The sequence below is a fragment of the Petromyzon marinus genome, chromosome 72, assembly GCF_048934315.1.
Source record: "Petromyzon marinus isolate PM22_M1 ecotype Great Lakes invasive population chromosome 72, UKy_Petmar_22M1.pri1.0, whole genome shotgun sequence".
Taxonomy (NCBI): domain Eukaryota; kingdom Metazoa; phylum Chordata; class Hyperoartia; order Petromyzontiformes; family Petromyzontidae; genus Petromyzon; species Petromyzon marinus.
In genome coordinates, this window is record NC_133738.1 from 4177920 (window position 1) to 4322098 (window position 144179).

The 144179-nt window shown below is 46.2% G+C and overlaps 1 protein-coding gene across 8 annotated transcripts; it reads right to left on the minus strand.

Moving 5' to 3' along the window:
* Window positions 1–21098: 21098 nt before the first annotated feature.
* Window positions 21099–118625, minus strand: LOC116957285 (uncharacterized). 8 transcript variants are annotated; one of them, XM_076055677.1, is made up of 16 exons: window positions 118221–118625; window positions 94104–94427; window positions 82967–83251; window positions 72603–73739; window positions 58848–58895; window positions 55927–56010; window positions 54376–54409; window positions 50702–50733; window positions 49519–49599; window positions 45921–46037; window positions 43446–43538; window positions 38997–39089; window positions 29500–29797; window positions 28054–28943; window positions 27791–27984; window positions 21099–26280 (listed from the first exon to the last, which is right to left on the minus strand). In XM_076055677.1, exons 1-13 carry the CDS (start codon window positions 118285–118287, stop codon window positions 29565–29567), a joined length of 2628 nt encoding a protein of 875 aa, XP_075911792.1. In that variant the 5' UTR covers window positions 118288–118625; the 3' UTR covers window positions 21099–26280; window positions 27791–27984; window positions 28054–28943; window positions 29500–29564. The 8 variants fall into 8 exon arrangements, with proteins under 8 accessions (XP_075911792.1, XP_075911796.1, XP_075911794.1 ...); XM_076055681.1 differs by having other exon boundaries at window positions 21099–25208; window positions 25954–26280; window positions 27791–28943; XM_076055679.1 differs by having other exon boundaries at window positions 21099–25475; window positions 25624–26280; window positions 27791–28943.
* Between the last annotated feature and the right edge of the window lie 25554 nt (window positions 118626–144179).

The following is a 144179-nucleotide window of genomic DNA, read 5'->3' on the forward strand; positions in this document are numbered from 1 at the left end:
TCTGTATAAAGTTATTCTGTGTGTAAAGCTGTGTGTGTCTGTATAAAGTTATTCTGTGTGTAAAGCTGTAGTGCTGTGTGTCTGTATAAAGTTATTCTGTGTGTAAAGCTGTAGTGTTGTGTGTCCGTATAAAGTTATTCTGTGTGTAAAGCTGTGTGTCCGTATAAAGTTATTCTGTGTGTAAAGCTGTGTGTGTCTGTATAAAGTTATTCTGTGTGTAAAGCTGTAGTGCTGTGTGTCTGTATAAAGTTATTCTGTGTGTAAAGCTGTAGTGCTGTGTGTCTGTATAAAGTTATTCTGTGTGTAAAGCTGTAGTGCTGTGTGTCTGTATAAAGTTATTCTGTGTGTAAAGCTGTGTGTGTCTGTATAAAGTTATTCTGTGTGTAAAGCTGTGTGTCTGTATAAAGTTATTCTGTGTGTAAAGCTGTGTGTGTCTGTATAAAGTTATTCTGTGTGTAAAGCTGTAGTGCTGTGTGTCTGTATAAAGTTATTCTGTGTGTAAAGCTGTGTGTGTCTGTATAAAGTTATTCTGTGTGTAAAGCTGTAGTGCTGTGTGTCTGTATAAAGTTATTCTGTGTGTAAAGCTGTGTGTGTCTGTATAAAGTTATTCTGTGTGTAAATCTGTAGTGCTGTGCTGTCTGTATAAAGTTATTCTGTGTGTAAAGCTGTAACGTGTGTGTCTGTATAAAGTTATTCTGTGTGTAACGCTGTAGTGCTGTGTGTATGTCTGTATAAAGGTATTCTGTGTGTAAAGCTGTGTGTGTTTGTATAAAGTTATTCTGTGTGTAAAGCTACAGTGCTGTGTGTGTCCGTATAAAGTTATTCTGTGTGTAAAGCTGTGTGTCTGTATAAAGTTATTCTGTGTGTAAAGCTGTAGTGTTGTATGTCTGTATAAAGTTATTCTGTGTGTAACGCTGTAGTGCTGTGTGTATGTCTGTATAAAGGTATTCTGTGTGTAAAGCTCTAGTGTGCTGTGCGTGTATGTTTAACGTTATTCTGTGTGTAAAGCTGTAACGTGTGTGCCTGTATAAAGTTATTCTGTGTGTAAAGCTGTGTGTGTCTGTATAAAGTTATTCTGTGTGTAAATCTGTAGTGCTGTGCTGTGTGTATATTTAAAGTTATTCTGTGTGTAAAGCTGTAGTGTTGTGCTGTGTGTATGTTTAACGTTATTCTGTGTGTAAAGCTGTAGTGTTGTGCTGTGTGTGTATGTTTAACGTTATTCTGTGTGTAAAGCTGTAACGTGTGTGTCTGTATAAAGTTATTCTGTGTGTAAAGCTGTGTGTGTCTGTATAAAGTTATTCGGTGTGTAAATCTGTAGTGCTGTCTGTATAAAGTTATTCTGTGTGTAAAGCTGTAGTGCTGTGTGTGTCTGTATGAAGTTATTCCGTGTGTAAAGCTAGTGCTGTGTGTTTGTATAAAGTTATTATGTGTGTAAAGCTGTAACGTGTGTGTCTGTATAAAGTTATTCTGTGTGTAAAGCTGTAGTGCTGTGCTATGTTTGTATAAAGTTATTCTGTGTGTAAAGCTGTAGTACTGTGTGTCTGTACAAAGTTATTCTGTGTGTAAATCTGTAGTGATGTGTGTGTGTATATTTAAAGTTATTCTGTGTGTAATGCTGTAGTGCTGTGCTGTGTGTGTATGTTTAACGTTATTCTGTGTGTAAAGCTGTAACGTGTGTGTATAAACTTATTCTGTGTGTAAATCTGTAGTGCTGTGCTGTGTATATTTAAAGTTATTCTGTGTGTAACGCTACAGTGCTGTGTGTGTATGTTTAAAGTTATTCTGCGTGTAAAGCTACAGTGCTGTGTGTATATATTTATAGTTCTGTGTGTAAAGCTGTAGTGCTGTGTGTCTGTATAAAGTTATTCTGTGTGTAAAGCTGTAGTGCTGTGTGTATATATACAGTTATTCTGTGTGTAAAGCTACAGTGCTGTGTGTGTGTATGTTTAAAGTTATTCCGCGTGTAAAGCTACAGAGCTGTGTGTGTGTATGTTTAAAGTTATTCTGTGTGTAACGCTACAGTTCTGTGTGTGTGTATATTTAACGTTATTCTGTGTGTAAAGCTGTAGTGTTGTGCTGTGTGTGTATGTTTAAAGTTATTCCGCGTGTAAAGCTACAGTGCTGTGTGTGTGTACGTTTAAAGTTATTCTGTGTGTAAAGCTGTAGTGCTGTGTCTATATTTGAAGTTATTCTGTGTGTAAAGCTGTAGTGCTATGTGTATGTTTAAAGTTATTCTGCGTGTAAAGCTGTAGTGCTGTGTGTATATATTTAACGTTATTCCACGTCTAAAGCTACAGTGCTGTGTGTGTGTATATTTAACGTTATTCCGCGTGTAAAGCTACAGTGATGTGCTGTGTGTATATTTAAAGTTATTCTGTGTGTAAAGCTGTAGTGCTGTGTGTGTATATTTAACGTTATTCTGCGTGTAAAGCTACAGTGCTGTGTGTGTATGTTTAAAGTTATTCTGTGTGTAAAGCTGTAGTGCTGTGTTTGTGTGTATATTTAAAGTTATTCTGTGTGTAAAGCTACAGCGCTGTGTGTGTATGTTTAAAGTTATTCTGTGTGTAAAGCTGTAGTGCTGTGTGTATGTTTAAAGTTATTCTGTGTGTAAAGCTACAGTGCTGTGTGTATATTTAAAGTTATTCCGCGTGTAAAGCTACAGTGCTGTGTGTGTGTACGTTTAAAGTTATTCTGTGTGTAAAGCTACAGTGCTGTGTGTGTGTACGTTTAAAGTTATTCTGTGTGTAAAGCTGTAGTGCTGTGTGTATATTTAAAGTTATTCTGTGTGTAAAGCTGTAGTGCTGTGTGTATATATAAAGTTATTCTGTGTGTAAAGCTGTAGTGCTGTGTGTATATATAAAGTTATTCTGTGTGTAAAGCTGTAGTGCTGTGTGTGTATATTTAAAGTTATTCTGTGTGTAAAGCTGTAATGCTGTGTATATATTTAACGTTATTCCGCGTGTAAAGCTACAGTGCTGTCTTCTTTGGTTCTTTCGGTAAAGTCACGTAGAATGAGAATAAAATAATAAATTGATAAAATAACACAATAATATTCTCACGACGTTTCGGCCACAACACAAGCGGCCTTCATCAGTCTGTCTGGTAGGACAGCGCTGTCCTACCAGACAGTCTCGCCCCCTTCACCTGATGAAGGCCGCTTGTGTTGTGGCCGAAACGTCGTGAGAATATTATTATTGTGTTATTTTATTTTATCAATTTATTATTTTATTATCATTCTATGTGACTTTACCGAAAGAACCAAAGAAGATGAATCATTGCAGTCACGAAAGCTTTAAATCGAAATTTCTACAGTGCTGTGTTTGTGTGTGTGTATGTTTAAAGTTATTCCGCGTGTAAAGCTACAGTGCTGTGTGTGTGTGTGTCGTGTCTACGTTGAACTTCGTTCGCACCGTGACACAGCCGACCGTTGCCAATCGGAGGTGCGGAGGTGGTGCGTGGGGTGGAAAGGAGTCCGAATCTCTCATCGAAGAGTGCTACTCTACAGCCAAAATGCTTCCCAGATAAACGCGGTCCAAGTTGACTCATTCTGGGTCGCTGAGAATGAAGATGATCTTAAATTTCGATTTAAAGCTTTCGTGACTGCAATGATTCATCTTCTTTGGTTCTTTCGGTAAAGTCACCACCACGTAGAATGAGAATAAAACAATAAATTGATAAAATAAAATAACACAATAATATTCTCACGACGTTTCGGCCACAACACAAGCGGCCTTCATCAGGTGAAGGGACGAGACTGTCTGGTAGGACAGCGCTGGAGTGAAAGAGCCACGTTCAGATCACGGCCTTTAAGCTGTGTGAGAGGAACAAAGCTAATCATTCAGCCATTTCAATGCTACATTATATGCTAATTCCTTTGTCAAGGCGCTTTGTTCCTCTCACACAGCTTAAAGGCCGTGATCTGAACGTGGCTCTTTCACTCCAGCGCTGTCCTACCAGACAGTCTCGTCCCTTCACCTGATGAAGGCCGCTTGTGTTGTGGCCGAAACGTCGTTAGAATATTATTGTGTTATTTTATTTTATCAATTTATTATTTTATTCTCATTCTACGTGGTGGTGACTTTACCGAAAGAATCAAAGAAGAAGATGATCTTCTTTGGGTCTTTCGGCAAAGTCACGTAGAATGAGAATAAAATAATAACACTGATAAACCAGCTTAAAAGACGCTCCGAATCTTAACAACGTTCATTGAAGCTCTGTCGTCCCGACAGGTCTGTTCCTTTCACCTGAAGTAGGGCCGCTTGTGTCGTGGCCCGAAACGTCGTGAGAACTTTATCGCGTTATTTTATTAATTTTATTAACTTATTCTTTCATTTTCATTCTACGTGGTGGTGACTTTACCGAAAGAGCGAAAGAAGGCGAATCCTTGCAGTCACGAAAGCTTCAAATCGAAAAATGATGCTTAAAATCGTTGATTGGCTCTAGTTTAGTTTTTTTTGTTATTTTTTATCAAGCTACTGCTAACGGGTCGGCATACACGACCCCTTGACTCGGGATTGGCGGATGATAAGCGAGTAAAATTTCGATTTAAAGCTTTTCGTGACTGCAGGGATATTAATATTCTTGGTTCTTTCGGTAAAGTCACCACCACCACCACGTAGAAGGGAAACATTAAAATAATAAAAATATCAAACAATAAAATTCTCAATTTAATTGTTTTATATTTTCGTTATTTTATTGTTTCCCTTCTACGTGGTGACTTTACCGAAAGAACCAAGACTATGATTAATTGAGTTATAAAGGGAAGGGATATTAAGTTAAACCAGAAATGACTCAAATAGATCTTTGACTGGATCTACGATTCAATCTGCGACTGGGTTTCAACAGAGCTTTGCTTTTTTGAGCAAAACAATGGATGATGCAATCTGAACCTGGTATTGCGTCATACATGATATGAATTGCATCATTTTGATTTAAAGCTTTTAGTGACTGCAGGGATTCATTCATATTCTTGGTTCTTTCGGTAAAGTCACCACGTAGATGGGGAAACAATAAAATAATAAAAATATAAAACAATAAAATTCTCACGACGTTTCTACTGCGACACAAAGAAGCAATCATCAAGAATAAAATAATACAAAATATAAAACAATAAAATTCTCACGACGTTTCTACTGTAACACAACACAAGCAATCATCATCGTCAGGTGTGAAAACCACAGCAAGAATCAAATAATAAAAATATAAAACAATAAAATTCTCACAAAACCACAGCAAGAAAATTTTTCTTGCTGTGGTTTTCACACCTGACGATTGCTGCTTTGTGTTGCGGTAGAAACGTCGTGAGAATTTTATATTTTTAATATTTTATTATTTCCCTTGTTCGTGGTGGTGACTTTACCGAAAGAACCAAAAATATTAATATCCCTGCAGTCACGAAAGCTTTAAATCAAAATGATGCAATTCATATCATGTATGACGCAATACCAGGTTCAGATTGCATCATCCATTGTTTTGCTCAAAAAAGCAAAGCTCTGTTGAAACCCAGTGGCAGATTGAATCGTAGATCCAGTCAAAGATGTATTCGAGTCATTTCTGGTTTAACTTAATATCCCTTCCCTTTAAAACTCACTTATCATAGTCTTGGTTCTTTCGGCAAAGTCACCACGTGGATGGGGGAAACAACGAAATGATAAAAATACAAAACGACAAAATTGTTTCCCTTATATATCTTAGCTCTTTCGGTAAAGTCACGTTGAAGGGAAACAACAAAATAATAAAATATATATCTAAAACAATAACAATTCTCACGACGTTTCGACCGTATTATTTTGTTGTTTCCCCTTCAACGTGGTGACTTTACCGAAAGAACTAAGACTATGAATTGCTGCAGTCACGAAAGCTTCAGATCAAAATTGTTTCCCTTCTTCGTGGTGACTTTTACCGAAAGAAACAATCGTGCGAATTGCATCACGCTAGTCCTACAAGTGATGGGCTCTCCCAAACCCCCCCCCCCCCTTCCCCCCTCCTCCGGGTCCGCGGGTACCGGGTCCGCGGGTACCGGGGCCGCGGGTACCCGGGGCCGCGGGTACCGCTACCGGTCCATGGCCTGTTGGGAACCCCGGGGCCGCACAGCAGCAGCAGGTAGTCGGGCGAGATCGGTGAGTCCGTCCGATGGCGTGGAAACCTGCCCCCACGTGAATTTTTTCGCGCCTATTTTTTTTCCCCGGGGCTACTGCGCAAACTGGGTCTCAGTCACGTGTTTCTTTTTTGGTAGAAAGCCCGCAAGCTCTAACCGCCCACACCCACCCCCAGTAGCCACAATGAGTCACGGACGCAAACGTTGCCGGAGAGCTTCTAGGAAAAGGTTTGAAAAGACCCCAATGATGAACCCCACACCCACACCAACACCCACACCAACACCAACACCCACACCCACACCAACACCCACACCAACACCCACACCCATCGCACTCCCCCGGTCCGCGAAGAAAAATAAACAAAAATGCCTTCAACGAAACCGGTGCCAAAAAAATTGTCGACCGCCGGTTTATAGGTCACGGACGATGCGATCAGAACGCGGCTCGCCGTACATCCATCCGCCGACCGAATGGCCCCGATGTCGGCGGCTCTGGGGGATCGTGCAGTGTCGTGTTCTCTTATTTATCGGTGTTTGATTTTCTTTCTCGCAAAAAAAGGCGCGTGGGGGGTGGGGGGTGGGGGGTGGGACGGACGCATTTCCGCTCGGCCCTTTCTGGCACAGCCACGCCGAAAAGAGGCGACAGTGAATGGAACGGAAGCGCGCGGAGTTTCCATTGCAGCGGAAGCGATCGCCATCGGGTACAAAGGAAAGATGGGGCAAAGCGAGTGAATGATAACGATGATGATAATAATAATGATGATAATAATAATAACGGCGGGGTGGTTTTTCCCGACCTTTTTTTGTTTAACGAGGATTCATGTCTGCCGTGTTCACCGCAATACCTGCAAGTCAAAATGCAAACAACAACAACAACAAAAAAACAACTCTCACTTACAATAATGTGATGATGCATTGTCCTTGAAGCTGATTGGTCCGCACCAAGAAAGCCGTCACTGGGTGGTGGACCAATCGGCTTCAAGGACAATGCATCATCATCATTATCATAGTGTGTGTGTGTGTGTTTTGTGTTTGCATTTTGACTGCAGGTATTGTGGTTAATGCGGTGAACGTGAATCCTGGTAAGAATGTTTCAGTTTAGTTGCTAGAAAAAAGGGGAAAAACCCTGTTGTTGTTATTATTATTATTATATTTTGGTACTTGCAAAGGAGGTCTAATGATGTAAAACGAGTAAACGTAGAAATGTAGTGCAATACAACACAGAGAGTCGACCAACACAACAGTCAACACCCCACCTGGTTGATTAACGTTCTTCCAAAGATTGCTAAATTTAAGAGAGACAGAAACACAGACACGGAGACACACAGGGACAGACACACAAGCAGAGAGAGACAACACAGACACACATAGACAGGCACACAGAGACAGAGACACAACATATACACACAGAGAGACATAACAGAGACACACAGAGACAGAGACACAAGCAGAGAGAGACAACACAGAGACAGACAGAGACAGACACAAGCAGAGAGAGACAACACAGAGACACAGAGACACACAGAGACAGCCACACAAGCAGAGAGAGACAACACAGAGACACACAGAGAGAGACACACAACATAGACACACAGAGACAGACACACAAGCAGAGAGAGAGACAACACAGAGACACACAGACACACACAGAGACACACAGAGACAGAGACACAAGCAGAGAGATAACACAGAGACACAGAGACAGACACACAAGCAGAGAGAGACAACACAGAGACACACAGAGACAGACACACAGAAACACACAGAGACAGACACAAGCAGATAGACACAACACAGAGACACACAGAGACAGAGAGAGACAACACAGAGACACAGAGACAGACACACAAGCAGAGAGAGACACACACAGAGACACACAGAGACAGACACACAAGCAGAGAGAGACACAAGCAGAGAGAGAGACACACAGAGACAGACACACAGAGACAGACACAAGCAGAGAGAGGCACACAGAGACACATAGAGACAGACACACAAGCAGAGAGACACAACACAGAGACACACAGAGACAGACACAAGCAGAGAGAGAGACACACAGAGACACACAGAGACAGACACACAGAGACAGACACACACAGAGACACAGAGACAGACACACAAGCAGAGAGAGACAACACAGAGACACAAAGACAGACACACAGAGACACAAGCAGAGAGAGATAACACAGAGACACACAGAGACAGACACACAAGCAGAGAGAGACAACAGAGACACACAGAGACAGACACACAGAGACACACAGAGACAGACAGAGACAGACACACAAGCAGAGAGAGACAACACAGAGACACACACAGAGACAGACACACAAGCAGAGAGACAACACAGACACACAGAGACAGACACACAGAGACAGACACACAAGCAGAGAGAGACAACAGAGAGACACACAGAGACAGACACACAAGCAGAGAGACAACACAGACACAGAGACAGACACACAAGCAGAGATAGACAACACAGAGACACACAGACAGACACACAGAGAGAGAGAGACAACACAGAGACACACAGAAACAGACACACAAACAGAGAGAGACACACAAGCAGAGGGTAAAGATGTGATACCGAACATACAGTACCCTGGTGTCTACAAACTAAGTTGCCTCTGTGGTAGTAGTTACATTGGAGAAACCAAACGCCATGTCTCGGACCGCATTCGTGAACACAAAGCAGACCTTAAACACGGTAGGACCAACACCTCGGCCGTGGCAGATCACTGTTATAATTCAGTAGGCTCACATGACATTGACTTCTCCAAGACAGAGGTTCTTTGTAAGCCATCTGGCTACCATGAGAGATTCGTTCACGAGGCTATCCACATATACAAGCGCAGAGACAATTTCAACCGAGGAAGATGGATTCTGGCTGAGCAATCATTGGAACGTTTTGATAAACCATTTCGGGTCTTAATTTTGATTGTTCACGCTTACGGTGGTGGCTTTCAGACAGCATACATTAATTTTTCGTCTCCCCCCCTTCCTCTTTTCCGAACGTAGATGGACTCGTCCTTCTAAACAAAACTGTCAAATCGCTCCCCGTGGTTGCTAACATTTAAAAATCAATACATGAATGCGAACCGTTTAAAAATAAATACGTAAATACGAACCGCCACTTCTTACAAAAGTTTCTTGCCGTTGCTTTTCACACCTGGCGATGGCGACTGCTGCTTGTGGTGTTGCAGTCGAAACGTCGTGAGAATTTTATTGTTTTATATTTTTATTAATTTATTGTTTCCCTATCTACGTGGCGGTGACTTTACCGAAAGAGCCAACAATATGAATCGCTGCAGTCACGGAAGCTTCAAATCAAAATTCACACATTTCTCGGTGAGCCAAAGTGAGCAGAGGTGCCCCGTACTTGAGCGAACTAAGCGGGCAATCTAGAATTCGAAGCTTTTTCGTGACTGCGCGAATCTCTCTTCCAGGCTTGCCGTGGTTTTCCCACCAGATGACGATGACGACGATGATGATGATGACGATGATGATCGCATGTGTTGCAGTCAAAACGCCGTGATTCATTTCAACTCATGCCTAACGAGAAATTTACCGAACGGACGAAAGAGTAAGCGGGTAACTTCTCCTGTATGATTATTATTATGATTATTATTTTTTTCGTCTCCCCTCCCTTCCTCCTCTTTTGCGAACGCCGATGGACTCGTCCATCTGAACAAACTTGCCAAATCGCTCTCCGTGGTGCTATAACGTTTTAAAACAAAAAAAATAGAACCGGCCACTTTTTTCACATTTTATTTTGTGGTTTTCCCACCACCAGCTGATGATGATGACGACGATGACGATCGCTGCTTTGTGTCGCAGTCGAAACGTCGTGAGGATTTGGCTGCTACGAATTCCCACGTGATGCTGTCAGCCGCTTTGAATCGGGCTTTCAAGGCGTGATGGCCTGGTCTCCCACGAAAAAAGAGGTACACAGCTGTAGTGGGGACTTAGCTGGTAATATATATATATGCAACAAAAATAGTTGATTTTGATTTTGACTTAAAGCCTTCGTGACTGCAGGGATTCATATTCTCGGTTCTTTCGGTAAAGTCACCGCCAATCAAATAATAATACAAATATAAATTCTTGCCGTGGTGGTTTTTTTCCACACCTGACGATGATGACTGCTTGCGTTGGCAAGTCGAAACGCCGTGAGAATTTTACTGCTTTGTATTTTTTTATTATTATTTTGTTGTTTCCCTCCTACGCGGCGGTGACTTTTACCGAAAGAGCCGAGGATTTGAATGCATGCAAGTCACGGAAGATTTAAATCGAAATTGAACTTCTGCTGTGTTCGTGGCCAAGTGACTTTTTTTGGCATCACGAAAAAAAACCAAAACGCATTTCTCACCACTACGGTGAAGAAATGCCGCTCGCCTTTATTTCGAGCTGCTTGATTGGGAGAATAAACTTCTTTGAGAGGCACGCTCTGTTTATTGTAATGCTTCCATACTCTTTGGTTCTATTCGGGAAAAGTCACGTAGTAGGTAAAAAATGAAATAACAAAAAAAATTATCACGACGTTTCGGCCACAACACAAGTGGCCTTCATCAGGTGAAGGGACCGGACTGTCCAGAGGACAGCGTTGGAGTGAAGACAGCCAAGCCCAGGTAGCGTTCTTTAAGCTGTGTGCCGTCGCTGATCACTGTTACAGCGCTGTGGGTGATCACGATATAGTTTTCTGCGACACCAAGGTCCTCTGCAAACCCACGGGTTTTTTGAATCAGAGATTTGTCCTCGAGGCAATTCAGATTTACAAACACAGACACAATTTCAACCGAGAGGATGGTTTCAAATTAAGAAATCATTGGAAAGATGTTCTGAATAAAAACCAAACATTAAACTAATTTTCAATGGTACAGTATATTTATTCAAGTAGTGGCACCCCAAAATTTCACAGCAGCTTATTTCCCTTCACACCAACATTATGTAAACTCCCTCCCTCCACCCCCCGTGCCGTTCCACTACGTCATTTCATGCCAATTCCACGCAGCTTAAAGGACGCGACCTGGGCCTGGCTGTCTTCACTCCAACGCTGTCCTCTGGACAGCACGGTCCCTTCACCTGATGAAGGCCACTTGTGTTGTGGCCGAAACGTCGTGATTTTTTGTTGTTATTTTTTTTTTACCTACTACGTAACTTTTACCGAATTAGAACCAAAGAGTATGGATCCTTGCAGTCACGAAAGCTTCAAATCTAGAATTGTTATGCTTCTCTTTACACAGTCCTTAACACACGGAGTGGTATACGGTCCCCTCACCCGATACCCTAAGGAAGTACTTAGCAGTGACCTACACACAGGTCTCCTTGATACCTAAGGTGGTACTTAGCGTGACCTACACACAGGTTACCTTGATACCTAAGCAGGTACTTAGCGTGACCTACACACAGGTCTCTTGATACCTAAGGAGGTACTTAGCGTGACCTACACACAGGTCTCTTGATACCTAAGGAGGTACTTAGCGTGACCTACACACAGGTCTCTTGATACCTAAGGAGGTAGTTAGCGTGACCTACACACAGGTCACCTTGATACCTAAGGAGGTACTTAGCATGACCTACATACAGGTCTCTTGATACCCTAAAGAGGTACTTAGCATGACCTACATACAGGTCTCTTGATACCTAAGGAGGTACTTAGCAGTGACATACACACAGGTCTCTTGATACCTAAGGAGGTAGTTAGCGTGACCTACACACAGGTCTCTTGATACCTAAGGAGGTACTTAGCATGACCTACACACAGGTCTCTTGATACCTAAGGAGGTACTTATCGTGACCTACACACAGGTCTCTTGATACCTAAGGAGGTACTTAGCATGACCTACACACAGGTCTCTTGATACCTAAGGAGGTACTTAGCGTGACCTACACACAGGTCTCCTTGATACCTAAGGAAGTACTTAGCGTGACCTACACAGAGGTCTCTTGATACCTAAGGAGGTACTTAGCGTGACCTACTCACAGGTCTCTTGATACCCTAAGGAGGTACTTAGAGTGACCTACACACAGATCTCTTGATACCTAAGGAGGTACTTAGCGTGGCCTACACATAGGTCTCCTTGATACCTAAGGAGGTACTTAGCGTGACCTACACACAGGTCTCTAGATACCCTAAGGAGGTACTTAGCGTGACCTACACACAGGTCTCTTGATACCTAAGGAGGTACTTAGCGTGGCCTACACACAGGTCTCTTGATACCCTAAGGTGGTACTTAGCGTGACCTACACAGAGGTCTTCTTGATACCTAAGGAGGTACTTAGCGTGACCTACACACAGATCTCTTGATACCTAAGGAGGTACTTAGTGTGACCTACACACAGGTCTCTTGATACCCTATGGAGGTACTTAGCGTGACCTACACACAGGTCTCTTGATACCTAAGGAGGTACTTAGCGTGACCTACACACAGGTCTCCTTGATACCTAAGGAGGTACTTAGCATGGCCTACACACAGGTCTCTTGATACCTAAGGAGGTACTTAGCGTGACCTACACACAGGTCTCCTTGATACCTAAGGAAGTACTTAGCGTGACCTACACAGAGGTCTCTTGATACCTAAGGAGGTACTTAGCGTGACCTACTCACAGGTCTCTTGATACCCTAAGGAGGTACTTAGAGTGACCTACACACAGATCTCTTGATACCTAAGGAGGTACTTAGCGTGGCCTACACATAGGTCTCCTTGATACCTAAGGAGGTACTTAGCGTGACCTACACACAGGTCTCTAGATACCCTAAGGAGGTACTTAGCGTGACCTACACACAGGTCTCTTGATACCTAAGGAGGTACTTAGCGTGGCCTACACACAGGTCTCTTGATACCCTAAGGTGGTACTTAGCGTGACCTACACAGAGGTCTTCTTGATACCTAAGGAGGTACTTAGCGTGACCTACACACAGATCTCTTGATACCTAAGGAGGTACTTAGTGTGACCTACACACAGGTCTCTTGATACCCTATGGAGGTACTTAGCGTGACCTACACACAGGTCTCTTGATACCTAAGGAGGTACTTAGCGTGACCTACACACAGGTCTCCTTGATACCTAAGGAGGTACTTAGCATGGCCTACACACAGGTCTCTTGATACCTAAGGAGGTACTTAGCGTGGCCTACACACAGGTCTCTTGATACCCTAAGGAGGTACTTAGCGTGACCTACACACAGGTCTCCTTGATACCTAAGGAGGTACTTAGCGTGACCTACACACCGGTCTCTTGATACCTAAGCAGGTACTTAGCGTGGCCTACACACAGGTCTCTTGATACCTAAGGAGGTACTTATTGTGACCTACACACAGGTCTCCTTGATTCCTAAGGAGGTACTTAGCGTTGCCTCCACACAGGTCTCTTGATACCCTAAGGAGGTACTTAGCGTGACCTACACACAGGTCTCCTTGATACCTAAGGAGGTACTTAGCGTGACCTACACACCGGTCACCTTGATACCTAAGGAGGTACTTGGCGTGACCTACACACAGGTCAACTTGATACCCTAAGGAGGTACTTAGCGTGACCTACACACCGGTCACCTTGATACCTAAGGAGGTACTTGGCGTGACCTACACACAGGTCAACTTGATACCCTAAGGAGGTACTTAGCGTGACCTACACACAGGTCTCTTGATACCTAAGGAGGTACTTGGCGTGACCTACACACAGGTCTCCTTGATACCTAAGGAGGTACTTAGTGTGACCTACACACAGGTCTCTTGATACCTAAGGTGGTACTTAGCGTGACCTACACACAGGTCTCTTGATACCCTAAGGAGGTACTTAGCGTGACCTACACAGAGGTCTTCTTGATACCTAAGGAGGTTCTTAGCGTGACCTACACACAGGTCTCCTTGATACCCTAAGGAGGTACTTAGCGTGACCTACAAACAGGTCTCTTGATACCTAAGCAGGTACTTAGCGTGACCTACACACAGGTGTCCTTGATACCTAAGGAGGTACTTAGCGTGACCTACACACAGGTCTCCTTGATACCTAAGGAGGTACTTAGCGTGACCTACACACAGGTCTCTTGATACCTAAGGTGGTACTTAGCGTGACCTACACACCGGTCACCTTGATACCTAAGGAGGTACTTAGCGTGACCTACAAACAGGTCTTTTGATACCTAAGGAGGTACTTAGAAGTGACCTACACACAGGTCTCTTGATACCTAAGGAGGTACTTAGCGTGACCTACACACAGGTCTCCTTGATACCCTAAGGAGGTACTTAGCGTGACCTACACACAGGTCTCTTGATGCCTAAGGAGGTACTTAGCGTGACCTATACACCGGTCACCTTGATACCTAAGGAGGTACTTAGCGTGACCTACACACAGGTCAACTTGATACCCTAAGGAGGTACTTAGCGTGACCTACACACAGGTCTCCTTGATACCTAAGGAGGTACTTAGTGTGACCTACACACAGGTCTCTTGATACCTAAGGAGGTACTTAGTAGTGACTTGAGACCCTAAGGAGGTACTTAGCGTGACCCACACGCAGGTCTCTTGATACCTAAGGAGGTACTTAGCGTGACCTACACACAGGTCTCCTTGATACCTAAGGAGGTACTTAGCGTAACCTACACACAGGTCTCTTGATACCTAAGATGGTACTTAGCGTGACCTACACACATGTCTCTTGATACCTAAGGAGGTACTTAGCGTGACCTACGCACAGGTCTCTTGATACCTAAGGAGGTACTTAGCGTGACCTACACACAGGTCTCCTTGATACCTAAGGAGGTACTTAGCGTGACCTACACACAGGTCTCTTGATACCTAAGGAGGTACTTAGCGTGACCTACACACATGTCTCTTGATACCTAAGGAGGTACTTAGCGTGACCTACACACAGGTCTCCTTGATACCTAAGGAGGTACTTGGCGTGACCTACACACAGGTCTCCTTGATACCTGAGGAGGTACTTAGCGTGACCTACACACAGGTCGCTTGATACCTAAGGAGGTACTTAGCGTGACCTACACACAGGTCTCTTGATACCTAAGGAGGTACTTAGCGTGACCTACACACAGGGCTCTTGATACCTAAGGAGGTCTTTAGCGTGAGCTACACACAGGTCTCCTTGATACCTAAGGAGGTACTTAGGGTGACCTACAAACAGGTCTCTTGATACCTAAGGAGGTACTTAGCGTGACCTACACACAGGTCTCTTGATACCTAAGGAGGTACTTAGCGTGACCTACACACAGGTCTCCTTGATACCTAAGGAGGTACTTAGTGTGACCTACACACAGGTCTCCTTGATACCTAAGGAGGTACTTAGCGTGACCTACAAACAGGTCTCCTTGATACCCTAAGGAGGTATTTAGCGTGACCTACACACAGGTCTCCTTGATACCTAAGGAGGTACAGCCTCAGGACTTTAGCGTGACCTACATACAGGTCTCCTTGATACCTAAGGAGGTACTTAGGGTGACCTACACACAGGACTCTTGATACCTAAGGAGGTACTTAGCGTGACGTACACACAGGTCTCCTTGATACCTAAGGAGGTACTTAGCGTGACCTACACACAAGTCTCTTGATACCTAAGGAGGTACTTAGCGTGACCTACACACAGGTCTCCTTGATACTTAAGGAGGTACTTAGCGTGACCTACACACAGGTCTCTTGATACCTAAGGAGGTACTTAGCGTGACCTACACACAGGTCTCCTTGATAACTAAGGAGGTTCTGAGCGTGACCTACACACAGGTCTCCTTGATACTTAAGGAGGTACTTAGCGTGACCTACACACAGGTCTCCTTGATACCTAAGGAGGTACTTAGCGTGACCTACATACAGGTCTCTTCCTAACCTAAGGAGGTATTTAGCGTGACCTACACACAGGTCAACTTGATACCCTAAAGAGGTACTTAGCGTGACCTAAACACAGGTCTCTTGATACCTAAGGAGGTACTTAGCGTGGCCTACACACAGGTGTCCTTGATACCTAAGGAGGTACTTAGCATGACCTACACACAGGTCTCCTTGATACCTAAGGAGGTACTTAGCGTGACCTACACACAGGTCTCTTGATACCTAAGGTGGTACTTAGCGTGACCTACAGTCACAGGTCTCTTGATACCTAAGGAGGTACTTAGCGTGACCTACACACAGGTCTCCTTGATACCTAAGGAGGTACTTAGGGTGACCTACACACAGGTCTCTTGATACCTAAGGAGGTACTTAGCGTGACGTACACACAGGTCTCCTTGATACCTAAGGAGGTACTTAGCGTGACCTACACACAGGTCTCCTTGATACTTAAGGAGGTACTTAGCGTGACCTACACACAGGTCTCTTGATACCTAAGGAGGAACTTAGCGTGACCTACACACAGGTCTCCTTGATACTTAAGGAGGTACTTAGCGTGACCTACACACAGGTCTCTTGATACCTAAGGTGGTACTTAGCGTGACCTACACACACAGGTCTCTTGATACCTAAGGAGGTACTTAGCGTGACCTACACACAGGTCTCTTGATACCTAAGGTGGTACTTAGCGTGACCTACACACACAGGTCTCTTGATACCTAAGGAGGTTCTGAGCGTGACCTACACACAGGTCTCTTGATACCTAAGGAGGTACTTAGCGTGACCTACACACAGGTCTCTTGATACCTAAGGAGGTACTTAGCGTGACCTACACACTGGTCTCCTTGATACCTAAGGAGGTACTTAGTGTGACCTACACACAGGTCTCCTTGATACCTAAGGAGGTACTTAGTGTGACCTACACACAGGTCTCTTGATACCTAAGGAGGTACTTAGCGTGACCTACACACAGGTCTCTTGATACCTAAGGAGGTACTTAGCGTGACCTACACACAGGTATCTTGATAACTAAGGAGGTACAGCCTCAGGACTTTAGCGTGACCTACACACAGGTATCTTGATACCCTAAGAAGGTACTTAGCGTGACCTACACACAGGTCTCCTTGATACCTAAGGTGGTACTTAGCGTGACCTACACACACAGGTCTCTTGATACCTAAGGAGGTACTTAGCGTGACCTACACACAAGTCTCTTGATACCTGAGGAGGTACTTAGCGTGACCTACACACAGGTCTCCTTGATAACTAAGGAGGTACTTAGCGTGACCTACACACAGGTCTCTTGATACCTAAGGAGGTACTTAGCGTGGCCTACACACCGGTCTCCTTGATACCCTAAGGAGGTACTTAGCGTGACCTACACACAGGTCTCTTGATACCTAAGGAGGTACTTAGCGTGGCCTACACAAAGGTCTCCTTGATACCTAAGGAGGTACTTAGCATGACCTACACACAGGTCTCCTTGATACCTAAGGAGGTACTTAGGGTGACCTACACACAGGACTCTTGATAACTAAGGAGGTACTTAGCGTTACCTACACACAGGTGTCTTGATACCAAAGGAGGTACTTAACGTGACCTACACACCGGTCTCTTGATACCAAAGGAGGTACTTAGCGTGACCTACACACAGGTCTCTTGATACCTAAGGTGGTACTTAGCGTGACCTACACACAGGTCTCTTGATACCTAAGGAGGTACTTAGCGTCACCTACACACAGGTGACCTTGATACCTAAGGAGGTACTTAGCATGACCTACACACAGGTCTCTTGATGCCTAAGGAGGTACTTAGCGTGACCTACACACAGGTCTCTTGATACCTAAGGAGGTACTTAGCGTGACCTACACACAGGTCTCTTGATACCTAAGGAGGTACTTAGCGTGACCTACACACAGGTCACCTTGATACCTAAGGAGGCACTTAGCGTGACCTACACGCCGGTCACCTTGATACCTAAGGAGGTACTTGGCGTGACCTACACACAGGTCTCTTGATACCTAAGGAGGTACTTGGCGTGACCTACACACACACAGGTCTACTTGATACCTAAGGAGGTACTTAGTGTGACCTACACACAGGTCTCCTTGATACCTAAGGAACGACTTAGCAATGACCTACATACAGGTATCTTGATACCTAAGGAGGTACTTAGCGTGACCTACAAACAGGTCTCCTTGATACCTAAGGAGGTACTTAGCGTAACCTACACACAGGTCTCTTGATACCTAAGGTGGTACTTAGCGTGACCTACACACAGGTCTCTTGATACCTAAGGAGGTACTTAGCGTGACCTACACACAGGTCTCTTGATACCCTAAGGAGGTACTTAGCGTGACCTACACACAAGTCTCTTGATACCTAAGGAGGTACTTAGCAGTGACCTACACACAGGTCTCTTGATACCTAAGGTGGTACTTAGTGTGACCTACTTACACGTCTACTTGATACCTAAGGAGGTACTTAGGGTGACCTACACACAGGTCTCTTGATAACTAAGGAGGTACTTAGCGTGACCTACACACAGGTCTCCTTGATACCTAAGGAGGTACTTAGCGTGACCTACACACATGTCTCTTGATACCCTAAGGAGGTACTTAGCGTGACCTACACACAGGTCTCCTTGATACCTAAGGAGGTACTTAGCGTGACCTACACACACACGTCTACCGCTATCCTAGAGCCCTCCGGCTGGGACCTAGGGGAGGCCATCTGGATCATCACGGGGGACCTCATTCGCCCGTACCAAAATGCGAGAAGACGTTTCCCCCTGCCCTGTTTTGGGTCCGGCGAACAGAACAGCGGTGTTGAGGCGTTAACACGAGCAAACTGAAACCTTCTCACGAGGAACCGTGTAACTGCATAAAGCCACGATACTTGCGGTCAGAATGCAAACGACAACAACAACAACAACAACAAAAACGTTACTCTGATAGTATCTGTGGCATTGCCTTTGAAACCGAATTGGTCCACACTAGAGAGACAGCTTTCCTTTTGAGCCTCGTCTCGAAACGGTGCTAGACCGGAGGACGCCAAAAGACGCCCTCTGGTTTCAAAAGAGAAAACTCACTCTGGTGTGCAACCAATCAGTTTCAAAAACTGAAATCTTCTCACGAGGAACCGTGTAACTGCATAAAGCCACGATACTTGCGGTCAGAATGCAAACGACAACAACAACAACAAACACGTTACTCTGATAGTATCTGTGGCATTGCCTTTGAAACCGAATTGGTCCACACCAGAGAGACAGCTTTCCTTTTGAGCCTCGTCTCGAAACAGTGGTAGACCGGAGGACGCCAAAAGACGCCCTTGGGTCTCAGAAGAGAAAACTGACTCTGCTGTGCAACCAATCAGTTTCAAAAACTGAAACCTTCTCACGAGGAACCGTGTAACTGCATAAAGCCACGATACTTGCGGTCAGAATGCAAACGACAACAACAACAAACACGTTACTCTGATAGTATCTGTGGCATTGCCTTTGAAACCGAATTGGTCCACACTAGAGAGACAGCTTTCCTTTTGAGCCTCGTCTCGAAACGGTGCTAGACCGGAGGACAACCAAAAGACGCCCTTGGGTCTCAGAAGAGAAAACTGACTCTGCTGTGCAACCAATCAGTTTCAAAAACTGAAACCTTCTCACGAGGAACCGTGTAACTGCATAAAGCCACGATACTTGCGGTCAGAATGCAAACGACAACAACAACAACAAAAAAACGTTACTCTGATAGTATCTGTGGCATTGACTTTGAAACCGAATTGGTCCACACTAGAGAGACAGCTTTCCTTTTGAGCCTCGTCTCGAAACGGTGCTAGACCGGAGGACAACCAAAAGACGCCCTTGGGTCTCAGAAGAGAATTCTGACTCTGGTGTGCAACCAATCAGTTTCAAAAACAGCGCATCGCACGTTATCAGAGCGCGTTTATTTTTTTATTTCCCATTTGTATCCTGACCCACGGGCGTTGCGGTGAATGCAAGCGGCACGATTCCTCGGTTTAAAAAAAAAGGGTTTCAATTTGGTGGTTTTAACATCTCAACAAAGCTGTTTTTTGTCGCCAGAGAGAGAGAGAAAAAATTTGGGGGGGGAAAAAACCAATTCCCGGCGGATCCTATCAGCAATTGTTACGTCTGCATGTCGCCTCCAGATGGGACAGGCGGGTCAACAAGGAGGCCATTGAGAGTCGCTATCAGGGCCAAATGTCGCCCATCGATGCTTGCAGACTCTCGCTGGACAGCGGCGAAGAGACGCTCCGTTGAGTGAATGCAAGCGACGGGGCCACAGAAGGGGCCGAGTAGACACTTGACGACGTTCTCCTGCGGAAGGGGGCTGGGTAGGAACGTTGGGTTGCTCGGTCGATGGACAGGGTCAGCGGCGGCGGCACCAGCACCAGCACCACGTGGTGGTGGTGCTGGTGCATTCAGCACCAGTGTGGCCGACTGGTGAGGTCGGGCACAAGCCGGCGGTGAGTCGGTGAAACGTTGAGTTTGATAAGGGGGGGCACCACGGGGTGAGCAGCCCCTCCTCAACAAGCCCCGCCCCTCCCCACCCAGCCCCTCCCCTCCCAGCCCCCACCCAGCCCCTCCCACCCCCCAGCCAGCCCCTCCCCACCCAGCCCCTCCCCACCCATTATTTGGATGCACGACGGACGGACTGACACAACAACAACAATAATAATAATCCCCTGTCGGATGCTGCTGCTGCTGCTGGTGGTGGTGATGATGTAACCAGGAGGTTCCTACACAGTTCAAGGACTCAACTGTGATGATACTTGCATACACATAATAGTTTGCCTGTTCACCTTGACTTGAAGCTTTCGTGACCGTAGGAATCCCCGCACGGTAAAGTCGTCCAGTGATTAGGTATGAGATAAAATAAATCACGACGTTTCGCACTCAACACCAAGCGTCCGTCATTAATTGTATTTTTTTTATAACCCTTTAGCTGATATTCTTGGTTCTTTCGGTAAAGTCACGTGTTACATGCAAGGTCGTAATAAAAATAATAAATATTGCTATAAAAAATGAATTTTGAAATAACAATAATAATTGCTTTGCTATGTAAATCAAAATAACAATTTGCTAAACCTTGGCCACAAGATCCGGACTTGTCTTTATATAAATCAACGCGTAGATTTCTGTTGATGTGATTGTGCTCATGGTTGTACTTTTATTAATCCCTAATCTCTGCCACGAACACACGATGCAACAGGAAAATGGTAAAAAAAAGTAAAAAGCAGAGCCAATGTAATACAATAACACTCTTAGACATTGTTGTTAAAAAAATAAATAAAATTTAAAAAGGTCCATCGCACGCGTTCGTGAATTTTTTAATATTTTAGGCAGGAAATTCGTTTTCTTTGGTTCTTTCGGTAAAGTCACCACCACCACGTAGAATGAGAATAAAATAATAAATTGATAAAATAAAATAACACCAATAATATTCTCACGACGTTTCAGCCACAACACAAGCGGCCTTCATCAGGTGAAGGGACGAGACTGTCTGGTAGGACAGCGCTGGAGTGAAAGAGCCACGCTCAGATCGCGACCTTTAAGCTGTGTCAGAAGAAACAAAGCGCCTTGACAAAGGAATTAGCATACAATTTAGCATTAAAATGGCCGAGTGATTAGCTTGTGACTGGTCACAGAAATGGCTATGTTAAAGTTAAATCATACACATCCGCAGAGGCACCCCTTGACAAAGGAATTAGCATAGAATTTAGCATTGAAATAGCTAAGTTAAAGCATACACATCCGCAGAGGCACCCCTTGACAAAGGAATTAGCATAGAATTTAGCATTGAAATAGCTAATTGAAATAGCTAAGTTAAAGCATACACATCCGCAGAGGCACCCCTTGACAAAGGAATTAGCATAGAATTTAGCATTGAAATAGCTAAGGTAAAGCATACACATCCGCAGAGGCACCCCTTGACAAAGGAATTAGCATAGAATTTAGCATTGAAATAGCTGAGTTAAAGCATACACATCCGCAGAGGCACCCCTTGACAAAGGAATTAGCATAGAATTTAGCATTGAAATAGCTAAGTTAAAGCATACACATCCGCAGAGGCACCCCTTGACAAAGGAATTAGCATAGAATTTAGCATTGACATAGCTAGGTTAAAGCATACACATCCGCAGAGGCACCCCTTGACAAAGGAATTAGCATAGAATTTAGCATTGAAATGGCCGAGTGATTAGCTTGTGACTGGTCACAGAAATGGCTATGTTAAAGTTAAAGCATACACATCCGCAGAGGCACCCCTTGACAAAGGAATTAGCGTAGAATTTAGCATTGAAATAGCTGGGGGGGTGTGTGTGTGTGTGGACCCCCTGGAAGATTTAATCCCTAACTCTTTGATTCTATTCGGTAAAGTCACGTAGGTAAAAATAACATAACAAAAAAATCACGACGTTTTCGGCCGCAACACGAGCGGACAGTCCAGTACCTTGACCTGATGAAGGCCGCTTGTGTTGTGGCCGAAACGTCGTGATGATTTTTCTGTTATTTTTTTTACCTACCTACCTTTTATGGGGGATCCTTGCAGACACGAAAAGCTTCAAATTATAGATTTAATCCACCCCCAATGTTGACCCCGTGCCTACGGCCCCGGTCACAGGACAGGTGACACGTTATACTGGCAGGGACGAAGTTGTGAACTGAGCGTACCAGCCTGCAATAGATTAATGTGTCTGTCCGTCCGTTCGTCCGTCCGTCCCCCTTTCAATACTTTAACGAAGTGAAATCTCGTGTGACTGTCATCCTTTATTTAACCACGTGAGTGGCGTCATTGAGAGTCACTCTCTTGTCACCGACATCCTTTGTTTAACCACGTGAGTGACGTCATTGAGAGTCACTCTCTTGTCACCGTCATCCTTTGTTTAACCACGTGAGTGACGTCATTGAGAGTCACTCTCTTGTCACCGACATCCTTTGTTTAACCACGTGAGTGACGTCATTGAGAGTCACTCTCTTGTCACCGGCATCCTTTGTTTAACCACGTGAGTGACGTCATTGAGAGTCACTCTCTTGTCACCGACATCCTTTATTTAACCACGTGAGTGACGTCATTGAGAGTCACTCTCTTGTCACCGACATCCTTTGTTTAACCACGTGAGTGACGTCATTGAGAGTCACTCTCTTGTCACCGGCATCCTTTGTTTAACCACGTGAGTGACGTCATTGAGAGTCACTCTCTTGTCCCCGACATCCTTTGTTTAACCACGTGAGTGACGTCATTGAGAGCCACTCTCTTGTCACCGGCATCCTTTGTTTAACCACGTGACTGACGTCATTGAGAGTCACTCTCTTGTCACCGACATCCTTTATACTGGTAGGAACCAAGTTTCGATTTAAAGCTTTCGTGACTGCAAGGATTCATCTTCTTTGGTTCTTTCGGTAAAGTCACGTAGAATGATAATAAAATAATAAATTGGTAAAATAAAATAACACAATAATATTCTCACGACGTTTCGGCCACAACACAAGCGGCCTTCATCAGGTGAAGGGACGAGACTGTCTGATGAAGGCCGCTTGTGTTGTGGCTGAAACGTCGTGGGAATATTATTGTGTTATTTTATTTTATCAATTTATTATTTTATTATCATTCTACGTGACTTTACCGAAAGAACCAAAGAAGAGGAACCAAGTTGTGAACTGAGTGTACCAGCCTGCAATAGATTAATGTGTCCGTCCGTCTGTCCGTCCGTCCCCTTTCAACACATTAACGAAGTGAAATCTCGTGCTGTTGGGGTGTGTAAAATCAGCAATAGACGGCGCAGAGGCTTGTCCTACCAGCCCACCCTGCAGGGACCTGTTCACGTAGAGCGACCGCAAACGCGGCGGGGAAAGACGCAGCTTTACAATTTATGAGCATAACACCATTTACACAATATGCTGAACGTAACAGATTAAAACGTCAGTTTGAGGCGTAGGCTTTCGCGACCAATATCATCCAAACCTCTTATTATGGAGGTAAAAATGTAAAAAAATAATTAAAGTTAAATATCCAGGACAACAGTAGCCAATTGCCATATTTGAATTCAGCACCTCGAAATCTCCTACACGTATATCAAAGAGAAATGTGTGTGTGTATGTGTGTGTGGATGTGTCTGTTCGGAATGTTTAGCATACTTTCCAACATGGTACAGACTTTGAAATTTGGCACGTGGGTAGCTCCCATAGCGTACACAATGTAACAAGAATAAAAATTTACGTTTTGTATTTTGAGAGGGGGGGGGAGGGGAGAGGGAGGTAAATGGCCATGGGGTGTGTGGCGTTAACCGGCATACAAGACTGGCGAGAAACCATCGATATCTCGCGAACTTTTGTGGCATCGATTAAACGCAAAATAGCGTAACTTTAAATTTATATTTTTGTTTAAACACCGCGCGTTAAGGTTTTTATTTCCATTTGAATCAATGATGGTCAAAGTCTTCTTTTCATTCATCGTTACATTTCTTCAAAACACGTACAAATCATTTGAAGGATAAAGATGAGGGGTTATTGCGTGCAAACTTCACAGGAGGTATACGTTATGTGTTTTTTTTTTGGTTAAGTCCGTAATAAACCGCACATTTCATCTCATGAAGCAGACGATTTCGGAAAAATTGCAGATCATTGTAACACCCCCCCCCCCCCCCGCCTCGACCCCCAGTAATGATGATGGGCATCTGAACATCCTGAACGAGTTTGCCCTGACTCTATCCTCCCCTGATAGCTTTCACTGCTTCCTCAATTCTACTACACGCTGCACTACTATACACTACACTATACACTACACTACTATACACTACACTATACACTACAGTATACACTACACTACTATACACTACACTATACACTACGCTATAGACTACACTACTATACACTACACTACTATACACTACACTACTATACACCATACACTACACTATACACTACACTATACACTACACTATACACTACACTACTATACACTACACTACTATACACTACACTACTATACACACTACACTACTATACACACTACACTACTATACACACTACACTACTATACACACTACACTACTATACACACTACACTACTATACACACTACACTACTATACACACTACACTACTATACACACTACACTACTATACACACTACACTACCATAGACACTACACTACTATACAAACTACACTACTATACACACTACACTACTATACACACTACACTACTATACACATTACACTACTATACACACTACACTACCATACACACTACACTACTAGACACACTACACTACTATACACACTACACTACTATACACACTACACTACTATACACACTACATTACTATACACACTACACTACACTACACACTACACTACTATACACACTACACTACTATACACACTGCACTACTAGACACACTACACTACACACTACACTACTACACACACTACACTACACTACACACTACACTACTACACACACTACACTACACTACACACTACACTACACACTACACTACTACACACACTACACTACACTACTATACACACTACACTACTATACACACTTCACTACTATACACACTACACTACTATACACACTACACTACTATACACACTACACTACACACTACACACTACACTACTATACACACTACACTACTACACACACTACACTACACTACACACTACACTACTATACACTTCACTACTATACACACTACACTACACACTACACTACTACACACACTACACTACTACACACACTACACTACTACACACACTACACTACACACTACACTACTATACACACTACACTACTATACACACTACAATACTATACACACTACACACTACTACACTACTACACTACTACACACACTACACTACTATACACACTACAATACTATACACACTACACTACTACACACACTACACTACTACACTACTATACACACTACACACTACACTACTACACTACACACTACACTACTACACACACTACACTACACTACACACCACACTACACTACACACTACACTACACACTACACTACTATACACACTACACTACTACACACACTACACTACACTACACACTACACTACACACTACACTACAGACTACACTACTATACACACTACACTACTACACACACTACACTACACTACACACTACACTACACACTACACTACTATACACACTACACTACTATACACACTACACTACCATAGACACTACACTACTATACAAACTACACTACTATACACACTACACTACTATACACACTACACTACTATACACATTACACTACTATACACACTACACTACCATACACACTACACTACTAGACACACTACACTACTATACACACTACACTACTATACACACTACACTACTATACACACTACATTACTATACACACTACACTACACTACACACTACACTACTATACACACTACACTACTATACACACTGCACTACTAGACACACTACACTACACACTACACTACTACACACACTACACTACACTACACACTACACTACTACACACACTACACTACACTACACACTACACTACACACTACACTACTACACACACTACACTACACTACTATACACACTACACTACTATACACACTTCACTACTATACACACTACACTACTATACACACTACACTACTATACACACTACACTACACACTACACTACACACTACACTACTATACACACTACACTACTACACACACTACACTACACTACACACTACACTACTATACACTTCACTACTATACACACTACACTACACACTACACTACTACACACACTACACTACTACACACACTACACTACTACACACACTACACTACACACTACACTACTATACACACTACACTACTATACACACTACAATACTATACACACTACACACTACTACACTACTACACACACTACACTACTATACACACTACAATACTATACACACTACACTACTACACACACTACACTACTACACTACTATACACACTACACACTACACTACTACACTACACACTACACTACTACACACACTACACTACACACCACACTACACTACACACTACACACTACACTACTATACACACTACACTACTACACACACACTACACTACACTACACACTACACTACACACTACACTACAGACTACACTACTATACACACTACACTACTACACACACTACACTACACTACACACTACACTACACACTACACTACTATACACACTACACTACTACACACACTACACTACACACTACACTACTACTACACACTACACTACTACACACACTACACTACACTGCTACACACACTACACTACTACACACACTACACTACACACTACACTACTATACACACTACACTACTATACACACTACAATACTATACACACTAAACTACTACACACACTACACTACTACACTACTATACACACTACACACTACACTACTACACTACACACTACACTACTACACACACTACACTACACTACACACCACACTACACTACACACTACACTACTACACTACACACTACACTACACACTACACTACTACACACACTACACTACTACACACACTACACTACTACACACACTACACTACACTACTACACACACTACACTACTACACACACTACACTACACTACACACTACACTACTATACACACTACACTACTATACACACTACGATACTATACACACTACTACACTACTACACACACTACACTACTATACACACTACACTACTACACTACTATACACACTACACTACTACACTACACACTACACTACTACACACACTACACTACACTACACACCACACTACACTACACACTACACTACACACTACACTACTACACACACTACACTACACTACACACCACACTACACACTACACTACACACTACACTACTATACACACTACACTACTACACACACTACACTACACTACACACTACACTACACACTACACTACTATACACACTACACTACTACACACACTACACTACTACTACACACTACACTACTACACACACTACACTACACTACTACACACACTACACTACTACACAGACTACACTACACACTACACTACTATACACACTACACTACTATACACACTACAATACTATACACACTACACTACTACACACACTACTCTACTACACTACTATACACACTACACACTACACTACTACACTACACACTACACTACTACACAGACTACACTACACTACACACCACACTACACTACACACTACACTACTACACTACACACTACACTACACACTACACTACTACACACACTACACTACTACACACACTACACTACTACACACACTACACTACTACACACACTACACTACACTGCACACTACACTACTATACACACTACACTACTATACACACTACAATACTATACACACTACACACTACTACACTACTACACACACTACACTACTATACACACTACAATACTATACACACTACACTACTACACACACTACACTACTACACTACTATACACACTACACTACTACACTACACACTACACTACTACACACACTACACTACACTACACACCACACTACACTACACACTACACTACACACTACACTACTATACACACTACACTACTACACACACTACACTACACTACACACCACACTACACTACACACTACACTACACACTACACTACTATACACACTACACTACTACACACACTACACTACACTAAACACTACACTACACACTACACTACTATACACACTACACTACTACACACACTACACTACACACTACACTACTACTACACACTACACTACTACACACACTACACTACACTACTACACACACTACACTACTACACACACTACACTACACACTACACTACTATACACACTACACTACTATACACACTACAATACTATACACACTACACTACTACACACACTACACTACTACACTACTATACACACTACACACTACACTACTACACTACACACTACACTACTACACACACTACACTACACTACACACCACACTACACTACACACTACACTACTACACTACACACTACACTACACACTACACTACTATACACACTACACACACTACACTACACACTACACTACTATACACACTACACTACTATACACACTACACTACACACTACACTACACTACACACTACACTATACACTACACTATACACTACACTACTATACTCTACACTATACACTACACTACTATACACACTACACTACTATACACACTACACTACACACTACACTATACACTACACTATACACTACACACTACATTACACACTACACTATACACTACACTACTATACTCTACACTATACACTACACTACTATACACACTACACTACTACACACCACACTACACTACTACACACACTACACTACACACTACACTACACTACACACTACACTACTACACACACTACACTACACACTACACACCACACTACACTACACACTACACTACACACTACACTACTACACTACACCACACACCGACACACGTGCACACCGGCTGAGCTCGAGGCAGTGGAGGGGGGTCTCTCAGACGCTCGACTCGACCGCATCGCCGAGGTCGCCCCCGTTCGGCCGCCGTGTCGCCCTCCCCGTTGGCCGTACTTCTATGCTCCCCGGCGAGCCTCCGCCGTGAGCGGCGCCGACCGTGGCGTGGCTGACGTGAGTCGCTTTGTCTCCGCGTGGTGAAGGGTCGTGGTGGTCGTGGTGGTCGTGGTCGTGGTGGTCGTGGTGGTGGTGGTGGCGCTTTGCCGGAGACTCGACTGAGCACAGAGGGCGCGCGCGGACACATCAACGACACAACCACAGAACCACAACCACACATCAACGACACAACCACAGAACCACAACCACACAACAAACACACAACTACCACACAACTACACAACCACAACCACACAACAACCACAACTACCACAACTACACAACAACCACAACTACGACACAACCACACAACAACCACAACAACCACAACCACACAACTACGACACAACCAGAACTACGACACACAACGACACAACAACCACAACTACAACATAACCACACAACAACCACAACCACACAACAACCACAACAACCACAACCACACAACTACGACACAACCAGAACTACGACACACAACGACACAACTACCACAACTACACAACCACACCCATACAACAACCACAACTACAACACAACCACAAAACAACCACACAACAACCACAACCACACAACAACCACAACTACCACAACTATACAACCACAACCACAAAACAACCACAACTACGACACAACGACACAACTACAACTACGACACAACCTCACAACCACAACCACACAACAACCACAACTATCACACAACTACACAACCACAACCACACAACAACCACAACTACCACAACCACACAACAACCACAACTACCACAACCACACAACAACCACAACAACCACAACTACCACAACTACATAACCACAACCACACAACTACCACAACTACCACAACTATACAACCACAACCACACAACAACCACAACTACGACACAACCACACAACAACCACAACTACCACAACCACACAACCACAACCACACAACAACCACAACAACCACAACTACCACAACCACACAACTACCACAACTACCACAACTACACAACCACAACCACACAACTACCACAACTACCACAACTATACAACCACAACCACACAACAACCACAACTACGACACAACCACACAACAACCACAACTACCACAACCACACAACCACAACCACACAACAACCACAACAACCACAACTACCACAACCACACAACTACCACAACTACCACAACTATACAACCACAACCACACAACTACCACAACTACCACAACTACACAACAACCACAACTACCACAACTACCACAACCACAACCACACAACAACCACAACTACCACAACTACACAACCACACAACAACCACAACTACCACAACCACAACCACACAACTACCACAACTACAACACAACCACAAAACAACCACAACTACGACACAACGACACAACAGCCACACACTCTCAATAGAGACCCAGACCTATACAGATCCACACGGAGACTCACAGAGACCCCCACACACTCGTAGAGACCCAGACCCACACAGAGACCCACACAGAGACACACACAGAGACACACACAGAGACCCACACAGAGACCCCCACACACTCATAGAGACCCAGACCTACACAGAGACTCACACAGAGACCCACACACACTCATAGAGACCCAGATCCATATAGATCCACACAGAGACCCACACACACTCATAGAGAACCAGACCCACACAGACCCACACAGAGACCCACACAGAGACCCACACACTCGCATAGACAACCAGACCCACACGGAGACTCACAGAGACCCACACACTCTCATAGAGACCCAGACCCATACAGACCCACACAGAGACCCACACAGAGACCCACACACACTCATAGAGACCCAGACCCACACAGAGACCCACACAGAGACCCACTCAGAGACCCACGTTTGTCAGAACTCACAGAGACCCACACAGAGACCCACACAGAGACCCACACAGACACACAAAGACCCACAAAGAGACCCACACAGAGACCCACACAGAGACTCACACAGAGATCCACACAGACTCATAGAGACACAGACCCACACAGACCCACATAGACCCACACAGAGACCCACACAGAGACCCACGTTTGTCAGAACTCACAGAGACCCACACAGAGACCCACACAGACACACAGAGACCCACAAAGAGACCCACACAGAGACCCACACAGACACACAGAGACCCACACAGAGACCCACAAAGAGACCCACACAGAGACCCACACAGAGACCCACGTTTGTCAGAACTCACAGAGACCCACACAGAGACCCACACAGACACACAGAGACCCACAAAGAGATCCACAAAGAGACCCACACAGAGACCCACACAGAGACCCACACAGACACACAGAGACCCACACAGAGACCCACAAAGAGACCCACACAGAGACACACACAGAGACCCACGTTTGTCAGAACTCACAGAGACCCACACAGAGACCCACACAGAGACCCAAACAGAGACCCACACAGAGACCCACACAGAGACCCACACAGACACACAGAGACCCACACAGAGACCCACACAGAGACCCACACAGCGACCCACACAGAGACCCACAAAGAGACCCACACAGAGAACCACACAGACACACACAGAGACCCACACAGAGACCCACACAGACACACAGAGACCCAAACAGAGACCCACAAAGAGACCCACACAGAGACCCACACAGAGACCCACACAGAGACCCACACAGAGACCCACACAGAGACCCACACAGAGACCCACACAGAGACCCACACAGAGGCCCACACAGAGATCCACACAGAGACCCACGTTTGTCAGAACTCACAGAGACCCACACAGAGACCCACACAGACACACACAGAGACCCACACAGACACACACAGAGACCCACACAGAGACCCACAAAGAGACCCACACAGAGACCCACACAGAGACCCACGTTTGTCAGAACTCACAGAGGCCCACACAGAGACCCACACAGAGACCCACACAGAGGCCCACACAGAGACCCACACAGACACACAGAGACCCACACAGAGACACCCACAGAGACCCACACAGAGACCCACACAGGGACCCACACAGAGACCCACAAAGAGACCCACACAGAGACCCACACAGAGACCCACACAGACACCCACACAGAGACCCACACAGAGACCCACACAGAGACCCACACAGAGACCCACACAGAGACACACACTCATAGAGACACAGACCCACACAGAGACCCACACAGAGACCCACACAGAGACCCACACAGAGACCCACACAGAGACCCACACACTCTCATAGACAACCAGACCCATACAGACCCACACAGAGACCCACACAGAGACCCACACAGAGACCCACACAGAGACCCACACAGACACACACAGAGACCCACACAGAGACCCACACAGAGACCCACACAGAGACCCACACAGAGACCCACACAGAGACCCACACAGAGACCCACACAGAGACCCACACAGATACCCACACAGAGACCCACACAGAGGCCCACACAGAGACACACACAGAGACACACACTCATAGAGACCCAGACCCACACAGAGACACACACAGAGACCCACACAGAGACAAACACTCATAGAGACCCAGACCCACAGAGAGACCCACACATAGACCCACACAGAGACCCACACAGAGACCCACACAGAGACCCACACAGAGACCCACACAGAGACCCACACAGAGACCCACACACTCTCATATACAACCAGACCCACACGGAGACCCACAGAGACCCACACACGCAATCATAGAGACCCAGACCCATACAGACCCACACAGAGACCCACACAGAGACCCACACAGACACACACAGAGACCCACACAGAGACCCACACAGAGACACACACAGAGACCCCCACATAGAGACCCACACAGAGACCCACACAGACCCACATAAACCCACACAGAGACCCACACAGAGACCCACACAGAGGCCCACACAGAGACCCACACAGAGACCCACACAGAGACCCACACAGAGACCCACACAGAGCCCCACACAGAGACCCACACAGAGACCCACACAGAGACCCACACAGAGACCCACACAGAGTCCCACACAGAGACCCACACAGAGGCCCACACAGAGACCCACACAGAGACCCACACAGAGACCCACACAGAGACCCACACAGAGACCCACACAGATACCCACACAGAGACCCACACAGAGGCCCACACAGAGACACACACAGAGACACACACTCATAGAGACCCAGACCCACACAGAGACACACACAGAGACCCACACAGAGACACACACTCATAGAGACCCAGACCCACAGAGAGACCCACACATAGACCCACACAGAGACCCACACAGAGACCCACAAAGAGACCCACACAGAGACCCACACAGAGACCCACACAGAGACCCACACAGAGGCCCACACAGAGACACACACAGAGACCCACACAGAGACACATTCTCCTAGAGACCCAGACCCACACAGAGACCCACACAGAGACCCACACAGAGACCCACACAGAGACCCACACATAGACCCACACAGAGACCCACACAGAGACCCACACAGAGACCCACACAGAGACCCACACAGACACACAGAGACCCACACAGAGACCCACACAGACACACAGAGACCCACACAGAGACCCACACAGACACACAGAGACCCACACAGAGACCCACACAGACACACAGAGACCCACACAGAGACCCACACAGAGACCCACACAGAGACACACACAGAGACCCACACAGAGACCCACACAGAGACCCACATAGAGACCCACACAGAGACCCACACAGAGACCCACACAGAGACCCACACAGAGACCCACACAGAAACCCACACAGAGACCCACACAGAGACCCACACAGAGACCCACACAGAGACCCACACAGATACCCACACAGAGACACACACAGAGACCCACACAGAGACCCACACAGAGACCCACACAGAGACCCACACAGAGACCCACATAGAGACCCACACAGAGACCCACACAGAGACCCACACAGAGACCCACACAGAGACCCACACAGAGACCCACACAGAGACCCACACAGATACCCACACAGAGACACACACAGATACCCACACAGAGACCCACACAGAGACCCACAAAGAGACCCACACAAAGACCCACACCGAGACCCACACAGAACCCACACAGAGACCCACACAGAGACCCACACAGAGACCCACACAGAGACCCACACAGAGGCCCACACAGAGACCCACACAGAGACACCCACAGAGACCCACACAGAGACCCACACAGGGACCCACACAGAGACCCACAAAGAGACCCACACAGAGACCCACACAGAGACCCACACAGACACCCACACAGAGACCCACACAGAGACCCACACAGAGACCCACACAGAGACACACACTCATAGAGACACAGACCCACACAGAGACCCACACAGAGACCCACACAGAGACCCACACAGAGACCCACACAGAGACCCACACACTCTCATAGACAACCAGACCCATACAGACCCACACAGAGACCCACACAGAGACCCACACAGAGACCCACACAGAGACCCACACAGACACACACAGAGACCCACACAGAGACCCACACAGAGACCCACACAGAGACCCACACAGAGACCCACACAGAGACCCACACAGAGACCCACACAGAGACCCACACAGATACCCACACAGAGACCCACACAGAGGCCCACACAGAGACACACACAGAGACACACACTCATAGAGACCCAGACCCACACAGAGACACACACAGAGACCCACACAGAGACAAACACTCATAGAGACCCAGACCCACAGAGAGACCCACACATAGACCCACACAGAGACCCACACAGAGACCCACACAGAGACCCACACAGAGACCCACACAGAGACCCACACAGAGACCCACACACTCTCATATACAACCAGACCCACACGGAGACCCACAGAGACCCACACACGCAATCATAGAGACCCAGACCCATACAGACCCACACAGAGACCCACACAGAGACCCACACAGAGACACACACAGAGACCCCCACATAGAGACCCACACAGAGACCCACACAGACCCACATAAACCCACACAGAGACCCACACAGAGACCCACACAGAGGCCCACACAGAGACCCACACAGAGACCCACACAGAGACCCACACAGAGACCCACACAGAGCCCCACACAGAGACCCACACAGAGACCCACACAGAGACCCACACAGAGACCCACACAGAGTCCCACACAGAGACCCACACAGAGGCCCACACAGAGACCCACACAGAGACCCACACAGAGACCCACACAGAGACCCACACAGAGACCCACACAGAGACCCACACAGATACCCACACAGAGACCCACACAGAGGCCCACACAGAGACACACACAGAGACACACACTCATAGAGACCCAGACCCACACAGAGACACACACAGAGACCCACACAGAGACACACACTCATAGAGACCCAGACCCACAGAGAGACCCACACATAGACCCACACAGAGACCCACACAGAGACCCACAAAGAGACCCACACAGAGACCCACACAGAGACCCACACAGAGACCCACACAGAGGCCCACACAGAGACACACACAGAGACCCACACAGAGACACATTCTCCTAGAGACCCAGACCCACACAGAGACCCACACAGAGACCCACACAGAGACCCACACAGAGACCCACACATAGACCCACACAGAGACCCACACAGAGACCCACACAGAGACCCACACAGAGACCCACACAGACACACAGAGACCCACACAGAGACCCACACAGACACACAGAGACCCACACAGAGACCCACACAGAGACCCACACAGAGACCCACACAGACACACAGAGACCCACACAGAGACCCACACAGACACACAGAGACCCACACAGAGACCCACACAGAGACACACACAGAGACCCACACAGAGACCCACACAGAGACCCACATAGAGACCCACACAGAGACCCACACAGAGACCCACACAGAGACCCACACAGAGACCCACACAGAAACCCACACAGAGACCCACACAGAGACCCACACAGAGACCCACACAGAGACCCACACAGATACCCACACAGAGACACACACAGAGACCCACACAGAGACCCACACAGAGACCCACACAGAGACCCACACAGAGACCCACATAGAGACCCACACAGAGACCCACACAGAGACCCACACAGAGACCCACACAGAGACCCACACAGATACCCACACAGAGACACACACAGATACCCACACAGAGACCCACACAGAGACCCACAAAGAGACCCACACAGAGACCCACACCGAGACCCACACAGAGACCCACACAGAGACCCACACAGAGACCCACACAGAGACCCACACAGAGGCCCACACAGAGACCCACACAGAGACCCACACAGAGACCCACACAGAGACCCACACAGAGACACACACAGAGACCCACACAGATACCCACACAGAGACCCACACAGATACCCACACAGAGACCCACACAGAGACCCACACAGAGACCCACATAGACACACAGAGACCCACACAGAGGCCCACACAGAGACCCACACAGAGACCCACACAGAGACCCACACAGAGACCCACAAAGAGACCCACACAGAGACCCACACAGAGACCCACAAAGAGACCCACACAGAGACCCACACAGAGACCCACACAGAGACCCACACAGAGGCCCAAACAGAGACACACACAGAGACCCACACAGAGACACATTCTCCTAGAGACCCAGACCCACACAGAGACCCACACAGAGACCCACACAGAGACCCACACAGAGACCCACACATAGACCCACACAGAGACCCACACAGAGACCCACACAGAGACCCACACAGAGACCCACACAGACACACAGAGACCCACACAGAGACCCACACAGACACACAGAGACCCACACAGAGACCCACACAGAGACCCACACAGAGACCCACACAGACACACAGAGACCCACACAGAGACCCACACAGACACACAGAGACCCACACAGAGACCCACACAGAGACCCACACAGAGACACACACAGCGACCCACACAGAGACCCACACAGAGACCCACAAAGAGACCCACACAGAGACCCACACCGAGACCCACACAGAGACCCACACAGAGACCCACACAGAGACCCACACAGAGACCCACACAGAGACCCACACAGAGGCCCACACAGAGACCCACACAGAGACCCACACAGAGACCCACACAGAGACCCACACAGAGACCCACACAGAGACCCACACAGAGACACACACACAGACACACACAGATACCCACACAGAGACCCACACAGAGACACACACAGAGACCCACACAGAGACCCACACAGAGACCCACACAGAGACCCACACAGAGACACACACAGAGACCCACACAGATACCCACACAGAGACCCACACAGAGACCCACACAGAGACCCACATAGACACACAGAGACCCACACAGAGGCCCACACAGAGACCCACACAGAGACCCACACAGAGACCCACACAGAGACCCACACAGAGACCCACACAGAGACACACACAGAGACCCACACATAGACCCACACAGACACACAGAGACCCACACAGAGACCCACACAGAGACCCACACAGAGACCCACACAGAGACCCACACAGAGACCCACACAGAGACCCACACAGAGACCCACACAGAGACCCACACAGAGACCCACACATAGACCCACACAGAGACCCACACAGAGACCCACACAGAGACCCACACAGAGGCCCACACAGAGACCCACACAGAGACCCACACAGAGACCCACACAGAGACACACACAGAGACACACACAGAGACCCACACAGACTCATAAAGACACAGACCCACACAGACCCACATAGACCCACACAGAGACCCACATAGACCCAAACTCATCGAGACCCATACCCACACAGAGGCCCACACAGAGACCCACACAGAGACCCACACATAGGCCCACACAGAGACCCACACAGAGACCCACACAGACACACAGAGACCCACACAGAGACCCACACAGAGACCCACAAAGAGACCCACACAGAGACCCACACAGAGACCCACACAGAGACCCACAGAGAGACCCACACAGAGACCCACACAGAGACCCGCACAGAGACCCACAAAGAGACCCACACAGAGACCCACACAGAGACCCACATAGACACAAAGAGACCCACACAGCGACCCACACAGACACACAGAGACCCACAAAGAGACCCACAAAGAGACCCACACAGAGACCCACACAGAGGCCCACACAGAGACCCGCACAGAGACCCACACAGAGACCCACACAGAGACCCACACAGAGACCCACACAGAGACCCACACAGAGACCCACACAGAGACACACACAGAGACACACACAGAGACCCACGTTTGTCAGAACTCACGCGCTGTGCCTGCCGCTGCTGCCGCTGGCTTCGGGCCGTCCCTGTTCACCACCGCGTAGGTGAGAGGCTCTTGAAGGCTCTCGTAGTCGCACGCTGGGGAATTAATCACGAAATGTTTTTACTTTGGCAGGTGTGAGCACCCCCCTCTGAGCTACTATACATAGAGACCCACATAGACACCCCCATGTTCATAGAGACCCACGAAAACCCACATTCATAAAGACCCAGACCCACACAGACCCACACAGACCCACACAGACCCACATAGTCCCAGAAAGACCCACACTCAAAGAGACCCACAGAGACCCACACACACTCATAGACACCCAGACCCATACAGACCCACACAGAGACTCACACAGAGACCCACACACTCATAGAGACCCAGACCCACACAGAGACTCACACAGAGACCCACACACTCATAGAGACCCAGACCCACACAGAGACCCACACACTCATAGAGACCCAGACCCACACAGAGACTCACACAGAGACCCACACACTCATAGAGACCCAGACCCACACAGAGACCCACACACTCATAGAGACCCAGACCCACACAGAGACTCACACAGAGACCCACACACTCATAGAGACCCAGACCCACACAGAGACTCACACAGAGACCCACACACTCATAGAGACCCAGACCCACACAGACCCACACAGACCCACATAGTCCCAGAAAGACCCACACTCAAGAGAGACCCACAGAGACCCACACACACTCATAGACACCCAGACCCATACAGACCCACACAGAAACTCACACAGAGACCCACACACTCATAGAGACCCAGACCCACACAGAGACTCACACAGAGACCCACACACTCATAGAGACCCAGACCCACACAGAGACCCACACACTCATAGAGACCCAGACCCACACAGAGACTCACACAGAGACCCACACACTCATAGAGACCCAGACCCACACAGAGACTCACACAGAGACCCACACACTCATAGAGACCCAGACCCACACAGACCCACACAGACCCACATCGTCCCAGAAAAACCCACACTCAAAGAGACCCACAGAGACCCACACACACTCATAGACACCCAGACCCATACAGACCCACACAGAAACTCACACAGAGACCCACACACTCATAGAGACCCAGACCCACACAGAGACCCACACACTCATAGAGACCCAGACCCACACAGAGACTCACACAGAGACCCACACACTCATAGAGACCCAGACCCACACAGAGACTCACACAGAGACCCACACACTCATAGAGACCCAGACCCACACAGAGACCCACACACTCTCATAGACAACCAGACCCATACAGATCCACACGGAGACTCACAGAGACCCACACACTCTCATAGAGACACAGACCCATACAGACCCACACAGATCCACATTGACCGACAGAGACCCATAGAGAACCACACTCACAGAGACCCGGGCCCACACAAGACTAACGTAGGCCCATAGAGACTCACACTCATAGAGACCCACACCGACCCACACCGAGACGCACAGAGACCCACAATCATAGAGACCCACACAGACCCACACCGACCCACGCCAAGACCCACAGAGACCCACAGAGACCCACACCGAGACCCACAGAGACCCACACTCATAGAACCCAGACCCATACAAACCCACAGAGACCCACGCCGACATCAACAGAGACCCACAGAGACCCACACAGAGACCCACACATAGACACACACTCATAGAGACCCACAGAAAGAACCACAGAGACCCACACTCATAGACACGCAGATCCACAAAGACCCACAGAGATCCACACACACTCACAGAGACCCAGACCCACAGAGACCCACATAGACCCACACTCATAGAGACCCAGACCCATACAGACCCATAGAGGCCCACAGAGACGCACATAGACCCACACTCATCGAGACCCATACCCACACAGAGACCCACACAGAGACCCACACAGAGGCCCACACACACTCATAGAGACCCAGACCCATACAGACCCATATAGACCCACAGAGACCCACATAGACCCAAACTCATCGAGACCCATACCCACACAGAGACCCACACAGAGGCCCACACAGAGACACACACAGAGACCCACACATAGACACACACTCATAGAGACCCATACCCACACAGAGACCCACACAGAGGCCCACACATAGACACACACTCATAGAGACCCAGACCCACACAGAGACCCACACATAGACACACACAGAGACCCAAACAGAGACCCACACAGAGACACACACTCATAGAGACCCATACCCACACAGAGACCCACACAGAGGCCCACACAGAGACACACACAGAGACCCACACAGAGACCCACACAGAGACACACACTCATAGAGACCCAGACCCACACAGAGACCCACACAGAGACCCACACAGAGACACACACAGAGACCCACACAGAGACCCACACAGAGACCCACACAGAGACCCACACAGAGGCCCACACACACTCATAGAGACCCAGACCCATACAGACCCATATAGACCCACAGAGACCCACATAGACCCAAACTCATCGAGACCCATACAAACACAGAGACCCACACAGAGGCCCACACAGAGACACACACAGAGACCCACACATAGACACACACTCATAGAGACCCATACCCACACAGAGACCCACACAGAGGCCCACACATAGACACACACAGAGACCCACACATATACACACACTCATAGAGACCCAGACCCACACAGAGACCCACACATAGACACACACAGAGACCCACACAGAGACCCACACAGAGACACACACTCATAGAGACCCAGACCCACACAGAGACCCACACAGAGACCCACACAGAGACCCACACAGAGACCCACACAGAGACCCACACAGAGGCCCACACAGAGACACACACAGAGACACACACTCATAGAGACCCAGACCCACACAGAGACCCACACAGAGACCCACACAGAGACCCACAAAGAGACCCACACAGAGACCCACACCGAGACCCACACAGAGACCCACACAGAGACCCACACAGAGACCCACACAGAGATCCACACACAGACCCACATAGACACACAGAGACCCACACAGAGACCCACACAGAGACCCACACAGAGACCCACACAGAGACCCACACAGAGACCCACAAAGAGACCCACACAGAGACCCACACAGAGACCCACACAGACACACAGAGACCCACAAAGAGACCAACACAGAGACCCACACAGAGACCCACACAGAGACCCACACAGAGACCCACACAGAGACCCACACAGAGACCCACACCGAGACCCACACAAAGACCCACACAGAGACCCACACAGAGACCCACACAGAGACCCACACACAGACCCACATAGACACACAGAGACCCACACAGAGACCCACACAGAGACCCACACAGAGACCCACACAGAGACCCACACAGAGACCCACACAGAGACCCACACTCATAGAGACCCAGACCCACACAGAGACCCACACAGAGACCCACACAGAGACCCACACAGAGACCCACACAGAGACACACACAGAGACCCACACAGAGACCCACACAGAGACCCACACAGAGACCCACACAGAGACCCACACAGAGACCCACACAGAGGCCCACACAGAGACCCACACAGAGACCCACACAGAGACCCACACAGAGACCCACACAGAGACCCACACAGAGACCCACACAGAGACCCACACAGAGACCCACACAGAGACCCACACTCATAGAGACCCAGACCCACACAGAGACCCACACAGAGACCCACACAGAGACCCACACAGAGACCCACACAGAGACCCACATAGAGACCCACACAGAGACCCACACAGAGACCCACACAGAGGTCCACACAGAGACCCACACAGAGACCCACACATAGACCCACACAGAGACCCACACAGAGACCCACACATAGACCCACACAGAGACCCACACAGAGACCCACACAGAGACCCACACAGAGACACACACAGAGACCCACACAGAGACCCACACAGAGACCCACACAGAGACCCACACAGAGACCCACACAGAGACCCACACAGAGACCCACACAGAGACCCACACAGAGGCCCACACAGAGACACACACAGAGACACACACTCATAGAGACCCAGACCCACACAGAGACCCACACAGAGACCCACACAGAGGCCCACACAGAGACCCACACAGAGACCCACACAGAGACCCACACAGAGACCCACACAAAGACCCACACAGAGACCCACACAAAGACCCACACAGAGACCCACACAGAGACCCACACAGAGACCCACACAGAGACCCACACAGAGACCCACACAAAGACCCACACAGAGACCCACACAGAGACCCACACAGAGACCCACACAGAGACCCACACAGAGACCCACACAGAGACCCACACAGAGACCCACACAGAGACCCACACAGAGACCCACACAGAGACCCACACAGAGACCCACACAGAGACCCACGTTTGTCAGAACTCACGCGCTGTGCCTGCCGCTGCTGCCGCTGGCTTCGGGCCGTCCCTGTTCACCACCGCGTAGGTGAGAGGCTCTTGAAGGGTCTCGTAGTCGCACGCTGGGGAATTTATCACGAAATGTTTTTACTTTGGCAGGTGTGAGCACCCCTGTACCCCCCCCCCCCTCCGCTGAGCTACTATACATAGAGACCCACATAGACACCCCCCCACGTAGACCCACATAGACCTATACTCACAGAGACCCATACTCACTGGCACCCACAGAGACCCACAGAGACCCATATTCACAGAGACCCATATTTACAGAGACCCACAAAGACCCACAGAGACCCACACTCAGAGAGATCCAAACAGAACCACAAAGACCCACAGAGACCCCACTTAATAGAGACCCACAGAGACACAGACAGACCCACATAGAACCACAGAGTCCCCCAATTAATAGAGACCCACAGAGAACCCACGCTCATAGAGACCCACAGAGACCCACAGAGACCCACAGAGACCAATAGATGAACCCACACTCATAGAGACCCACAAAGACCCACATAAACCCTCAGAGACCCACAGATGAACCCAAGCTCATAGAGACCCACATAGACCCACAGAGACCCACAGAGAACCCACGCTCATAGAGACCCACAGAATCCCACAGAGACCCACAGATGAACCCACACTCATAGAAACCAACATAGACCCACAGAGACCCACATAAACCCACAGAGACCCACAGATGAACCCAAGCTCATAGAGACCCACAGAGACCCACAGATGAACCCACGCTCATAGAGACCCAAAGAGACCCACAGAGACCCACAGATGAACCCACGCTCATAGAGACCCACAGAGACCCACAGAGACCCACAGAGACCCACAGATGAACCCACACTCACAGAAACCCACATAGACCCACAGAAACCCACAGAGACCCACAGAGACCCACATAGACCCACAGAAACCCACAGAGACCCACACAGACCCACAGAGACCCACAGAGACCCACAGAGACCCACGCTCATAGAAACCCACATAGACCCACATAGACCCACAGAGACCCATAGAGACCCACAGATGAACCCACGCTCATAGAGACCCACAAAGACCCACATAAACCCACAGAGACCTACAGATGAACCCAAGCTCATAGAGACCCACATAGACCCACAGAGACCTACAGAGACCCACAGAGACCCACAGATGAACCCACGCCCATAGAGACCCACAAAGACCCACAGAGACCCACAGAGACCCACATATGAACCCACACTCATAGAGACCCACAAAGACCCACAGAAACCCACAGATGAACCCAAGCTCATAGAGACCCACAGAGACCCACAGAGACCCACAGATGAACCCACGCCCATAGAGACCCACAGAGACGCACAGAGACTCACAGAGGCCCACAGATGGACCCACGCTCATAAAGACCCAAAGAGACCCATAGAGACGCACAAATGAACCCACGCTCATAGAGACCCACAGAGACCCACATAGACCCACAGAGACCCATAGAGACCCACAGATGAACCCACGCTCATAGAGACCCACATAGACCCACAGAGACCCACAGAGACCCACAGATGAACCCACACTCATAGAAACCCACATAGACCCACAGAGACCCACAGATAAACCCACGCTCATAGACACCCACAAAGACCCACAGAGACCCACAGAGACCCACAGATGAACCCACGCTCATAGAGACCCACAGAGACCCACAGAGACCCACAGAGACCCACAGAGACCCACAGATGAACCCAAGCTCATAGAGACACACATAGACCCACAGAGACCCACAGAGACCCACAGGGAACCCACGCTCATAGAGACCCACAGAAACCCATAGAGACCCACAGATGAACCCACACTCATAGAAACCCACATAGACCCACATAGACCCACAGAGACCCACAGAGGCCCACAGATGAACCCACGCTCATAGAGACCCACAAAGACCCACATAAAACCACAGAGACCCACAGATGAACCCACACTCATAGAGACCCACAGAGACCCACAGGGAACCCACGCCCATAGAGACCCACAGAAATCCACAGACACCCACAGATGAACCCACGCTCATAGAGACCCACAAAGACCCACATAAACCCACAGAGACCCACAGATGAACCCAAGCTCATAGAGACCCACAGAGACCCACAGAGACCCACAGAGACCCACAGATGAACCCACGCTCATAGAGACCCACAAAGACCCACAGAGACCTACAGAGACCCACAGACGAACCCACGCCCATAGAGACCCACAGAGACCCACAGAGACCCACAGATGAACCCACACTCACAGAGACCCACAGAGACCCACAGATGAACCCACACTCATAGAGACCCACAGAAATCCACAGACACCCACAGATGAACCCACGCTCATAGAGACCCACAGAGACCCACAGATGAACCCACGCTCATCGAAACCTATCACGCTGCGCCAGGGGAACGGGTGGAGGAACTCACGATCCATTCCCACTGCTACCGCCGGCGTCCGGCCAGCCCCGATGGCCTCTGCCGAGGTTGGTGGCTCTCCCGTGAGCCGGTCATGGCACGGCGCGGTCCCTGGCAGGTCGCGTCGCGCTGCGGAGGAAGAATGAAGGTGAATAGCTTTTACAAAAAGCAAACTTTTTCACTTGTCCAGGTGTAAGGCCCCGCTGAGCCATGGATGAATAGCGAGAGATGCATAGAGATCCACACTCATAGAGACCCACAGAGACCCATGCTTATAGAGACCCGTACTCATAGAGACCCACAGAGACCCATACTCATAGACACCCGTACTCAAAGAGATCCACACTCATACAGACCCACAGAGACCCATACTCATAGACACCCGTACTCATAGAGATCCACACTCATAGAGACCCACAGAGACCCATACTCATAGACACCCGTACTCATAGAGATCCACACTCATAGAGACCCATACTCATAGAGACCCGTACTCATAGAGATCCACTCTCATAGAGACCCACAGAGACCCATACTCATAGACACCCGCACTCATAGAGATCCACACTAATAGAAACCCATACTCATAGAGACCCGTACTCAAAAAGATCCACACTCATACAGACCCATAGAGACCCATACTCATAGACAACCGTACTCATAGAGACCCACAGAGACCCATACTCATTGACACCCGAACTCATAGAGATCCATACTAATAGAGACCCACAGAGACCCATACTCATTGACACCCGAACTCATAGAGATCCATACTAATAGAGACCCACAGAGACCCATACTCATAGACACCCGTACTCATAGAGATCCACACTAGTAGAGACCCACAGAGACCCATACTCATAGACACCCGTACTCATAGAGACCCATACTCATAGAGACCCGTACTCATAGACACCCGTGCTCATAGAGATCCACACTCATAGAGACCCACAGAGACCCATGCTCATAGACACCCGTACTCATAGAGATCCACACTCATAGAGACCCACAGAGACCCATACTCATAGACACTCGTACTCATAGAGATCCATACTAGTAGAGACCCACAGAGACCCATACTCATAGAGACCCGTACTCAAAGAGATCCACACTCATACAGACCCACAGAGACCCATACTCATAGACACCCGTACTCATAGAGATCCACACTCATAGAGACCCACAGAGACCCATACTCATAGACACCCGTACTCATAGAGATCCACACTCATAGAGACCCATACTCATAGAGACCCCTACTCATAGAGATCCACACTCGTAGAGACCCACAGAGACCCATACTCATAGACACCCGTACTTATAGAGATCTATACTAATAGAGACCCATACTCATAGACACCCGTACTCATAGAGATCCACACTCATAGAGACCCACAGAGACTCATAGACACCCACACTCATAGAGACCCACAGAGACTCATAGACACCCACACTCATAGAGACCCACAGAGACCCACACTCATAGAGACCCACAGAGACCCACACTCATAGAGACCCACAGAGACCCACACTCATATAGACCCACACTCAGAAACCCACACTCATAGAGACCCACAGAGACCCACAGAGACCCACGCTCATAGAGACCCACAGAGACTCATAGAGACCCACACTCGTGGGGACCCACAGAGACCCACAGAGACTCATAGACACCCACACTCATAGAGACCCACAGAGACTCATAGACACCCACACTCATAGAGACCCACACTGAAACTAAACTGTGTTTATGTCACCAGCTGTAAGGACCCCTCTGAGCTGTTGATGCTGAGTGGAGACCTTTGTCACAAGCGGCCTTGCCACCATCACAACTTGACAGCAGCTCTAGCAAGTGGCTGATATCATCATCATCACCATCACCACGTGGGAATGTATAGCAGCAGACAAGTCCTCTGCACGAGTGTTGATGTTGATTCTAATTGGGGTGATGAAAAACCGGAGGACCTGGTGGAAAATCCTCACGACCACCACGAGGAGAGAGAGAGAGACACGCAGACTCCAAATATACAGCAGACCTCCTGTATACCAGGCGAGGTAGTCAACATCTCCACGGGGAGAGAGAGATGGCAAACTCCAAATATACAGCATGAGGCATCGCCAGAGTCCGGGATCGAACCCACGACCTCGTGCGTACCAGGCGAAGTAGTCAACATCTCCATGGGCAGAGAGAGACACGAAGTCTTCAGATATATCTAGCAGCAACAGGCATCGTCAGATAGTCTGGGATCGAACCCACGACCTCGTGCGTACCAGGCGAGGTCGTCAACATCTCCATGGACAGAGAGAGACACGCAGTCTTCGGATATACAGCAGCAATAGGCATCGTCAGATAGTCTGGGATCGAACCCACGACCTCCTGCGTACCAGGCGAGGTAGTCAACATCTCCATGGACAGAGAGAGACACGCAGTCTTCGGATATACAGCAGCAACAGGCATCGTCAGATAGTTTGGGATCGAACCCACGACCTCCTGCGTACCAGGCGAGGTAGTCAACATCTCCACGGGGAGAGAGAGACACGAAGTCTTCAGATATATCTAGCAGCAACAGGCATCGTCAGATAGTCTGGGATCGAACCCACGACCTCCTGCGTACCTGGCGAGGTAGTCAACATCTCCATGGACAGAGAGAGACACGCGGTCTTCAGATATATCTAGCAGCAACAGGCATCGTCAGAGTCCGGGATCGAACCCACGACCTCGTGCATACCAGGCGAGGTAGTCAACATCTCCATGGGCAGAGAGAGACACGCAGTCTTCAGATATATCTAGCAGCAACAGGCATCGTCAAATAGTCTGGGATCGAACCCACGACCTCCTGCGTACCAGGCGAGGTAGTCAACATCTCCATGGGCAGAGAGAGACACGCAGTCTTCGGATATACAGCAGCAACAGGCATCGTCAGATAGTCTGGGATCGAACCCATGACCTCCTGCGTACCAGGCGAGGTCGTCAACATCTCCATGGGCAGAGAGAGACACGAAGTTTTCGGATATACAGCAGCAACAGGCATCGTCAGATAGTCCGGGATCGAACCCACGACCTCGTGCGTACCAGGCGAGGTAGTCAACATCTCCACGGGGAGAGAGACACGCAGTCTTCAGATATATCTAGCAGCAACAGGCATCGTCAGATAGTCTGGGATCGAACCCATGACCTCGTGCATACCAGGCGAGGTAGTCAACATCTCCATGGACAGAGAGAGACACGCAGTCTTCAGATATACAGCAGCAACAGGCATCGTCAGAGTCCGGGATTGAACCCACGACCTCCTGCGTACCAGGCGAGGTCGTCAACATCTCCATGGGCAGAGAGAGACACGAAGTTTTCGGATATACAGCAGCAACAGGCATCGTCAGATAGTCTGGGATCGAACCCACGACCTCGTGCATACCAGGCGAGGTAGTCAACATCTCCACGGGGAGAGAGAGACACGCAGTCTTCGGATATACAGCAGCAACAGGCATCGTCAGCTAGTCTGGGATCGAACCCACGACCTCCTGCATACCAGGCGAGGTAGTCAACATCTCTCCTAGCCACCGTGGTTTCCTAAAACTAGAACGGTGGTGAAATTCGAAGCGGTTTACTTACACACGAATTGGTTGATTTTTTCTGCACCGGGCCAAGAGTCCTCCGGGTCTTCGTAGTTGGCTTCATCATCACCATCGCTGCCTTCATCATCATCATCATTATGGTCGTCATCATCAACGAAATCATGATCATCGTCGTCATCATTGTCATCATTGTCGTCATCGTCATGGTCGTCATGGTCGTCATCATCAACGAAATCATCATCATGGTCATCATCGTCATGGTCGTCGTCATCGTCATCATCGTCGTCGTCGTCATCATCGTCGTCATCATCATCGTCATTGCCATCATCCACTCAGTAGGGCCGAGTTTGATAGATGCTGATTGGCTGTGGCTCTGCTGTAATACACTCAGCAGGGCCGAGTTTGATTGATGCTGATTGGCTGTGGCTCTGTTATCATCCACTCAGTAGGGCCGAGTTTGGTTGATGCTGATTGGCTGTGGCTCTGCTATCATCCACTCAGTAGGGCCGAGTTTGATTGATGCTGATTGGCTGTCGCTCTGCTATCATACACTCAGTAGGGCCGAGTTTGATTGATGCTGATTGGCTGTGGCTCTGCTATCATCCACTCAGTAGGGCCGAGTTTGATTCATGCTGATTGGCTGTGGCTCTGCTATCATCCACTCAGTAGGGCCGAGTTTGATTGATGCTGATTGGCTGTCGCTCTGCTATCATCCACTCAGTAGGGCCCAGTTTGGTTGATGCTGATTGGCTGTGGCTTTGCTATCATCCACTCAGTAGGGCCGAGTTTGGTTGATGCTGATTGGCTGTTGATCTGCTATCATCCACTTAGTGAGGTAGATTTTCCTTCTGGGCAGGAGCCAGGACAGTGCTACGATCACTGGGCACTGCGCATTATCGATCGGTCAGTCGTTAGTGTCCGTTCTCAATCGAAATCGTAAGCTGTGCTTCGTTTTGAGTGATTCGTCCGACCGTTAGGTTTTCGATCAGTCGAATTCGTGAGTTTCAGTTCACGAAACCGTGTTCCTCAAACAGAGCGCATCGCTACATCAGTGGTTTTTTGGCATAGGGATCCGTGCAAATCCCCCCCCCAAAAAAAATTGGCTACATGTCCAAAAAATGGCGACATTTTATGGATTATCCACGATTTTGAATTCCCCGCGGCCATCCTGCCCCGTCATAATCGAGAGCCTAACTGTGGTTTTTGGCTCTCACATGTACCTGGACGTCGAGTGGAGTCGCTGTGCGTTTCTCTGTAATGAATAAAAGGATTTAAAAAGACAACAAAGACAACAACAACAACAACCAACAGATCATCATGATTCGCACGTACAGCGCGTTCTCCCAAAATTGCAAACGTGCGCTCTGAGTTTGTAACTCTCCAACACAAAAGACAAAGATCCCCCCGTATAGCCTTAACAGACTGTAGGGGCAAGTGCTGTTAGCGAGCAGCACCTATGAAGGCCGGTAACGGCACACGAGGGGGGTGGGTGGCCAGCACCACGCCCGACCGCCTTTGTCTCCCCAGTGCTAGCGATGTTTACTACACACCGCTTACACCAGGTACTCATTTGAGGCCGAGTCGACCTAGGGGAGGCCCGGGATCGGTTCAGAAAATCGTCGCTGGCGGTGTTGGCCGTGAGCGGGAATCGAACCCGTGTCGCCGGGTTCATAGCGCAGCGTGGCGCTAACCGCTACAACTACCGCTCTCCACACTCTCCAACACACACACGCACACACACACACGCACACACACACACGCACACACACACACGCACACACACGCGCAAGCAACCAGTTTAGTGTGCCGAGCTCGTAAAATTGTTCATACGAACGGGATTCATCTAGTTGGGTTAGATCGCTTGAGTGTAAAAATGCGTCGTTAACCCCGCCACCACCCGACATGGCTGTTAGTAAGGGGTTTGTCATCTAAACAGAACGTGGCCAATTCGTTACCGCTACAGCAGCCACCACCGGTTGTGTATTCGGAGAATCAAATCCCACAACACTCACAGTCCGAGTAACGACGTTTCGCCGGGAATTTGCGAGCGGCAATACCGTTAGGCGGAGAGGCAGATCTGCGGAGGAATCATCCTGCCCGCTTCGTCACCTTAAATAGAGTGGGATAAGATGTGGAGGCGTCACTTGTGAGCCCTTCAATGTGGTTCTATTCGCGTGAGATCACGTGAGTGTGTATAGATGCGTGTCGTTAAACCCCGCCACCAGCCGACAGGCAGCCAACCCGTCGGGGAGAGAGTTTGTTCACGTGAACGAAACGTGCCGGCTAGTTCAGCGGTCCAGCGCCATCCCGGCTAAAAGTTCTGAACCCGAAACTTCCGTGACCGCGGGAGTTCCAATATTCCTGGTTCTTTCGGGGTAAAGTCACGTGGGTGGGAAACTTACAAAAAAATTTAACGAACAAAAAACCACCACCGTGGAGTGGTTTTTTGCTTTTAATTTGAGATTTTTGTTGCCTGTCGACGCGACTTTAACGAAAGAATCAAGGACACGAACCACCAGCTGCTGCTGCTGCTTGTTGGAGAGTCAAATCCACAACATTTACAAATTCTAGAGAGACGTGATGTCTCGCCGGTAATGCCATCGACCGGCGTCGTCGGGCAAAAATTACCCAATGATGCGTCGGATGGTGGTGGCGGGTTGATAGCATTTCATAGTTGTGCAGTGTATTGTGTAGTGTGCAGTGTAATGTATAACGATGTATATTAGTGTAGTGTATAGTGTAGTATGCAGCAGTGTATAGTGTAGTGTATAGTGTAGTGTATAGGGTAGTGTATAGTAGTGTAGTGTATAGTAGTGTATAGTAGTGTATATGGTAGTGTATAGTAGTGTATAGTAGTGTATCGTGTAGTGTATAGTAGTGTATAGTGTAATGTATAACAATGTATATTAGTGTAGTGTATAGTGTAGTGTATAGTGTAGTGTATAGTAGTGTAGTGTATAGTAGTGTATAGTAGTCTATAGTAGTGTAGTGTATAATAGTGTAGTGTATAGTGTAGTGTATAGTAGTGTAGTGTATAGTAGTGTAGTGTATAGTGTAGTGTATAGTGTAGTGTATAGTGAAGTATACTAGTACAGCACACCGGTGTGTTGGAGAGCCAAGCCACAACATTTACAATCTCCAACACAGCGGTGTGCTGTACTAGCACACTGCACTATACACTACACTACCATACACTACACTATTATACATTATACACTACACTAGACACTACACTCTACACTGCACTATTATACACTATACACTACACTACTATACACTACACTATTATACACTATACACTACACTATACACTACACTCTACACTGCACTATACACTACACTCTATACTACACTATACACTACACTACTATACACTACACTATTATACATTATACACTACTATACTACACTATACACTACACTACTATACACTACACTATACACTACACTACTATACACTACTATACACTACACTATACACTACACTACTATACACTACACTACTATATACTACACTATACACTACACTACTATACACTACACTATACACTACACTATACACTACACTATATACTACACTATACACTACACTATACACTACTATACACTACACTATACACTACTATACACTACACTATACACTACAATACTATACACTACATTATACAGTACACTATACACTACACTACTATACACTACACTATACACTACTATACACTACACTATACACTACACTATACACTACACTACTATACACTACACTATACACTACACTATACACTACACTATGCACTACACTTTACACTACACTATACACTACACTATACACTACACTATACACTACTATACACTACACTTTACACTACACTATACACTACACTCTATACTACACTATACACTACACTACTATACACTACACTATTATACATTATACACTACTATACTACACTATACACTACACTATACACTACACTACTATACACTACACTATACACTACACTACTATACACTACTATACACTACACTATACACTACTATACACTACACTACTATATACTACACTATACACTACACTACTATACACTACACTATACACTACACTATACACTACACTATATACTACACTATACACTACACTATACACTACTATACACTACTACACTATACACTACTATACACTACACTTTACACTACACTATACACTACACTTTACACTCCACTATACACTACACTTTACACTACACTATACACTACACTACTATACACTACACTACTATACACTACACTTTACACTACACTATACACTACACTACTATACACTACACTACTATACACTACACTATACACTACACTTTACACTACACAATACACTACACTTTACACTGGTGCTGTACGAGTGACGAATTGCCCACGCTCTGTTTACGTGACAACTCCTTACTAAGTTGGCCGTGTCGGGTGGTGGCGGGTTTCACCGACACATTCATACGTTCATGCGATGCGACCCAAACCAAATCTGGACGAAGCTCATCACCGGCGTTAATCTATCCCTAGCCGTATGATGACTACGGCGACGTAAAAAAAAAACCAACGATTGGCATGATGACATGACTCTACTGCCTCTTTGTACGTCGCACACACACACACATATATATATACGCTCGCCAATCCGCGCCATCCTTGCTACTCGTCCGCATTTGTTCATTCGAGACGGCACCTACGTTAGGCTTTTGGTCAACAGCAACAAACAGCACGGTCGCCATCGGTTCGTTCGCAGGCGACTCGAAGCAGTGCCTTGCTACCATGGCCACTCGGGATGATGGGGCCCTGCCGTCATCCATTAGCCATCGATAAAGAACCCGCGGCAAGCAAAAGGGAGAGACAAAGACGGACTCACCTTATCCTCTTAGCTTTGTGCTTTATCTCGAAGGCTGCGGTGGGACGGGGGCGGTGGAACGAGAACCGGAAGGCAAAACGCAATTCATTTCGATTTCAAATCGGAGGCAGTCCCTCACTTTCCTCACCCCGCCTCCCTCCCTCCCTCCCCTCCTCCATCCCTCCCCCTCCTCCATCCCTCCCCTCCCCCCTTCTCCTCCCACCCCCTGCCTCCCTCCCTCCCTCACTCACTAACCCCTCCTCCTTCCCCCTCCTCCCTCCCTCCCTCCCTCTCTCCCTCCCTCCCTCCCCCCTTCTCCTCCCTCCCTCCCTCCCCCTCCTCCATCCCTCCGCCTCCTCCATCCCTCCCCTCCCCCTCCTCCTTCCCCCTCCTCCCTCCCTCCCTCCCTCCCTCACTAACCCCTCCTCCTTCCCCCTCCTCCCTCCCTCCCTCCCTCCCTCCCCCTCCCTCCCTCCCTCCCTCCCCCCTTCTCCTCCCTCCCTCCCTCCCTCCCCCTCCTCCATCCCTCCCTCCCCCTCCTCCATCCCTCCCCCTCCTCCATCCCTCCCCTCCCCCTTCTCCTCCCACCCCCTGCCTCCCTCCCTCCCTCCCTCCCTCCATCCCTCCCCTCCCTCCCTCCCTCCCTCCCTCCCTCCCTCCCTCCCTCCCTCCCTCCCTCCCCCTCCTCCATCCCTCCCCCTCCTCCATCTCTCCCCTCCCCCTTCTCCTCCCACCCCCTCCCTCCCTCCCTCCCTCCCTCCCCTCCCCCCTTCTCCTCACTCCCTCCCTCCCTCCCTCCATCCCTCCCCTCCCTCCCTCCCTCCCTCCCTCCCTCCCTCCCTCCCTCCCTCCCTCCCTCCCTCCCTCCCTCCCTCCCTCCCTCCCTCCATCCCTCCCCTCCCTCCATCCCTCCTCCATCCCTCCCCTCCACCCCCTCCCTCCCTTCCCCTCCTCCATCCCTCCCTCCCCCTCCTCCATCCCCCCTCCCTCCCTCCCTCCCTCCCCTCCCCCCTTCTCCTCCCTCCCTCCCTCCACCGTTGCACGGCTACTGGTGTGGATGCGGGGTGGTACGAGGTCTCCCCGTCACGGTGGTGCCCTTCAAAATGTGACGGAAGCCTTCATTGGGGTTCAGGCGCCTCGTTTGGAGGATCAGAATCAGGGCCGCTGCTTCGGCCGCAGCGGGCGGCGGGCGGGGGCGGTGGTGGTTGTGCCTGAGCCTGAGCGGCTCGTATCGTTGTCGTTAAAATTTATCGTCGCCGTTGGCCTGACACGTGGGGAAGAAATGACGCCGATCGGGAACGCATACCGCCCCCCCCGCCCCCCCCCCAACGTGCACAGCGGTGTCGCCCCTGCCCCCCCCCCCGCCCCCGGCTCCCCCCGCTCCCCCCGGCTCCCCCCGCTCCCCCCCGGCTCCCCCCCGCTGCTCCCGCTTTAAGCCGCCGATTCGTTCAGCGCTGGCCGCTGATTCAGCTCGTCCCGAGGAGCCTGCCCCCTCGCAGTGCCACCAAGACCCAACGGAAAGGGACGGAGCAGCAGCGACGGTTGGCGCCCCGGGAGGGCTCGGAGGGTTACCTCTGGCGATGAAGAAGGCGGCGGCGATGAAGGCGGCGACGATGGCGGCGACGATCAAGCCAATGGTCACGCCAGCGATCCTGACTGCAACAAATACGAGGGGGGGGGAGGGGGGGGGGGGGGACGAGGAGGCTCGCCCCACCCCCCGGTTTACGCTCTCAAAGCACGCAGCTTCCCGCCAGGGAAAAGCGTTTCGCCCGGCGATGGGGATACACCGCGGCCCCGTCACTGAAACTGAAACCACGGCGAGGCTCTCGGTATGTCGGCGCTGATGGCGGGGAATGACGGCCGGGCGATAATCCAAAAAGCTGGACCCATTACTTCCTCCCCACCCCCCCCCCCTCCCCCCCCCCCCCCCCCAATGGATCTCCGTGGCCTAAAAGAAGGCAGAAAACCCCACCACCGATGCACGTATGCACCATGTTTAAGTCGCACGGTTTCATGAATTGAAACTCGCGGAAGCAATGGTCAAAAGGACAAAAGGTCGGACAAATCGCTCAAAAACGAAGCACGGCTGACGATTTCGATGGCTTGCTCTTATCGATTTTGCGAACGAGCACGTGCCCGGTGATGATAAGACTTGCCTGGCTCCTGCCCAGAAGGAGAATCTACCCCACTAAGTGGATGATAGCAGAGCGACAGCCAATCAGCATCAATCGAACTCGGCCCTACTGAGTGGATGACAGCAGAGCCACAGCCAATCAGCATCAATCAAACTCTGCCCTATTGATTGGATGATAACAGAGCCACAGCCAATCAGCATCAATCAAACTCGGCCCTACTGAGTGGATGATAGCAGAGCGACAGCCAATCAGCATCAATCAAACTCGGCCCTGCTGAGTGTATGATAGCAGAGCCACAGCCAATCAGCATCAATCAAACTCGGCCCTACTGAGTGGATGATAGCAAAGCCCCAGCCAATCAGCATCAATCAAGCTCGGCCCTACTAAGTGGATGATAGCAGAGCGACAGCCAATCAGCATCAATCAAACTCGGCCCTACTGAGTGGATGATAGCAAAGCCACAGCCAATCAGCATCAATCAAACTCGGCCCTATTGAGTGGATGATAGCAGAGCGACAGCCAATCAGCATCAAGCAAACTCGGCCCTACTGAGTGGATGATAGCAGAGCGACAGCCAATCAGCATCAAGCAAACTCCGGCCCACTGTTGTAAAGATATGGCAACTGCTGTACTGTAGAGGAGGCGATCGTGGGGATTCCGCATTAACCGGGGGAAACTGATGTCTTCGGTTTAAAGCACGTGACTTGTAGTAACCATTTCTAAGAATAACAATGCATACCTGTATTTAGATTATTAATTTTGGCCTTAAGGGAAACTCCGTGGGCTATTAAGTTATGTCAACATCTCAGGTGGGGCGGTTAATCTTTCCGAATCGGATAAACCGCACACGGATAATCGATGATTCTACTGTAGTTGATGTTGCCGGGTATCAGGCCCGGCTGAGCGATGTAGCTCTTCATAAAAAAAAAGGTTTTTGGGTTAGATCGCGTTTATTTATAAATGTGTCGTAACCCTCCACCACCCGACACGGCCAATCAGCAAAAAAAAAGTGTCACGTTGACAAAAGACAAATAATTCACTACTTTAGCCCGCCGGTGTGTTGAAGAGTGAATCCACAACATTTACAGTTTGAGTACGACGTTTCGCTGGTAAATACATCCAGCATCATCAGGCAATTCGCCAGAATGGTAAAGCCCTCGTGAATGATTTGTCTTTTGTCAACGCGACACTTTTTATTTTGCTGATTGGCCGTGTCGGGTGGTGGAGGGTTACGACACATCTTCTTTGGTTCTTTCGGTAAAGTCACCACGTAGAATGAGAATCAAATAATAAATTGACAAAATAAAATAACACAATAAAATTCTCACGACGTTTCGGCCGCAACAATTTATTATTTTATTCTCATTCTACGTGGTGACTTTACCGAAAGAACCAAGGATATATTATATGGTTTTACTTAACTTGATTCCTCTTGATTTAGAGCTTTCGTGAATTGCTCTTCGCTCCTCCCGGTAAGGTCACGAGGAAAATAAAAAAATAAAATAAAATAATAGCGTACGACGTTTCGATTGCAACACAAGTAATCGTCATCGGGTGTGCAAACCACACCTGGTATACAGGAGGTGGTGTCGGGGGGGTCAATCCCGACCCTGACCCCTACTGCGTCTCTCTCTCTCTCTCTCCCCGAGGTGGTCACTGCAAGCGATTTTTCTCCGGGTCCTCCAGTTTCTCCCTCCTCCCCCCCCCCACCCTCTCTCCACATTTAGAATCAACATCACTACGCCTACGGAGCATCTGGCTGTTGCTATAAATGTCCACATGATGATAACGGTATCAGCCACTTGGTTGGAGCTATCATTTGTGATGGCCAAGTCGGTGTGAAAGAAGTTCGACATCCTCTTTGGATCTATTGGGTAAAGTCACGTAGTAGGTGAAAATAAAATGACAAAATTCTCACGACGTTTCGGCCACAACACAAGCGGCCTTCATCGGGTGAAGGGACGAGACTGTCTGGAGGACAGCGCTGGAGTGGAAGAAGCCACGCTTAGATCACGACCTTTAAGCTGTGTCGTGATCGTGATCTGAGCGTGGCTTCTCTCACTCCAGCGCTGTCCTCCAGACAAGTCTCGTCCCTTCACCTGATGAAGGCCGCTTGTGTTGTGGCCGAAACGTCGTGAGAATTTTGTTATTTTATTTTCACCTACTACATGACTTTACCCAATAGAACCAAAGAGTATGGATCCTAGCAGTCACGAAAGCTTTAAATCTAGAAGTTCAACATCCACACACAACACACATACATCACCCCCCCCCCCGCCCCAATCTCAATGTGTGAGCTGGAGCGTGAGAGAGGTCTGTCCGTAACGGGGTTGTGTTGTGGGGTTTGCGGAGTCTCACAAAGCTTCCATCCGTTCCCTTCCGGTTGCGTCGGTAGGCGGATGCCATCTGCAACGCATCACAACGGAAACAGCAAACGCACGTGCACGTGAATCAGCAAGCAATCATCATCCCCATGAAGTCGAATTCATTCACGGCGTAAGCCCTCATTTCAACACGCCAGTAGTAGGTTGTTGTGGTTCAGATGTGTCAAACACCAAAATAGATACCGAACATCTGCTCGGCTTCTTTCGGTAAAGTCCACCACGTAGAAGGGAAATAATGAAATTAAACGTAATAAAATAAAATTTTTCACGACGTTTCGGCCACAACGCAAGCAGCCGTCCTCAGGCGAAGAGGGCGGCTGCTTGCATTGTGGCCGAAACGTCGTGGGAATTTTACTTTAATAATGTTTTGATTTAAAGCTTTCGTGACTGCAGTAATTCATATTCTTAGTTTTTTCGGTAAAGTCACCACGTTGAAGGGAAACAACAAAATAATAAAATATATATAAAACAATAAAAAATTCTCACGACGTTTCTCTTCAACGTGACTTTAATAATGTTGTTATTTTTGTTATTTTATTATTTCCCTATCTACGTGGACTTTACCGAAAGAACTAAAGAAGATGAATCCCTGCAGTCACGAAAGCTTTGAATCGAAAGATACCAAACAGATCGCTGTTTTTTATTGGCAGAAAGGGGACTCTTATTTTTGATGCTGGTAAAATGCAGGCATTGGAGAAACCAAACGACACGTCTCGGACCGCATTCGTGAACACAAAGCAAACCTAAAACACGGTAGGGCCAACACCTCGGCCGTGGCAGATCACTGTTATAATTCAGTAGGCTCACATGACATTGACTTCTCCAAGACGGAGGTTCTCTGCAAGCCATCCGGCTACCATGAGAGATTCGTTCATGAGGCCATCCACATGTACAAACACAGAGACAATTTCAACCGAGGAAGATGGATTCTGGCTGAGCAATCATTGGAAGGATTTGATAAACCATTTCAGGTCTTAATTGATTGATCATTGTTATAATTCAGTAGGCTCACATGACATTGACTTCTCCAAGACAGAGGTTCTCTGCAAGCCATCCGGCTACCATGAGAGATTCGTTCATGAGGCCATCCACATGTACAAACACAGAGACAATTTCAACCGAGGAAGATGGATTCTGGCTGAGCAATCATTGGAAGGATTTGATAAACCATTTCGGGTCTTAATTGATTGTTCACGCTTACGGTGGCTTTCAGACAGCATACATTATAAAAAATTTCGTCTCCCCCCCTCCTCTTTTCCGAACATAGATGAACTCGTCCATCTGAACAAACTTGCCAAATCGCTCTCCGTGGTGCTAACGTTAAAAAAAACCCGCCACTTTTTTCAAATTTTCTTGCTGTGGTTTTCACACCTGATGATGATGATTGCTGCTTTGTGTTGCAGTCGCAACGTCGTGAGAATTGTATTGTTTTATATTTTTTCATTATTTTATTGTTTCCCTTCTACGTGGTGGTGACTTTACCGAAAGAACCAAGAATGTAAAAATGAAGGCTATCTCGTAGATATGTAACAGTTCAACCTGAGCTATAGGCGGTTCTTTGCACTATTTGTCTTTTGGCGTTCTCAGGCAAGGCTGTAATTATAATAAATATTTGGGGGGGTGCTCAAAATGTCCCCCCCCCCAATATATTGCTAAAAATATATATTTCTGTTTATATGATTGTGGTTATGGTTGTACTTTATTAATCCCTAATCTCTTGTCATTACATACAATGAAACAAGAAAATGTAATACAATAACACTATTAGACATTGGTATAGGAATAGGTTTTACCATTTTAACTGGCACAAAAACTGACACCTTTATTCAAGGCATCATGTTTGCAATAACCACAACACAAGCAGTCAAAATGCAAACAAAAAGAGACAACTCTGATAATAATATTGGCACTGTCCTTGAATTTGATTGGTCCACACCCGAGACGGCTTTTCATAGAGCCCCTTAGTCTCCATTGGTGTTGGACCAGAAGACGCCAAAAGGCGTACAACTCAAAAAATACTATTAGACATTATTGTAAAACATTAATAATAAAAATACTTCTTACGTGTTAGTGAATTATTTTTTATATCTTGGGCAGGAAATGGCAGGAAATTCGTTTTCAAATTTAGATTTTTTTCTGTTTATATGATTGTGGTCATGGGTGTATTTTATTAATCCCTAATCTCTTGTCAGTACATTCAATTAAACAAGTAAATGTTAAAAATATATAAAAACAAAGCAATGTAATACAATAACACTATTAGACATTATTGCAAAAAAACATTAATAATAATTAAAAAATACTTCCTACGTGTTAGTGAATTCTTTTTTATATTTTGGGCAGGAAATTCGTTTTCAAATTTAGATTTTTTTCTGTTTATATGATTGTGGTCATGGGTGTATTTTATTAATCCCTAATCTCTTGTCATTACATACATTGAAACAAGTAAATGTAATACAATAACACTATTAGACATTATTGCAAAAAAAACATTATTAATAATATTAAAAATACTTCCTACGTGTTAGTGAATTATTTTTTTTATATTTTGGGCAGGAAATTCGTTTTCAAATTTAGATTTTTTTTCTGTTTATATGATTGTGGTCATGGGTGTATTTTATTAATCCCTAATCTCTCGTCATTACATGCAATGAAACAAGAAAATGTTTAAAATATATAAAAACAAAGCAATGTAATACAATAACACTATTAGACATTATTGTAAAACATTAATAATAATAAAAATACTTCCTATGTGTTAGTGAATTATTTTTTATATCTTGGGCAGGAAATGGCAGGAAATTCGTTTTCAAATTTAGATTTTTTTTCTGTTTATATGTTTGTGGTCATGGGTGTATTTTATTAATCCCTAATCTGTCATTGCATACAATGAAACAAGAAAATGTTAAAAATATATAAAAACAAAGCAATGTAATATACTTCCTACGTGTTAGTGAATTATTTTTTATATATTTTGGGGAGGAAATTCGTTTTCAAATTTAGATTTTTTTTCTGTTTATATGATTGTGGTCATGGGTGTATTTTATTAATCCCTAATCTCTCGTCATTACATACATTGAAACAAGAAAATGTAATACAATAACACTATTAGACATTATTGTAAAACATTAATAATAATACAAAAAATACTTCCTACGTGTTAGTGAATTATTTTTTTATATTCTGGGCAGGAAATGGCAGGAAATTCGTTTTCAAATTTAGATTTTTTCTGTTTATATGATTGTGGTCATGGGTGTATTTTATTAATCCCTAATCTCTTGTCATTACATACAATGAAACAAGTAAATGTTAAAAATATATAAAAAAACAAAGCAATGTAATACAATAACACTATTAGACATTATTGCAAAAAAAACATTAATAATAATTAAAAAATACTTCCTACGTGTTAGTGAATTATTTTTAATATATAGTTTGGGCAGGAAATTCGCTTTCAAATTTAGATTTTTTCTGTTTATATGATTGTGGTCATGGGTGTATTTTATTAATCCCTAATCTCTCGTCATTACATACAATGAAACAAGTAAATGTAATACAATAACACTATTAGACATTATTGCAAAAAAAAAAACATTAATAATAATAACACAAAAAATACTTCCTACGTGTTAGTGATTTTTTTTTATAAATATATTTTGGGCAGGAAATTCGTTTTGAAATTTAGATTTTTTTTCTGGGGGTGGGAGAGGGGGGCCCAGACCCTCTGTAAGATTTGGTCCCCTCCCCCTCCAATGTTGAATCCATAGCTACTGCCTTGTTCTCAGGTACACTAACGCTGTTGGCACAGGGCCAAGGACATACAGAAAGGACCGCCACTCGTGTCGGCCAATAAGCTTTCAAAGACAACTGCATGGGTCTCGATTAAAAAGCGTTTCGCGACTGCAAAGGATTCGCCTTCTTTGGCTCTTTCGGTAAAGTTCACCACCGCGTGGAATGAGAATAAAAGTGGTAAATTGATTAAAAACAAAACCAATAAAATAACTCGTGTTGTGGCCGAAACGTCGTGGGAATTTGACCGCGTCGTTTTTATTTGATCAATTCATCGTTTTATCCTCATTCCGCGTGGAGACTTTACCGAAATAACCAAAGGAAATGCATACATCATTATCATCATCATCATTATTATTGTAGCACGTTTGTTCAGCGTGTTTGTTTTTTGTTCTTGTTTTTGTTGTTGCCACAAGTGCTTTGTGTGTGGCTAATGCAGACTTGGTGATGCATTGTCAACAGGCGCCCCGTCTACCTGGCGTTTGAACGCCTCAATGAGTAAAGGGGGCAAACAGCGTCCATGCAGGATGGGGCTGGTAGGAACTTTGGAATTTCGCGCAAATTTGACGACACTGTCGCGTTAAATTTGTGCAAATTCGAGAGCGTCCTTCGGACAAATTATTACACCACCCCAACAGCACGAGATTTCACTTCGTTAAAGTATTGAAAGGGGACGGACGGACGGACACATTAATCTATTGCATGCTGGTACGCTCAGTTCACAACTACGTTCCAGCGCTGTCCTCACAAGACAGTCCTCGTCCCCTTACACCTGATGAAGGCCGCTTGTGTTGTGGCCGAAACGTCGTGAGAATATTATTGTGTTATTTTATTTTATCAATGTATTATTTCATTCTCATTCTACGTGGGTGGTGGTGACTTTACCGAAAGAACCAAAGAAGAACTACGTTCCTACCAGTATAAACTATTCTTAGTAGCAGTAGCAGCATCGTTTAGTGGTGGTAGTAGTGGTAGTAGTAGTAGCGGTAGAAAATGACAAAGCGTTCCTGATAAGTTTATTTTTCTTTCCCCGCAGTCGAGCGGAAAACGCTTTTGGAGGTCGGCCGAAAACAATTTCCTCCCCCGTGAACAACGTAGTGATGGCAAAGACTCTCACACGAGACACGGCGTACCACTACGACTGCCGCGTGCAACGCCATGCAGTGGGACAGTCGGACGAATCACCGAGGGTTTCACACCGCCAATTGCAGCGCTACTGTATCGTTCCGCGCTACTGTATGGTTCCGCGCTACTGTACGGCTCCGCGCTACTGTACGGTTCCCGCGCTACTGTACGGTTCCGTGCTACTGTACTGTTTGACGCTACTGTATCATTCCACGCTACTGTACGGTTCCGCGCTACTGTACGATTCCCGCGCTACTGTACGGTTCCGCGCTACTGTACGGTCCCGCGCTACTGTACGGTTCCCGCGCTACCGTACGGCTCCGCGCTACTGTACGGTTCCACGCCACTGTACGGCTCCCGCGCCACTGTACGGTTCCCGCGCTACTGTACGGCTCCCGCAGCTACTGTACGGTTCCCGCGCCACTGTACGGCTCCCGCGCTACTGTACGGCTCCCGCGCCACTGTACGGTTCCCGCGCTACTGTACGGTTCCCGCGCTACTGCTGCCACCTCCGCGTCGTCGAATCGCGGCAGCCCTCAGCCGTGCGGCCCAAGAAGGTGGCTGGGCTCAGAAGCCGCTCTGTCAAAACGGACGCGCCTCCAGCAGCATTCTTTCAGCGCGGTTGGCTACGTACGGTGAGGAAGAAGTTCAATGTGCACACAACACAGAGACCTGCAGAGACCCGTGGAGACCTGCAGGCACCCACAGATTCGCACGGTTGCCTATGTACGGCTGAGATAAAAAGTTAAACATACACAAAGCTCCCCCCGTATAGCCTTAACAGACTGTAGGGGGCAAGTGCTGTTAGCGAGCACCTATGAAGGCCGGAACGACACAGGAAGAGGTGGGTGGCCAGCACCACGCCCGGCCGCCTTTGTCTCCCGAATGGCGATGTTCACGCACCGCACCAGGTACTCATTTGAGGCTGAGTCGACCTAAGGTGAGGCCCACGACTGGTTCAGATAATCGTCACCGGTGTTGGTGGCCGTGAGTGGGAATCGAACCCGGGTGGCCGGGTTCGCAGTGCAGCGTAGCGCTACCCGCTACTACACTACCGCTCCCCATACATACACACACACAGACACACACACACAGACACACACACACAAACATAGACACACACATAGACACACACACAGAGATACACACAGACACACATAGACACAAACAGACACACACACAAACATAGACACACAGAGATACAGACACAGAGATACACACACAAACATACACACAGATATACACACACAGACACACAGACACACACACATACACACACAGACACACGCAAAGATGCTCACACACACAGACACAACAACAACAACAACCGCCATTCGCCACTAAGTGGCGGTGACGTCACCACGACGCTTGTGCCAGGCCATGTGCACCCTGAGGCCACGTGAAGTGTCGAACGCTCGCTGGCAGGAGGTCACGGGGCAGACCCAGCAGGTGCCACGGGTCGACTGACTGAGATGACTGAGATGACTGTCTGATGCACCACCTGTGCCCCCCTACTGTGCCAACCTGCTGTGCTTTAGCCACCCGGCGCTCCGCTCGTTGTTGTGAGCGTCGCTCCTCCGCCCTCCGTTGTTGTTGGAGGACGACTGCCTCCAACTACCCAGTAGCGTCCTTCACGAGCCTCCTCCACAGAGGCCGATCTTGACACCGCTGGTACCAGTCATCGGCAAGTCCACTCAGCTCCACGTCCTCCTGTACCACATCACTCCATCTCTTCTCTAGCCCGTGCCGCGCCCGCTTAGCCCCCTCAATCCGGCCAAACAAAAGCTGTTTCGGCATGCGGTGACTGGGCATGCGGGCTACATGACCCAGCCAACGCAGCCTTGCCCGCCGGAGGAGCTCACCGATGGGAGCTTGCCTAGATCTTTCAAGGATTTGTGAGCTCCTCACACAATCCAGTCTGGTTAAACCCAGGATGGATCGTAGGCAGGCCAGCCTAAATGTTTCTAACCGGCGAAGATGTTCCATTAGGGGAGTCCACGTTTCGCAAGCGTAGAGAAGGGAGGGAATGACCGTGGCCGAGAAGACCTGAAGCTTAGTGCGGAGCGACAGACCAGGTAGCTTCCACACAGCGTTACGCAACCGATGAAAAGATATTGCCGCTCGAATGATTCGGAGTGAGACCTCTGCTGTTAACCTAGAGCTCGTCATAAGCACACTGCCCAGGTATGGGAAACTCTCCACTGTCTCCACAACTGCCCCATCACCGATTGGGAGTTGTGGGGGTGGAGTGTCCGATGGTATAAAATACCCAGTCAGGTGCTTAGTTTTGGTGGGGCTGATGGTAAGGCCCCACCTCTTAGTGGCACGCTCCAGTCTCAGCAGCAGCGTCTCCAACTCCTCCTCTGAATGAGCAGCTATTACCAAATCATCAGCATACATAACGTGGTTGAGCAATAGGGAGCCATCCCTTGACCGCACCCGGGCATCGATCAGCCTCCCATTATATCTGTACCATATGGAGATTCCCCCGGTACAGCTATTGAAGGCTTCACGAACTACGTGGTCAAAATAGATGTTAAACAATGTGGGAGCCAGGGGACATCCCTGTCGCACCCCAAGGTGTACAGGGAATGGCTCTGACTCCCGGCCATGTAGTTTTACCCGGGCCCACTCACCATCATGAAGGTCCTTAATGATCGTGAGCAGAGGGTCAGGTACTCCAAAAGCACGAAGAACGACCCAGAGCCCAGGCCTACTGATGGTATCATAGGCCTTGACCAGGTCAATAAAGCAGAGATGTAGGTCTTGTTGGAATTCCCTACACCTCTGCTGTAGCAGACGGACAGAAAATATGGCATCTGTGCAGGACCGCCCTTTCCTGAAACCGCATTGGGGCTCCGCAAGCCTCTCCTCAGCGTGCCTGGCAAGGCGATGCTGAATAATCCTTGCCAGGACCTTTCCCGGCACACTGAGGAGTGAGATGCCCCTGTAGTTGTTACAGTCTGTGCGGCCCCCCTTCTTAAAGAGGGGGACCACCAGGGCATCCTTCCAATACTGCGGAACCCGTCCAGTGGTCCAGACCGTTGTTATGATGTCATATAGGGCAGTCTCTGCACAAACGCCACCCTCCCTCAGCATTTCGCTTGGGAGATCATCTCTGCCCGCTGCCTTTCCTGGTCTCAGACTTCGGATCGCCTTCAGTACTTCCTCAACAGATGGCACCTCAGCCAGCCACTCACAGGGGGTGACTTCTTCCAATATTTGAGGCACCGCAGCCTCAGCAGGGTCATCCTCACTTTGTGCCACGATGTTTTCCTGGCTGAGGGATTTTCCCACCCCCAGAACCTCACAGAAATGCTCAGCAAATCTGCAAACCTTTTCCTGGGGGTCGGAGATTGGATCACCGTTTTTTCCCCTAATGATGGTAATAGGTGTGGTGCTGCAGGTTACTTTTTTGATGGAGTTAAATAGAGATTTGTGATCACGGGCCACTGAGGCAGACTCCATCTCCTCAGCAACCTGCGACCACCACCCATCCTTGCAGCGCCTCACGGCTCTCCGAACCTCCGAGCAAAGGCTGCGGTAAGCCTCCTCATTCTCTGACGTGGGATTCTGTAGCCGATGACAGTGGGCCTGTCGCTTTTTCTCAACCATCCTGAACACCTCCTCTGTCAGCCAGGGTCTCTGGGGAGGTCTGGACCGCGTACCCAAAGCAGCCATTGCAGCTGCATGAGTCACAGTCCTAAACCTCGCCCATTTACCCTCGACATCAGGAGGAGTCGGGGACGATGCCAACCCCAGCCGCAAGCGATGATGAAATTCTCGCTTGCAACTTTCATCAGATAACTGAGACCAGGCCACTTTATTTTGGAATTAGGGGTCCTGGGTGTACACCCACCACCGGAGTGGAAGAATGGCAGGCGCATCTTACAGATGACTAGTCGATGGTCAGAGGGCAGATCAGCTCCACGGTAGGTCCTGTTGTCAAGGACATGGGCTCGCATCCGCTGGTCCGTCACTATGTAGTCCAGCAGATGTTCTTGCTTGGACCCGGCATGCATCCATGATGTTGTGTGGATGTGCCGATGCCGGAACAGCGTGTTGGTAATTACAAGCCCATGGGCTGCACAAAAATCTAGCAGCCTCCTACCGTTGTTATTGAGCTGATCTGGCCCATGCCCTCCAATCACTCCAGACCAGGTGCCAGTATCATGACCAACTCGGGCATTGAAGTCACCCAACATGATGACTCTATCCCGAGGGGCCACTTTAGCCAGCACCTGTGACAGGAGGTCACAGGTGCTGGACACACACACAGACACACACACACACAGACACACACACACACAGACACACACACACAGACACACAGACACACACACAGACAGACAGACACACACACAGACACACACACACAGACACACAGACACACACACAGACACACACACAGACACACACACAGACACACACACATAGACACACACAGAGATACACACAGACACACACACAGACACAAACACACAGACACACACACACAGACACACACACATAGACACACACACAGACACACACACACAGACACACACACACAAACACAGACACAAACACACAGACACACACACAGATACACACACACACAGACACACAGACACACACACAGACACACAGACACACACACAGACAGACAGACTCACACACAGACACACAGACACACACACACACACAAACACACAGACACACAGACACACACAGACACACACACACAGACACACAACAACAACAACAACAACCGCCATTCGCCACTAAGTGGCGGTGACGTCACCACGACGCTTGTGCCAGGCTATGTGCACCCTGAGGCCACGTGAAGTGTCGAACGCCCGCTGGCAGGAGGTCACGGGGCAGACCCAGGTGCCACGGGTCGACTGACTGAGATGACTGGCTGATGCACCACCTGTGCCCCCTACTGTGCCAACCTGCTGTGCTTTAGCCACCCGGCGCTCCGCTCGCTGTTGTGAGCGTCGCTCCTCCGCCCTCCGTTGTTGTTGGAGGGCGACTGCCTCCAACTGCCCAGTAGCATCCTTCACGAGCCTCCTCCACAGAGGCCGATCTTGACACCGCTGGTACCAGTCATCGGCAAGTCCACTCAGCTCCACGTCCTCCTGTACCACATCACTCCATCTCTTCTCTAGCCCGTGCCGCGCCCGCTTAGCCCCCTCAATCCGGCCAAACAAAAGCTGTTTCGGCATGCGGTGGCTGGGCATGCGGGCTACATGACCCAGCCATCGCAGCCTTGCCTGCCGGAGGAGCTCACCGATGGGACCCTGCCCAGATCTTTCAAGGATTTGTGAGCTCCTCACACAATCCAGTCTGGTTAAACCCAGGATGGATCGTAGGCAGGTCAGCCTAAATGTTTCTAACCGGCGAAGATGTTCCATTAGGGGGGTCCACGTTTCGCAAGCGTAGAGAAGGGAGGGAATGACCGTGGCCGAGAAGACCTGAAGCTTAGTGCGGAGCGACAGACCAGGTAGCTTCCACACAGCGTTACGCAACCGATGAAAAGATATTGCCGCTCGACTGATTCGGAGTGAGACCTCTGCTGTTAAACTGGAGCCAGTCATAAGCACACTGCCCAGGTATGGGAAACTCTCCACTCTCTCCACAACTGCCCCATCACCGATTGGGAGTTGTGGGGGTGGAGTGTCCGATGGTACAAAATACCCAGGCAGGTGCTTAGTTTTGGTGGGGCTGATGGTAAGGCCCCACCTCTTAGTGGCACGCTCCAGTCTCAGCAGCAGCGTCTCCAACTCCTCCTCTGACTGAGCAGCTATTACCAAGTCATCAGCATACATAACGTGGTTGAGCAATAGGGAGCCATCCCTTGACCGCACCCGGGCATCGATTAGCCTCCCATTATATCTGTACCATATGGAGATTCCCCCGGTACAGCTATTGAAGGCTTCATGAACTACGTGGTCAAAATAGATGTTAAATAATGTGGGAGCCAGAGGACATCCCTGTCGCACCCCAAGGTGTACAGGGAATGGCTCTGACTCCCGGCCACGTAGTTTTACCCGGGCCCGCTCACCATCATGAAGGTCCTTAATGATCGTGAGCAGAGGGTCAGGTACTCCAAAAGCACGAAGAACGACCCAGAGCCCAGGCCTACTGATGGTATCATAGGCCTTGACCAGGTCAATAAAGCAGAGATGTAGGTCTTGTTGGAATTCCCTACACCTCTGCTGTAGCAGACGGACAGAAAATATGGCATCTGTGCAGGACCGCCCTTTCCTGAAACCGCATTGGGGCTCCGCAAGCCTCTCCTCAGCGTGCCTGGCAAGGCGATGCTGAATAATCCTTGCCAGGACCTTTCCCGGCACACTGAGGAGTGAGATGCCCCTGTAGTTGTTACAGTCTGTGCGGTCCCCCTTCTTAAAAAGGGGGACCACCAGGGCATCCTTCCAATCCTGCGGAACCCGTCCAGTGGTCCAGACTGTTGTTATGATGTCATATAGGGCAGTCTGTGCACAAACGCCACCCTCCCTCAGCATTTCGCTTGGGAGATCATCTCTGCCCGCTGCCTTTCCTGGTCTCAGACTCCGTATCGCCTTCAATACTTCCTCAGCAGATGGCACCTCAGCCAGCCACTCACAGGGGGTGACTTCATCCAATATTTGAGGCACCGCAGCCTCAGCAGGGTCATCCTCACTTTGTGCCACGATGTTTTCCTGGCTGTGGGATTTTCCCTCCCCCAGGACCTCACAGAAATGCTCAGCAAATCTGCGAACCTGTTCCTGGGGGTCGGAAATTGGATCACCGTTTTTTCCCCTAATGATGGTAATAGGTGTGGCGCTGCAGGTTACTTTTTTGATGGAGTTAAATAGCGATTTGTGATCACGGGCCACTGAGGCAGACTCCATCTCCTCAGCAACCCGCGACCACCACCCATCCTTGCAGCGCCTCACGGCTCTCCGAACCTCCGAGCGAAGGCTGCGGTAAGCCTCCTCATTCTCTGACGTGGGATTCTGTAGCCGATGACAGTGGGCCTGTCGCTTTTTCTCAACCATCCTGAACAACTCCTCTGTCATCCAGGGTGTCTGGGGAGGTCTGGACCGCGTACCCAAAGCAGCCATTGCAGCTGCATGAGTCACAGTCCTAAACCTCGCCCATTTACCCTCGACATCAGGAGGAGTCGGGGACGATGCCAATCCCAGCCGCAAGTGATGATGAAATTCTCGCTTGCAACTTTCATCAGATAACTGAGACCAGGCCACTTTAGGTTGGAATGGGGTCCTGGGTGTACACCCACCACCGGAGTGGAAGAATGGCAGGCGCATCTTACAGATGACTAGTCGATGGTCAGAGGGCAGATCAGCTCCACGGTAGGTCCTGGTGTCAAGGACATGGGCTCGCATTCGCTGGTCCGTCACTATGTAGTCCAGCAGATGTTCTTGCTTGGACCCGGCATGCATCCATGATGTTGTGTGGATGCGCCGATGCCGGAACAGCGTGTTGGTAATTACAAGCCCATGGGCTGCACAAAAATCTAGCAGCCTCCTACCGTTGTTATTGAGCTGATCTGGCCCATGCCCTCCAATCACTCCAGACCAGGTGCCAGTATCATGACCAACTCGGGCATTGAAGTCACCCAACATGATGACTCTATCCCGAGGGGCCACTTTAGCCAGCACCTGTGAAAGGAGGTCATAGAAGGCATCTGACTCATCGGCTTTGCCTGCATCCCTCCACGGATGTTCATCTTCGGTGGGGGCATAAGTAACCACGACCACCATTCCTCGCCTCCGGTTGATGGGAAGGCGAGCCCAAAGTAGCCTGGGGCTTACAGCTTCCCACACCTCACCGCCACGCTCCCACGCCCCCTTCATTCTTTTGTTCAAAAGAAGACCCACACCCTGTTGTTTGGCAGTCTGCTGCCCCGAGTAGAGGACTGTCCACCCCTCATGGTGGCAGGAGCCAGAGCCGGTCCACCGGACCTCCTGAATGCCGCATAGATCCAGGCGGTACCGGTCCAGCTCCCGACAGAGGAGTGGCAGCCTCTCCTCTGCAGTGAGCGTTCGAACATTCCACGTGGCCACCCGTAGTGGCTTTTCGTTGTTTCTGGAGTAGCCCCGAGGGTAGGTATTCAATCTCCTGGCTCCGCCAATTGGGGTTTGGCCAGGAGACGTCATAGACGCCTGGCCCCCCGGGGCCTCCGGCACAAGCTTAGTTGTTACATATTTCACTTTAATTCGTGGTTTTGTGGTAATTAATTGAAGGTGGAGGGGTTACCAGCCCCTCGCACCCGTCCAGAGCCCCCGTTTAGCCCCTGTGGTGGACACATATGCCATGAGGGGAGGAGCCAATCAAAATTGGAACTCCCCCCACAGCACTGTCCACGACAGAGTTGCCCGTCCGGCACCGCGAGGAGGTAGGGGGTTGTTTTGCCGGACACAGACACACACACACAGACACACACACAGACACAAACACACAGACACACACACAGACAGACAGACTCACACACAGACACACACACAGACACACACAGACACACACACAGACACACACAGACACACACACACAGACACACACACAGACACACACACACAGACACACACACACAGACACACACACAGACACACACACAGACACACACACACAGACAGACAGACTCACACACAGACACACACACAAACACACACATAGAAACACACAGACACACACACACATAGACACACACACAGACACACACAGACACACAGACACACAGACACACACAGACACAGACACACACACACACACACAGACACACACACAGACACACAGACACACACACAGACGCACGCCGGCATCTCACCCCTCACGTGGACGCACGCGGAGGCCGTCGCTCTGCGTCCGGTCGCGACGTTGGTGGCCACGCACTCGTAGCGCCCCTCGTGGCCGCCGTGCAGGTCGTGGACGGTCAGCTCACAAGCATCCGGCGACGACGTCGTCAGCGGCAGCCTCCCACCGTCGAGGCTCCACGCGCAGACGGCCCCCGGGCCGGGGGCGGCGACGCACGCCAGGGTCAGGCTGCCGCCCCTCGTCGCGTTGTGGCAGCCGCTTCCGCCGGGCAGCGATCCGACCGAGAGAAACGCGGCGACGACCTCGCCACTGACGCCACCGCCTCCGCCGCCTCCACCGCCACCGCCGACAGCGGCGACGACGACGACGACGAAATCCCCGTCGCCCGAGCGTCGCCCGAAGGCGAACAGCGACGGGGGCCTCTCGCCGGGCCTCGACAGGGCCCGGCGAGCGGCGAGGCGACCGCCGCCCCCCGGGCCTCCCGGGTAGGCGAGGCGCACCAGGGCCCCGCGGGCCCCGTCGCCGCGGGACGCGGCCGGGCACGGCGGGGAGCCGCCTCCCCGCGGCGTCGCCGCCGCCGCTCCCAAAGCCCGGCGGCGGCCGTCGTCGTCGCCGCCGCCGGAGAACGCCCGGAGGGCGTCGCGGGCCGCGGCGTGCAGCTCGGCGGAGACCCAGCCGGTGACGTCGTCGTCGCCCTTCCCCTCCTCCAGGAGCCCGCGCGTCAACTCGGAGGCCTCGGCGGCGAGCGCCTCCGCCGCCTCCTCCGCCTCCGCCTCCTCCGCCGGGAAGATCCCCGCCAGGGTCGGGTACTTGCCGGGCTGCCTCGGGCTGCCGTCGCCAGGAGGCGGAGAGGAGGCGGAGGAGGAGGCGGAGGAGGAGGAGGAGGAGGCGGCCCTGAGGAGCGCTCGCACCGCGTCGTAGACCCCGCGGGCCAGGGCCGTCTCCTCATCCTCCGGGAGTATGTCGACGCCGCTGTTGCTGCTGCTGCTGCTGCTGCTGTTGCTGTAGCTGCTGCTGTTGCTGTTGTAGCTGCTGTAGCTGCTGCTGCTGCTGTTGCTGTAGCTGCTGCTACGGATGCGGATGCGGATGATGTAACTGTCGGCGTCGAGAGACATCCAGTCGGCTCTCAGCTTCATCCTCTCTGGCTCATCTGTGTGAAGTACGCAGGAGAGGGTGGTGGTGGGGGTGGGGGTTGGGGGGTGGGGAGATTCTGATCAAACTGACTGATTGAACAGCAACCAATTGACCGATTGAACAATTGACCGATCGACCAAACCGACCAATCGACCGATCGATCGACCGATTAATCGACCGATAGATCGATCAGCCAACCGATCAATCGATCAATTCACCGGTAAGTAGACTGATCAAACAATCGACCGACTGATTGATCCACCAACTGATCGATCGACCAACCAATCAATGGAATGATCGACTGACCGATCGTTTTTGTTTCCCCTTCAATTGGGTTAGATGGCATGAATGTAAATGTGTCGTGCACCCTACCGCCACCCAACATAGCTAATCAGTAAATGTTCATTGCGGTGTGAACTGAACGTGACGATCATGATGACGGTGGTGATTGTATCGGCCACTTCGATGAGCTGCTATCATTGGTGATGGCCGGCGTCACTTGTCTGAAAAAGCGCTACATACCTTACACCTGGTAACATAAAAAAAAAATTACTAGCAAGAAGTACCCGGCTTTTGCCCCATGGGGAAATACATATTTCAAAACTTGTTTTCTCTTAAAAAAACACACAACGTACACGTACACCAATACTAAGCTATTATAAAAGCCCGGCGTTCCATTTGTCTGCCCATTTGATCCGTGTGGCGGTACTCCGGGGTAACCAAACAATACAAAATGGCCTAGGCAAGTAAATATTTTATTTCTGGGACACTATTTTTTTTGTTCCAGGGGTGTTACTTAACTCCGCGACTGGGGTACCAAATCTATCCGAAATCAGTGCCACCCCTCGATGTCGAAACTCAGCGAGGACGATCGCGCTGAAACCCTGAACGCTCGTACGCACCGTGGCGGTGCGTCGTGAGTACAGCTCGTCGGGGTGAGTCGATTGCCGCATCGCAGACTAAAAATGACCGCATCACTTGACACTATGCGAGAGCCCGGGTACTGTGGTGGCATTCACTGACTCTATGGTAGAATCTACGGACTCTATAGTAGTATCTACTGACTCTATAGTAGTATCTACTGACTCTATAGTAGAATCTACTGACTCTACAGCAGTATCTACTGACTCTACAGTAGTAGCTACTAACTCTACAGTGGTATCTACAGGCTCTAAAGTAGTATTTACTGAATCTATAGTAGTATCTACTGACTATAGTAGAATCTACTGACTCTACAGCAGTATCTACTGACTCTATAGTAGTATTTACTGACTCTATAGTAGAATCTACGGACTCTATAGTAGTATATACTGACTCTACAGTAGTATCTACGGACCTCTACAGTGGTATCTACATACTCTACAGTAGTAGCTACTAACTCTACAGTGGTATCTACAGGATCTACAGTAGGAATTTCCTGACTCTATAGTAGTATCTACTGACTCTATAGTAGTATTTACTGACTCTATAGTAGAATCTACGGACTCTATAATAGTATCTACTGACTCTACAGTAGTATATACGGACCTCCACAGTGGTACCTACAGACTCTACAGTAGTAGCTACTAACTCTACAGTGGTATCTACAGGCTCTCCAGTAGAATTTACTGAATCTCTAGTAGTATCTACTGACTTTATAGTAGTATCTACTGACTCTATAGTAGTATTTACTGACTGCAGTAGTATATACGGACCTCTACAGTGGTATCTACATACTCTACAGTAGTAGCTACTAACTCTACAGTGGTTTCTACAGGATCTACAGTAGAATTTCCTGACTCTATAGTAGTATCTACTGACTCTATAGTAGTATCTACTGACTCTATAGTAGTATCTAGTGACTCTACAGTAGTTTCTACGGACCTCCACAGTGGTATCTACATACTCTATAGTAGTAGCTACTAACTCTACAGTGGTATCTACAGGCTCTACAGTAGTAGCTACTAACTCTACAGTGGTATCTACAGGCTCTACAGTAGAATTTACTGAATCTATAGTATCTACTGACTCTATAGTAGTATTTACTGACTCTATAGTAGAATCTACTGACTCTATAGTAGTATCTACTGACTCTATAGTAGTATATACGGACCTCCACAGTGGTACCTACAGACTCTACAGTAGTAGCTACTACTCTACAGTGGTATCTACAGGCTCTACAGTAGAATTTACTGAATCTATGGTAGTATCTACTGACTCTATAGTAGTATCTACTGACTCTATAGTAGTATCTACTGACTGCAGTAGTATATACGGACCTCTACAGTGGAATCTACATACTCTACAGTAGTAGCTACTAACTCTACAGTAGTATCTACAGGATCTACAGTAGAATTTCCTGACTCTATAGTAGTATCTACTGACTCTATAGTAGAATCTACTGACTCTATAGTAGTATTTACTGACTCTATAGTAGAATCTACTGACTCTAGAGTAGTATCTACTGACTCTACAGTAGTATCTACATACTCTACAGTAGTAGCTACTAACTCTACAGTAGTATCTACAGGATCTACAGTAGAATTTCCTGACTCTATAGTAGTATCTACTGACTCTATAGTAGAATCTACTGACTCTATAGTAGAATCTACTGACTCTATAGTAGTATCTACTGACTCTATAGTAGTATTTACTGACTCTATAGTAGAATCTACTGACTCTAGAGTAGTATCTACTGACTCTACAGTAGTATCTACATACTCTACAGTAGTAGCTACTAACTCTACAGTGGTATCTACAGGATCTACAGTAGAATTTACTGAATCTATAGTAGTATCTACTGACTCTATAGTACTATCTACTGACTCTACAATAGTATCTACTGAATCTATAGTAGTATCTGCTGACTCTATAGTAGAATCTACTGACTCTATAGTAGTATCTACTGACTATAGTAGAATCCACTGACTCTATAGTAGTATCTACTGAATCTATAGTAGTATCTACTGACTCTATAGTAGAATCTACTGACTCTATAGTAGTATCTACTGACTCTATAGTAGAATCCACTGACTCTATAGTAGTATCTACTGAATCTATAGTAGTATCTACTGACTCTATAGTAGAATCTACGGACTCTATAGTAGTATCAACTTACTCTAGTAGTATCTACTCACTCTATAGTAGTATCTAGTGATTCTCCAGTAGTATCTACTGACTCTATAGTAGTATCTACTGACTCTAAAGTAGTATCTACTGACTCTGCAGTAGTATCTACGGACCTCTACAGTGGTATCTACATACTCTACAGTAGTAGCTACTAACTCTACAGTGGTATCTACAGGCTCTACAGTAGAATTTACTGAATATATAGTAGTATCTACTGACTCTATAGTAGTATTTACTGACTCTATAGTAGAATCTACGGACTAGTAGTATCTACTGACTCTGCAGTAGTATCTACGGACCTCTACAGTGGTATCTACATACTCCACAGTAGTAGCTACTAACTCTACAGTGGTATCTACAGGCTCTACAGTAGAATTTACTGACTCCATAGTAGTATCTACTGACTCTATAGTAGTATTTACTGACTCTATAGTAGAATCTACTGACTCTATAGTAGTATCTACTGACTCTGCTATAGTATCTACAGACCTCTACAGTGGTACCTACATACTCTACAGTAGTAGCTACTAACTCTACAGTGGTATCTACAGTCTCTACAGTAGAATTTACTGAATCTATAGTAGTATCTACTGACTCTGTAGTAGTATTTACTGACTCTATAGTAGAATCTACTGACTCTATAGTAGTATCTACTGACTCTACAGTAGTATCTACGGACCTCTACAGTGGTATCTACATACTCTACAGTAGTAGCTACTAACTCTACAGTGGTATCTACAAGATCTACAGTAGGAATTTCCTGACTCTATAGTAGTATCTACTGACTCAATAGTAGTATTTACTGACTCTATAGTAGAATTTGCTGACTATAGTAGTATATACTGACTCTGCAGTAGTATCTACGGACATCCACAGTGGTATCTACATACTCTACAGTAGTAGCTGCTAACTCTACAGTGGTATCTACAGGCTCTACAGTAGAATTTACTGAATCTATAGCAGTATCTACTGACTCTATAGTAGTATTTACTGACTCTATAGTAGAATCTACTGACTCTACAGTAGTATCTACGGACCTCTACAGTGGTATCTACATACTCTACAGTAGTAGCTACTAACTCTACAGTGGTATCTACAGGCTCTACCGTAGAATTTACTGAATCTATAGTAGTATCTACTGACTCAATAGTAGTATTTACTGACTCTATAGTAGAATTTGCTGACTATAGTAGTATATACTGACTCTGCAGTAGTATCTACGGACATCCACAGTGGTATCTACATACTCTACAGTAGTAGCTGCTAACTCTACAGTGGTATCTACAGGCTCTACAGTAGAATTTACTGAATCTATAGCAGTATCTACTGACTCTATAGTAGTATTTACTGACTCTATAGTAGAATCTACTGACTCTACAGTAGTATCTACGGACCTCTACAGTGGTATCTACATACTCTACAGTAGTAGCTACTAACTCTACAGTGGTATCTACAGGCTCTACCGTAGAATTTACTGAATCTATAGTAGTATCTACTGACTCTATAGTAGTATTTACTGACTCTATAGTAGTATCTACTGACTCTATAGTAGTATTTACTGACTCTTTAGTAGAATCTACGGACTCTATAGTAGTATCTACTGACTCTACAGTAGTATCTACGGACCTCCACTGTGGTACCTACAGACTCTACAGTAGTAGCTACTAACTCTACAGTGGTATCTACAGGCTCTACAGTAGTATTTACTGAATCTATAGTAGTATCTACTGACTCTGCAGTAGTATCTACGGACCTCTACAGTGGTATCTACATACTCTACAGTAGTAGCTACTAACTCTACAGTGGTATCTACAGGCTCTACAGTAGAATTTACTGAATCTATAGTAGTATCTACTGACTATAGTAGTATTTACTGACTCTATAGTAGTATCTACTAACTCTATAGTAGTATCTACTGACTCTATAGTAGTATCTAGTGACTCTATAGTAGAATCTACTGACTCTATAGTAGTATCTACTAACTCTACAGTAGTATCTACAGACTACAGCAGTATCTACTAACTATATAGTAGTATCTACTGACTCTATAGTAGTATCTACTGACTCTATAGTAGTATCTACTGCTATAGAGTCAGCTTGTGTTGCGATTGAAACGTCGTGATATGTTTTATTGTATTGCTAACTGCGTGACTTTACTGAGAGAAGCAACGAGTAGCTGTTTTTGATTTAAAGCTTTCATGACTGCAGGGATTCATATTCTTGGTTCTTTTGGTAAAGTCACGTAGAAGGGAAACAATAAAATTATACAAATATTTAAATAAAACCGCCACTTTTTTCAAATTTTCTTGCTGTGGTTTTCACACCTGATGATGATGATTGCTGCTTCGTGTTGCAGTCGAAACGTCGTGAGAATTTTATTGTTTTATATTTTTATTATTTTATCGTTTCCCTTCTACGTGGTGACTTCACCGAAAGAACCAAGTTATATAGTTCATAGTTCATAGTTCCATTTAGTTTGGTATAGCCCTGTGAGCCATTCGGCTCTTGAATCGAGTGCAACTGCAACAAACAAAAAAAACACGAACAAGAAAAACTTCTTAAAGTGACTTTGTGTGACTGTGTGTGACTGTGCAAACAGAAAATCCAGGGGAAATAAAAAAAACAAACATCAAAATATTCGTGAGATAGCACCGCGTACAACACCAACGCTCTGTGCAAAAAATCCTAGTGGGATGCAAGTCAAACAACAACAACCACAAGACAACTAAGATTAAGGCCATCAAATTTTGATTTAAAGCTTTCGTGACTGCAGTAATTCATATTCTTAGTTTTTTCGGTAAAGTCACCACGTTGAAGGGAAACAACCGTTTGAGTTATGGTCGAAACGTCGTTCAGAAATTTTTTTTATTGTTTTATATATATTTTTTTATTATTTTGTCGTTTCCCTTCAACGTGGTGACTTTACCGAAAAAACTAAGATTATTAAGGCCATCAGTCTAAATAAAAAAGAGAGAGAGAGAGAGGGGGCGACATCTATTCTCAGGCTTGTGTTTATTGTTTTTGAACTTCATTTTTTTCCCCACGTGAACAAAAATGGCCACCGCGTCGCGTGTTTAGCGCGAGACCGCCTGCATCGTCGCGGTCGCTGAGCAACAACAAAAAAAACCGTTTCTGCGTTGCTAGGGGCAACCGCGAGTCGGCGTCCGGCGCATGCGCAGACGCGCGCTTTGGCTGGGGCGGTTTTAAAAGTTATCACTGCCCATCATCTGCCTACGTAGTTGCCGATTGAGATATTCTAGAATCGAGTGGGATTTTCTTAGTTTAGATTGGACCAAGGGCGAAAAAAAAACACACACAAATAAGCAAGCGTTCGTCCAGTATCTGTGCGCCTTGTTGAAGCGTAAACCCAACAGTCTGAGACTTAAAAACGTTCAAAGGATCGGCGTGCACAGACAGAGACGGACAAAAATTTTTTTGGCTTTTATAAGTAAAGATATATTCTTAGTTCTTTCGGTAAAGTCACCACGTTGAAGGGAAACAACAAAATAATAAAATATATATAAAACAATAAAAAATTCTCACGACGTTTCGACCACAACACAAACCAACACACCTGAAGATGACCGTTTGTGTTATGGTCGAAATGTCGTGAGAATTTTTTATTGTTTTATATATATTTTATTATTTTGTTGTTTCCCTTCAACGTGGTGACTTTACCGAAAGAACTAAGAATATGAATTACTGCAGTCACGAAAAAGCTTTAGATCAAAAGTAAAGATATTATAGTTTTACGTGAGACAGTTTTATGTAAGCTGCACGCGGCTCTTTGGCTTCCACCTTTGTGGGCAACCCTTTTAAAAAGTAAATTAATTCAACCTGAAACTAAACTTAGCGTAAAGATAATTGATTAAATATGGCAGGGAATTGGGTCAATATGCAATTTCTTGGTGACTAACAGCAGGGATGGTTAGCCATAGCGTAGTGTATAGTGTAGCGTATAGAGTAGTGTATAGTGTATCGTATAGTGCAGTGTGTTAGAAGTGTATTCTATAGTGTAGTGTTTAGTAGTGTATAGTGTAGTGTATAGAGTAGTGTATATTGTATTGTATAGTGCAATGTATAGTAGTGTATTCTGTAGTGTAGTGTATAGTGTAGAGTAGTGTATAGTGTATCGTATAGTGCAGTGTATTAGAAGTGTATTCTGTAGTGTAGTGTTTAGTAGTGTATAGTGTAGTGTATAGAGTAGTGTATATTGTATTGTATAGTGCAGTGTATAGTAGTGTATTCTGTAGTGTAGTGTTTAGTAGTGTATAGTGTAGTGTATAGAGTAGTGTATATTGTATTGTATAGTGCAGTGTATAGTAGTGTATTCTGTAGTGTAGTGTTTAGTAGTGTATAGTGTAGTGTATAGAGTAGTGTATAGTGTATCGTATAGTGCAGTGTATTAGAAGTGTATTCTGTAGTGTAGTGTTTAGTAGTGTATAGTGTAGTGGATAGTAGGGTATAGTGTAGTGTCTAGTAGTTTAGAGTGTAGTGTATAGCACTGTTTAGTGTAGTGTATATTGTGGTGTATAGTAGTGTATAGTGTAGTGTAAAGCAGTGTATAGTGTAGTCTTTAGTGTATAGTGTAGTGTATAGTAGTGTATACTGTAGTGTAGTGTTTAGTACGGTATAGTGTAGTGTATAGTAGTGTATTGTATAGTCGTGTAGTGGATATTGGTGTAGCGTATAGTGTAGAATATAGTGTAGTGTATAGTGTAGTGTATAGTGTAATGTAGTGTAGTATATAGTAGTGTAGTGTTTAGTAGTGTATAGTGTAGTAGTGTAGTGTATACTGTATTGTAGTGTTTAGTAGGGTATAGTGTAGTGCATGTCGTGTAATGGATAGTGGTGTAGTGTATAGTGTAGAATATAGTGTAGTGTATAGTGTAGTGTATAGTGTAATGTAGTGTAGTATATAGTAGTGTATAGTAGTGTATAGTGTAGTGTATAGTGTAGTATATAGTAGTGTAGTGTTTAGTGAAGTGTATAGTAGTGTATAGTGTAGAATATAGTGTAGTATATACTAGTGTAGTGTTTAGTGTGGTGTATAGTGTAATGTAATGTATAGTGTAGTATATAGTAGTGTAGTGTTTAGTGTAGTGTTTAGTAGTGTATAGTAGCGTATAGTGTAGAATATAGTGTAGTGTATCGTGTAGTGTATAGTGTAATGTATAGTGTAGTATATAGTAGTGTAGTGTATAGTAGTGTATAGTGTAGTGTATAGTGTAGTATATAGTAGTGCAGTGTTTAGTGTAGTGTATAGTAGTGTATAGTGTAGAACATAGTGTAGTATATACTAGTGTAGTGTATAGTGTAATGCATAGTGTAGTATATAGTAGTGCAGTGTTTAGTGTAGTGTATAGTAGTGTATAGAGTAGAATATAGTGTAGTGTATCGTGTAGTGTATAGTGTAATGTAATGTATAGTGTAGTATATACTAGTGTAGTGTTTAGTGTAGTGTATAGTGTAGTATATACTAGTGTAGTGTTTAGTATAGTGTAATGTATAGTGTAGTATATACTAGTGTAGTGTTTAGTATAGTGTAATGTATAGTGTAGTATATACTAGTGTAGAATATAGTGTAGTGTATAGTGTAGTGTATAGTGTAATGTATAATGTAGTATATAGTAGTGTAGTGTATAGTAGTGTATAGTGTAGTATATACTAGTGCAGTGTTTAGTGTAGTGTATAGTGTAATGTAATGTATAGTGTAGTATATACTAGTGTAGTGTATAGTGTAGTGTATAGTGTAATGTAATGTATAGTGTAGTATATACTAGTGTAGTGTATAGTGTAGTGTATAGTGTAATGTAATGTATAGTGTAGTATATACTAGTGTAGTGTATAGTGTAGTATATACTAGTGTAGTGTTTAGTGTAGTGTATAGTGTAGTGTATAGTGTAGTATATACTAGTGTAGTGTTTAGTGTAGTGTATAGTGTAGTGTATAGTGTAGTGTATAGTGTAGTGTATAGTGTAATGTAATGTATAGTGTAGTATATAGTAGTGTAGTGTTTAGTGTAGTGTATAGTGTAGTATATACTAGTGTGGTGTTTAGTGTGGTGCAGTGCAAAGTGCAGCGTACGAGCAGGCAGGCAGGCAGGCGGGGAGGGGGGCACACCCCCCCACTCACAGTGAACGTCGACTCTGGCTTCCACGCTGGGGGTGCTGCTGCGTCCGCACGCGTTGCTCAGGACGCAGCTGTAGTGGCCCACGGCCCCACTGTCGACGGAGATCAGCGCCAGCGAACGGTCGCTCCCCGCGTCCTCCCCCAAGGGGCAGCCGTCTCGGAACCAGCTCACGGTCACGAGGTCGCCGCTTCCGCCGCTGCCGTGTGGCACGCGACAGCTGAGGGTGACGTTGCCACCCTCGACGATGCGCTTGGGGTGGACGTCGAGGGACGGGATGGGCGGTGGCCCTGCCAGGGGGGGGAAAGGGAAAATTGAATCGAACGGGACGAGGACCGGTCTGGCCGCGTCGCACGCAGTTTCAGATGGATCGTATACACTACTATACACTACACTATACACTACACTATACACTACACTACTATACACTACACTATACACTACACCATTATACACTACACTATACACTACTATACACTACACTACTATACACTACACTATACACTACACTATACACTACACTATACACTACATTATACACTACACTATACACTACACTATACACTACATTATACACTACACTATACACTACTATACACTACACTACTATACACTACACTATACACTACACTATACACTACACTATACACTACACTATACACTACACTACTATACACTACACTATACACTACATTATACACTACACTATACACTACTATACACTACACTACTATACACTACACTATACACTACACTATACACTACACTATACACTACACTACTATACACTACACTATACACTACACTACTACACTATATTATACACTACACTATACACTACACTATACACTACACTATACACTACACTATACTACTATACACTACACTACTATACACTACACTATACACTATACTACTATACAATATACACTACACTATACACTACTATACACTTCATAATAAAGGTTTTTGGGTTAGATCGCGTTTATTTACAAATGTGTCGTAACCCTCCACCACCCGACACGGCCAATCAGCAAAAAAAGTGTCACGTTGACAAAAGACAAATAATTCACTACTTCAGCCCACCGGTGTGTTGAAGAGTTAATCCACATTTACAGTTTGAGTACGACGTTTCGCTGGTAAATACTTCCAGCATCATCGGGCAATTCGCCAGAATGGTAAAGCCCTCGCTTGCTCCCGGTTTTATATAGGGCAGCAGGGTGACGTCATCACTTAACTCATCAGGTGCAGTGATTAGAGGCGGAGGGGGGGGTAATGTAATTATATAATCGATTAGTAATCAGTCATTGGTTATGATTAGTAATGAGTTGTAGATTAGTAATTCTTTAAATCAAAATGTAATGTGTATTATTTAATAATACGCTTCCAGGCCGCACTAAGCCGGTAGCTGTCAGAGCGATTAAAGTTATTCTTGTTCCTCTCAATTTCAATGGATTCTCTAATTAGTCTTTGCCAGTAATAATTAGTTTTACACACCACTGCAACATTGTCAAAATCAATTGAGTGTCCTTGTTGACAAGCATGTTCTGCCACTGCCGATAGTTGTGTTTGAGATAATTTAATATTTCTCTGATGTTCTTTTAGTCTTACGCTGATGTTACGTCCCGTCTGCCCAATGTAGCAGCTGCCACATGAACAATTAATCCGATATACACCTTCTGTTGATAGTTTAGGTAATGCGTCTTTAGTGCAAGATACTAGTTTTTGAATTTTGTGTACTGTACCAAATCTTACTGTAATGTTTTGCTTTTGCAAAACGCGGGCTAATTTGTCAGTTACTCCTGAGATATATGGAATTTTTATTGTTTTAACAATCTGGTCGCTTTCAGTAGTATTGCTTTGCGATCGTGATTTGGCATTCAGTGCTCTGTTAATTTGAGCATTATTGTAGCCATTCTGTCGTAGTGCGTCTTTAACGTGTTTAATCTCTCTCACTAGACTCTCACCATCTGACACTGTTTTCGCCCGATGTACGAGCGTCTTGATAAGAGAGGATTTTTGAGCTGGATGATGATGTGATTCTGCATTCAGATAGGCATCAGTGTGCGTTTGCTTTCTGTAAACGCTGTGTGTTATTTTACCGTTTAGGCCATGTCCAAGCAAAATATCTAGGAATGGGAGTGTGTTATTCACCTCCATTTCCATGGTGAACTGGATGGCCAGGTTTTGTGCATTGAGATTTAGAAAATCATTAAGTGTATCTTTACCATGTGGCCAGACAACCAAAGTGTCATCCACATACCTAAACCAAAAGGATGGTTTTAATGTGCTCGAGGCAAGTGCTCTTATTTCAAAGTTTTCCATGTACAAATTTGCTATAGCAGGGGATAAAGGAGAACCCATTGCTGCTCCTTCCTTTTGTTTAAAGAAATCCCCTCTCCATAAGAAGTAAGTGTTATTTAAACAATGGCCAGCAAGTTTCGGAATATCTTTTTGTAAACCGGTATTCTTTACTAGTGTATCAAGTAATTTAAGCGATTCGTCCACTGGAACCTTAGTGAATAGAGAAATCACATCAAAACTTACCAGAATATCATCAGGAGTAAGTTTAATATCTTTAATCACATTCACAAGATGTTCTGAATTTTTTATGAATGAAGATGTCTTACCGATGTAGGGCTGTATTTGTTTGGTTATATATTTTGCTAATTGATATGTGGCAGAGCCAATTGTACTGACTATGGGTCGTAATGGGATGCCGATTTTATGAATCTTTGGTAGCCCATAGAGTCTAGGTGGTTTTGAGGCCCTTGGCTTAATTAGGTATTGCTCATTTTTAGGGATTAATGAATTTGCAATTATTGCAGTGGTCTTACGTTCTAAAGTATTAGTTGGATCTCGTTTAATTTTAATGTAGGTACTTTCCTCTAGTAAATTTCTAATTTTATTATCATAATCGGCTCGTGACATCACTACAGTAGTAGTCAGTAGGGATTTGTTTATTATGTAGTCTAGAAAATTTATTAATTTGGTTAGTTTTTGTTAGTTTAAACACATTATCAGCCGATTGTTGTGTTATGTTATCGATTATATTCCAATAATGCATACAAAACTGTACTGAACTTGACCAACACTATATTAACCGGTGACATGGTCTCTATCCTTTCTAAAGGCCTTAACTTTGCCGTTACCCCACGCACAATTCCAGTGGATGAGATAATTGCTGAGGTAGAATCAGCAGTTAGACTCCTTCCACATAATGAGGCAGAGATGACTAGACATGAGGTTGCTAAAATAATTGAGAATAGCAAAGTTCCAAAAGTAAATATTAGCTCTAACGAGGCAAAAGCCTTAAGAGAGCTGCGTGTAAATAAGGATATCTAAATCCTAGCAGCTGATAAAGGCCGCACTACTGTAGTGATGTCACGAGCCGATTATGATAATAAAATTAGAAATTTACTAGAGGAAAGTACCTACATTAAAATTAAACGAGATCCAACTAATACTTTAGAACGTAAGACCACTGCAATAATTGCAAATTCATTAATCCCTAAAAATGAGCAATACCTAATTAAGCCAAGGGCCTCAAAACCACCTAGACTCTATGGGCTACCAAAGATTCATAAAATCGGCATCCCATTACGACCCATAGTCAGTACAATTGGCTCTGCCACATATCAATTAGCAAAATATATAACCAAACAAATACAGCCCTACATCGGTAAGACATCTTCATTCATAAAAAATTCAGAACATCTTGTGAATGTGATTAAAGATATTAAACTTACTCCTGATGATATTCTGGTAAGTTTTGATGTGATTTCTCTATTCACTAAGGTTCCAGTGGACGAATCGCTTAAATTACTTGATACACTAGTAAAGAATACCGGTTTACAAAAAGATATTCCGAAACTTGCTGGCCATTGTTTAAATAACACTTACTTCTTATGGAGAGGGGATTTCTTTAAACAAAAGGAAGGAGCAGCAATGGGTTCTCCTTTATCCCCTGCTATAGCAAATTTGTACATGGAAAACTTTGAAATAAGAGCACTTGCCTCGAGCACATTAAAACCATCCTTTTGGTTTAGGTATGTGGATGACACTTTGGTTGTCTGGCCACATGGTAAAGATACACTTAATGATTTTCTAAATCATCTCAATGCACAAAACCCGGCCATCCAGTTCACCATGGAAATGGAGGTGAATAACACACTCCCATTCCTAGATATTTTGCTTGGACATGGCCTAAACGGTAAAATAACACACAGCGTTTACAGAAAGCAAACGCACACTGATGCCTATCTGAATGCAGAATCACATCATCATCCAGCTCAAAAATCCTCTCTTATCAAGACGCTCGTACATCGGGCGAAAACAGTGTCAGATGGTGAGAGTCTAGTGAGAGAGATTAAACACGTTAAAGACGCACTACGACAGAATGGCTACAATAATGCTCAAATTAACAGAGCACTGAATGCCAAATCACGATCGCAAAGCAATACTACTGAAAGCGACCAGATTGTTAAAACAATAAAAATTCCATATATCTCAGGAGTAACTGACAAATTAGCCCGCGTTTTGCAAAAGCAAAACATTACAGTAAGATTTGGTACAGTACACAAAATTCAAAAACTAGTATCTTGCACTAAAGACGCATTACCTAAACTATCAACAGAAGGTGTATATCGGATTAATTGTTCATGTGGCAGCTGCTACATTGGGCAGACGGGACGTAACATCAGCGTAAGACTAAAAGAACATCAGAGAAATATTAAATTATCTCAAACACAACTATCGGCAGTGGCAGAACATGCTTGTCAACAAGGACACTCAATTGATTTTGACAATGTTGCAGTGGTGTGTAAAACTAATTATTACTGGCAAAGACTAATTAGAGAATCCATTGAAATTGAGAGGAACAAGAATAACTTTAATCGCTCTGACAGCTACCGGCTTAGTGCGGCCTGGAAGCGTATTATTAAATAATACACATTACATTTTGATTTAAAGAATTACTAATCTACAACTCATTACTAATCATAACCAATGACTGATTACTAATCGATTATATAATTACATTACCCCCCCCTCCGCCTCTAATCACTGCACCTGATATGAGTTAAGTGATGACGTCACCCTGCTGCTCTATATAAAACCGGGAGCAAGCGAGGGCTTTACCATTCTGGCGAATTGCCCGATGATGCTGGAAGTATTTACCAGCGAAACATCGTACTCAAACTGTAAATGTGGATTAACTCTTCAACACACCGGTGGGCTGAAGTAGTGAATTATTTGTCTTTTGTCAACGTGACACTTTTTTTGCTGATTGGCCATGTCGGGTGGTGGAGGGTTACGACACATTTGTAAATAAACGCGATCTAACCCAAAAACCTTTATTATGAATAATATTGGTCGCGAAAGCCTACGTGTTAAACTGACTACTATACACTACATTATACACTACACTATACACTACACTATACACTACACTACTATACACTACACTATACACTACACTATACACTACACTATACACTACACTATACACTACACTATTATACACTACACTACTATACACTACACTATACACTACACTATACACTATACTACTATACACTACACTATACACTACACTACTATACACTACACTATACTATACACTACACTATACACTACACTACTACACTATACACTACACTACTATACACTACACTATTATACACTACACTATACACTACACTATACACTACACTATACACTACTACACTATACACTACACTATACACTACACTATACACTACACTACTATACACTACACTACTATACACTACACTATACACTACACTATACACTACACTATACACCACACTATACACTACACTACTATACACTACACTATACACTAAACTACTACACTACTACACTATACACTACACTATACACTACACTATTAACTACACTACATTACAATACACAATACACTATACTATACACTACACTATACACTACACCACTATACACTACTATACACTACACTACTATACACTACACTACTACACACTACACTACACACTACACTATACACTACATTATACACTACACTATACACGACACTACTATACACTACACTATACACTACTATACACTACACTATATACTACACTACTATACACTACTACACTATACACTACACTATACACTACATTATGCACTACACTATACACTACACTACCACACACTATACACTGCACTACTACCGCACTCACCTCAAGACTCAAGACGTCTAGACAGTGCCCTGGGACTTCCGACCTCCGGCACTTATCAGTGCCAGGTCCGGAGGGCCCAGTGGCGGTACCCGTTAAGCAGAGCATAGTGTGAGGGCACACTAAGTGTGAGGACGTATCCTCTAGGCTCTCGGGTGGGAGAGGCCATTACCTCTCCCACCTGATAGCAGCGATTTTGCTGTGACTGGTCCCACCTGAAGACGGAGGCTTGCTTTGCCTCCGAAACGTCGTGTTTCATTGTTTCTTTCATGTTTACTTCGATTTATTTTAATTTGTTTTACCTGCTACGTGACTTTACCGAATAGAACCGAGGAGTACGAATCCTTGCAGTCACGAAACGCTTCGAATCTAGAATGAATGAACAGTGTTGCTGACAAAGAAGTCTCTTGCCTCACCATGTCAACGCAGCAACACTGCACCGCTATACACTACACAATTGTACGCTGCACTATAAACTACACTCTACACTTTACATTACACTGCTATACCACGATACACCGCACTATGCACTGACGCAGAGACAGTACGGGGCACCAGCGGGACAGTACGGTTCCACGGCACCGAGGCTACCGATGGACGTGCTCCCGATGACCGATGGGGCAGACGTTGACAAGGTCACGTGAAGTGGGGGGGGGGAGAGCACGTGATCGAGTGGCGTGGGGGCGAGCCTAATCAGGGCGGCGGGGCGACAGGACCACGCGCGGCTTGGAGGAGGGGTCGGGGAATTAGGGGGGGCGTGGCTTAAGCGGCGGAGCTGGTGGCTGTCTGTGTGGGGGAAATTGTCGGCTCGCCTCCGTCATCCGCGGGTTTGTCTTCGGACGGGAAGCGACGTTGTCTCCGAAGCGAGTCGTCTCGCTACCGCGGCTGTGCAGAGTCACTCAGCGGCTGGCACGTCGGGTCGCGAGTGGACTTTGTTCATGATGCGGAAGGCAAGACGGTGCCTCTGGGAGGTTCTTCTGCAAGCAGTCGGCAGTGGTCGCAGCGAGATTCAAGGTGATACACTACACTATACACTACTATACACTACACTACAACCACACTATACACTACACTATACACTACACTAGAATATACTACTATATACTATACACTACTATAATATACACTATAATATACTATATACTACTATACACTACTATATTATACACTATAATATACTACTATAATATACTACTATATACTACTATAATATACACTATAATATACTACTATATACTATACACTACTATAATATACACTATAATATACTATATACTACTATACACTACTATAATATACACTATAATATACTACTATAATATACTATACACTACTATAATATACACTATAATATACTACTATACACTACTATAGACTACTATAATATACACTATAATATACTACTATACACTACTATAATATACACTATAATATACTACTATACACTATACACTACTATAATATACACTATAATATACTACTATATACTATACACTACTATAATATACACTATAATATACTATTATATACTGCTAAAATATACACTATAATATACTACTATACACTACTATAATATACACTATAATATACTACTATATACTACTATACACTACTATAATATACACTATAATATACTACTATATACTACTATACACTATAATATACACTATAATACACTACTATATACTACTATACACTATAATATACACTATAATATACTATACACTACTATAATATACACTATAATATACTACTATACACTATACACTACTATAATATACACTATAATATACTACTATATACTATACACTACTATAATATACACTATAATATACTACTATATACTACTATAATATACACTATAATATACTACTATACACTACTATAATATACACTATAATATACTACTATATACTACTATACACTACTATAATATACACTATAATATACTACTATATACTACTATACACTATAATATACACTATAATACACTACTATATACTACTATACACTATACACTATAATATACACTATAATATACTATACACTATACACTACTATAATATACACTATAATATACTACTATATACTACTATACACTACTATAATATACACTATAATATACACTACTATACACTACTATAATATACACTATATACTACTATACACTACTATAATATACACTATAATATACTACTATATACTACTATACACTACTATAATATACACTGTAATATACTATTATACACTACATTATACACTACTATACACTACACACTACACTACAACCACACTATACACTACACTATACACTACACTATACACTACTACACTATACACTACACTACTATACACTACACACCACACTGCACTACACACTACACTACACACTACACTACAACCACACTATACACTACACTATACACTACTACTACACTACACTATACACTACACTATACACTACACACCACACTACACTACACACCACACTACTATACACTACTATACACTACACTATACACTATACACTACAACACACTACACTATACACTACAACACACTACACTACTATACACTACGCTATTATACACTACACTATACACTACACTACTATACACTACACTACACTACTATACACTACACTATACACTACACTACTATACACTACACTATACACTACACTACTATACACTACATTATTATACACTACACTATACACTACACTATACACTACACTACTATACACTACACTACTTTACACTATGCACTACACTACTATACACTGTACACTACATTACTATACACTACACTACTATACACTACACACTACACTACTATACACTACACTACCATACACTACACACTACACTACTATACACTACACTACTATACACTACACTACACTCTACACTACTATACACTACACTACCATACACTACACTACTATACACTACACTATACACTACACTACCATACACTACACTATACACTACACTACCATACACTACACTATACACTACACTACCATACACTACACTATACACTACACTATACACTACACTATACACTACACACTACACTACCATACACTAACGGTTGGTGCCAAAGAAGCTCAACGTACGTAGAGGAGTAGAGCGAGCGACCGTGATGGAGCGTACACTTGGAGGTGCGAGCGAGTTGACAGCGGTGAATGGCGCCACGTCACGGGCGCTGTAAGTGGGGCGGCACCTTCGGGAACAATCCTGGGCCTGAGCTAGGCGGAGGAGCCGCCATGGGGTACTCAAGCGGGGGGGGGGGGGACCCCGTTGCGACGGCGATCTCGCCGTAGGGAGCGTGAGGTCGTCGGAGTTGAGAGAGGAACGAGGGGTCTCCGTGAACGACATCTCGGCCGTCGCCGCCGAAGAAGAAGGGCTCAAGATGTAGAGGTGTCACCTCGTCGCCGGGCGGTGTTGGATGATCCCCCGCCCGGGGGCAGACGAGGGGGTAGGCATAAGGGAAGCCGTACCCGGGGCGTAGATAGCTGAAGGAATGTCCACGAAAAGCAGCGGTACCCCGACCTTTTTTCGGCACCAGGCACCGGGTTTCGTGGAAGACAAAAATTTTTTTTTCACGGACCGGGGGAGCGGGCGGGGGGGGGGGGGGGGTGGGTGGGTTCACCATTGCACACGGAGTTGGTGGTGTACACGGTGGTGCTTTTTTCAGGAATATTTTTGCTGTTTTTTTTTCACGGATTTTCTGTTTTGCACGGTCAACACACACACACACAGTAGTCACTTAAAGATGTTTTTTTTCCCTTGTTCGTGTTTTTTAGTGTTTTTTTTTGCTTGTTGTTCTGGTTGCACCCAGATTCAAGAGCCGAATGACTCACGGGGCTACAACCAAAAATAAAGAAACTGAAACCGGGTCTTGACCAACCTTTTCCAAGAAGCTCTCCGGCAACGTTTGTGTCTGTTACTCACTGTGGCTACTGGCGGGGGGGGGGGGGGGGGGGGGAGGGGGGGTTAGAGCTTGTGGGCTTTCTACCAAAACACCACGTGACTGAGACTGAGTTGCGCAGTGCGGGGTGAAAGAGGCGCGCACGGGGAGAGGTGAACGGTAAAATAACGCGGTGGCGGGTTCCGCTGCCATCGGACTCACCGATCTCACCTCCTGCTGCTGTGCGGCCCGGTTCCTAACAGGCCACGGACCGCTACCGGTAACCGCGGCCCGGGGGTTGGGGAACCCTGGCGTATAGGACGGAGTTCTGACCTACGCCGCGACGGGTGTGAGCGTCGAGGGTAGAGATTGTAGCAACCGGTGAGTGCACAGGGGGACAGAGTGTGTCAGAGTGTGAACAAACGGAAAGCATCCCGAAGTGAGAATTCCTCGTCTCCGGCTGGTTCTATGAGTCTCCTGGGTGTCAAGAAGTACCACAACAACACGAACATACGTGCGTATGTACGTGTGTACGTGTAACAGCACTTGCCCCCTGTTAGAGGCTACATGGGGGGGGGGGGGATCCTTTATCTTTGTGGACATGTAACCAGCGCCGTGATGGCCAGGAGATGTTAACTACCTCGCCTGGTATGCAGGCGGTCGTGGGTTCGATCCCGACCCTGACCGTGCCTGTCCGCTGTATATGTGGAGTCTGCGTCTCTCTTCCCGTGGTAGGTCGCGTGGATTTTCCTCCGAGTCCTTCACTTGATTCCCCACACATTAAGAATGAACATCACCACGCAAACTGCTATGTATTCCCCACACGACGATGATTATGACGATGATGATGATGATGATATCAGCCACTTGGTTGAGCTGCTATGATTGGGTCGCTTGTCCGAAAGGGAAACTACACAGCCGCTGAGTGATGGGGCCTCTTTACAACCTGGTACGAGAAAAACAAAAATAGAACCATTTCATCAATAAACCTACGTGAACGTACCCGTGACGCGCAAATCATACGACTGGCACGTCTTGACAGTGGCATTGTGTTTGTAATCCAATTCGTAGACTCCCCGGTCTCTCTCGCCCACCCCTTTGAGCCGCAGAGACATGTCAGCGGTGAGCTCCACCCGGCCTTTGTAGCTCCAGGTGGGGTTTCGAGACGACCAATCGGACGCTTTGACCAGATCGTAAATTATTACTTTGTCTCCATTTCGCATCACGGTCCAGCTCAACTCGGCTCCGTTCGGAACCTTGCATCCCCGTGGGAAGGTGACGGACGCTCCGGGGCAAATGGCGACGGATTCGGGAGCGCCCACGGCACCTGCGGAAGGAAAGGGGGGGGGGGGGAAATTTACACGGCACGCATTTGTACATTACACTATATACACTACACTATACACTACACTATAGACTACACTATACACTACACTACTATACACTACACTATACACTACACTATACACTACACTATAGACTACACTACTATACACTACACTATACACTACACTATACACTACACTATATACTACACTACTATACACTACACTATACACTACACTACTATACACTACACTATACACTACACTATACACTACACTACTATACACTACACTATACACTACTATACACTACACTATATACTACACTATACACTACACTACACTATATACTACACTATACACTACACTACATACACTACACTATATACTACACTTTACACTACACTATACACTACTATACACTACACTATACACTACACTATATACTACACTATACACTACTATACACTACACTATACACTACACTATACACTACACTATACACTACACTATATACACTACACTATATACTGCACTTTACACTACACTATACACTACTATACACTACACTATACACTACACTATATACTACACTATACACTATACACTACTATACACTACACTACACTATACACTACACTACTATACACTACACTATACACTACACTATATACTACATGATACACTATACTACTATACACTACACTCCTATACATTAAACTATTACACACTACTATAAACCACACTATATGCTACACTACTATACACTACACTATACACTACACTATACACTACACTATGCACTACACTATACACTACACTACTATACACTACACTACTATACACTACTATCCACTATACACTACACTATATACTACACTACTATACACTACACTATACACTACACTATACACTACACTACTATACACTACACTATACACTACACTATACACTACACTACTATACACTACACTATACACTACTATACACTACACTATATACTACACTATACACTACACTACACTATATACTACACTATACACTACACTACATACACTACACTATATACTACACTTTACACTACACTATACACTACTATACACTACACTATACACTACACTATATACTACACTATACACTACTATACACTACTATACACTACACTATACACTACACTATACACTACACTATACACTACACTATATACACTACACTATATACTACACTTTACACTACACTATACACTACTATACACTACACTATACACTACACTATATACTACACTATACACTATACACTACTATACACTACACTATACACTACACTACTATACACTACACTATACACTACACTATATACTACATGATACACTATACTACTATACACTACACTCCTATACATTAAACTATTACACACTACTATAAACCACACTATATGCTACACTACTATACTATACACTACACTATACACTACACTATACACTACACTATGCACTACACTATACACTACACTACTATACACTACACTACTATACACTACACTACTATCCACTATCCACTACACTATACACTACACTAATATACATTGTTATACATTACACTATACACTACACTATTCAATACACTATAAACTTCACTACTATACACTACACTACTACACAACACACTATGCACTACACTACTATACACTACACTACTATAAACTACACTAATATACCCTATACACTACACTATACACTACTATACACTACACTATACACTACACTATACACTACACTATACACAACACTATACACTACACTATACACTACTATACACTACCCTATACACTACACTATACACTACACTATACACTACTATACACTACACTACTATACACTACCCTATACACTACTATTCACTACACTATACACTACACTATACACTGCTGCACGCTACACTATACACTACACTAATAGACATTGTTATACATTACAACTGTACACTACACTATGCACTGCACAACTATGAAATGCTATAAACCAGCCACCACCATCCGACGCATCATTGGGTAATTTTTGCCCGACGACGCCGGTCGATGGCATTACGGGCGAGACATCACGTCTCTCTCTAGAATTTGTAAATGTTGTGGATTTGACTCTCCAACAAGCAGCAGCAGCAGCAGGCGGTGGTTCGTGTCCTTGATTCTTTCGTTAAAGTCGCGTCGACAGGCGAAAAAAATTCTCAAATTAAAAGCAAAAAAGCACTCCATGGTGGTGGTTTTTTGTTTGTTAAATTTTTTTTGTAAGTTTCCCACCCACGTGACTTTACCCCGAAAGAACCAGGAATATTGAAACTCCCGCGGTCACGGAAGTTTCGGGTCAGAACTTTTAGCCGGGATGGCGCTGGACCGCTGAACTAGCCGGCACGATTCGGTTCACGTGAACAAACTCTCTCCCCGACGGGTTGGCTGCCTGTCGGCTGGTGGCGGGGTTTAACGACACGCATCTATATACACACTCACGTGATCTAACGCGAATAGAACCACATTGAAGGGCTCACAAGTGACGCCTCCACATCTTATCCCACTCTATTTAAGGTGACGAAGCGGGCAGGATGATTCCTCCGCAGATCTGCCTCTCCGCCTAACGGCATTGCCGCTCGCAAATTCCCGGCGAAACGTCGTTACTCGGACTGTGAGTGTTGTGGGATTTGATTCTCCGATCACACAACCGGTGGTGGCTGCTGTACCGGTAACGAATTGGCCACGTTCTGTTTAGATGACAAACCCCTTACTAACAGCCATGTCGGGTGGTGGCTGGGTTAACGACACACATCCTATATACTTACGCGATCTAACCCGTAAAAAATAACTTTTATTATGAACAATATTTGTCGTGTAAGCCTTACTATACACTTCACTACTACCCTATACATTACACTATACACTACTACACACTACCCTATACACTACTCTACACTACCCTATACACTACTATACACTACCCTATACATTATAAACTACACTATTATAACTACATTACGATACACTGCGATACACTGTACACTACTATGCACAACACTACTATATACACTGCAATACTATACACTACACATTATGTACACTACTATACACTACATTATACACTACACTATAAACACAACACTACACACTGCTACTATAAACTACAGAGCTGGGAGGCCATGTGGCCTCCTTTCTACACCACATCAATTCCAGACATCCCGCCATCGAATTCACCATGGAAGTGGAGAAGGATGGCAAGCTGCCATTCTTGGATGTTCTGTTTGAGAGGAGACCTGATGGCTCATTGGGGCATTCTGTCTACAGGAAACCCACCCACACGGATTCCTACTTGAAGCCTGATTCCCACCACCACCCAGCTCAGAAGAATTCTCTCATCAAAACTTTATACCATAGGGCTCATTGCATTTCGGACCAACACCACCTGACCAGTGAATTAAAACATGTACACCTGGCCCTCAAAAGGAATGGATACTCTGACCGTACCATCCGCCAAGCTGTCTCTCCCGCCATACAGAAACAACCACTTGATACTCCGGTCAAAACCATCACACTACCATATATAGCAGGCGTTACTAAGAAGATTTCCAAAATTCTAAACAAACACAAGATCCAGGTCCGGTTCAATACAGTACACAAAATTCGTGATCTGATCCCATCCGTGAAGGATGTCATTCCTGACTTACAGTACCCCGGGGTTTACAAATTGAGTTGTACCTGTGGTGACTGCTATATCGGGGAGACGAAGCGACATGTCTCTGACCGAATTCGCGAGCACAAATCAGATTTGAAACACGGCAGAACGAATTCTTCTGCCGTAGCTGATCACTGTTACGACGCTGTAGGTGATCACGATATAATTTTCTCCGATACCAAGGTCCTTTGCAAACCCCACGGGTTTTTTGAATCAGAGATTTGTTCACGAAGCAATTCAGATCTACAAGCACAGACACAATTTCAACCGAGAGGATGGTTTCAAGTTAAGCAACCATTGGAAAGATGTTCTAAATCGAACCAAACATTAAACTAATTTTTCAATGGTACAATATATTTATTTCAAGTAGTGGTACCCCAAACTTTCGTAGCTTCTTAAAAATTCTCTTTTCACACCACCGGCATGTGGACGCTACCGTGCCCCCTCGCCAGCCTGCACGGGTCATACCCCCTCTACCTACCTTTCATCATGCTAAGTCCGCCTATTAAAATGCAAATTTTTATGTTAATTCCTTTGTCAAGGCACCTTAATAACTCTCAGACAGCTTAAAGGTCGCGGTCTGAGCTGTGGCTGTGTTTCACTCCAGCGCTGTCCTCCAGACAGCCTGGTCCCTTCACCTGATGAAGGCCGCTTGTGTTGTGGCCGAAACGTCGTGATTTTTTGTTGTTTTATTTTTTACCTACTACGTGACTTTACCGAATAGAACCAAAGAGTGTGGATTCTTGCAGTCACGAAAGCTTCAAGTCTAGAACTTATTCACTCACTCATTCATTCAATCATTCGCTCATTCACTCCCTTATTCACTCACTCACTCATTCACTCACTCATTCACCCACTCATTCATCCACTCACTCATTCACTCAATCATTCACTTACAAAGTAACTCACTCATGCATCCATTCACTCACTCATTCACTCACTCATTCACTCACTCATTCATCCATTCACTCACTCATTCACTCACTAATTTACTCTCATTCATCCACTCACTCATTCACCCACTCATTCATCCACTCACCCATTCACTCACTCATTCACCCAATCATTCATCCACTCACTCATTCACTCACTCATTCACTCACTCACTCACCCACTAATTCGCTGACTCAAATCTAGAATACTATACACTAAACTACTATACACCAAACTACTATACACTAAACTACAATACACTAAACTGCTATACGCTAAACTACTAGAAACTGCGCTATTGTAGTGGCATCGCTGGATGTCACCATGCTGTAGGTGCAGTGCCGGCCCTACAGGACACGGTGTGTGGATGCCGGTCTAAGCGGAAGGTCGTGTGAGACCAGGGCACTCTGGTTGACCCGGCAGGACACGTGACCGGCTAAGATGACAGGGGGGCCCCTAAGAGGCGGCTAGGGGGGGCTGGGGGTGGGGTGGTTGGTGGTCACGTGATTTGGACCCAGGTCCTTCCGGAGGATTCTGGCAGGTGGGGACGTGGCCAAGGGCGGAGCCGGCCACTCCGCAGGTCGCCGTTGTTCGTCCCCGGGAGAGGAACCCCTTGGTCCACGATCCCCGCGTGGAGCCGGGCAGGAAGCTGTTGGTCCCGGTTGCGTGGTTAACGGTTGCAGTGGTAACCGGTGGAGTTAGCCGGGTGGACACGACCCCTGGATTGTTGTTTTTGCTGTGCCATGGGGGAAAGTCTACGCCGTGTGTTGGAACCAAACAATTGCGGTGCATCCAAAGTCGAAATGTTCCACTCAGTTGAACCCACTACACTATCATACACCATACACTACATGATACACTACACTACTATACACTACACTATACACTATACTATACACTACACTATACACTACACTATCATACACCATACACTACATGATACACTACACTATTATACACCATACACTACACTATACACTACACTATTATACACCATACACTACACTATACACTACACTGCTATACACTACACTATACACTACACTATTATACACCATACACTACACTATACACTACACTACTATACACTACACTATACACTATTATACACCATACACTACACTATACACTACACTACTATACACTACACTATACACTACACTATTATACACCATACACTACACTATACACTACACTACTTAACACTACACTATACACTACACTATTATACACCATACACTACACTATACACTACACTACTATACACTACACTATTATACACTACACTATACACTACACTACTATACACTACACTATACACTACACTATTATACACCATACACTACACTATACACTACACTACTTAACACTACACTATACACTACACTATTATACACCATACACTACACTATACACTACACTACTATACACTACACTATTATACACTACACTATACACTACACTACTATACACTACACTATACACTATACTATACACTACACTATACACTACACTATACACTACACTATTATACACCACACACTACATGATACACTACACTACTATACACTACACTATACACTACACTATTATACACCACACACTATATGATACACAACACTACTATACACTACACTATACACTACACTATCATACACCATACACTACATGATACACTACTATACACTACACTACTATACACTATTATACACCACACACTACATGATACACAACACTACTATACACTACACTATACACTACACTATCATACACCATACACTACATGATACACTACATTACTATACACTACACTATAGACTACACTATTATGCACCATCCACTACATGATACACTACACTACTATACACTACACTATACACTACACTATCATACACCACACACTACATGATACACAACACTACTATACACTACACTATACACTACACTACTATACACTACACTATACACTATACACTACACTATCATACACCATACACTACATGATACACTACACTACTATACAGTACACTATACACTACACTATACACTACACTATACACTACATTATATACTACACTACTATACACTGCACTATACACTACACTACTATACACTACATGATACACTATACTACTATACACTACACTATATACTGCACTACTATACACTACACTATACACTACACTACTATACACTGCACTATACTACTATACACTGCACTATACACTACACTACTATACACTACACTACATGATACACTATACTACTATACACTTCACTATACACTATACTACTATACACTACACTATACACTACACTACTATACACTACTATACACAACACTATACACTACACTATACTACTATACACTACTATACACTACACTATACACTACACTATACTACTATAAACTACTATACACTACACTACTATACACTACACTATACACTATAATACTATACACTACACTATACACTATACTACTAAACACTACACTATACACTACACTACTATACACTACACTATACACTACACTATACACTACACTATCATACACCACACACTACATGACACACAACACTACTATACACTACACTACTATACACTACACTATACACTACACTATACACTACACTATCATACACCACACACTACATGATACACAGCACTACTATACACTACACTATACACTACACTACTATACACTATACTACATGATACACTACACTACTATACACTACACTATACACTATACTACTATACACTACACTATACACTACACTACTATACATTACACTATACTACTATACACTACACTATACTACGAAACACTACACTATTATACACAATACTACTATACACTACACTATACACTACACTATACACTACACTATACAACACTACACACTACACTATACACTACACTACACAATACACTACTATACAATATAACACTATACACTACACTATACACTACACTGTACACTGCACGATACACCACACTACTAGACTCCACACCATACACTACCATAAACGGCACTATGCACTACACTGCACCGTACACTTATTGAGTTTGCGCGGCTAAAAATCGCGTGCATGGCCACCACTGGGTGGGGACGGCTGAGGCTGTGGACACAGACGAGGCTTATCTCTACCAGTCACGCGTAGCCACTGACACCTGCGGCCAAGAACCGACAAAACAGGGGGAACTTCAAAGGCTGTGGTCACGGAACAAGGAAAATCGGGGTGGCTTTGGCTGAGCCTGGGACTTTCTCCGCTGACCTACACGTTGGCAGTTTTTTTTATTGGTTTTGCATTTCGCTCCAGTGGCGATCCGTCGTCGCGTCGACAATGTGCTAAAGCAGCATCAGCCAAATGCTACAGACTCACCAGAGACCCATAGAGACCCACAGAAACCCACAGAATCTCATAGAGACCCATACTCATAGAGACTGACAGACATCAAGAGACTCACAAAGAACCATAGAGACCCACAGAAACCCACAAAATCCCATAGAGACCCGTACTCATAGAGACCCAGAGACATTCATAGACTCACAGAGACCCATAGAGACCCACAGAAACCCACAAAATCCCATAGAGACCCGTACTCATAGAGACCCACAGACATCCATAGGCTCACAGAGACCCATAGAGACCCACAGAAACCCACACAATCTCATAGAGACCCATACTCATAGAGACCGAGAGACATCAAGAGACTCACATAGAACCATAGAGACCCATAGAAACCCACAAAATCTCATAGAGATCCATACTCATAGAGACCGACATACATCAAGAGACTCACATAGAACTACAGAGACCCACAGAAACCCACACAATCCCATAGAGACCCATACTCATAGAGACTGACAGACATCAAGAGACTCACATAGAACCATAGAGACCCATAGAAACCCACAACATCTCATAGAGACCCATACTCATAGAGACCGACAGACATCAAGAAACTCACAGAGACCCATAGAGACCCACAGAAACCCACACAATCCCATAGAGACCCATACTCATAGAGACCGACAGACATTAAGAGACTCACAGAGACCCATAGAGACCCACAGAAACCCACAAAATCTCAGAGAGACGCATACTCATAGAGACCCACGGACATCAATAGACTCACATAGAACCATAGAGACCCACAGAAACCCACAAAATCTCATAGAGACCCATACTCATAGAGACCCACAGACATCAAGAAACTCACAGAGACCCATAGAGACCCATAGAAACCCACACAATCCCATAGAGACCCATACTCACAGATACCCACAGACATCTGTAGACTCACATAGAACCATAGAGACCCATAGAAACCCACACAATCCCATAGAGACCCATACTCATAGAGACCCACAGACATCCATAGGCTCACAGAGACCCATAGAGACCCACAGAAACCCACACAATCCCATAGAGACCCATACTCATAGAGACTGACAGACATCAAGAGACTCACAGAGACCCATAGAGACCCACAGAAACCCACAAAATCCCATAGAGACCCATACTCATAGAGACTGAGAGACATCAAGAGACTCACAAAGACCCATAGAGACCCATAGAAACCCACACAATCCCATAGAGACCCATACTCATAGAGACCCAAAGACATCCATAGACTCACAGAGACCCATAGAGACCCACAGAAACCCACACAATCCCATAGAGACCCATACTCATAGAGACCCAAAGACATTCAGAAACTCACAGAGACCCATAGAGACCCATAGAAACCCACAAAATCCCATAGAGACCCATACTCATAGAGACCTACAGACATCCATAGACTCACAGATACCCATAGAGACCCACAGAAACCCACAAAATCCCATAGAGACCCGTACTCATAGAGACTGACAGACATCAAGAGACTCACAAAGAACCATAGAGACCCACGGAAACCCACAAAATCCCATAGAGACCCATACTCATAGAGACCCAGAGACATTCATAGACTCACAGAGACCCATAGAGACCCACAGAAACCCACAAAATCCCATAGAGACCCATACTCATAGAGACCCAGAGACATCCATAGACTCACAGATACCCATAGAGACCCACAGAAACCCACAAAATTCCATAGAGACCCGTACTCATAGAGACTGACAGACATCAAGAGACTCACAAAGAACCATAGAGCCCCACAGAAACCCACAAAATCCCATAGAGACCCGTACTCATAGAGACTCAGAGACATTCATAGACTCACAGAGACCTATAGAGACCCACAGAAACCCACAAAATCTCATAGAGACCCGTACTCATAGAGACTGACAGACATCAAGAGACTCACATAGAACCATAGAGACCCACGGAAACCCACAAAATCCCATAGAGACCCATACTCATAGAGACCGACAGACATCAAGAAACTCACAGAGACCCATAGAGACCCACAGAAACCCACACAATCTCATAGAGACCCATACTCATAGAGACCCAAAGACATCCATAGACTCACAGAGACCCATAGAGACCCACAGAAACCCACACAATCCCATAGAGACCCATACACATAGAGACCCAAAGACATCCATAGACTCACATAGAACCATAGAGACCCACAGAAACCCAAACAATCTCATAGAGACCCATACTCATAGAGACCCACAGACATGAAGAGACTCACAGAGACCCATAGAGACCCACATAAACCCACACAATCCCATAGAGACCCATACTAACAGAGACTCACAGACATCCAGAGACTCACAAAGAACCATAGAGACCCACATAAACCCACAAAATCTCATAGAGACCCATACTCATAGAGACCCACAGACATCAATAGACTCACAGAGACCCATAGAGACCCACAGAAACCCACACAATCCCATAGAGACCCATACTCATAGAGACCCACAGACACCCATAGACTCACAAAGAACCATAGAGACTCATAGAGACTTACATAGACCCATAGAGACCCATAGAAACCCACACAATCCCATAGAGACCCATACTCATAGAGACCGAGAGACATCAAGAGACTCACATAGAACCATAGAGACCCACAGAAACCCACAAAATCTCAGAGAGACGCATACTCATAGAGACCCACAGACATCCATAGACTCACAGAGACCCATAGAGACCCACAGAAACCCACACAATCCCATAGAGACCCATACTCATAGAGACTGATAGACATCAAGAGACTCACATAGAACCATAGAGACCCACAGAAACCCACACAATCCCATATAGACCCATACTCATAGAGACCGACAGACATCAAGAAACTCACAGAGACCCAAAGAGACCCAGAGAAACCCACACAATCCCATAGAGACCCAAACTCATAGAGACCGAGAGACATCAAGAGACTCACATAGAACCATAGAGACCCACAGAAACCCACAAAATCTCAGAGAGACGCATACTCATAGAGACCCACGGACATCAATAGACTCACAGAGACCCATAGAGACCCACAGAAACCCACACAATCTCATAGAGACCCATACTAAAAGAGACCCACAGACATCAATAGACTCACAAAGAACCATACAGACCCATAGAAACCCACAAAATCTCATAGAGACCCGTACTCATAGAGACCGACAGACATCAAGAAACTCACAGAGACCCATAGAGACCCACAGAAACCCACAAAATCCCATAGAGACCCATACTCATAGAGACCCACAGACATCCATAGACCCACAGAGACCCATAGAGACCCACAGAAACCCACAGAATCCCATAGAGACCCAAACTCACAGATACCCACAGACATCTGTAGACTAACATAGAACCATACAGACCCACAGAAACCCACAAAATCTCATAGAGACCCATACTCATAGAGACCGAGAGACATCAAGAGACTCACATAGAACCATAGAGACCCACAGAAACCCACAAAATCTCATAGAGACGCATACTCATAGAAACCCACAGACATCAATAGACTCACAGAGACCCATAGAGACCCACATAAACCCACACAATCTCATAGAGACTCATACTCATAGAGACCCACGGACACCCACAGACTCACAAAGAACCATAGAGACCCACAGAACCCCACACAGACCCATAGAGACCCATACTCATAGAGACCCACAGACATCCATAGACTCACAGAGACCCATAGAGACCCAGAGAAACCCACACAATCCCATATAGACCCGTACTCATAGAGACTGACAGACATCAAGAGACTCACATAGAACCATAGAGACCCACAGAAACCCACAGAATCTCATAGAGACCCATACTCATAGAGACCGAGAGACATCAAGAGACTCACATAGAACCATAGAGACCCACAGAAACCCACAAAATCTCAGAGAGACGCATACTCATAGAGACCCACGGACATCAATAGACTCACAGAGACCCATAGAGACCCACAGAAACCCACAAAATCTCATAGAGACCCATACTCATAGAGACCCACAGACATCCATAGACTCACAAAGAACCATACAGACCCATGGAAACCCACACAATCCCATAGAGACCCATACTCATAGAGAACGACAGACATCAAGAGACTCACATAGAACCATAGAGACCCACAAAATCTCATAGAGACCCATACTCATAGAGACCCACAGACATCCATAGACTCACAGAGACCCATAGAGACCCACAGAAACCCACACAATCCCATAGAGACCCATACTAACAGAGACCGAGAGACATCAAGAGACTCACATAGAACCATAGAGACCCACAGAAACCCACACAATCCCATAGAGACCCATACTCATAGAGACCCAGAGACATCCAGAGACTCACATAGAAACATAGAGACCCACAGAACCCCACACAGACCCATAGAGACACATATTCATAAAGACCCGCAGACCTCCAGAAACTAACATAAAACCATAGAGACGCATAGAGACTCTGGTGTAGACCAATCAGTTTAAAATCCAATGCCATGTAACACTATAATTACATTATTATTATTAAAGACAATGCAATATCACTCTATAGTTACGCTATATAGTACAGTAAGTTTCAGTTTCAGATTATTTATTTTGGTTATAGCCCTGTGAGCCATTCGGCTCTTGAATCGGGTGCAACCACAACAATAAAAAAATACACGAACAATAAAACTACGTGACTATGCAAACAGAAAATCCTTGACAAAAAAAAACAGCAAAAATATTCCTGAAAAAAGCACCACTGTGTACACCACCAACGCTGCGTGACTGGGTCTGCGAGTGTTTTGCAAGACGAGCAACACATTTGAAATAAATATGAATTTGATGAGCGAGCAAGGGTCTTGCAATACGAGCAGTGTACGTGTTGACACTTTGTCGAGCGTCACGTGATCGCACACTGATAGACGTTGCGCTTTGATGCGTGCGAGTGCTTTGGATTACAAACACGTTTCCGGAACGAATGTATGCTCCTCGCAATCCAAGGTTTTTACCGTAGTTACGTTATTATGAAAGACAATGCAATATCACTCTATAGTTACGTTTTATATATATATTATCAGAACGATGGCTCCTCCCCCTTTCTCTTACCTACATAGCCTCTGGTTACAAGCAGCCCCTTTTGCCCACTTCAGAGATTGTATCTTGCTGTGGTTGTCCCACCTGATGACGGACGCTTGTGTTGCGCGCAAAACGTCACGTGATTTGATAAAATGTATTTTCTTTGGTTCTTTCGGTAAAGTCACGTGGAATGAGAATAAAATAAAACATTGATAAAATAAAATAACACAATGAAATTCTCACGACGTTTCGGCCACAACACAAGCGGCCTTCATCAGGTGAAGGGACGAGACTGTCTGGTAGGACAGCGCTGGAGTGAAAGAGCCACGTTCAGATCACGGCCTTTAAGCTACCAGACAGTCTCGTCCCTTCACCTGATGAAGGCCGCTTGTGTTGTGGCCGAAACGTCGTGTTAGAATATTATGGTGTTATTTTATTTTATCAATTTATTATTTTATTCTCATTCTACGTGGTGGTGGTGACTTTACCGAAAGAACCAAAGAAGATGAATCCTTGCAGTCACGAAAGCTTTAAATCGAAATTTACATTTATTTTATACCCACGTGACTTTACCGAAATAACCAAAGAGTATAGCGACCATGTGTGTTGGCATGCTCACCGCAAATCACCGCGTGTGGTTAATGCGGACACGATTCCTTGCTAAAGGTTTCCATTTGGTGTCGAGACATCTTAACGCAACCGATGTTTCATTGTCAGCAAGGGTAAAACCTCCTCTTAGCGTTTTCATACTTTTGTAGAGTAGTAGCTAGTGACGTCATGTCACGCTCGCCCTCCGGCACGATGGCGTCACGTGCGGTGACGTCATCGCGCAGGGGGGCGGGACGGTGACGTCACGTCCCCCCTGTGACGTGTCCGAGGTCGCCCGGAGGGTCCGCGAACGCGAAGGGTGAAAGTCGGGACCTGGGTTAGGGGGAAATTGGCACCGGGCTAGCGTAGCCTCGCGGGCGTGCTAGGGACCTCCCCCAGTACCCTTCCACCGGGGTGTGGAGTGCAGGCAGTGAGGTGCCAGTACACGGAGTCGCGTGCGGAGAGGTCTTCAATAAAAACAACTGGCGTCAGCCCCTACACGAGCATATGCCTCGGAGTCTTCATTTACTCCGCGACACTTTGATACTCGAGTCCCCCCATTTTGGTCACAATTGATGTTGTTTTCCTCGCTATTTTCTCCTCCCATCGACTCAACGGTCTGCCCGCCCTTGCAATTCATACCCCCCCCCCCCCCCCAAAACCTACCCACCACCAATCCCACCTATCCCCCCCCACCCACCCACCACTGCAAAACCCACCACCACCACCTCCCACCCACCCACCCACTTCACCACTAACTACCCACCCACCCCACCAACCACCACCACCACCACCACCCACCACCACCTACCACATCTAATCTCTCTGATTCATGCGATCCAGTGGCACCGCACAGTTTTCACAAACAAGGGGAACTGGCAGGGAGGCCCCGATAATGTTGTGGTGGATTTTTGGGGTTTTGCTCGTTCCCTCCCTATACACTCTTGGCAAAGTTCGCCAGCATTTTACTCCTGAACTCGAACTGCGTTTTTTGGGGGGGGGGGGGGGGGGTTTCTAACCAGGTATAAATACATGGCGGAAGATGGGAATTCGTCGGGAGACGGGAGAGTAGCTAAACGGCAATTTCCGAAACTCCGGAATTCCAAACGTGCGTTTGAGTGAAAAACGGGAGATGTTGGCTACCTCGCCTGGTATGCAGGAGATCGTGGGTTACATCCCGGACACTGACGCCTGCTGCTGCTGTATATTTGGAGTTCGTGTATCTCTCTCTCTCCCCTTGGTGGTCGCGTGGATTTTTGTCCGGGGTCCTCCGGGTTTCCACATCCACAACTTAGAATCGACGCAGTGTGTTCAAAGTATTTTGGCAACTGCTATAAATCGGTTTAACACGTAGGCTTTCGCGCCCAATATCATTCATATTATTCATAATAAAGGTTTTTTTGGGATAGATCACGTAATGTGTCATAACCCTCCGCCGCTCGACACAGCCAGTAAGGTTTGTCACGTAAGCAATGTGCCAATTAAATTTTGATTTGAAGCTTTCGTGACTGCAGTAATTCATATTCTTAGTTCTTTCGGTAAAGTCACCACGTTGAAGGGAAACAACAAAATAATAAAATATATATAAAACAATTAAAAAATTCTCACAACGTTTCGACCATAACACAAGCGGTCGTCTTCAGGTGTGTTGGTTTGCATAAATTTATTTTTAAACGTGTTAAATAAATGCACCGTTTAAAAATAAATTTATGCAAACCAACACACCTGAAGATGACCGTTTGTGTTATGGTCGAAACGTCGTGAGAATTTTTTTATTGTTTTATATATATTTTATTATTTTGTTGTTTCCCTTCAACGTGACTTTACCGAAAGAACTAAGCATATAATGTGCCAATTAGTTACTACTTCAGCCCAATTAGTTACTACTTCAATGTACAGATTCGCAATGGCAGGAGACAGATCAAGAGCAATTGCTTCAAGTACATTAAAACCATCTTTTTGGTTTAGATATGACACTTTTGGTTGTCCGGCCACATGGTAAAGACACACTTAATTAATTTCTAAATCATCTCAATTAGCAAAACATGGAAATCGAGGTGAATAACACTCTCCCGTTCCTGGATATTTTGCTCAGACGCGGCCTCTATGGTAAAATAACGCGCAGCATTTACCGAAAGGAAACGCACACTGATGCCTATTTGAATGCGGATTCGAATCATCGCCCCGCACAGAAATCCTCTCTCATCAAGACGCTCATACGTCGGCCTTAACCAGTGTCCGATGGTGAAAGTCTGAGGAGAGAGATTTAAACATTTTTCGATTTGAAGCTTTCGTGACTGCAAGGATTCATCTTCTTTGGTTCTTTCGGTAAAGTCACCACGTAGAATGAGAATAAAATAATAAATTGATAAAATAAAATAACACAATAATATTACAAGCTAATCACTCAGCTATTTCAATGCTAAATTCTATGCTAATTCCTTTTTTTCAAGGGGTGCCTCTGCGGATGTGTATGCTTTAACTTTAACATAGCCATTTCTGTGACCAGTCACAAGCTAATCACTCGACCATTTCAATGCTAAATTCTATGCTAATTCCTTTGTCAAGGCGCTTTGTTTCTTCTCACACAGCTTAAAGGTCGTGATCTGAACGTGGCTTTTTTCACTCCAGCGCTGTCCTACCAGACAGTCTCGTCCCTTCACCTGATGAAGGCCGCTTGTGTTGTGGCCGAAACGTCGTGAGAATATTATTATTGTGTTATTTTATTTTATCAATGTATTATTTTACTCTCATTCTACGTGGTGGTGACTTTACCGAAAGAACCAAAGAAGAGATTCAAACATGTGAAATAAGCGCTACGAAATAAAATGGCTCCAATAATGCTCAAATTAAGAGGACAGTAAATGCCAAACCAAGATCTAACAGCAACACTGCTGAAAGCAATCGGGTTATTAACACAATTAAAAATACCATACATCGCGGGAGTAACTGACAAACTAGCTCGAGTTTTGGAAAAACTAAAAATCAAAGTTACATTTGGCACGGTACACAAAATTCAAAAACTACTATCTTGCACTAAAGATGAATTGCCGAAGTAATGAACAGAATTCTAGATTTAAAGCGTTCGTGACTGCTAGGCTCCATACTCTTTGGTTCTATTGGGTAAGTCACCTACGTGACTTTACCTAATCAACAGAAGGTGTGCATCGGATCAATTGCTTATGTGGCGGATGCTATATTGTACAGACGGGACTTAACATTAGTGTAACACTAAAAGAACACCGCAAAAATATTAAATTATCTCAAACACAGCTGTCGGCAGTGGCAGGACATGCTTTTGCCGAAAAGGACACTCAATTGATCTTGATAACGTTGAAGTGTTGCGTAAAACTAATTATTACTGGCCGAGAACAAGTCGAGAATCCATTGAAATCGAGAGAAATACTAATTATTTTGACCGCTCTGATAGCTCCAGGCTTAGTGCAGCCTGGAAGCGCGTTATTAAGTAATACATCTTACAATTACAATTTCTCATAGAGGAAACACATACTTATTAACTGATTACTGAAAAAAAGTATATAATAACAATAACCCCTTTCACCCCCTCCTCCGCCTCTGATCTTTGCACCTGATTGTGTTCAGTTATTAAGCGATGCGTATTACAATTCCTTATAGAGGAAACACATACTATTGAAGTGATTACTAATCTTGATTTGAAGCTCTCGTGACTGCAGGAATCCAAACTCTTTGGTTCTTTCGGTAAAGTCATCACGTAGTCCATCATCAGGTGGGAAAGCGTGGTCTGCTGCTGAGGCAGACTGTTTTAAAAGGGTTGCAATGGGGTATAGCTCAAGGGTCATAAATAAGTGGCCGGGGCTAGTGATGTTAACGTGAGAAATTAGCACGAATTTGTAAGATAGGGAGAGCGGCCTTCTAGACGAGGGCACGGAGGTGGCTATGTGAATGTGAGAGATTAGCATGATGTTAATGTGAAAAATTAGAGGGCAATGGAAGTGGCTATGTTAATGTGAGAGATTAGCATGATGTTAATGTGAAAAATTAGAGGGCAATGGAAGTGGCTATGTTAATGTGAGAGATTAGCATCTTGTTAATGTGAGAAATTAGAGGGCAATGGAAGTGGCTATGTTAATGTGAGGGATTAGCATGATGTTAATGTGAGAGATTAGATTGCACGGAAGTGGCTATGTGAATGTGAGAGATTAGCATGATGTTAATGTGAGAAATTAGAGGGCAATGGAAGTGGCTATGTTAATGTGAGAGCTTAGCATGATGTTAATGTGAGAAATTAGAGGTCACGGAAGTGGCTATGTTAATGTGAGAGATTAGCATAATGTTAATGTGAGAAATTAGAGGGCAATGGAAGTGGCTATGTTAATGTGAGAGATTAACATAATGTTAATGTGAGAGATTAGCATGATATTAACGTGAAAAATCAGAGGGCACGGAAGTGGCTATGTTAATGTTAGAGATTCGCGTGATGTTAACGTGAAAAATCAGAGGGCAGGGAAGTGGCTATGTTATTGTGAGAGATTAGCATGATGTTAATGTGAGAGATTAGAGGGCATGGATGTGACTATGTTAATGTGAGAGATTAGCATAATGTTAATGTGAGAGATTAGAGGACACGGGAGTGACTATGTTAATGTGAGTGATTAGCGTGATGTTAATGTGAAAAATTAGATTGCATGGAAGTGGCTATGTTAATGTGAGAGATTAGCATCTTGTTAATGTGAGAAATTAGAGGGCAATGGAAGTGGCTATGTTAATGTGAGGGATTAGCATGATGTTACTGTGAGAGATTAGATTGCACGGAAGTGGCTATGTTAATGTGAGAGATTAGCATGATGTTAATGTGAGAAATTAGAGGGCAATGGAAGTGGCTATGTTAATGTGAGGGATTAGCATGATGTTAATGTGAGAAATTAGAGGTCACGGAAGTGGCTATGTTAATGTGAGAGATTAGCATAATGTTAATGTGAGAAATTAGAGGGCAATGGAAGTGGCTATGTTAATGTGAGGGATTAGCATGATGTTAATGTGAGAAATTAGAGGACACGGGAGTGACTATGTGAATGTGAGAGATTAGCATGATGTTAATGTGAGAGATTAGATTGCACGGAAGTGGCTATGTTAATGTGAGAGATTAGCATGATGTTAATGTGAGAAATTAGAGGACACGGAAGAGGCTATGTTAATGTGAGAGATTATCATGATGTTAATGTGAGAATTTAGAGGGCACGGAAGTGGTTATGTTAATGTGAGTGATTAGCATGATGTTAATGTGAGAGATTAGATTGCACGGAAGTGGTTATGTTAATGTGAGTGATTAGCATGATGTTAATGTGAGAGATTAGCGTGATGTTCATGTGATAAATCAGAGGGCACGGAAGTGGCTATGTTAATGTGAGTGATTCGCGTGATGTTCATGTGATAAATTAGAGGGCACAGAAGTGGCTATGTTAATGTGAAAGATTAGCGTGATGTTAATGTGAGAAATTAGAGGCCACGGAAGTGGCTATGTAAATGTGAGAGATTAGCATGATGTTAATGTGAGAAATTAGAGGGCACAGAGGTGGCTATTTTAATGTGAGAGATTAGCATGATGTTAATGTGAGGGATTAGCATGATGTTAATGTGAGAAATTAGCATGGTGTTACTGTGAGAAATTAGAGGGCACGGAAGTGACTATGTTAATGTGAGAGGTTAGCGTGATGTTAATGTGAGAGATTAGAGGGTACTGAAGTGGCTATGTTAATGTGAGAGATTAGCATAATGTTAATGTGAGAGATTAGCATGATATTAACGTGAAAAATCAGAGGGCACGGAAGTGGCTGTGTTAATGTGAGAGATTAGCATGATGTTAATGTGAGAAATTAGAGGACACGGGAGTGACTATGTTAATGTGAGTGATTAGCATGATGTTAATGTGAAAAATTAGAGGGCAATGGAAGTGGCTATGTTAATGTGAGAGATTAGCATGATGTTAATGTGAGAGATTAGATTGCACGGAAGTGGCTATGTGAATGTGAGAGATTAGCATGATGTTAATGTGAGAGATTAGCATGATGTTAATGTGAGAAATTAGAGGACACGGGAGTGACTATGTGAATGTGAGTGATTAGCATGATGTTAATGTGAAAAATTAGAGGGCAATGGAAGTGGCCATGTGAATGTGAGAGATTAGCATGATGTTAATGTGAGAAATTATAGGGCACAGAAGTGGCTATGTTAATGTGAGAGATTAGCATCTTGTTAATGTGAGAAATTAGAAGGCACGCAAGTGTCTATGTTAATGTGAAAGATTAGCGTGATGTTAATGTGAGAAATTAGAGGCCACGGAAGTGGCTATGTTAATGTGAGAGATTAGCATGATGTTAATGTGAGAAATTAGAAGGCACGCAAGTGTCTATGTTAATGTGAGAGATTAGCGTGATGTTAATGTGATAAATTAGAGGCCACGGAAGTGGCTATGTTAATGTGAGCGATTAGCATGATGTTATTGTGAGAGATTATCATGATGTTAATGTGAGAATTTAGAGGGCACGGAAGTGGCTATGTTAATGTGAGAGATTAGCATGATGTTAATGTGAGAGATTAGCATGTTGTTCATGTGAGAAATCAGAGGGCACGGAAGTGGCTATGTTAATGTGAGAGATTAGCGTGATGTTAATGTGAGAGATTAGCATGGTGTTAATGTGAGAAATTACAGGCACGGAAGTGACTATGTTAATGTTAGTGATTAGCATGATGTTAATGTGAGAGATTAGCTTGGTGTTAATGTGAAAAATTAGAGGGCAATAGAAGTGGCTATGTTAATGTGAGGGATTAGCATGATGTTAATGTGAGAGATTAGCATGGTGTTACTCCTGAGAAATTAGAGGGTACGGGAGTGACTATGTTAACGTGAGAGATTAGCATGGTGTTAACGTGAGAGATTCGCATGATGTTAATGCGAGAAGTTAGAGGGTACGGGAGTGACTATGTTAATGTGAGAGATTAGCGTGATGTTAATGTGAGAGATTAACATGGTGTTACTGTGAGAAATTAGAGGGTACAGGAGTGACTATGTTAACGTGAGAGATTCGCATTATGTTAATGTGAGAGGTTAGCATGATGTTAATGTGAGCAATTAGAGGGCACGGAAATGGATATGTTAATGTGAGAGATTAGCATGATGTTAATGAGATAAATTAGAGGGCACAGAGGTGGCTATGTTAACGTGAGAGATTCGCATGATGTTAATGTGAGAGATTAGCATGGTGTTACTGTGAGAAATTAGAGGGTACGGGAGTGACTATGTTAACGTGAGAGATTAGCATGATGTCAATGCGAGAAGTTAGCGCGTAACTGGAGAAAAGAAGGAAAAGAAGAGTGGCCTCCTCGACGACGGAGTGCAACCCAACGGGTGAGCATGAGAGTGCAATCCAAAGGGCATGTGAGCATGAGAGTGCAATCCAAAGGACATGTGAGCACGAGAGATCTAAGAGAGAGGCATAGAGAGAGAGAGACAGTCGAAATAACAGCTGACATAGGCAGGTAGGATGGAAACGTCACAGTCAGTTAAGACTTTACCTGGTTACTAACGTCCTCCCAATGATTGCTCAGTTTGTACCCATCCTCTCGGTTGAAGTTGTGTCTGTGTTTATACATCTGGATGGCTTCATGAACAAATCTCTGAAGGTAGCCGGTAGGTTTGCAGAGTACCTCCGTCTTGGAAAAATCAATTTCGAGTGAGCCCACAGCGTTAAAACAATGATCGGCAACGGCAGAGGTATTGGTCCTACCGTGTTTCAGATCTGCCTAGTGTGTTCACGGACGCCGTCCGTGTCATATAATTACAATAACCCCAACCACCTCTGATCTCTGCACCTGATGGGTTCAGTGATGACATCATCATGCTCTATTTAAGACCAGAAGCAGGTGGATTGCTTCAATATTCTGGTAAATTCGCCCGATGATGATGGATGTAATTGCCAGCGAAATGTCGCACCACTCAAATTGTGGATTCACTCTCCAATACACCGGTGGGCTGAAATAGTAACTAATTGGCGCGTTGTTTACGTGGTCGAGGGTCACGACACATTCATACTTACGCGATCTAACCCAAAAACCTTTAATATGATAACTGCTCTAAGTTATAGGAACAGGTTTTACCCTTTTAACTGGCACAAAAACTGACACCTTTATTCAAGGCATCATGTTTACAATAGCCACAACACAAGCAGTCAAATTTTTGTGTTGTGGTTATTGCAAACATGATGCCTTGAATAAAGGTGTCAGTTTTTGCGCCAGTTAAAAGGGTAAAACCTATTACTATATCTTGTTACTGGCAAAGGAGGTCTCATAATGTAAATGCTCACCCGAGCCCTCAATACTCTGATAGTGTGCTGTTTTTGAGTTGTACGCCTTTTGGCGTCTTCTGGTCCAACACCAATGGAGACTAGGCTCTAAGAAAAGCCGTCTCTGGTGTGGACCAATCAAATTCAAGGACAGTGCCAATATCATTATCAGAGTTGTCTCTTTTTGTTTGCATTTTGACTGCTTGTGTTGTGGTTATTGCAAACATGATGCCTTGAATAAAGGTGTCAGTTTTTTGTGCCAGTTAAAAGGGTTAAAACCTATTCCTATATCTTGTTACTGGCAAAGGAGGCCTCATAATGTAAATACTGCTCTAAGTGTTCACTTGATGAACCCGCTTCGTTGGGCTGTCATTTGTGATGGCCAGATCGCTTCTGAATAAGAAGCTACGTAGCTCAGTAGGGCTTACACCTGGTAAGTTTAATTTGATTACGGGTCTCTATGGGTCTCTATGGGTTTCTATGGGTCTCTGTGGTTCTATGGGCCTCTCTGCGAATCTGTATAACGCGTTTGAGTTTCAGCTTCATGTATGAGGTATTGCTCTGTGAGAGCCATGCGGCTCTTGACTCGGCTGCAACCGCAACAAAACAAAAACACGACCAAAGTGAAGTCACGTAGTAGGTGCAAATAAAATAACAAAAAATCACGACGTTTCGGCCACAACACAAGCGGCCTTCATCAGGTGAAGGGACGAGACTGTCTGGAGGACAGCGCTGGAGTGGAAGAAGCCACGCTTAGATCACGACCTTTAAGCTGTGTCGTGATCGTGATCTAAGCGTGGCTTCTCTCACTCCAGCACTGTCCTCCAGACAAGTCTCGTCCCTTCACCTGATGAAGGCCGCTTGTGTTGTGGCCGAAACGTCGTGATTTTTTGTTATTTTATTTTCACCTACTACGTGACTTTACCCAATAGAACCAAAGAGTATGGATCCTTGCAGTCACGAAAGCTTTAAATCTAGAATCTTAAAGTGACTACGCTTGTTTAGAGGAATTGGTTGCTTCCATAAATGTCCACGTTGTGGTGGACATCAGCGACTCGGTTCGGACTCTACTTCGTGATGGGCCAGGTCGCTTCTGGAAAAAAAAAAGCTACGTAGTAGCTCAGTGGGCTTGACCTGGTTAAACTTTTTGTTGTTTCAGTTTAGAGTTTTTGGACGCCGCTTTAACTTTCTGCGCGACGATAGGCCACTTGCGTGGAGCTGCTATCATCTGCGATTAGCCGGTCGCTTCTGATAATGAAGCTACATAGCTCAGCGAGGCCTTACGCCTGATAACAAACAAAAATAAAACAATTGTTTAGTTGTCGTATGGGTCTCTCTGAGTCTCTGTGGGTGTGTGGGTCTCTGTGGCTCTATGGGTCTCTCTGTAGAACACGTGTTTAGAGTATCTGGTTGCTTCTATCAATGGCCACGTTGTGATGGACATCAGCGACTTGGTTCGTGATAGCCAGGTCGCTTCTGCAAAAAAGAAGCTACGTAGTTCAGTGGGGTTTAGCTGGTAAAATAAAAAAAAAATGGTTTAGTTTTACAGAATTCAGCTGCTGCTGCTGCTTTAAATTTCTGCACGATGATACTTTACTTCCATTGAGCTGCTATCATGTGCGAATGGCCGGGTAAGCTTAAAAATATATAAAAAAGCAGCCACTCAGGCACAGCGGTGGGTAAAATAAAACGCGGAGGAAAAAAAAAGATTTCCACCACTTAATTTGTATTCAATTAAGGTTCACTCACCTGCGAGGTTCCCCGTCACGACGAAGAAAACCAACATCGTAGCCCGTGCTGACGTTCCGCAGCCCATTCTGCCGAGCGTCGCCGACAGAGAAAGAGCGGACTAACGGCTCACTCCGATAAAGCCAGTTGCTGATAAGAGAAGAAAAAAAATTAGCAACGAGAGTGGGTTTGTGTGGGCGGGGGCTTGATCCGTTGCAAGGGTAACCAAATCGTAAAAATTTTGACTTGAAACTTTCCTGACTGCAGGAATTAATATTCTTGGTTCTTTCGGTAAGGTAACGTAGGTAAAAAAAAGAGAAAGCGGTCTTCATCAGGCGGTTGAGAGAAAAGAGGGGGCAAGCCTCCAAATGCAACTGCTTGTGATGAGCCCTTTCAGAGTGAGCAAAGCCGTGCAGCTTAAACAGCACAAGTAAAGCGAATGCGTTAGACAATGGGGGGGGGGGGGGGGGAGCATTGACATGGGGAGAAAGGGGGGGGGTAGAGATAGGGGGAGAGAGGGGGGTAGAGATTGGGGTGAGGTGAGGAGGGGGCATTGCATCTCGCTACACCCATCCACACTGCCGACGGTGGTGGTTGACAAGAAAGCACAATTCAAGTCACGAGCCAAAGTGGTTGATGACATCTTTACAATGATTGCCGGGGTTCAAAACCTGCCGCCTTGGTTGAAATTGTGTCTGTGGTCTGTACGTGTGTAGCGCCGGATCGCGTGTGCACGCGCCGCCTGCATCCACTTACCTGCCAGTTCGCCTGCATCCACTCACCTGCAGTTGCAGCCAGAGGTCGGGAGGGTGTGCTAGCCAGAACAAGGGGATAGAGAGGGAGCCGGACCAAAGGGAGGCTGTGTTCCCCTCCCCTACCCCAGGTGGTGGGGGGGGGACTGGGACGGGGCCCTTCAAAGGATCTTCTGGAAGGTTCCAGAAAGGGGGCGGTACCAGGGGCGGAGGGTCCCCTGGAGGTGTATAAAAGGGGCATCCCAAGCAGAGCTCTGGGGCAGTTCTACGAAGACTGAAGAGCCGAAGAGCAGCGAGACGAGGACCCTGGGACCACGATCCCGACGTCCTTGTCAAGGGCAGCGGGTTCGAGCTTGGACCAGTGGTCGAGAGCCGTTCCTTGGCTGGGTCGGGTCAGGATAGACTCCCTAGTCAGGACCCTGGGGACCTCGATCCCGACGTCCTTATTCTTGGTTCTTTCGGTAAAGTCACCACCGCGTAGATAGGGAAACAGTGAAATAATAAAAATACGAAACGGTTAAATTTCCCACGACGTTTCGACCGCAACACAAAGCGGCAATCATCATCAGGTGTGAAAGCCACAGCATAGAAAATTTCAAATTTTCATCAGGTGTGAAAACCACAGCGAGGAAATTTCAAATTTTCCTGCCGGTGGTTTTCACACCTGATGATGATTGCTGCTTTGCGCTGCGGTCGAAACGTCGTGAGAATTTTATTGTTTTATATTTTTATTACTTCATTGTTTCCCTATCTACGCGGTGACTTCACCGAAAGAACCAAGAATATGAATATCCCTGCAGTCACGAAAGCTGTAAATGAAAATTTACCCGACGTCCTTGTTAAGGTGCCGGTTTGAGCTGGGACCAGTGGTCGGGGACCCTTGCCTTGGATGGGTCGGGTCAGATAGCCTCCCCTAGGGCACTGATAGCCGGAGGGCTGGGAGCGAACGGGGCGGTGTTTAGGTCACGATGGCCCAGAGGCCATAACTCCCTGGATAGGGGGTGTTAAGGGATAGTCACGTAGTAGGTAAAAAAAATAAAACAACAAAAATCACGACGTTTCGGCCACAACACAAGTGGCCTTTAACCGAATAGAATGGATCCTTGCAGTCACGAAAGCTTCAAATCTAGGTGTTAAGGGAGTTGTTGTTGTTAGTTATAAATAAACAACCCGTGTTGCCTCTACGACCACGTCTCTATCGCCATCAGAACTCACTACGCATATTGCGGATGGCTTCGTGAACGAATCGTTGTTGATGGCCAGTCGGCTCGCAAAGCGCCGTCGTCTGAGAAAAATCAATTTCTCGCGTGAGCCAGCCACATTAAAGTCACGATCAGCCACGGCGGAAGTATTGCACCTGCCGTGTTTCAAATCTGCCTTATGTTCACGAACACGGTCCGAGACATGTCGCTTTGTTTCCCCAACGTAACCGCTGTCGCCGATACAGCTTAGCTTGTGGACGCCAGGAATATTGCCCGTCAGGATTCACGTCCTTGGCAGATGGGAGCAGATCACGAATTTTACGCACTGTATTCTCTTTGGTTCTATTCGGTAAAGTCACGTAGTAGGTAAAAAAATAAAACAACAAAAAATCACGACGTTTCGGCCACAACACAAGCGGCCTTCATCAGGTGAAGGGACCAGACTGGAGGACAGCGCTGGAGTGAAACGCAGCCACGCTCAGACCGCGACCTTTAAGCTGTGTGCGAGGAAACAAAGCGCCTTGACAAAGGAATTAGCATAAAAATTATTAGCATTTCATTGGCCGACTTAGCATGATGAACGGTGTGGAGGTGGTGTAAGTGCGGGTGAACAAGCCGGTTGGCACGGGGGGGTGGGGGAGTTTACCTATTGATGGTGTGAAGCGAGTGGGTGGGTGAGTGGGTGGTCCGAGACATGGACCGCATTCGTGAACACAAAGCAGACCTTAAACACGGTAGGACCAACACCTCGGCCGTGGCAGATCATTGTTCTAATTCAGTAGGCTCACATGACATTGACTTTTCCAAGACAGAGGTTCTTTGTAAGCCATCTGGCTTCCATGAGAGATTCGTTCATGAGGCCATCCACATATACAAGCACAGAGACAATTTCAACCGAGAAGATGGATTCTATCTTAGCAATCATTGGAAAGATTTGATAAACCATTTCAGGTCTTAATTGATTGTTCACGCTTACAGTGGCTTTCAGACAGCATACATTATAAAAAAAATTCGTCTCCCCCCTCCTCTTTTCAGAATATAGATGGACTAGTCCTAAATAAATTGCCAAATCGTTGCGCGTGGCGCTAACGTTTTTATAAATAAATAAATAAATGCGCCGTTTAAAAATAAATTTATGCAAACCAACACACCTGAAGACGACCGTTTGAGTTATGGTCGAAACGTCGTGAGAATTTTTTATTGTTTTATATATATTTTATTATTTTGTTGTTTCCCTTCAACGTGACTTTACCGAAAAAACTAAGAATATGAATTACTGCAGTCACGAAAGCTTTAAATCAAAATTTACCAACACACTGTTCCGGCATCAGCGCATCCACACAACATCATGGGTGCATGCCAGGTCCAAGAAAAAAAAAACATCTGCTGGACTACATAGTGATGGAACAGCGGATGCAGGCCCATATCTTGGACACCAGGACCTACTGTGGAGCTGATCTGCCCACTCTGCCATCGACTAGTCATCTGTAAGATGCGCCTGCCATTCTTCCACTTCGGTGTTGGGTGTACGTTCAGGACCCCATTCAAACCCACAGTGTTCTGGTCTCAGCTAGCTGATGAAAGTTGCAAGGGAGAATTTTATCATCGCTTTGCAGCTGTGGTTGGCATCGTCCCACCCTGCTCCTGATGCTGAGGGGAAATTGGCGAGGTTTAGGACTGTGACTCACGCAGCTGCAATGGCTGCTTCGGGTACACGGTCCAGACCTCCTCAGAGACTCTGGCTGACAGATGAGGTGGTTAGGCTGGCTGAGAAAAAGCGGCAGGCCCACTCCCACTGTCTACAGCATCCCACGTTGGAGAATGAAGAGGCTTACCTTTGCTCAGAGGTTCGGAGAGCCATGCGGACACTGCAAGGATTGGTGGCGGTCGCGGGTTGCTGAGGAGATAGAGTTTGCCTCAATGGCCCGCGATCACAAATTGCTCTTTAATTCCATCAAAAAAGTTACTTGCAGTGCCACACCTATCACCATCCTTTGGGGAACGAATGCTGATCCGATCTCCGACCCCCAGGAGTAGGTTGTCAGATTTTCTGAGCATTTATGTGAGGTCTTGGGTGAGGGGAAATCCCTAAGCCCAGAAACATCGATGGGAAAAGTGGGGATGACCCTGCTGAGGCTGCGGTACCTCAAATATTTAAAGAAGTAGATGATCTCCCAAGTTAAACTGCTGAGGGTGGTGTTTCTATGCAGACTGCCCTACATGACATCATAACAACAGTCTGGACCACTGGATTTGTTCCGCGGGATTGGAAGGATGTCCTGGTGAACCCCCTCTTTAAAACAGGAGACCGTTGAGACTGTAAAAAACTACAGGGGCATCTCACTCCTCAGATTATTCAGCATCGCCTTGCCAGGCACGCTGAGGAGAGGCTTGCGGAGCCCCAATGCGGTTTCAGGAAAGGACGGTCCTGCACAGATGCCATATTTTATGTCAGTCTGCTACAGCAGAGGTGTAAAGAATTCCCACAGGACCTGGTCAAGGCCTATGATACCATCAGTAGGCCTGGGCTCTGGGTTGTTCTTCGTGCTTTCGGAGTCCCTGACCCTCTGCTCACGCTCATTAAGGACCTTCATGATGGTGAGCGGGTCCGGGTAAAGCTGCATGGCCAGGAGTCAGAACCATTCCCTGTACACCTTGGGGTGCGAGAAGGATGTCCTCTGGCTCCCACATTATTTGACATCTTTTTCCACCACGTCGTTCAAGAAGCTTTCTATAGCTGTATCGGGGGAATTATCGTCTGGTGCCCACCGGAGGGCAGGGGCGGTGGTGGTGGCGGCAGAAGCGACGCTGGCCATCACGAATGATCGCTCAACCAAGTGGCTGATTTCATCATCATCATCATCACGTGGACATTTAGAGCAGCAATCAAACACTCTTAACCCCGTGTTTCTACAGACTCATAGAGACCCATACTAAAACTATAAACGGGGAACGGCAGACATGCAGACTCCAAATATACAACAGCAGGCATTGTCAGGGTCTGGGAATCGGATCCACGACCTCCTGTATACCAGGCGAGGTAGTCAACATCTCCATAGGATGAAGGAGAGAGATGCAAACTCGAAATATACAACAACAGGCATCGTAAGGGTCCGGGAATCGAACCAGCGACCTCCTGTACACCGGGCTAGGACGTCAACATCTAGCGAACGTGTGCAATGTGGATAACAGTGCGGTCGGGGTTGGGATGCTGTTCTCGTTGCACGTAAATAAGTCAAACCACTGCTATTAATATCAAGAGGAGTTGTTGTTGTTACGCACGTGCTAATCATTTGTGTTCATTGTTCCCTATTCTGCGCAAACAGTTCCAGCACAACACGACAAAAATGTATTTCCAAGCTCGAAACCTCGGGGCTCATTTAATCACTCTCGCGTGCATTTTGGTCAGCGATTTCCAATGACTCTCTCGCTTGTCTCTCCCCACCACCGAATCTACCACAGAATGCATCAGTTACCAAAACAATGGATCAGTTAATAGGAAATGCATTAGTTCACCCATCCAGTCACTCACTCACTCACCCACCCACACGTTCACTTATTCACCCACCCATTCGCTCAGCGACCCAGTTACTCACTCACTCATTCACCAACCAAAAAGAAAAAGACAAAGATCCCCCCGCGTAGCCTCAACAGACTGTTGGGGCAAGTGCTGTTAGCGAGCAGCACCTATAAAGGTCGGCACGGCACACGAGGGGGTGGGTGGACAACACCACGCCTGACCGCCTTTGTCTCCCCAGTGGCGATGTTTACACATCGCACCAGGTACTCATTTGAGGCTGAGTCGACCTAGGGGAGGCCCATGACCGGTTGAGATAATCGTAACCGGTGTTTACCGTGAACGGGAATCGAACCCGGGTCGCCAGGTTCGCATCGCAGCGTAGCGCTAACCACTACACTACCGCTCCCCACCGACCAACACACTCACCAACACACTCACTCACACACCCAAACACCAAACTCACTCACTCATTCACCCACCCATCAACACACTCACTCACCAACATACACATTCACCCATCCAGCCACTCACTCACCAACACACTCACTCACCCATTCACCTACTCACCCATCAACACACTCACTCACCAACACACTCATTCACCCATCCAGTCACTCACTCACTCACCCACTCATCAACACACTCACTCACCAACACACTCATTCACCCATCCAGTCACTCACTCACTCACCAACTCACCAGCACACTCACTCACTCACGCACCCAAACACCAAACTCACTCACTCATTCACCCACCCATCAACACACTCACTCACCAACATACACATTCACCCATCCAGTCACTCACTCACCCACTCATCAACACACTAACTAACACACTCATTCACCCATCCAGTCACTCACTCACTCACCAACACACTCACTCACTCACGCACCCAAACACCAAACTCACTCACTCATTCACCCACCCATAAACACACTCACTCACCAACATACACATTCACCCATCCAGTCACTCACTCACCCACTCATCAACACACTAACCAACACACTCATTCACCCATCCAGTCACTCACTCACCCACTCACCAACACACACACTCACTCACGCACCCAAACACCAAACTCACTCACTCATTCACCCACCCATCAACACACTCACTCACCAACATACACATTCACCCATCCAGTCACTCACTCACCCACTCATCAACACACTAACTAACACACTCATTCACCCATCCAGTCACTCACTCACTCACCAACACACTCACTCACTCACGCACCCAAACACCAAACTCACTCACTCATTCACCCACCCATAAACACACTCACTCACCAACATACACATTCACCCATCCAGTCACTCACTCACCCACTCATCAACACACTAACCAACACACTCATTCACCCATCCAGTCACTCACTCACCCACTCACCAACACACACACTCACTCACGCACCCAAACACCAAACTCACTCACTCATTCACCCACCCATCAACACACTCACTCACCAACACTCATTCACCCATCCAGTCACTCACTCACCCACTCATCAACACACTCACCAACACACTCATTCACCCATCCAGTCACTCACTTACTCACTCACCCACTCACCAACACACTCACTCACTCACTCGCACCTAAACACCAAACTCACTCACTCATTCACCCACCCATCAAACACACTCACCAACAGACTCATTCACCCATCCAGTCACTCACTCACTCACCCACTCATCAACACACTCACTCACCAACACACTCATTCACCCATCCAGTCACTCACTCACTCATCCACTCATCAACACACTCACTCACCAACACACTCACTTGCACCCAAACACCAAACTCACTCACTCATTCACCCACCCATCAAACAGACTAACTCACCAACACACTCACCAACACACTCATTCACCCATCCAGTCACTCACTCACTCACCCACTCATCAACACTCACCAACACACTCATTCACCCATCCAGTCACTCACTCACCCACTCATCAACACACTCACCAACACACCCAAACACCAAACTCACTCACTCATTCACCCACCCATCAACACACTCACTCACCAACACATTCATTCACCCATCCACTCACTCACTCACCCACTCACCAACACACTCACTCACCCATTCACCTACTCACCCACTCACCCACCCACCGATTCACTCACTCGCCCGTACACTCACCCACCCAACCACCTACTCATTCGCTCACTCATCCACGCGTAGTGACACAGAATCGGTCACGTAGCAGCGTAGCGCCCGGTTGCTCGCAGGGACGGGGATCTGCAGCTTACAGCAGCCCTGACTGACAGCAGGCCACGTGATAGACCAGAGAGGGCTCTCGGGGAAAGGTCACGGCAGGGGGGCGTGGCCGGGGGGCGTGGCCGGGGGGCGTGGCCGGGGGCGGAGTCAGGCCTACGCTGATAGTATAAAGAGGGGCTCCCGGAAGGGGACCTCGGGGCTGCAGCGTGGAGCGTCTCGGCGTCGCTGGTAAGGCAGTCTACCAGCTGCGCTGACTGGGAGCCCAAGTTACCAAGCGTTAACCTGTCAAGGCCGTGTTAATAAACAGTGCCTCGCACTCTTAGTGTCTCTGAGCCAGTCACGAACACATGCACTCACCCACTCATTTACTCACCCACTCGCTCAAACACTCACCCATTCACTCACTCACCCATCCACTCACTCACCCATTCACTCACCCATTCACTCACCAAACCACGCACTCACTCACCCATTCACTCACTCACCCAACCACGCACTCACTCACTCACCCATCCACTCACTCACCCAACCACACACTCACTCACTCACCCATTCACTCACTCACCCAACCACGCACTCACTCACCCATTCACTCACTCACTGACTCACCCAACCACGCACTCACTCACCCAACCACGCACTCACTCACTCACTCACCCATTCACTCACCCAACCACGCATTCACTCACTCACCCATTAACTCACTCACCCAACCACGCACTCACTCACTCACTCACCCATTCACTCACTCACCCAACCACGCACTCACTCACTCACCCATCCGCTCACTCACCCAACCACGCACTCACCCATTCACTCACTCACCCATCCACTCACTCACCCATTCACTCACTCACCCATTCACTCACTCACCCAACCACGCACTCACTCACCCATTCACCCACTCACTCACCCATTCACTCACTCACCCATTCACTCACCCAACCACGCACTCACTCACCCATTCACCCACTCACTCACTCACTCACCCATTCACTCACTCACCCATGCACTCACTCACCCATTCACTCACTCACCCATTCACTCACTCACCCATTCACTCACTTACCCATTCACTTAATAACCCATTCACTCACTCACCCATTCACTCACGCACTCACCCATTCACTCACTCACCCATTCACTCACTCACCCATTCACTCACTCACCCAACCACGCACTCACCCATTCACCCACTCACTCACTCACCCATTCACTCGCTCACCCATTCACTCACTCACTCACCCATTCACTCACTCACTCACCCATTCACTCACTCACCCAATGCGTAGGGGTGTTACGGCAGGGTGACACGCGGTTGTAGGGCGGTGGCTACAACCACGTCCGCTACGGCCACCACCCTGGAGGGGGGCTGTGGGGGGACGCTGTGATCCCTCCCAGCCCCAAACCTCAGTGAGGGACAGCATAAAAGGTGGGAACCCGGGTAGCTGAGAGGCAGTTCGACTCGAGCAAGATGAAGAGCCAGTTGAAGAATGAAGACCGACTAAGCCAGACCCTGGGACTCCCTTAGGCCCGCTGCCCTTCTGAGGGCCGGACTCGTGTGGCTGGTGATCTGGACCTGCTCCGAAGCTGAGCCCAGGTCAGACAGCCTCCTGAGAGAGGACCGGGATGGAGGGAACCAGGGAACTAGCGTGGGCTAAAGCTCGGGGAACGTTTCCCTCTGTGGAGTACGGGCGAAGAGGCCGTCACCTCTTCAAGTATCAAGGATTCGCCACTGTAATTGAAGCGTCTGTAATGAATACGTGTTTGCCTCAAATGAACAGTCAATAAGGCCACTACATATGTACTGCACACACACCACACACACAGACAAAGCTACCCCCAGGTAGCCTCTAGCAGGGCTGTAGGGGCAAGTGCTGTTAGCTAGCGAGTAGCAGCAGCAGTGTCTATGTACTACACACCACACACACACAGACAAAGCTACCCCCAGGTAGCCTCTAGCAGGGCTGTAGGGGCAAGTGCTGTTAGCTAGCGAGTAGCAGCAGCAGTGTCTATGTACTACACACACCACACACACACAGACAAAGCTACCCCTAGGTAGCCTCTAGCAGGGCTGTAGGGGCAAGTGCTGTTAGCTAGCGAGTAGCAGCAGCAGTGTCTATGTGTAGAGGTGTTAACCACACACTGTTTGGTAACCTGCATTGCCACCAGGTATCAAAGGGGAAGTGCAGCGTTACCTCTGGGTACACAACGGTTGGGGTCAGACGAGGTGAAGTGGATCGCAGCCACAGTTGGGGAGAACCAATCAGACAGCTCCACGTGGGAATGTGTGATTGGTTCTACCTGGCCACGAACGAGTATAAGAAGGGTGACCGCGTAGAGCTCGGGGAGTTCTCTCCCTACACGACGACCGAAGCCCGGGCTGAAGACTAACTGGGACCCTAGCTAGGACCCTGGACCCAGCCTTCCAGCCCTTCTGAGGTTTAAGGCTCGGCGTATCCAGCGGTCAGGACCCACCGGGCCAGCGGTGGGTCAGATAGCCTCCCCTAGGTCCCAGCCGGAGGATTCTGGGATGGGGTATCAGTAGACGTGTAAGTCCCGCCAAGCTAGGAGGCTGGTACCTCCTTAGGCATCAAGGAGACCTGTGTGTAGGTTACGCTGAGTCCGGAGGATGTACCTCCTTAGGGTATCAAGGAGACCTGTGTGTAGGTCACGCTGAGACCGGAGGATGTACCTCCTTAGGGTATCCGGTGAGGGTACCGGATACCCCTCTGTGTGTTAAGGATTGTGTAAAGAGGAGTATTACAATAAACAGAGTGCCTCCTAAAGAAGTTTATTCGTCTTTATAGACACTACACATACACAAGACAGCCACACTACACACACTCCACACACTACACACACACACTACATACACTACACACACTGCACACACACACTGCACACACTACACACACACTACGCACACTACACACACACTACACACAGATTACATACACCTACACACACGACACACACTACACACATACCACACCTACACACACTACACACACACTTCATACACTACACACACACTACACATACATTACGTACACTACACACACCACACACACACACTACACACACTACACATACACACTACACACACTGTACACACACTACACCCACACACACTACGCACACTACACACACATTACACACACACCACACACACACTACACACACTACACATACACACTACACACACTACACACACACTACACCCACACACACTACACACATACTACACCTACACACACACTACAGACAAATTACATACACTACACACACACACTACCCACACACGACACTTACACAACACAGACGACACACTACACACACACTACATACACTACACACACACACTACACATACATTACATACACTACACACACTACACACACAGATAATACACACACTACACACACAGATAACACACACACATTACACATACACTACACATACACTACGCACACTACACACACACACGACACACACTACACACACACTACAAACACTACACCTACACACACGACACACACACACACTACACACATACTACACCTACACACACTACACACAAATTACACACACTACACACACACTACACACACACTACACACACTACACACACACACTATACACACACACTACACCCACACACATACTACACACACTACATACACACACTTCACATACACACACACTACACACACACTACACACACTACACACACACTACACACACACACTACACACACACTACACAAACTACACACACACACACTACACACACTACACACACACACTACACAAATTACACACACTACACACACACTACACACACACTACACACACACACTACACACACTACACACACACACTATACACACACACTACACACACACTACACCCACACACATACTACACACACTACATACACACACTTCACATACACACACACTACACACATTACACACACACTACACACACACTACACACACTACACACACTACATACACACACACTACACACTACACACACACACTACACACACTACACACACACTACACACACACTACACACACTGCACACACACTACACACACTACACTACACACTCTACACACACTACACACACACACTACACACACTACACACACACTACACACACGCACTACACACACACTACACACACACACTACACACACACACACCACACACTACACACTACACACACTACACACACACACTACACACACACTACACACACACACTACACACACTACACACACACACTACACACACACTACACACACACTACACACACACACTACACACACACACTACACACACATACTACATACACACACTACACACTATACACACACTACACACACACTACACACACTACACTACACACACTACACCACACACACTACACACACACACTACACACACACACTACATACACACACACTACACACACTACACACACACTACACACACACTACACACACACACTACACACACTACACAACACATACTACACACACTACACACACACACACTACACAACACACACACTACACACACACACTACACACACACTATACACACTACACACCTACACACACTACACACACACACTACACACACATACTACATACACACACTACACACTATACACACACTACACACACACTACACACACTACACTACACACACTACACCACACACACTAAACACACACACTACACACACACACTACATACACACACACTACACACACACTATACACACTACACACCTACACACACTACACACACACTACACACACTACACACACACACTACACACACACACTACACACACACTACACACACACACTACACACACTACACACACACACTACACACACTACACACACACACTACACAACACACACTACACACACACTACACACACACACTACACACACTACACACACACACTACACACACTACACACACACACTACATACACACACACTACACACACTACACACACACTACACACACACTACACACACACACTACACAACACATACTACACACACTACACACACACACACTACACAACACACACACTACACACACACACTACACACACTACACACACTACACACACACACTACACAACACACACTACACACACACTACACACACACTACACACACACACTACACACACACACTACACACACATACTACATACACACACTACACACTATACACACACTACACACACACTACACACACTACACTACACACACTACACCACACACACTACACACACACACTACACACACACACTACATACACACACACTACACACACTACACACACACTACACACACACTACACACACACACTACACACACTACACAACACATACTACACACACTACACACACACACACACTACACAACACACACACTACACACACACACTACACACACACTATACACACTACACACCTACACACACTACACACACACACTACACACACATACTACATACACACACTACACACTATACACACACTACACACACACTACACACACTACACTACACACACTACACCACACACACTAAACACACACACTACACACACACACTACATACACACACACTACACACACACTATACACACTACACACCTACACACACTACACACACACTACACACACTACACACACACACTACACACACACACTACACACACACTACACACACACACTACACACACTACACACACACACTACACACACTACACACACACACTACACAACACACACTACACACACACTACACACACACACTACACACACTACACACACACACTACACACACTACACACACACACTACATACACACACACTACACACACTACACACACACTACACACACACTACACACACACACTACACAACACATACTACACACACTACACACACACACACTACACAACACACACACTACACACACACACTACACACACTACACACACTACACACACACACTACACAACACACACTACACACACACTACACACACTACACACACTACATACACTACACACACTACACCATACACACACACACTACACCATACACACTACACACACACACTACACACACTACACCATACACACTACACACACACACTACACACACTACACCATACACACTACACACACACACTACACCATACACACTACACACACACACTGCACACACTACACACATACTACACACACTACACACACTACACACATACTACACACACTACACACACACACTACACACACTACACACACACTACACACACACACTACACACACTACACACTACACACACACTACACACACTACACACACACTACACACACACTACACACACACTACACACTACACACACTACACACACACTACACACACACTAAACACACTACACACACACTACACACACTGCACACACACTACACACACACACTACACTACTACACTACACACACACACACTACACACACTACACACACACTACACACACACTACATACACACACACTACACACACACTACACACACTACACACACACTACACACACACTACACACACACTACACACACTATACACACTACACACACTACACACACACTACACACACACACTACACACACTCTACACACACTACACAACACACACTACACACACCACACACACACTACACACACACACTACACACACACACTACACACACACTACATACACACTACACACACACTACACACACACTACACACACACACACTAGATACACACTACACACACACTACACACACACTACACACACACACTACACACACACACTACACCACACACACTACACACACACACACACACTAGATACACACTACACACACACTACACACACACTACACACACACACTACACACACACACTACACCACACACACTACACACACACACTACACACACACTACACACACTACACAACACACACACTACACACTACACACACTACACACACACACTACACACACTACACACACACACTACACACACACACTACACACACACACTACACCACACACACTACACACACACACTACACACACTACACACACACTACACACACACACTACACACACACTACATACACACTACACACACACTACACACACACACTAGATACACACTACACACACACTACACCACACACACTACACACACACACTACACACACACTATACACACTACACACCTACACACACTACACACACACTACACACACTACACACACACACTACACACACTACACACACTACACACACACACTACACAACACACACTACACACACACTACACACACTACATACACTACACACACTACACCATACACACACACACTACACCATACACACTACACACACTACACACACACACTACACACACTACACACACTACACCATACACACTACACACACACACTACACCATACACACTACACACACACACTGCACACACTACACACATACTACACACACTACACACACTACACACATACTACACACACTACACACACACACTACACACACTGCACACACACTACACACACACACACTACACACACTACACACACACTACACACACACTACACACACACTACACACACACTACACACACTACACACACACTACACACACACTACACACACTACACACACACTACACACACACTACACACACTGCACACACACTACACACACACACTACACTACTACACTACACACACACACTACACACACACTACACACACACTACACACACACTACATACACACACACTACACACACACTACACACACTACACACACACTACACACACACACTACACACACACTACACACACTATACACACTACACACACTACACACACACTACACACACACTACACACACACACTACACACACTCTACACACACTACACAACACACACTACACACACCACACACACACTACACACACACACTACACACACACACTACACACACACTACATACACACTACACACACACTACACACACACTACACACACACACACTAGATACACACTACACACACACTACACACACACTACACACACACACTACACACACACACTACACCACACACACTACACACACACACTAGATACACACTACACACACACTACACACACACTACACACACACACTACACACACACACTACACCACACACACTACACACACACACTACACACACACTACACACACTACACAACACACACACTACACACTACACACACTACACACACACACTACACACACTACACACACACACTACACACACACACACACACTACACACACACACTACACCACACACACTACACACACACACTACACACACTACACACACACTACACACACACACTACACACACACTACACACACACTACATACACACTACACACACACTACACACACACACTAGATACACACTACACACACACTACACCACACACACTACACACACACACTACACACACACTATACACACTACACACCTACACACACTACACACACACTACACACACTACACACACACACTACACACACTACGCACACTACACACACACACTACACAACACACACTACACACACACTACACACACTACACACACTACATACACTACACACACTACACCATACACACACACACTACACCATACACACTACACACACTACACACACACACTACACACACTACACACACTACACCATACACACTACACACACACACTACACCATACACCCTACACACACACACACACTGCACACACTACACACATACTACACACACTACACACACTACACACATACTACACACACTACACACACACACTACACACACTGCACACACACTACACACACACACTACACACACTACACACACACTACACACACTACACACACACTACACACACACTACACACACACTACACACACTACACACACTACACACACACTACACACACACTACACACACTACACACACTACACACACACTACACACACTGCACACACACTACACACACACACTACACTACTACACTACACACACACACTACACACACACTACACACACACTACACACACACTACATACACACACACTACACACACACTACACACACTACACACACACTACACACACACTACACACACACTACACACACTATACACACTACACACACTACACACACACTACACACACACTACACACACACACACTACACACACTCTACACACACTACACAACACACACTACACACACCACACACACACTACACACACACACTACACACACACACTACATACACACTACACACACACTACACACACACTACACACACACACTAGATACACACTACACACACACTACACACACACTACACACACACACTACACCACACACACTACACACACACACACTAGATACACACTACACACACACTACACACACACTACACACACACACTACACACACACACTACACCACACACACTACACACACACACACTACACACACACTACACACACTACACAACACACACACACTACACACACTACACACACACACTACACACACACACTACACACACACACTACACCACACACACTACACACACACACTACACACACTACACACACACTACACACACACACTACACACACACTACATACACACTACACACACACTACACACACACTACACACACACACTAGATACACACTACACACACACTACACCACACACACTACACACACACACTACACACACACTACAACAACAACCGCCATTCGCCACTAAGTGGCGGTGACGTCACCACGACGCTTGTGCCAGGCTATGTGCACCCTGAGGCCACGTGAAGTGTCGAACGCCCGCTGGCAGGAGGTCACGGGGCAGACCCAGGTGCCACGGGTCGACTGACTGAGATGACTGGCTGATGCACCACCTGTGCCCCCTACTGTGCCAACCTGCTGTGCTTTAGCCACCCGGCGCTCCGCTCGCTGTTGTGAGCGTCGCTCCTCCGCCCTCCGTTGTTGTTGGAGGGCGACTGCCTCCAACTGCCCAGTAGCATCCTTCACGAGCCTCCTCCACAGAGGCCGATCTTGACACCGCTGGTACCAGTCATCGGCAAGTCCACTCAGCTCCACGTCCTCCTTTACCACATCACTCCATCTCTTCTCTAGCCCGTGCCGCGCCCGCTTAGCCCCCTCAATCCGGCCAAACAAAAGCTGTTTCGGCATGCGGTGGCTGGGCATGCGGGCTACATGACCCAGCCATCGCAGCCTTGGCTGCCGGAGGAGCTCACCGATGGGACCCTGCCCAGATCTTTCAAGGATTTGTGAGCTCCTCACACAATCCAGTCTGGTTAAACCCAGGATGGATCGTAGGCAGGTCAGCCTAAATGTTTCTAACCGGCGAAGATGTTCCATTAGGGGGGTCCACGTTTCGCAAGCGTAGAGAAGGGAGGGAATGACCGTGGCCGAGAAGACCTGAAGCTTAGTGCGGAGCGACAGACCAGGTAGCTTCCACACAGCGTTACGCAACCGATGAAAAGATATTGCCGCTCGACTGATTCGGAGTGAGACCTCTGCTGTTAAACTGGAGCCAGTCATAAGCACACTGCCCAGGTATGGGAAACTCTCCACTCTCTCCACAACTGCCCCATCACCGATTGGGAGTTGTGGGGGTGGAGTGTCCGATGGTACAAAATACCCAGGCAGGTGCTTAGTTTTGGTGGGGCTGATGGTAAGGCCCCACCTCTTAGTGGCAGGCTCCAGTCTCAGCAGCAGCGTCTCCAACTCCTCCTCTGACTGAGCAGCTATTACCAAGTCATCAGCATACATAACGTGGTTGAGCAATAGGGAGCCATCCCTTGACCGCACCCGGGCATCGATTAGCCTCCCATTATATCTGTACCATATGGAGATTCCCCCGGTACAGCTATTGAAGGCTACACGAACTACGTGGTCAAAATAGATGTTAAATAATGTGGGAGTCAGAGGACATCCCTGTCGCACCCCAAGGTGTACAGGGAATGGCTCTGACTCCCGGCCACGTAGTTTTACCCGGGCCCGCTCACCATCATGAAGGTTCTTAATGATCGTGAGCAGAGGGTCAGGTACTCCAAAAGCACGAAGAACGACCCAGAGCCCAGGCCTACTGATGGTATCATAGGCCTTGACCAGGTCAATAAAGCAGAGATGTAGGTCTTGTTGGAATTCCCTACACCTCTGCTGTAGCAGACGGACAGAAAATATGGCATCTGTGCAGGACCGCCCTTTCCTGAAACCGCATTGGGGCTCCGCAAGCCTCTCCTCAGCGTGCCTGGCAAGGCGATGCTGAATAATCCTTGCCAGGACCTTTCCCGGCACACTGAGGAGTGAGATGCCCCTGTAGTTGTTACAGTCTGTGCGGTCCCCCTTCTTAAAAAGGGGGACCACCAGGGCATCCTTCCAATCCTGCGGAACCCGTCCAGTGGTCCAGACTGTTGTTATGATGTCATATAGGGCAGTCTGTGCACAAACGCCACCCTCACTCAGCATTTCGCTTGGGAGATCATCTCTGCCCGCTGCCTTTCCTGGTCTCAGACTCCGGATCGCCTTCAATACTTCCTCAGCAGATGGCACCTCAGCCAGCCACTGCCAAACAACACACACTACACACACTACACAACACACACACTACACACTACACACACTACACACACACACTACACACACTACACACACACTACACACACACACACACTACACACACACACACACTACACACCACACACACACTACACACACACACTACACACACTACACACACACACACACACTACACACACACACACTACACACTACACACACACACTACACACACACACTACACACACACACTACACACACTACACACTACACACACTACACACACTACACACACATACACACTACACACACACACTACACACACACACTATACACACTACACACCTACACACACTACACACACCACACACACTACACACACACTACACCACACACACTACACACACTACACACACACTACACTACACACACACTACGCACACACTACACACACTACACACACTACACACACACACTACACACACACACTACACACACACACTACACCACACACACTACACACACTACACACACACACTACACCACACACACTACACACACACTACACACACACTACACACACACTATACACACTACACACACACACTGCACACACACACTACACACACACTACACACACACTACACACACACACACTACACACACACTACACACACACTACACAACACACACTACACACACACTACACACACACTACTACACACTACACACACACACTACACACACACACCACACACACACTACACACACACTACACACACACACACACGTCACACACACACTACACACACTACACACACTACACCACACACACTACACACACACTACATACACACACACTACACACACTACACACACACTACACCATACACACTACACACACTACACACACACTACACCATACACACTACACACACACTACACCATACACACTACACACACACTACACACACACTACACACACACTACACACATACTACACACACACTACACCATACACACTACACACACACTACACACACTACACCACACACACTACATACACACTACATACACACACACTACACACACACTACACACACACTACACACTACACTACACACACAGCCTCTGTCGGCTCTGCCTGCTAGTGTGCAAGTGAGGAGTGAGAGAGCTGGCCAAGAACAATCCCAGACAACCCCTCGCCTAGACACGCTGCTGCCTCTCTCCTACACAGCTCCATCCCACTCCTTTCATCACCCCTCCTCCCCTCACTCCATCCCCCCCCTCACTCCATCCTTCCCCCCTCCCTCCCCCCCTCCCTTCTTCCCCCCTCCCTCCATCCCCCTCCATCCCCCTCCTCCCTCCCTTCCTCCCTCCCTCCCCCCCTCCATTGCTACCTCCCTCCCCCTCCCTCCATCTCCCTCCACCCCCCTCCAACCCCTCCCCATCCCTCCCCCTTCTTCCTCCCCCCGCCCTTCCTCCCTCCCCCCCCCTCTCCCCCTCCCTCCCTCTCTCCCCCCTCCCCCATCCCTCCCCCCTCCTCCCTCCCCCCCCTCCTCCCTCTCTCCCCCCTCCCCCCTCCCTCCCTTCCTCCCCCCTCCCCCCCTCCCTCCCCCCTCCCTCCCTTCCTCCCCCCTCTCTCCCCCCTCCCTTCCTCTCTCCCCCCTCCCCCCTTCCTCCCCCCACCCTCCCTCCCCCCTCCCTCCCTCCCCCCTCTCTCCCCCCTCCCCCTCTCTCCCCCCTCCCCCTCTCCCCCCCCTCCCTCCCTCCCCCCCCTCTCCCTCCACCCCCCTCCAACCCCTCCCCATCCCTCCCTCCCCCCCATCCCTCCTCCCTCCCTCCTCATCGCTCCCCTCCCCCCTCCCCCCTCTCCCCTCCCTCCCCGCCTCCCCTCCTAAACCTCCACCTGCGTCTTAACCTTGCACGCCACAGCGCACGATCCGATGAAGACGAAAAACTAAAACTGCTTCGAATTTTAAAAAATAAATAAAAATTGTCAGTTCATTTTGCCACCTCTAAAGGGCCCCACCTGAGCTGGATTTTTCTCTTTGAGTGTGTTTTTTTCTTCCCAGTAAAGCCACGAAGAAATAAGAAGAAAAAAAATAAAAATAAAAGTACGTAATGTACGACGTTTCGATTGCAGCACGATCAATCATCATCAGGTAGAGGAAGATATATATATACACACACAGACCTTAAGTAGAAGGGAATTAACACAGATACACCAGGGGATGCAGAGAAACGGAGCATCACACTGAATCAAGCAGGGTTTAGCAAAATCTTTGGTTCTATTCGGAAAAGTCACGTAGTAGGTAAAAAATAAATAAAACGACAAATCACGACGTTTCGGGCCACAACACAAGCGGCCTTCATCAGGTGAAGGGACCAAAACTCGAGACAGGCTGGGGGTCCCTTCACCTGATGAAGGCCGCTTGTGTTGTGGCCGAAACGTCGCGATTTTTTTATTGTTTTATTTTTTTGTTACCTACTACGTGACTTTACCGAATAGAACTCAAAGAGTGTGGATCCTTGCAGTCACGAAAGCTTCAAGTCTAGAAGGGTTTAGCAAAATTTGGAAACTATATAAAGCAACGCAGACGGTCGGTTAAAACACAATTAACGCGTGGTCTGGTTGAATACGCTATTTCACAATGTTTGATATATACACTACACTACTATACACTACACTATACACTACACTACTATACATTACACTACTATACACTACACTACTAGACACTACACTACTATACACTACACTACTATACACTACACTACTATACACTACGCTACTATACACTACGCTACTATACATTACGCTACTATACACTACGCTACTGTACACTACACTACTATACACTACACTACTATACACTACACACTACACTACTATACACTACACTACTATACACTACGCTACTATACACTACGCTACTATACATTACGCTACTATACACTACGCTACTGTACACTACACTACTATACACTACACTACTATACGCTAACTACTATGCACTACACTATACACTACACTACTATACACTACTCTACTATACACTACACTATACACTACACTACTATACACTACACTACTATACACTACACTATACACTACCCTACTATGCACTACACTACTATACACGACACTACTATACACTAGAATACACTACACTACTATACACTATGCACTCCACTATACACTACACTACTATACACTCCACTATACACTACACTCTACTATACACTACACTACTAAGCACTACACTACTATAAACTACACTACTATAAACTACACTTCTATACACTACACTACTATGCACTACACTACTATACACTACACTACTATACACTACTATAAACTACACTACTATACACTACACTACTATACACTACACTACAATACACTACACTACTATACACTACACTACTATACACTACACTACTATACACTACTATACACTACACTATACACTACGCTACTATAGACTACACTACCATGCATGGTCTGGTTGAATACGCTATTTAACAATCTTTGAAATAGCGTATTCAACCGGACCATGCGTTAACTGTGTTTTAACCGACCGTCTGCGTTGCTTTATATAGTTTCCAAATTTTGCTAAACCCTGTTCTTATTCCTACGTGACTTTACCGAAAAAAACAAAGATTAATTCCTGCAGTGACGAAAGCACCAGATCTAATATATTTTTCGTTTTTTCAAAAGTGACCCCTGAATATCGCAAAATTATATCAGCTAAACCAGGTGGCCGATTTCACCATCGGGAAATGTCACGGTGGGCTAAGTACCGTGCCAACGAAGTTCAAGATACGACACTACTATACACTGCAATACACAGTCCACTATACACTACTATACACTAGACTACTATACACTACACTATACACTACACTACTATACACTAGACTATACACTACACTACTATACACTAGACTACACACTACACTACGATACACTACACTATAAACTACACTACTATACATAACTATACACTACACTACTATACACTGCAATACACAGTCCACTATACACTACACTACTATACACTAGACTATACACTACACTATATACTACACTACTATACACTAGACTATACACTACCAGACACTAGACTATACACTACACTACTATACACTACACTACTATACACTACACTACTATACATTACACTACTATACACTACTATACACTACACTATAATACAATACACTATACACTACACTATATAGTACACTACTAAAAACTACACTATACACTACACTACTATACACTACAGTATATATTACACTATATACTACACTACTATACACCACTATAAACTACACTACTATACACTACACTAATATACACTACACTACTATACACTACACTATTATACACTACACTATACACTACACACTACACTACTATACACTACACTACTACACACCACAATAAACACTACACTACTATACACTACACTATACACTACACTACTATACACTACACTATACACTACACTACACACTACACTACTATACACCTCATTACACTACTATACACTACACTAATATACACTACACTATTATACACTACACTATACACTACACTACTATACACTACACTATACACTACACTATATGCTACACTATACACTACACTACTATACACTACACTATACACTACACTACTATACACTACACTATACACTACACTATCATACACTACACTACTATAAACTACACTACTATACACTACACTACTATACACTACACTGCTAAACACTACACTATACACTACACTACTATCCACTACACTACATACACTACACTACATACACTACACTACATACACTACATTAATATAAACTACACTACTATACACACCACTATACACTACACTGCTATACACTGCAATACACAGTCAACTACACTACACGCTACACTGCTACACACTCCACTTCTATACAACGACACTTCTGTAACAAGTCGCTCCCACACGCCAAGAACTTCAGGTCGTTCATCAATAAATCTTCGGCACATCTTGGTCATCTCTTGTCTCTCTGTCTCTCTCTCTCTCTGTCTCTCTCCCTCTCACTGCTGAACGATGGCCGCCCGGGCGGCTCCCCTGCCCCAAGCCACGTGGCTCTCAACCCCCCGCTCGCCAACCTCCGCCGCTGCCTGACGGTGCTCGCCAGGGGAGCGGCTCTCAAGCGGCCGGAGGCTTCGCCCCGCCACGAGGCCCGATGGAGATGGCGGGGCAGCGGCGACGGGCAGCCCCTCTCTTGATACTTCTTCAGCAACAACGACCCCGGGTCCCCGCTTATATGCGCTGCCCCGGGGGCGACTTGAAACTCCGCCCTCTAGCCACGCCCCCCCTCGTGAAACCTTCGGGAACGTTCCGGAGGCTTCCCCCCGGTGGGCTCCGCCCCCCTTCGCCTTTGCTCCGGATGTAAACCCCCTACCCCAGATGAAGCGTTACTGCATGACAAGTAACGCCACACGTAGTACAGGAGATGGCGCTCTCATTACACTTCTATACACTACTATAAACTACACTATACACTACACTACTATATACTACTATACACTATACACTGCACTTCTATGCACTACTATACACTACACCACTATACACTACACTACTATACACTACACTACTATACAGTACACTAGTATACAATACACCACTATACACTACACTACTATACACTACACTACTGTGCACTACACTACTATACACTACACTATACACTATACTACTATACACTACACTATTCACTACACTATACACTACACTACTATAAACTACACTATACACTGCACTACTATAAACTACACTACTATAAACTACACTACTATACACTACACTATTATACACTACACTATACACTACACGGCTATAAACTGCAATACACAGTCAAATACACTATACACTACACTACTATAAACTACACTAAACACTGCACTACTATAAACTACACTACTATAAACTACACTACTATACACTACACTACTATACACTACACTATACACCACACTGCTATACACTGCAATACACAGTCAACTACACTACACGCTACACTGCCATACACTCCACTTCTATACAACGACACTTCTGTAACAAGTGGCTCCCACACGCCAAGAACTTCAGGTCGTTCATCAATAAATCTTCGGCACATCTTGGTCGTCTCTTGTCTCTCTCTCTCTCTCTGTCTCTCTGTCTCTCTCTCTCTGTCTCTCTCCCTCTCACTGCGGAACGATGGCCGCCCGGGCGGCTCCCCTGCCCCAAGCCACGTGGCTCTCAACCCCCCGCTCGCCAACCTCCGCCGCTGCCTGACGGTGCTCGCCAGGGGAGCGGCTCTCAAGCGGCCGGAGGCTTCGCCCCGCCACGAGGCCCGATGGAGATGGCGGGGCAGCGGCGACGGGCAGCCCCTCTCTTGATACTTCTTCAGCAACAACGACCCCGGGTCCCCGCTTATAT

What these genes read in the sequence shown, in the direction of transcription:
- LOC116957285 (XM_076055678.1), bottom strand. Translation starts at nt 118,287, where the DNA reads ATGGGCTGCGGAACGTCAGCACGGGCTACGATGTTGGTTTTCTTCGTC. An exon ending in AGGGAACGGATGGAAGCTTT is followed by an intron (nt 56,011 to 58,847) that starts GTGAGACTCCGC and finishes TATTTGTTGCAG; the next exon opens with TCAGGATCGCTGGCGTGACC. An exon ending in GGTAGCAGTGGGAATGGATC is followed by an intron (nt 43,539 to 45,920) that starts GTGAGTTCCTCC and finishes TAAATTCCCCAG; the next exon opens with CGTGCGACTACGAGACCCTT.